The sequence below is a fragment of the Erinaceus europaeus genome, chromosome 2, assembly GCF_950295315.1.
Source record: "Erinaceus europaeus chromosome 2, mEriEur2.1, whole genome shotgun sequence".
Lineage (NCBI taxonomy): Eukaryota > Metazoa > Chordata > Mammalia > Eulipotyphla > Erinaceidae > Erinaceus > Erinaceus europaeus.
The window spans coordinates 162,958,203-163,102,381 of NC_080163.1; the positions used below are offsets into that span (position 1 = coordinate 162,958,203).

General features: G+C 40.5%; 1 protein-coding gene across 6 annotated transcripts; it reads left to right on the forward strand.

The window, feature by feature from the left end:
- The first annotated feature begins 15,872 nt into the window (after window positions 1-15,872).
- ABCC12 (ATP binding cassette subfamily C member 12) lies at window positions 15,873-114,875 on the forward strand. 6 transcript variants are annotated; one of them, XR_009548300.1, is made up of 30 exons: window positions 15,873-15,999; window positions 34,398-34,566; window positions 39,938-40,093; window positions 43,816-43,963; window positions 44,253-44,486; window positions 46,448-46,621; window positions 47,083-47,230; window positions 52,659-52,807; window positions 55,337-55,444; window positions 62,270-62,545; window positions 68,338-68,409; window positions 72,060-72,184; window positions 75,792-75,864; window positions 76,356-76,559; window positions 81,101-81,235; window positions 81,352-81,418; window positions 81,502-81,573; window positions 85,179-85,268; window positions 86,893-86,996; window positions 89,173-89,367; window positions 89,608-89,834; window positions 92,096-92,233; window positions 100,655-100,841; window positions 105,864-105,953; window positions 108,981-109,170; window positions 109,647-109,806; window positions 110,859-110,937; window positions 111,930-112,114; window positions 113,828-113,992; window positions 114,112-114,186. XR_009548300.1 is itself a non-coding variant. In XM_060185608.1 (30 exons), the coding sequence occupies exons 2-30, from the start codon at window positions 34,448-34,450 to the stop codon at window positions 114,202-114,204; spliced, it is 4,092 nt and encodes a 1,363-aa protein (XP_060041591.1). In that variant the 5' UTR covers window positions 15,873-15,999; window positions 34,398-34,447; the 3' UTR covers window positions 114,205-114,875. The 6 variants fall into 6 exon arrangements, 4 of the variants coding, with proteins under 4 accessions (XP_060041591.1, XP_060041592.1, XP_060041594.1 ...); XM_060185608.1 differs by having other exon boundaries at window positions 111,930-112,043; window positions 114,112-114,875; XR_009548301.1 differs by lacking the exons at window positions 113,828-113,992; window positions 114,112-114,186 and having other exon boundaries at window positions 109,647-109,792; window positions 111,930-112,018.
- The last annotated feature ends 29,304 nt before the right edge of the window (window positions 114,876-144,179 follow it).

Below are 144,179 nucleotides of genomic sequence, written 5' to 3' on the forward strand. Positions count from 1 at the left end.
AAATAGGCACACAGACCAGTGGAACAGAACTGAAAGCCCAGAACTAAACCCCCACATCTATGGACATCTAATCTTTGATAAGGGTGCCCAAAGTATTAAATGGAGGAAGGAGGCTCTCTTCAATAAATGGTGCTGGGACTACTGGGTTGAAACATGCAGAATAATGAAAATGAACCACCTTATCTCACCAGAAACAAAAATCAACTCCAAATGAATCAAAGACCTAGATGTCAGATCAGAAACTATCAAATACTTAGAGGAAAACATTGATGGAACACTTATCCACCTAAACCTCAAGGATATCTGTGATGATGCAAACCCAACTGCAAGGAAGACTAAAGCAGAAACAAATCAATGGGACTGATTGAAAAGATTCTGCACAGCCAAAGAAACTATCACACAAACAAAGAGAACCCTCACAGAATGGGAGAAGATATATTCACATGCCATACATCAGACAAGAGACTAATCACCAATATATACAAAGAGCTTGCAGACTTAGCACCAAAAAAGCAAATGACCCCATCCAAAAATGGGCAGAGGATATAAACAGAACATTTATTACAGAAGAGATCCAAAAGGCTAAAAAACACATGAAAAATTGCCCCATGTCGCTGTTGTCAGAGAAATGCAAATAAAGACAATATTGAAATACCACCTCACTCCTGTGAGAATGGCATACATCAAAAAGGACAGCAGCAACAAGAAATGCTGGAGAGGCTGTGGGGACAGAGGAACCCTTCTGCACTGCTGGAGGGAATGTAAATTGATCCAGCCTCTGTGGAGAGCAATCTGGAGAACCCTCCAAGGCTAGACATGGACCTTCCATATTACCTAGTAATTCCTCTCTTGGGGATATACCCAAGGACTACATAACACCCAACCAAAAAGATATTTGTACACTTATGGTCATAGCAGCACAATTCATAATAGCTAAAACCTAGAAGCAACCCAGGTGCCCAACAACAGATGAGTGGCTGAGAAAGTTGTGGTATACATACACAATGAATACTATACAGTTATTAAAGACAATGAACCCACCTTAGCTACACATCTTGGATGGAGCTAGAAGGAATTATGTTAAGTGAGCTAAGATAAAGATGAGTATGGGATGATCCCACTCATCAACAGAAGTTGAGAAAGAAGAACAGAAAGGGAAACTAAAAGCAGGATTTGACTAAATCTGAAGTAGGCCACCAAAGTAAAAACCCTGGGGTGAGGATGAGGGTGGATATTCAGCTTCCCGGGGCATCAGGGGGGTTGGGGTGGGTGGGTGGGATGGGAGGTCTTTTGTTGGTGGGAATGGTGTTTATGTACACTCTTATTAATTTGTAGTCATATAAATCATTACTTAATTAATATGAGAGGGGAAAATTGATTGTATATCTCAAACTTTTTAAAGCACAGACTCAGTATTTTTAATACATAGGCTGAGTCTTTGATATGTTGACTCTGTCAAAAGCCTAGACCAGGGAGAACAGAAGCAACCAGTGGCACAGCTGTGTAAAAATAATGTCAAAGGACATAAAGTATAGTGATGTTGGGCATTATACAGCAAATCCTAACAAAGGGATTTTTCAAAGTTAACCCAATTGCCAAATAATGTGATTATGGCAATAACTATCTATTGTCTTCTTGAACCCTAAGACAGCAGGAACCTCACATTTCCCCTATAGAGCCTGTATTTCCCCTGTCCTGGAACCTCTAGAGTGGGGTGCACTTTCCTGCATGCTTCTCTCAATTCACATCAAATAATATTGCATCTGCCAATCCCAACCTAATCAGCGTAATGAGTACCACCTCAGCATGCTTGACTTCAGACTGTGTCCAGAGACTTCAGGTGTGGAATGACAACCTTTCAGCTTCATTACTCGGATGAGACCTTTCCTTTCATAGTATTCTCTAATTCCATTCCAGACAGTTCACTTCCTAACAAAGTCCCAAAACCTAGATATAGACCAGGTCCTGTGAAATAGATCATATGTTCACACGTATCCATAAACTAGGGCAAAATATATACCTGAAAGCAAAAGTACACAATAGTCGCAGTGAGTACCCCCCAACACTTCATCTGCACTATTCCAGCTTTTAGGTTCATGATTGTTCAGCAATTTGTTTGACTTTGTATGTTAACTCTCTTTTCAGCCACCAGGTTCTAGATGCTAGCATGATGCTGACCAGACTCCCTGGACAAATGACCCCACCAATGTGTCCTGGAGCTCCGCTTCCCCAGAGCCCCAACCCTACTAGGGAAAGAGAAAGGCAGGCTGGAAGTATGGATTGACCAGTCAACACCCATATTCAGCAGAGAAGCAATTACAGAAGCCAGACCTTCCACCTTCTGCATCCCACAATGACCTTGGGTCCATACTTCCGAGGGATAAGAATTGGAAAGGTATGAGGGGAGGGGATGGGATACAGAGATCTGGTTGTGGGAATTATGTGGAGTTGTACTCTTCTTATCCTATGGTTTTGTTAATGTCTCCTTCTTTAAATAATAAAAATAAAAGAAAAAGCAGGAAATGGCAATCGCCCCCCCCCCCTTTTTTTTTTTTGCTTCTAGGGAGACTTCATTGTTGGAGAAAATATTTCAAAGTACTTTCAGATTACAGTGTCTGGTTTTGGCCTTAGGAAAAAAAAATCAATTCAATCTACAAATATTTCTTACGTGGCTTCTTGCTTTGGGCCAGGTGCTGATATTCCTGACTTCATGGCACTGGGGATCAGGTGAGAGTGAGGAAGCAGTAAAAGGTAAATAGGCTGTCCCAGAGTGGAGTGATAGGAGTTGAGCCCAGGGTGTTGGAAAGGCAAACAGGCTTCCTGGTGGAAGTGAGGCTGTGGTCTCCTGCTATGTGAAAAAATGAGCAAATATTTGCTCAGAAGAAAGGAATTGGAACAATAAAGAATGTTACAATGTGGAGAGAGCAATAAACAATTTCCTATGGGAATGATTAGCTAATGCAATCCCTGGACCAAAAAGGAGAAAGCCTGCTGCCTGGTGTTAGTAAGGGAAGCCACCCTTTTCCCTCTTTTCTGGGCTTCTTAACAGCACCTGCTACTTCTCCTGGAGTGCTTTCCAGGTGAATGTCTTCTCTGGCCTGAAATTCCCTTAGTTTGGTTTATCACTCCCCCTTACCCTTACCTTTTTTCTGAGTCTTAAGGAGTGTTTGGGAGCCTTACCTGCTATTAAACCACTAAAACTGCAGCATTCCAGTCACCTACCCACCCAATGGGCAATAGAGTCACTCTGCTTTATCCTCTTCTGGAACTTGAATTGTGTGTTAGAAAGCACTCCTCATGTTTTCTCCAAGTTGGCCAGCAGATGACAGGCTTCTCCCAAAAACAGGAAAAAGGCCCTGCAGGTTTCAGATCAAACCTGCAAAGATTCTAGTCTGGGAAAATGTTGATCTCTGAGAGGGCAGGAGAGGAGCCCCATTCTACTCGCTCTTCAGGGTCTCATCTAACCTTCCTTGGCCTCGCCTCCAGCAGCCTTTCCTTCTGCAACACTTCTCAGGTGTACTTGCACTTTGGAATTACCAAGCTTTTTAAAACAGTATTTCTGTCCACTCCTAGACAGGTTCTGATTTCATCAGTTTTGGACAGAGACAAAAGATATATATATATATATATATATATTATATATATAAATAATAATATAATGTAATGTAATATATAATGTTATATTGTCATCAGAGTCATTAATCAGGCTCAGTGCATACACAATAAATCTGCCACACCTGGTGGCTATTGCCTCCCCCTTTTTTTCTTTATTTGTTGGGACAGATAGATATTGGCGTGAACGGATAGAGAAGAAAAGATACAGATACCTGCAGACCTGCTTCACTACTTGCGAAGCTTTCCCCTTGCAGGTGAGGAGTGAGGGCTCAAACCTGGGTCCTTGTGCATGGTAACATGTGCTCTTAACCAGGTGTGCCACCTCTGTCCTCCCAAACATTGAATTTTCAGTTGATATCAGGTTTATTTCTGGGGCTTGGTGGGTGCCTGAATAACCGATATACTGCCCTGGCAGTAATTTTTTTCCTCTTTCTTTCTTTCTTTCTTTCTTTATTTCTTTATTTCTTTATTTCTGTCTTTCTTTTTTTGTAGAAAAACTAAGGGGGAATGGAGAGGCAATTGTAGCACTGATTCACCATTCATAAAGCTATCAGTGCTCCATTGGTGTGGACTGGGGGCTTGAATAGGGGTTCTTGTGCATGGTAATATGTGTACTCTACTGATGTGCCACTGCCAGGCTCTAGGGTTTTTTGTTTGTTTGTTTTTTGTTTGCAAACTTGAAGTGAATTTGTAATTCAGCAAAAATTCAGAGCTGTTGGCTCCAAGCAGCAATAAAGTATAAGGTTTTGAAAAAAAATAGTATATTTTTAAACAGTATTGGTCATGCTTAGTGATGAGTATATGTTTGTCTTGTCTATTAGTATCTCTCTGTTTCTGGGTATCTGAATTGTTTTGCAATAAAACTAAAGAAGATTTTTGATATTTAAAATAATATAAAAAAACAACTGTTAGGTGACTGGCTAAAGAAGCTATGGGATATATATTTCATGGAATACTACTCTGCATTCAAAAAGGATGGTATTGTATTCTATGGGACAAAATAGATGGAACCAGAGGTGATTATGCTTAGCAAAATAACTTAAGAAATTGAAGACAACTGCCAGATAGTTTCACTCATATGTGGAATCTAGAGATCTGATTTTACCACGAACTCCCCCCCCAAATCCAAAAACAAAATAGAAGCAAACAATCTTTTTCTAAGACTTATGAGAACTATGGTGATTATCTTTGGGTGGTGAGAGAGTTGGGACACAAATCTTTGGTGATGGATGTGATGTGGAACTGTCAATTATAATTTTACAATCTTGTAACAAACTATTAATAACTGTAATAAGATTTCATAGAACTTTGTTCTACTTCCTTACACTTACTGCTTTATTACTTGCATTTTCAATTACATCCTGGTGGGGAGGAAAGTAATTAATATATAATATAATATATAATTTCAACTCTAATGTCACTTTATTAAGAAGATATTCATTCATAGAATTTTGTTTGTCACAAGGGCACATTTCCCCAGAATTGGTATTATACATTCAACCAAACTATTATCTTGTTCCACCATAGAGACACAGGTCCCCAACCTCTCCTTAGACTCTTCCCTTCTCCCCTGTATTGTCCTTTGCTTTTGTTTCTTTGAGCCCATCTTTTAGCAAAATCATCTAGTATGTTTCCTTCTCCTTCTGGCTTACTGTGGCTATCATAGTATTTTGAGGGCCTAGGGTTTTTAAAATATTTAATGTATTTATTTTAATTTCATAGATACCAGAGCACTGCTTAGCTCTGGCTTGTGGTGGTGCTATGGGTTGAACTTGGGACTCGGGAACCTCAGGCATGAAAATCTCTTTGCATAACCATCATGCTTTCTTCCCCCCACCTGTGTATATGGGTTTTAAAGAATTTATTGTTATTATTTTTTGGTGTCACTGGAGACTTGCACATGTATGATTTCATTGTACTGAGGAAAGAGACTGAGTGAGCACAGTGCCACTGTATCATTCCCTATGTGATACTGGACTTTGAACTTAGGTTTTGTGTTTGATAAGACCCTACCTGGTGAACTATTTTGCTGGCCCACTAAAGGTTTTAATATTTCTTCAGTCCATATCTCTCCACTTGGTCAAGTGCAGCAGATAAAACTCAACACAATTTCTGTTGTGTCCCACAGTTACAACAAGCCATGCAGAGAGCAAAGGAGCGTCTTCCCTATCCCTTCCTTCTAGTCACTCCATTTTGTCTGTGAAATAGAGGCACTTCAAAGGACAACTACCAGGGACTGACTGAATCCCATATTGTGAGGGACCAGCAAGGAAGAGCACAGATTCAGTCTTCACATTCCTGAAGGGCTTGTTCTCTCTAGAAGTGACTCCAGATGGCAGTCCTGGCCCAGAAATCATGGACATCTGGGTTGTTTATTGAAAAGGTACCGCTCAGAATGGCTGGAATTATTTTCTGATTCTGAATGGTCTTCCGAGGTAGGATGAGGAGACTTTTGATGTTAGCCCTAGCCTTGGAGAGGGCTCTCAGAAGGTTCCCGTTTGCACCATATTTTGCATGGGTAAGAAACTGGATTGAATGACTTCAATGGACTTGATAGCTTGGTGCAGTTATGAACACAATATGCTGCCTTATGATGGGGGTTCTGAGACTGGACTGGTTCTTCTTCAGCTCTGTTGGGACCCTGAGAGAGAGGAGGAAAGAGGGAGGGGCATTTAGATGTAGTAATAGGGTTATGTGTGGCTCAGATGGGAAGAGGGGACTGGACCTGGAAGAAAAAGGGGGCAATTATGTATAAATGTAAACAGATAGTTGTGAAGATGATAGTTAACTCATGTCTGCAACCTTGGGAGAACTGCTGTGGCTTGCAATGAAGGGACTAGGGATTTAGAACTGTGGTAGTGGGAATGGTGTAACTTTATAAATCAATATTAAATCACTAATATAATAAACAAACAAAAAAGTAAATCAGTGTTCTTTGGAGGGTTAAGATACTGCTTGCTGGGGCCTACCCCCATAGTTCTGATTGACTAGGTGTAAATTGACTAGGTGAATGGGGTGTAAAGATTTGCCTTTTGAACTATGTTCTCAGATGTTGCTTGTATTGAGATGTGGGCCAAGATCACTCAGACGTATCTGAGCTAGTCCATTATCCTAAATGTCCCCCAGTCTGTCCCTTGTTTCTTTTAAATAACTCTGAAATTCATATGTGTCAGAGTCAGAAGCAACTTCAGGGATCATCAGTGCAGATGTTCTTGGATTCCTTAACTATATTCAGGGGGAATCTGTGCAATCGGATGGGGGAAAATGATACCTTTATTTTTTCTAACTGAATATTAGCACTGTTGTTGATTATGAAAGAAGCCACAAACATATAGCCATTACTAGTACCTGTGGCTTTGTCACTAATGGAAAACACATATTCTCATGACACCCTAGTCATTAAACCACCAACTGACTGTGAGCACAGATAGTCTCAAATATCAGTTCAATTGTTTTAAATAGCTCAAACCATCATTTACATGCACCGTTTTGAAATTTTAACAGTTATTAGATCTATTGCTACATCATGTTATCTGATACATCATTGTAGATGTACATCATGTAGCATATATATTATAATGCCCAACATTATCTTTTATATGTATTCTGAAAACCATGTTTCAGTATAATTGGGTTTCTTTGTAGCCCTGCATATCTTATTTGATGTATTTAGAAATTCTATTCTAAGAACTTACTCCAAAGCCAGAGAGGTATATGGCACACAAAATGTTAGCCTGTGTCTAAGGTCAACTCTTATTTTATAAAAAGAAACTAAGTTCCAGACAGAGGAGGTCCTTCACCCACAACTATACCATCTGATTTAGACAGGATACCTTGGAACTCAAATCTGAAACAGGAAGGAATGAAACTCAGAAAGAGTAACAGGCATTGTTGCAAGAGTTGGGGAGAAAGACCTCACAGTGGTCAGGCATATCTTCTTTGAGCAAGGAGCTGATAGCTGACCTTTTCATAGAAGTTATAGATCTAATAAAATGGAAACACTAACAATACCATAGGATAAGAGGGGTATAATTCCCACCACCAGAATTCTGTATCCCATTTCCTCCCCTGATAGCTTTCCTATTCTTTAACCCTCTGGGAGTATGGACCCAGAGTAATTATGGGTGCAGAACATAGAAGATCAGGCTTCTGTAATTGCTTGCCCGCTGAATATGGGCATTGGCAGGTTGATCCATACTCCCAGCCTGTCTCTTTATTTCCCTAGTGGGGTAGGGATCTTAGGAAGTGGAGCTCCAGGACACATTGGTGGGGTCGTCTGCCCAGGGAAGTCTGGTTGACATCATGGTAGCATCTGGAACCTGGTGGCTGAAAAAGAGTTAACATATAAAGTAATATAAATTGTTGATTAATCGTGAATCTAAAGGCTGGAATATTGCAGATGAAGATTTGGAGTCTCCATTTTGGAAATAGCTAGTAGGTTAGGTCTATTTTAGGTATATTCTAAGAGGCTCATGGCTTTACTAGGTTTTGCTTGAGTCTGACAATAACATGCAGGCAGGACCCAAAGTATTGTCTGGGGAGATGATGTCATGGCTGGAAAAAGGGCTATAAAGCTAGATCAGGGAAGAGAGTAGCTCCAAAATATGGGAAAAGTAAGTGTATAAATATTGTTGGCTGTAAACCCCATTGATTTGATCTGGGGCCCATATTCAGAATAGGAGCCTATGTAACCTCTACATCCCTCTAGGTCCGAACTTGCATCCTGTGGTCATTCCAAGTAGGAACATTCCAGGTTGCACCAATTTCAGGACCCATCTTCTTCAGGTGATAAGTAGAGTATGTTATCCAACCCCATTTTGAAGGATGGAACATTCTCTACCATTGTTGATCCATATTGAGGGAAAGAAAGGGGTCCATTATGTTATTCATGATGGAGATGACCAGTGATAATGAAGAGAGGGATCTATTCGAGGTCTAGGCTCATCATGTCTGTGTGGGAATCACAGGACTCCCCAGCTAGGGACTCAGCTAATGAGGTAGCCTGATAGTGACTAAAGCATCATCATTAAAGTATGCCAGTCTCTTGCCCTTATTCAGCTTTTGTAGTCCTTACTTTGATAAGGTTAGCTTTGGAGTGACTGAGGGAAGTGTAATAGGGAGTAGATGGGGAGGGTATCTAAGTCTAAGTAGAAAGTATTTCATTATGAAGTTTATGGTGTCTTTTTTTTTTTTTTTTTAGGTCTTTCTACTTGCTTGCTTCATTTATTGGCTCACTGCAAACTATTGTGCACTTTTGCTTTCAGGAATATATTTTGCCTTACTTTATGGATACATGTGTACATCTGCCCTATCTCATGGGACCTGGTCTATATCTAGGTTTTGAGGCTTTTTTGGGAAGTGGACCACCTGAAATGGAACTAAGGAGCCCTATGAGAAAGGAAAGGTCTTATCTGAGTAATGAGTCTGATGGATTAACATTCCATGCCTGACGTCTCTGGACACATTCTGAAGTGAAACATGCCAAGTTGGTACTCATTTCATTGAATAGGCTGGGATCAGCAAATGCAGTATCAGTTGGTATGAATTGAGAGAAGCATGCAGGAAAGTGAGCCCCACCCTACAGGTTCCAGGACTGGGAGAAATATACGCTCTATAGAGGAAGTTGGAGGTTCCTGCTATCTTAGGGTTTAAGAAGGCAATAGATAGTTATAGCTATAATCAAATTATTTGGCAATTGGATTGATTATAAAAATCCCATTGTTAGGATTTGCTGTATCATACACAACACCACCATAATTTATGTTCTTTGATGCTATTTATATATATATCTGTATCTTATAAAGTAACACCACCGGTTGATTCTGTTCTCTTAGTCTAAGCTTTTAGGAGAGTTAAGATTTCAAAGACTCAGCCTATGATCTGTCCATTAAAAAGTGTGAGACATTCAATCAATATTTCCCCTCTCATATTAATTAAATAGTGATTTATATGGGTATAGGTTTATAGAGGTATACATAAATACCATTCCCATCACCAAAAGACTGTGTCCCATCCCATCCTCCCCCCTCCCCAATGAAGCTGAGCATCTACCCTCAACCTCCACAAGAGATTTTTACTTTGGTATCCTACTCTAAACTCAGTCAGATTCTGCTTTGAGTTTCCCTTTCTGTTCTTCTTTCTCAACTTATGTTTATTAGTGGGATCATCCCGTACTTATCTGTCTTTCTGACTTAGATCACTTAACATGATCCCTTCTAGCTCCATCCAAGATGTGTCAGAGAAGGTGGGTTCATTATTCTTAATAGTTGTGTAGTATTCCAGTGTATATATATATCACAGCTTTCTCAGCCATTCATCTGTTGTTGGGTACCTGGGTTGCTCCCAGGTTTTAGCTATTATGAATTGTGCTGCAGTGAACACAAGTGTACATATATCTTTTTGTTTGGGTGTTATGGAGTCCTTGTGATATATCCCTAGGAGAGGGATTACTGGGTCATATGAAAGGTCCATATCTAGCCTTGTGAGAGTTCTCCAGACTCCTTTCCACAGAGGTTGGACCAATTTACATTCCCACTTGTGAGATATTTTGATTATATATATATAGTAAAAGTATGTATATGTAAATATATACATATAGAAATTCAGATGATTATAATATGCTACTCATACATTTTTGACCTTCATCTTTAGTTGCTGGTTCACCCCAAAGCTTTGGTATTTCCTACTTATTGAGAGTGATAAACATATCTCTTATTAGATTAAAGAGTTGACTTTCGGGGAAGCACCTAAGGAGGGGGACTGGTTTCAGGGGACCAAATGTGATTAGGGGGCTGGAACTTAGTTCTGCTCCTCTAGGAGGAAGAGACTAGGGCTGACCACTGAGTTAACAGCTTCCAATGAGTTTGTCACTCATGCAGATGTAATGAAGGCTCCATAAATATCCAGAAGGATGGGCTTCAGCAAGTTCTCAGGCTGGTGGACATGGATATTAGAAGAATGGCATACTTGGAGAGTGTATGGAAGCTCTGTATCTTTCTCCCACACCTGGGCTTACACATCCTACCCATCTAACTTTTGCTGAATAATATACTTTCTTTGTAATAATTTGGTTATTAGGTAAGCAAGGTGGGCTCCCTAAGTTTCATGTGTTGATCTAGTAAATTGATCAAACATGAGACTGTGAAAACCTTTTGATGTCTTGTTAGTCAGCTAGAAGCACAGATGACAATGGGCTTGTGACAGGCACTGGAAGTTTGAGGAGGGGACTGTGGAGACCACCTATCTGTAGCTGGTTGGTCAGAAGCAAAGGCAATAGCTGGGTCTGGCTGCCCACCTCTGGTCTTTGAAGTAGAAGGTGGGCTTGAAAGACTGGGCCATTCAACCATCCAATCTCCAGATAAATAGTGTTAGAACTGGGTGGACTTCTCAGACATCTTGCTTATTGGCATGGGGAGACCTCTATACACTATACATTTGTTAGAGTCAGGTCAGGAGCTCAAAGCACCCAGCCTACACTTACTTTGTTCTTGCTACCACTGCATTAACTCTGAGCATAAACCAGGGCAAAATCATTTCTATTGATTACAAGGATTATAATTATGGTGTTTCTTGCTAAACCCTTGCTTTCCAAAATGCTCTGTGGTTTGTGCTGTGCTCTAGAGGCAACTACACTAACCCAGAGCTTCAGTTCTAATACAAAAGTCTCAGTGCCAACCAACATCCCCTGAAATTCTCCTCAGACCCTTCAGTCTTAGAATTCTGAGGGTGGGGAGTCGGGTGGTAGTGCAGTGGGTTAAGCATAGGTGGTGCAAAGCGCAAGGACCCACGTAAGGATCCCGGTTTGAGCCCCTGGCTCCCCACCTGCAGGGGAGTCACTTCATATGCAGTGAAGCAGGTCTGCATGTGTCTGTCTTTCTCTCCCCCTCTCTGTCTTCCCCTCCTCTCTTGATTCCTCTCTGTCCTATCTAACAATGATGACATCAATAACAATAACAATAATAACTACAGCAACAATAAAAAACCAACAAGGGCAACAAAAGGAAAAATAAATTTAAAAAAAAGAATTCTGAGGGCAGTGTCTGATTTGTAATTGAGAGTTTAGGTAATATCACATAAGATGAAAATCATAAGATTATCTATAGCTGCTCCAGATGGCACAGGGATTTTTTTCCCCTTTCACAGTTTGTGCAAAGAAGGAAATCAGATGCACTGCACAATTTTTATGAACCAACGTTTTTTTTTCTAAAAAATAACTGAGGCTAGGGATATAGCATAAGGCTTATGCAAAAGGATTTTCATGCCTGAAACACCAAAAGTCCCAGGTTCAATCTCTAGGACAACTGTGAGCCTGAACTGAGTAGTGCTCTGGTAAAAAAATAAAACAAACAAGCAAACAAACAAAACTTGTTCACAATAAGCATAGTTTTCTTAACTCTAAGAATGGAATGTTTCTTTGTGTAGGATGAGTTTTTATGCTAGATCAGCTTTCTGTGCCAAGTGACTTGCTTAGTCTCTGAGGTGTAAGTGGTGGAGTTGAGGTCAGAACACCTGTTTGCTGCCCAAGCATATGTCATTTTCTTTATTAGAAAACTCTTCTCTAATTGAGGTATTCATGTGATTCTGGTTAGCTAATATATGTTTCAGCCACATATGGCTTCAAAAACCCATCCAAATTCCAAGGGATGTCACTTGGCATCAACTTTATTTAGGTCCCTCTCCTTAGGCACATCATAAAGATGAAAAAACAAAAACACAAGCTCCTTCTTTTTAGCAGATATTTTGTGTATTCTTACTGGACAGCTTCCAATATCAACTCAGAAGTTTGAGTGTTTTATTCTCATGGGATCCTGCCAATTAAAATAATTATCACTTATAAATAATACATCTGCTAAGTGTTTACTATGTTTAAGGCATTGTTTTCAGCACATTACTTACAATTTGCACTTATCAGTGAATTTACAGTGCTTTGAGGTTAGTAGTGTCTTTGTTTTGTAGTTGCAGAAGTTGGAATTTAGAGAAGTTAAGCTTAGATCTGATTTCAGAATTCCTGCTCTTAACTACTACATACTACTGATTCTGTGTAACTCCACACTGATTTCTGAGGGCTTCCTGGGGCCTTTATGTCTCTCCTTCTCTCTCTCTCTGTCTTTGTTTTTCTCCATATATATATGTATGTATTTATAACAGTAAACACACATTTATATTTTAAATTATTAAAAATATTTAGGCAGATGGGGAAGTTACAGGATTTCACTCAGCATGGAGTCCTGGGCTTCATTTCTGGTACCACATAGGCAGGAGCGATGCTTTGGTTCTCTCTCCTATTAAATAAATAAATTTTAAGTTTTATTTTTAGAGTTGACTGAATCCATGTCTTTATGGTTTATTGAAGACATGCTGTTCAAAGACAGAAAAATGGAACGTCTTAGACAAAGTCAATGAAGATCTTACAGAATATCAGAGTGGAAAAATTCTCTGAAGGAGTGACTGAAATTTTCCAGCCTTTTGACAGATGCATGTTTATTTGTTTACATACAGAATATAATGTACTGATATACATATATCTAAAAATAGACTATGTAAACTGATTAGACAAATATAGACAGGATTTCTCATATTTTCTCCCTGTACTGCAGTAGTGTCTGTCTGTCTACCCTCCTCCCCCCATGTACCTTCTTTGGCCTGTGGAATGTGTTCACCCAGCCTTGGTGCTATGGTCTTTGTGAGTGGCATACTGTCTAGAATAGGAGTTGTACATTCTTTTTAAAGGAATCCTTTAGGCAGAACCCGTACAGCTTCTCTCCTTTATTTCATGCTAGAATCTACTGTCTGAGAGGTCAAGCAGTCCTCTTTATGTCATAGCAAATTCCTGTGTACCTAGGTAGCAACCCAGCTCTACCAGATCTGCTGCAACTTCGATAAAAACTCCTTTTCAGTCTCCTTCCATCAATCTGAAAGCATTTGAATTTGCTTGGAGATCCTGAAAGTGAGTCTTATGCTGAGATCTCCTGGGGTTGTTGTGAAGATCAAGTGGTAAAAGGAGGAAGAACTTTGTGAGACACAAAGAGCTCTACAAATGTCAAATGTTATTATTAGCAGTGGTTTACATTTATGGAGAGATGAAAGGAGGCACATAAAATGGGTTCTTAGGTTTAAAGAAACCCTCTGGCACCCAGCTCACTCTAGAGGCCAGGAGACCTTCCTAATCATACCTGTTTTTCTGTCCCATCTGTGGACCCTCCCTGCATCCCAATTCCCTTTGGGACACAAATAGGAGAATGACTTGGTTAGAGCAGCCTTCGCTGTGAGTCACCTCCCCAGGAAGTAAATGAGTCAGAAATAGTCAGCAGAGAAGGCACCAAGAGAGAATTAACCAAGGAAGGAGTAGCAAGGCTAGTATTCTCTCAGGAATGAGAAATAAAAATATTACTTACCTATAAACTGTGATTGAGACTCCCCTCCCCAGTCCATTTTAATTTAACAGTATAAAATTGGCAAGTGGGGGAGTCCGGCGGTGGCGCAGTGGGTTAAGCGCACGTGGCGCAAAGCGCAGGGACCTGCATAAGGATCCCGGTTGGAGCCCCCGGCTCCCCACCTGCAGGGGAGTTGCTTCACTGGCGGTGAAGCAGGTCTGCAGGTGTCTATCTTTCTCTCCCCGCTCTCTCTGTCTTCCCCTCCTCTCTCCATTTCTCTCTGTCCTATCCAACAACAAAGCAACGTCAACAATGGCAATAATAACCGCAACGAGGCTGCAACAACTAGGGCAACAAAAAAGGGGAAAAAATGGCCTCCAGGAGCGGTGGATTCATGGTGTAGGCACCGAGCCCAGCAATAACCCTGGAGGAAAAAGAAAAAAAAAATTGGCAAGTGGATAAATCACTCTTAGGAGCTCATCTCTCTTTTCCTCCATGGACTAAGGGAGAGTCATGCAGTGAAAAAGATAATATTTTGGGTAATTCAATAATTATTGAAGGCCTCAGACTGTGCCTCCCACTTGTCATTAACATCTTTTGTGATTTTTATCATGAAGACTTAAGCCATTGCATTAATCAATATACAAAGCATCCAAAACTAGTTTAGTATTCTCAGAATAGAGTTCGAACTATTACTTAAAAAAAAAAAAACTAAGTATGCCTACATACTTAAATGTTACACTTTTAAGAGGAAAACATGATTTATGATGACAAAAAGAAAAAAAGGAGTAGGGAGGGGGTCTTGGGCAAGCTTGAAGTATTCCAGCAAGATTTGCCACAAAATCTGTCTGAGTTAAGTGGAGAGGAACTTGTAAGATTTCTAAATTAAAGGTGAATCAAAATTTGTTATTTGTGAATTGAGAGATTGTGTTCCCTCCCAACCAATTTTGTAATTGATTGGACTCTCTCAACCAGCTCTGAGCTTGAGTACTTGCCTTTTTTTTTCTTTTCTTTTTTTTTTTTTTTTTTACTATTTTTCTTTTGTATTCTTTTTTTTTTTTTTTGAGAGAGGAAAGAAGTAGATAGTGAGAGAGGAAGAAAGAAACCTACCTGTAGCCTTGTTTCCTTCATACTTTCATGCAAGTGGGGAGACTGGGGTCTTGAACCCAGACCCTTGTATACAGTCATGTATGTGCTCAACTAGGTGTGATACCACCTGGCCCCTAGGCACTTTTTCTGAGCCTACACCATGGCCAGACATGTCAAAGGGCTCAAGAATTAGGAAGAGACTTGTACTCCAGAAATGTGCAATGCTTGTGGGTAACACCACAGTAAGTTTTTAGTTTAAGTCTTACACTTACCTTCTACTGAATTCAAAGAAAAAACCCAAATGAATGAGCTTAAGTTGCCTTTCATTTCTGGTTGAAGGAATGTGCAATGAATGGATGAGATTTTTGTTGTGAAGTTTGGATTCCCCTCTCCCCTCCCAGGACCCCAGGTTTTCTTCACCTTCGTGGAAATGCAGAGAGGGAAATGAATAACTTCTGGGAGGTATGTCCCTGCCCTGGGTTGGGAGTCAGAAGCCTTGGCTGCTGCTCTCAGCCATGCCCTGAGCCTATCATAGCAAATCTTGTGTTCTGTAGAATGGAGTTTAGGAACATTTATTCCTTTACACAAAGGTGTGATGTTACAGGCTGGGAGAGGTCAGTTTTCACATTATATAGAGGTGACTGTCACTGAGAGAGTTGTCCTGGGTGAGGGTAGTGCCCTTTAATGTGGGCAGAGAGAATACTGGTCTCCCAGAGTTCCCTTTACAGGTGTGCTGGGAGCGGCAGTTGAATGGGGCAGTTGGAGACAAGACCTCTGGAGTGGGGCAAGGGAAGGTGAATCTGAGGTCTACAGAGAAGAAGAGACCCAGGCAATAATACAGTAGGAAGCACCCCACTGAGCTCTATGACTTTTGCCTCCTGCTGACCCTCTAGTCCTTGGGAAGCTGACATTTCCTGCCCAGGTAAAGTCCTTCTCCAGCAACCATGGGGGTGTGTGTTTCCCAGAATGGGCTGTAGGGGGTGCTGATGCCCATGTGGGAGGCAAGCAGGATCTGGAGTCTTCCAGAACATAAGGGAGGTGGGGCCAGGACATCTCCTTTTTATGAGCTTCTAGTACCACAAAATAGAAATAGAAATGATAAGACAAGATTTCCAAAGCTATGACATACACAAGCCTACTACATTGACCAAATGAAATCTGTGAAGACACATGCTGGGGTACACAGGCATATGTGTACACACACACACACACACACACACTGCACATACACTATGCTGCTCCTAATCTGACCACAGGATTTATTTTTAAAAACTTGATTTCACAGTATGGTTCACACAGGTTTAAAATGGGGTTCCCTTTCTTCCATCTTTCTGGTCATCTCTGTAACTGAATAAGTGACCTTATTTGGTGATACTTTCACATGTGATTATTTGGGTTCTCTGGGCATGAGAGGGCCTTAAGCAAAAGCACCTTACTCCACTCTTCTTTCTGTACCCCAAGATTTAGATTTATATTCTTTCTCACCTTCCCCCTTCTCTTTAGAAAGGGAAAGAGAGCGAATAAAAGAGATCACAGCACTGAAGCTTCCTTCAGTGGTTGGGGACTAGGTTTTAACCTAGGCTGTGCACATGGCATGGCAGCATTCTAAGTGAACTATTCTTTGCAACCTCAATATTTCACATGCTTCTCTTAGCTCCACTCTCTATCATCCTCTGCCCTCCACAACCCCATCAGCCACTACTCATGGACCCTCCTCCTGCTCTATCTGTCTGCATGCTGGTAGGGACAGCTGGAGCAGACAGATGGGAGACGTGAGGATTATGATCATCTCCTCTGGAGGAAGAGGCAGTGAGAATTGGGAGGAGGGCATATTATAATTTTGGTGGCTTTAAGGATGCATTTATTATGAAATAAATAGTGTTGTAGTCTCTTATCTGGGAAGGATCTTATAGTGAAAGTGCATTTGCACACAGTTGATATGCATCCTAAGGGGGGCACTTCTATTTTGGGTACCAAGGACAACTGAAGACCTGTTGAATGAGGAATATGAATGTTGTCACTTTTGTGGGACAGAGAGGCCAAAATGGAAACTATTTGACCAAAGTGGATAGAAATGGAAAATAGTTCTTTTTGAAATAGTCCAGAGGTCCAGACAGTGGCACATCCAGTTGAGTGTACACACCACTATGCTCAAGGACCTGGGTTCAAGTTCATGGTCTCCACATGCAGCTTCAGGAGGCAAGCTTCATGAGAAGTGTAACAGTGCTGCAAATGTTTCCCTCTCTACCTCCCTCCCACTTCCGTCTCAGTTTTTGTCTGTCTTTATCTAATAACAGCAACAAAAATAAATAAATAACCTCCAAATATCTATTGTTCTGCTGAAAGAGAAGAGAAGAGAGAGAGAGAGAGAGAGAGAGAGAGAGAGAGAAGGATGGGGGAAAACAAATGTACTGTAAGTATAAAATCAGTGAAAATGTGATGAGATTAAAAATGCTAAGTGATTACCTTAGTCAGGGAGACAATACAGAGTGGCGGGGATTGTGACAAATTAAAGTGTGTGTGCTTTGTCAAAATGGGAGTGCCACTTGCTCAATCTGGTTCTTTGGCAAAAACAGTGGCCTTTTATTTTAATGTGATAGTTCCCAAGTTTTAATTGTTTTCTACAAATTAAAAACATGACAAAAGCAAACCAAACTGTGCAGACCAAATAAAATGAATCTGCCATTTATGCATGACCCACTGCTTACTGGTTTATATCCCCAGCTCTGAGCAGAGACTTTCCTGCCTCTGCCTTGTCCAGTGTTCAGAGGTCAGTTTAGGAAAAGCCACCAGCAAGCAAAGGAATGCATAATGGTTTTGCACCTCCTACCTAACAGCATATGCTATGAGTGGAGCAAGGCATGCTGGGATGGGGCCATAATGGCTGCAAGGGTTATGGCCTGCTCAGACTCTTGCTCCTCCTGCTTCTCCTCAGAGCCCCCTCCCGCTCTCCCTGTCTGCTTGCAAGCATATTTGTCACTCCAGGCAGCTCTTCACTCCTGGCAGAGGAAGGCATGACAGACGGGGATAGAGACGTTAGCCAAAGCAGACTTCCTGATTTAAAAAGTCTCATTTTCCCCCTGGGGCTGCCAAATTTAGCAAAGTGCCATTCCAGCTGCACTGCTTCCAAGCTGTCTTAGGTAATCATAACTCTGCATTCCCTGTGGAGTGTTCAAGGAAATTACCTCCCTCCAACTATTTCCTATGCATTCTGATTACACGGACCAAGCTGGGGGGCCTGGTCCTCTACCACAATGGACACCTCAGAATCAGGGCCCCTTATGACAGGCAGATTGACAGTTTGCTTCCAGGACTCTGGACTCTTCAATATTAGAAAATGTGTGTGTGTGTGTGTGTGTGTTTGTGTGTGTGTGTGTGTGTGTGTGTGTGTGGTGGGGGAAGTAATATAAATGATAAGAGAGATATTTACTTGGGCAGTTAGGCACACTTTCCCACAGGGTCAACTGGAATGAGAGGGGCTAGTCCAGTTATCATGGATAAAGGTTGTGGGGGATTACAAGCAGGTTATTATTGGGGGGTATGTGGAGGGATGAGATGATGATCCACAGATTTGTGGGCATAATTAGGGTATAGATGGGGTCTGTGTCACTCCTAACAATGATTGCAGGAAAATTGCATTTACTTTAAAGAAGGAAAATACAGTCAGCCTCTTTGGGACTATTCTTTAAAAATGTTTAACTTTTTATTTTTAATTTCTTTTATCATCATTTTACTGGGAGGTTAATGGTTTACAGTACAGTTGTTAACACATGAATACAATTTCGTACCTCCCCAAGACAAGTGTCTGCAAAACACTCTCACCCCAAACTTCTTTTCCACCATCATGTACCAACTTTTTTTTTTAAAATGAGTTTCAAACTTAAAGAAGAATAACAAGAGTAATGCTAAGAAGTTTTTCAATGTAGCTAACATTAATATTTTGTTATATCTGAACACACACTGTATGATTTCTGATATACCTGAGAGTAAATGCCATTTTGATCTGCTGTCTCTAAGCACCTCAACATGCATTTCCTAAGAAAACTCTGTTACATATATAGTAAGCATGTGATACAAATCATTGTCAAATTGTATACATCTCAATATCAGGGATTTAACTTAGTTGACAGTCTATATTGAAACTTCTTTTTTTGTTTCAGTATCATTCCTAATTTTTTTTAAACTGAGGATATTAGCTTGGGGCCATGGTTTTATAGAATGTTTCGTTGAATTTGTTTGGTTGTTCCTCATGACTAGGTTCAGGTCTGTTGCCAAATCTTATAGACTCTTAGTCTGACTGGTCATAAAAAAATTTTTACTTGAGAGACTTTTGTTCTCTCTGATGCCTGTTTGGATTTTTAACGATCTTTAGGGGTCTGGGATAAGACTCACTGAGTACAACTCCAGGTCACCACACAGTAGTAACACTACAAAAAGGGGAAGCTCCATGCTGCGGTCTCTTCTCCTTCTCTTATGTCTCTCTCCTACTCTGTCTTTTACCTTCTATCTGAAATTAAAAGGTCTCCTGGGAACAGTAGAACAATGCTGGCACAAAGACCCAGTGAAGCACAGGAGGTAAGGAACTAAAAAGCAATTCTATTTGGCGATTCTCCCCCAAATCATTTCAATTATATTTCAGAACTTTCTGTGATAGTTTTCATCTTCACCTGGTAACCTGCTTTCCTACCTTTGCTTTGCTCAGCCTAACCTTGTGCACACTGCAGCCTGGGAGGTGGCCCAGTGGTGTTGGGAAGAAGCCCTGAATAGCTGACCAGGGACCACTTTGTCACTGCTCATGACCTATGTTGTGACAGTAACAGAGGATAGGAAAGTTATAGAAAGACTCCAGTATAAGAACTGTGCTCATGTCTAGATTTCTCTCTTCCTGCCTCTTAGATTGTATTTATTCAGGGAGCCATGGTCCCATTAAAGGGCAAGAAGTCAGTTTCTTCACTTTTCTAAGTGTGAATATCTGTGGAGCAGTTAGTAGCTTTCCACTATCTTCTTGGAGCAAATCCAGGAAAGCCAGAGATTTTGGTACTTTGGGTAGGGGGAATCTATGAAAGCCCTACCCCATAGCTTTGATTTTAATTCACCAATACTTAATACTCAGAGAATGACAATTTAAAAATTTTTTATTTATAAAATGGAAATATTGACAAAATTATAGGATAAAAAGGGTACAATTCCACATAATTCCTACCACCAGAACTCCATATCCCATCCCTTCTTGATAGTTTTCCTATTCTCTCTCTGGGAGTATGGACCTAGGATCATTATGGGGTGCAGGAGGTGGAAGGTCTGGCTTCCCTGCTGAAGATGAGCATTGTCAGGTTGATCCATACTCCCAGCCTGTCTCTCTCTTTCCCTAGTGGGGAAAAGAGCTCTGGGGAAGCGGGACTCTAGGACATGTTAGTGGGGTCATCTGCCCAGGGAAGTCAGGTTGGTATCATAGTAGTATCTAAAACCTGGTAGCTGAAAAAGAGTTAAGATATAAAGCAGAAAAATTTGTTAAATAATCGTGAATGAACCTAAAGGCAAGAATATTGCAGGTGAGCATTTGGGGTCTCCATTTTGGAAAAAGCTAGTAGGTCTAATTTAGGTATATTCCAAGGGGCCATGGTTTTACTAGTTTTTTCCAGAGCCTGGCATCTAATATGCAGGTGGTCCCAACTGACAATTTTTTTTGTGAATATTTTATTTGGCTTACTTGTGAATAAATTGCTTGTTAGCAACTTTTGTCATTTTTCTAATTGATTGTAATTTTGTTATTGATATAAATTATGTATATTTTATAAATAAAAATGATTATACCTAAAATTATATATACTGATTATTTGTAGTTTAGTGAATCAAGCACCTTTTTGTCAGTATATTTCTTTCCTTTCTTTTTCCTTTTTCTTTTCTTTTCTTTTTTTTCTTTTCCTTTCTTTTCTCTCTTTTTTTTTTTGCCTCCAGGATTAAGGCTGGGGCTCTGTACTAGCCCTACAAATCCACTGCTCCTAGCAGCCATTCTTTTTTCAAAATTTATTCTATAGGATAGAAAGTGATTGAGAGGTGAGGAGAGCCAGAGAGGGAGAAAGATAGATACCTGCAGACCTGCTTCACTGCTCCTGAATCATCTCTGTTGCATGTAGGCAGTGGGGATTTGAACCTGGGTCCTTGAGCATAGTACTATGTGTGCTTAATCAGATACACCATCTCAGCATATTTTTTTTTATTAACCTTTAACAAAATCATAATCTTTCAAAAGATTGTTTCTTTTGTTCATCATGACTTCCTTAATCACTGTTGATGTTGATCCTGATTTCCTGGCTTATATTGTTTACCAGGTTTCCTCATTCTAAAGGCATTCTCCCCCTTTCATATTGCACTGTATTCTAAGAAGCACTGTATTTTAGTTGATAAGGTTGCTTATCCAAAGTACTATAGGTTTGTAATTTTGATACTATTAGCATGATATTTAATTTTTCTTATTTTCAATCATTATACATTTGTATTTAAAATATATCTCAAGTAGGCAGCATATTATAGAATCTTACTTTTACTTTAACCCTAGAAACATCAATTTTAATGGGAAGGTTAATGCTATTCATATTTAGAATTATTACATTCACAATTATGAATAATTCTGAGTTTAATTCAGTTTGCTGTTTGCCTTATTTATCTCTTCTGGTTATATTACTCTGTTCCTCCTTATCTATCTTTTTTTTATGAGGAATCTACTACTCAGTGTTCCATTTTATTTTCTGGATTGACTTCTTATTTTTATGTCTTTATAGCGTATGTATTTATAGGAATAACTTTATGCTATACAATCCATTTTAATATGTCTTATTCTACTATTTTTTCTGAAGATAGGAGGTATATATCAGAATTCTCCTGTAGTCATAATTGCTCAGTCATTTCATTTCCTTCAAGTAAGATGGAAAATATACCAGTGACTCTCTAGGTTTTGGGGCTTCAGCTCTGATCAAGGCAGATGTGTTTGCAAAAATAAATAAGGAAGTGGAAAAATTTACCTAGAGGAAGATATGTCTGATCTGAATCTTGAAAGCTAAATAAGAATTGGTCAAGTGAAGGGAGGGATGGTTATATTGTTCTAGTTTGTGGCAGTGGTAGGTACAAAGTACAAGAATCAGAGACAAAAAAGATACTATAAAGTATCTAATCAAATAATTTCTACTTGGACCTAGATACCCTCCTCACCTACTTCCTATTACACTTGCCTCCATCACTCACTCCAAAGCTAACCTTGTCAGATAAAGTAAGGACTACAAAAGCTGAATAATGGCAAGAGACTGGCATACTTTAATGTTGACATTTTAGTCACTACCAGGCCACCCCATCACCTGGGGCTCTAGTCAGGGAGTTCCATGATTCCCACACAGACATGGGCCTAGACCTCTAACAGATTCCTCTAGCCACTGTCACTAGTCATCTCCATCAGGAACAACATAATGGACCCTTTTAGGGCCTTTATGTAGGCCCCTATAGGACCTTGTCCTCAATGTGGATCAACAATGGTAGAGACTGTTCCATTCTCTGAAGGGAAGTTGGATAACATACTCTACCTACCACCCGAGGAAGTTGGGTCCTGAAATTTGTGCAGCCTGGAATGTTCCTAGCCATGACCACAGAATGTGAGCTCAGACCTATAGGGATGTAGAGATTACATAGGCTCCTGTGCTGAATATGGGACCCAGATCAAACCAGTGGGGTTTACAATTAACAATATTTATATATTTTCCCCGTATTTGGGAGCTACTTCTTCCCTGATCCAACTTTCTAGTCCATTTTCCTACTATAACATTATCTCCCCAAACAATAGTTTGGATCCGCCTACATATTAGATGTCAGCCTCTGGCAAAAACTAGCAAAGTCATGGATCCCATGGAATATACCTAAAATAGACCTACTAGAGTTTTCCAAAATGGAGACCCCAAATGCTCATCTGCAATATTATTGCCTTTAGGCTCTTTCACAATTATGTAACAGATTTTTCTGCTTTATATCTTAACTCTTTTTCAGCTGCCAGGTTTCAGATGCTAACATGATACCAACTTGACTTCCCTGAGCAGATGACTCCACCAATGTGTCCTGGAGTCCTGCTCCCCAGTGCCCTGTCCCCTAGGGAAAAAGAGACAGACTGGGAGTATGGATCAACCTGCCAATGCCCATGTTCAGTGGGGAAGCATTACAGAAGCCTGAACTTTCACCTTCTGCATCCCATAATGACCCTGGGTCCATACTCTCAGAGAGGTAAAAAATAGCGAAGCCATCAAGGGAGGGGATGAGATATGGAGTTTTGAGGGTGGGCATTATGTGGAAATGTACCTCTCTTATCCTATAGTCTTGTAAATATTTCCATTTTATAAATAAAAATTATATAAATTAATCAAAAAAGAATCAGAGAGAGCAGTGACCGGCAATTTATTTAGGGAGCAGTAGGACATGCGATATAACTAGAACTGTATGTTAGTTGGTACTAAAATACAGGCTTAAGGAAGGTTTAGAAGAAATTTAGGAAGCCTCTGCTAGGCAATTTCTGATCATCTTGGAGAATCAGGAATCTAGAGCTATGTCCATGATATTTGTGCCATCACTTTTGATCAGTTGAATGATTTAAGATATTTTCTGCAGAATTATTTCCTATAAAAGAAATGTTCCATTATACAGTCTATAGTATCTCAGTTTCCACATCAAGGGATTTGTTATTTTCAGATGAGAAAATTTTGATATTCAAATGCTGTTACAGGGGAGAACATTTTATTCTAGAGGAATTCTTATTATTCAAGCAAGAACTTTGGTGACTAGTGGAGAGGATACATTAGTTTACCTCTGTCTACACTGCCTTAGACGAGGTAGTATCACTCACTATACATACCCCTTTTCAGTTTTACTGAGCTATAATAATAAAATTGTGCAAATTTAAGGTACACAATATATTGATTTGAAAAATGTATACATTGTGAAATGATTACAACAGTAACTTTTTTTTAATTGGTGGGATTAATTGTTTACAGTATATACAGTTGTTGGTCCATGTGTAAAATTTCTGTTTTTAGCAAAACACTCTCACTACCAGTCTAGGTCCTCCACCTTCATGAAAAAGGACCTGAGACCCAACCCTTAGCCCCTCATAGTCCCTTACTTTGGCACAATACACCAAACCCAGTCCAAGTTCTGTTTTGTATTTTCCATTTCTGTTCTTGTTTCTCAAATTAAGTCTATTCTATGAGTGAGATAATCCCATTTTTATTCTTCTCTTTCTGGCTTATCTCACTTAAGATCATTCCTTTAGGCTCCATTCAAGATTAGGTGAAGAAGGAAATTTATCATTCATAATAGGTGAGTAGCATTCCATTGTGTATATGTCACTCATTTGTTGTTACTTAGGTGGCTTCCAGGTTTTGGCTATTACATATTGTGTTGGTATGAACATAGGTATACACAGATAGTTTTGGATGAATGTGTGTGGTTTCTTAGGATATATTTAGAGGAGAGGAATTGCAGGGTCGCAAGATAGGTCTATTTCTATGCTTCTGAGAGTTCTCCATACTGCTCTCTACAGGGGTTGGATCAATTTACATTCCTACCAGAAGTGCAGGAGGGTTTCCTTACCCCTGCAACTACTCTTAACACTTATTGTTTCTATTCATCTCTGATATATGACATTCTGACAGATATGTATGATATCTCATTGTTTTATTTATTTGCATTTCTCTAACAATCAATGATTTGATGTATTTTTTCATATGTCTGTTGGCTTTTTAGAGTTCTTCTTTTTTAAAATTTTTATCTATAAAAAAGAAACACTGACAAAAACCATAGGATAAGAGGGGTATAACTACACACAGTTCTCACCACCAGACCTCCATATCCCATCCCCTCCCATGATAGCTTTCCTATTCTTTAACCCTCTGGGAGTATGGACCCAATATCATCATGAAGTGCCGAAGGTGGAAGGTCTGGATTCTGTAATTGCTTCTCTGCTGAACATGGGCACTGACAGGTTGATCCATTATCCCAGCCTGTCTGTCTCTTTCCCTAGTGGGGTGTGGTTCTAGGGAAACAGGGATCCAGGACACATTGGTGGGGTTGTCTGTCCAGGGAAGTCTGGTTTGCATCATGATAGCATCTGGAACCTGGTGGCTGGAAAAAGTTAACACAAATTGTTGACTAATCATAGATCTTTTCTTTGCGAAATATTCTGTTCATATTCTGTTCTTACTTTTGAATGAGGTCATTTTTTTGTTTTTGTTGCTGAGTTTGATGAGTTCTTTATATATTTACTAGTCTAGTGGTATATATATTATCCTTGGTTGAAACCCTTTTTCCTTCAGGGCTCTATACATATCTTTCCATTCTCTTCTGGCTTTTAGAGTTTGAGCAGAGAAGTCTGCTGGTAGTCTTATGGGTTTTTCCCTGTATGTGACTGTCCCAGATTGCCTCAAGCCTCCTGAGCAGAGGCAGTTGATTGTTAAGAAATCAAAACAACAACAACAACAAAACCTCAGGACTAGGCAAGAATAGCAGGAATAGACAGTTATGCAAATCTTCTATCCACTCTATATTCTATATTCTAACAGTAGCTAGAAGAGAAAGGGAAGTAGAACAGAGATAAATGCAGAGAGAGTCCACTCTGAGTCAAATTTCTTCCCCCAAATAATTCCCAAACGTGTATCAGTGAATTCAGAAAGCTGAATGAGGAAGGAAGAAAGGATGACAAGAACGAGAAAAAAGAAGGAAAAAAGAGAGAAAAAAAAAGAAAAAAGATAATAAAAAGACCAGTAATAAAAAAGCAGTGAAAGGAAAGAGTTATTTATTTATTTGTTATTATTTAATTAGCTATGTGGGGGGTGGAGGGAGAGTATGAGTACGGGTGGTAGGAAGAATGAAACAAGTTACTTAGCAGTGGTTAAGGTACCCAGTCCCCTAGCAATGGAAAATACACTAAGAGTTAATTCTGGTCAACCTGAAGGAGAGGGGCAAAGTGATACGTGTTTATCTTTTATTGATAATAAAATAGAACAAAGTAAAAAAACCTGTCCTGTCTTCAGCTTGGATGGCTCCAGATTGCCTCAGGCCCCCTGAGCAGAGGCAGCTGACTGTTGAGAAAATAAAGCAAAAACAATAAAAAAATAAAAAACAAACAAAAAACCTCTGATGGTCTTTCCCTGTCTGAGTAAGAATCTGCTTGGTGGAATATCTGTATCTGGAATTGGCTACTTAGAAAGAAAAAAGGCCAAAGGTTTCAGAAAGGAATAGAATTAGAATGAATGACTCCCCCTGGTGGGACAGGAATCTTGGCAAAGAAAGAATCTCCTAGCAGGGGAGCCTGCTAGGAGCAGATCTCTGGCCCCCAGGGACTGGTTATGGGGAGGGGGTATGCTTTGGGAATAATAATTAAAAAATATTTTTTCCTTTCTTTTTATTCTATTTTCTAATTCAAATTGAGTTATAGTCACCTCCTTGGTGTCACCGCTAGGACGCCTTATTGACTGTCCTGCTAAAGGCAAAAAAATCCTACTGTTTCCAGTAGATGATGTCAGAGCTCAAGCCACTAGCAACTTCTCATTCTTCCATCTTCTGGAATCTCCCTCTTCTAGGTCTTGATTTAATTCCCTTTGACTGTGTACCTAGAAGTGATATTGCTGGATCATATGGCAGTTCTAGTCTTAAATGAGTGTCTTATATATTTTGGATATGAATTTATCAGATATATGATTGCAAAATATTTTCTACCTTTCTCTAGGTTGAATTTTCATTCTGTTGGTGAATATAAATGCAAAATGTTGGAATAAAGTATAAGCAAACTAAATTTATCACCACAATAAAATAATTATATAACATAATGAAAATGGGATGCAAGGATACTTCAACGTCTTTAAACCCTTAAATGTGAAAATCATACTAATAGAATGGAAGACAAAAATCATATGATTTTCTCAATACTTGAAGCAAAAGCATTTGATAGAACATCTATTCATTTAAAAATTCAATAAATTAACAAGTCCATACTCAATATCATACTCAGTAGTGAAAAGTTAAAAATATTTCCTCTAAAAACAGAAGACAAGGATATTTAGCCCTACAACTTATACTCAATGTAGTACCAAAGTTGTAGCCACAGAAATTAGAGCAGAAAGAAAATAAAACTCATTCATATTGGAAGGGTAGAAGTAAAATGGACTCTGTCTGCGTATGATATGATGCTATATGTACAAAAATCAAAGATTCATCCACAAAATTGTTAGAACTAACTTAGTAAAATCATAAAATACAATTGTTGTTTTTCTACATACTAATAACACAATGTCTGTAAAATAAAGAAAACACATTCATCATAGTCTAAAATGATAAAATACGGAAATAATCAAGGTGGTGAAAGATCTGTACATTGTAAATTATGTTGAAAAAAGATCATAATGTTAAATTGGTTGAAATATACCCTCTGTTCTTGCACTACAAAACTTAATTAGCACTGTTAAAATGTTTTTACTACTCATTTATGGATTCAATCCAATACAGACTGGAGTCTTTCACAGAAATAGAAAAAAATGATCTAACATTTTGTATGAAATGAAGAACACTATGATTAGTCAAACAATCTTGAGAAAGAAGAATGAAGCTGATGGTATGACCCTTCCTTATTTCAAACTACATTGCAAAGCTATAGTGACAAAAAAAATGACACTAGCATAAAAAATAAAGACACCTTGACCTAGAGAACAGAACTGAGAAACCAGAAATGAAACCTCACATACACATTCAACCAATAAAGAAAACAAGAATGCCAAATACTTAATGGGGAAAGGATATTGTTTTCAGTTAAGGACATTGGAGAAATGAATAATCACAAGGACAATAAAAAACCTCACAAAAATGAACTCTAAATGCATTAGAAACTTGAACATAAAACCTGAAGCCATGAAATTCCTAGAAAAAAAAACAGGAAAATTTCTCTGATACTGTTCTTGGCAGTAATTTTTTTGACATGTCATTATAAGCAAAATGAAAGAAATGTAATTAAGTGTAGCCATATCAAACTAAAAAGCTTCTGTACAGCAAAAGAAATATTTACCAGAATGAAAGTCAACATACAGAATGGTAGAAGATATTTGCAATCATATATTTGAGAAAAAATTTGTATCTAAAAAAATTTAAAAACCTATATAACTCAATAATAGAATTCACTAGGGAAGCCATCTGGTATTGAGGTTTCCTTTATTTGGAGAAGATTTTATTGATTCAGTCTCCTTATTCATAGTTAGTTACTCAGATTTTTATGTTTCTTTCTATTGATTTAAGATTCTTTAGCAGTATTAAAAAAATTGTAGAGTATAGTTTTGCCCCTTTGCAGCTACACCGCAGTAGAAGTTATACCATCTTTATACCAGAGAAATGAGACTTATCTACTTATCTATTTATTCCAATCCACTTCAATATTCACCATAATTTTCATATAATTTAAAAGCATTTTTTAAAAAAACTTTATCTTTTATTATTGTATTTTTTGAAAGTAATTTGTTTCATTATATCATACATATAAGTGAAATCATTGGATATTTATATTTTGATTTCTTCCCTATTTCTCTCTAACTAGTCATATACAGTTTCATATATAATGCTCCAACAGACAAAATGTCATTTTTAAAAATTTTATTAGTGATTTAATAATTATTGATAAGAGATTGTGGGCAATTCCTACCACCAGAGTTCCATATCCCATCCCCTCCATTGGAACCTTTCCTATTTTTTTATCCCACTGGGAGTATTGACCAAAGAGCTTTATGGAATGCAGAAGGTGGGAGGTCTGGCTTCAGTAGTTGATTCTCCACTGGACATAGGCATTGATAAGTCCATCCATAACTCTAGCCTGTTTCTGTCTTTCCTTAGTGGGGTAGGGCTCTGGGGTGGTGGGGTCTTAGGACACATTGGTGAGTATCTGCCCAGGAAAGTCAGGTTATTGTCATGGTAGCATCTGCAACTTGGTGGCTGAAAAGCATTAAGATATAAAACAGAACAATTTGTTTGATAATCAGGAACTTAAAGGTAAAAATATAGTAGACCTAGAGAACAGAACTGAGAAACCAGAAATGAAACCTCACATAGACATTTGGGGGTCTTCATGTTGGAAGAAGCTAAGAAGTCTATTTTAACTATATTCTGATGGGCCCATGACTTTACTAATTTTTTCCTGGGCCAGACAGCTAACATGAAGGTGGTCTAAAATTATTGTCTGGGATGATTGTGTCAGAATAAGGAGTAGGGCAAGAAGCTGGATCACAACAGAGAGTAGTTCCCAGATATGGAAAAAGTGTATAAATACTATTAACTCAAAACCCCATCAGGGTTTACCTAGGGCCCATGTCCATTCATATTTAGCACAAGAGCTTGTGTAACTTCTGCATCCCTGTTCGTCTGAACTCACATTCCGTAGTCAAGGCTAGGAACATTCTTTTTTTTGGGGGGGGGTTATTTTCTTTTCTATGTGAATTAAAATTTTTTTATTTATAAAATGGCAACACTGACAAGACCATAGGATAGGAAGAATACAATTCCCACCACCAGAACTCCATATCCCATCTCCTCCCCTGATAGCTTTCCTATTCTTTAACCCTCTGGGAGTATGGACTCAAGGTCATTATAGGGTGCAGAAGGTGGAAGGTCTGGCTTCTGTAATTGCTTTCTCACTGAACATGGATGTTGACAGGTTGATCTATACTCCCAGCCTGTCTTTCACTTTCCCTAGTGGGGCAGAGTGAAGCAGGACTTCAGGACACATTGGTGGGGTCATCTGCCCAGGGAAGTCCAGTTGGCATCAATAACCTGGTGGCTGAAAAAAGAGTTAACAAATAAAGCTATACAAATTGTTGACTAATCATGAACCTAAAGGCTGGAATAGTACAGATGAAGATTTGGGTTCTCCGTTTTGGAAATAGCTAGTAGGTTTATTTCAGGTATATTCCAAAGGGCCCATGACTTTTAGTTTTTGCCTGAGCCTGACCTCTGATATGTAGTTAGACTCAAGTTATTGTCTGGGGAGATGATGTCATGGTTGGAAAAAGGGCTAGAAAGCTGGATCAGGGAAGAGAGGAGCTCCCAAATATGGGAAAGATGTGTAAATATTGTTGCCTGTAAACCCCATCAATTTTATCTAGGGCCATATTCATCATAGGAGTCTATGTAACCTCTACATCCCTGTTGTCTACTCACATTCTGTTGTCATGAGTAGGAACATTCCAAGTTGCACTAATTTTAAAATGGACCCATCTTCCTTAGGTGGAAGATAGAGGAAGTTATTCAACCCCCCTTCAGAGGATGAAACATTTTCTACCATTGTTGAACCACACTGAGGGCAAGGCCCTATGGAGGCCCAGAAAGGGGTCCATTATGTTGTTCCTGATAGAGTTGACCAGTGATAATGAAGAGAGGGATCTATTTGAGGTTTAAGCTCATCATGTCTGTGTGGGAATCACTGGACTCTCTGACTAGGGCCCCAGATGATGGGGTGGTCTGATAGTGACTAAAGAGTCATCCTTAAAGTTTGCCAGTCTCTTGCCCTTATTCAGCTTTTGTAGTCCTTACTTTGATAAGGTTAGCTTTGGAGTGACTGAGGGAAGTGTAATATGGAGTAGTTAAGGTATATATTTTGCCTTAATTTGTCGATACATGTGTACATCTGTGCTATCTCATGGGACCTGGTCTATATCTAGGTTTTTAGGCTTTTTAAAGAAGTGGACCACCTGAAATGGAATAAAGGAGCCCTATGAGAAAGGAAAGGTCTCACCTGAGTAATGATGCTGATGGACTGACATTCCACGGCTGACGTCTCTGGACACAGTCTGAAGTGAAGCATGCCGAGGTGGTACTCGTTGCATTGAGATTAGGTTGGGATCAGTAGATGCAGTGTCAATTGATATGAATTGAGAGAAGCATGCAGGAAAGTGAGCCCCACCCTAGATTGGGGGAAGCGGGAGGTTCCTGCTATCTTAGGGTTTAAGAAGGCAACAGATAGTTATTGCTATAATCAGATCACATGGCTATGGGGTTAACTGAAAATCCCATTGTTAGGATTTACTGTATCATACATGACCTCACCATAATTTATGTATATATATCTGTATCTTATAAAGTAACACCACCAGTTTCTTCTGTTCTCCCTGGTGGAAGTGTAGCAATTTTCCATGTTTGTTGACCTTTTGTATCTCTTCTGTAGTGAATAGTCTGTTCATATCCTCTGCTCACCTTTGAATCGTGTCATTTGCTCTTTTATTGCTACCTTTGGTGAACTATATATATATATTGGTTATTAGCCTCTTCTCTGATGTGTAGCATGCAAAGATTTTCTCCCATTCTGTTAGAAGTCTCTTTTTCTGGGTGATGGTTTCTTTTGCTGTGCTTTTCAATTTGATAAAGTCCCATTGGTTTATTTTTGTTTTAGTTTTCCTTGCAATTGGGTCTATATTATCAAAGATCTCCTTGAGATTTAGATTGGAAAATGTTCCATCAATATTTTCCTCTACATTTTTGATAGTTTCTGGTCTAACATCCAGGTCCTTGATTCATTTGAAGTTTACCTTTGTTTCTGGTGAGATAAAGTGGTTCAGTGTCATGTTTCAACCCAATTTTCCTAGCACTGCTAGGAAAGAGATCCTCCTTCCTCCATTTAGTAGTTTAGGTACCCTTAACCAAAAATTAGATGTCCATAGATGTGGGAAACAATGTCATTTTTTGTAATAGCACAGCATTATTCCACTGAGTAGTGCATGAAGACAAGATATCCTTTAATTTTTTTGTGAATATCTACTTCAGTTTCTTTGAACAATGTGTTATTGTTTTCCTTGTAAAGATCTTTAACCTCTTCTTTAAAATTTACTCCAAGGTACTTTATATTTTTGGTGCAATTATATCTTATTCCTCCTGATTTTCCTTTCCTCCAATTCATTGTGTATATAAATGCAAAAGGGTTATGTATGTTAATTTTGTATTATGACACTTTACTAAATTTCTTAATAATTTCTAGTGGTTTTTAAAATAATTTTATTTATTTATTTATTAATTTTATTTAGATAGAGAAATCAAGAGGGAAGGAGGACAGAGGACAAGAAAGGAATGGAATGGCATATTCTAAATATTAAAAGATAAGAACTGCCAGAATGAAATATGTCGAGGTTAAATCACTGATTGAGTGATATAATTCAGAAAGAAAAAGATGAATATAGGATGATACCACTGATAAACAGAAGCTGAGAAAGAAGAACAGAAAGGGAAACATAAAGCAGAATTTGAGTGAGTTTGGAGTATTGCACCAAAGGATTTTTTTTCTTAAAGTTTTTAATCTTATTGGTGAATGATCTGTTGAGTGCTTTTTTTTTTAATTTGTTTATTTATTATTGGATAGAGACAGAGGGAAATTGAAGCAGGTGATAGAGATGGAGAGAGACAGCGATACCTGCAGCCCTGCTTCACCACTTGTGAAGATTTACCCCTCAAGTGGGGACCAGGGGCTTGTACCTGGGTCCTTGTGCACTGCAGTGTGTGCACTTAACCAGGTACACCACTGCCTGGCTCCATGAGTACCTGTTTTTATGTGATTATATTGTGGTAACTTTTATAAGCTAAACTGAGTGTCTAATTTTAACAAACACCACTATGATGAATCTTCTAAATCCCTTTTCTGCTTGTTCTCCAGTTCTGTCTTTATGAATTTTTTTCTAGGGCTTTTTTTTTTTCACCATTCATGTTACACATATGTGACTTCGCTACTTGGTTAAATTTTAGTTCAGATAGAGTGAAAGAGAGAGAGAGACTCTACCACAGCAGAGCTTCTTAGCAATGCATGTGCTGGGACTTGAACTTGGGTTCTGCACAAAGCAGGGCAGATAGAGAATTTTTTTTTTTTTAAAGTTACCTGTTACTTTTTTCTGTGCATCTAGGTTAATTTCTAATGTTTACCTGTGGGTGTTGTTGTGACTGTATTGATGAAGTTTTCTAGAAGGATGGTGTTTCTTTCCTGCCTACCTGTTGTATACTGGTAAAGCTTTTCTGGGTTTTACTGATATTTTTATAGTTTTGGGGGGGAAACATGGCTTACTTGCACTATCCTGTCTTGGCTCTGCCTCCAGATAGTGCTATCATTTGAACCCAACTTAATACAGGGATAATCTTTAATATTTATTCATGATTCTTTCTTGGTAGGTTTTATGTGTTCAGGTATTTCCCCAATTCTTCTCAATTATGACATTTGTTTGTTCATAACTGCTTGTGGTAGCCTGATATAAGCCTTTATATTTCTGTGATATTCATTATAATGTCAACCTTTCCATTTTTGGATCTTTTCTGTTTTTCTTAGTCTAGCTAAGGAGTTTATAATCAGTTTTTAGTTCCATTAATCTATCATTTAAAAAATATCTTTCATTTATCTTTGGTATTTTCTTTCTTTTTCCAATTTTGCATTTAACATGTTCTTTTTTAGCTCCTTGAGGAAATTATTTGAGTTGTTTTGTGTTAATGTAGGCACTTATTATTATACATTTCTTTCTTGGAATTGCTTTTGCTGTAGCCCATGAATTTCAGTATGGTGTGTTTCTATTTTCATGTTTCAAGATAGTTTTTATCAGGAATGTGTTGATCAGTTCATATAGACACAGCTATATATGATTTTTATATTTTGTCAGCTAACGTACTTTTTATTACCACATAATAAAATTCTTTATCTCTTATAATTTTTAGATGAAGGCCTATTTAGTTAGATACAAGTGTCCTCATTTCCTTTTTGCTTCTATATACCTGGAGTATCTTTCAGAACCCTTCGATCTGAACCTATTCTTATCCTCAAATTTGGAGTACCCTGTAAGCAGAATATATAACAGTTGGTTTTTTTTAAAATTCACTTAGTCATTCTATGCTTTTTGATTAGGGGGTTTAACCTGCTTCATTTTGAGAAGATGTTAGTATGCAAAGATTTACTAATGCCAGTTACTGTTTTCTTTCTCTTTTGTTTCCTTGTTTCCTATTTCTCCTATTACTGCTTTTCTTAGTGTATTGATGGTTTTCTATAGTTGCACACTTCAATTCTCTTCATTTTATCTTTTGTGAATCTAATGTAAGCTATTTGTGATTTCCTGAAGCTTAAGTAAAATATCTTATAGATATAATAATCTGCTTTGTGCTGATAGCAAGAAGAGCTGACCAGTGAAAAAGGTCTGGGCAGTGAGAGCAAGGAAACCAGTCTGGGTAGATCACAGGGCTGCCTTATTATATTCTGAAGTGTCCTCATTTTAGTCAACCTTCCTTATCTCTATTCTGCAGATTGAAAGAGTTCTTCAACTAGGAGTGCAGGGCTCCGGATTGCCATAAAAATGGTGGGTGAAGCACCCTACCTTATCTCAGGTCTTGACCGGAGAGGGCGTAGGAGATCCTTTTCAGAAAGATATATCCCAAGCCTGAAGACCATGATCCCAGTGAGACCTTATGCAAGGTAAGCCAAGAGGAGGATTGAGGGTGGTCCTGGGCAGAACCGCTCATCCATCAGGACACTGCCTATGCTGTTAATCTGTATGCTTTTTTTTTTTTTTATTCTTCCAATCATTCATCTACTCATCCATTCTCTGTATATTTATCCATTTATTTACTTACTTCTTGCTTTATGTCCTTTGGTGAGATGGAGACAATAGTTGATGTTTAAGGTGAGCTTTCTATATATCAGAACCTGCTAAAATGCTTTACATATACATCTCATTTATTCATTACAACCTCTCTAAAGATACTGCTACTGTCTTTTTCAGATGTATGAGAAACTGAGGCACAGAGAGGTTATGTAGCTTATCCAAAGCTGATCAGGAATATTTTGCTTTGCATCAAACTGACTCAACACTTAACATTCTATAGTAGTTATTTAACTTATAGCTTTGTAGGAACAGTAGCTCTAATGGGTAGAGCTCAATTAGATGAGTTTCTGGTTTGATTCAGCTTACTATATCTGTTAGTTAGCAATGCAGATGTGCTTCTGGGGGTTGGTTGGTTAAAAAGAACAAATGTATCACTTGGGCTCTCAGTATTCATCAGGTTAGCCTGGGCTTGGCCACAGAATAATGCAGTAGGCTGCTAGGAGAATGGATTGAAGTATGCAGGGCTTTTTGAAACTGAAGTTCAGAACTGGTGCACTACATCCCCCTCCCCCCCACTGCATTCTATTGACTAAAATAAGTCACAAGTCAACCCAGATTAAAGGTGTAGATACATAGATTGACCTCTTGATGGAAACAACTGCAAGGTCACATTCTAAGGGCCTGGTAAACAGATGGTGAGATTATGTCTGTTTTGAACTGCAGGAGAACTCAAGCAGGTTTAATTTTTTTTTTTCTTTATAAGGCAGTCTGACTTTCAAGTTCACTTGCTTAATTATAGCATTGTAAAATACTGTATTATTAACAGTGCATTAAACCACTGTTTTAAATGCTACCTTTTCTATGTGGACAAGTTCCTGGGATCTCTTCTCTTTGCAGCAGAAAGTCAAGTGGAAGTCTTAGAGTGAATGCGGCTCTCTCCCAGAACACTGGGAACTCTAAGGTCAAAGATGAAGGTTGAAAGGCAAGGATTTGAGTCCTTAACTTTAAGCAGAAAAATTCTAACCTGTTGTTTTGGCTCAATTTATAATGGCTTTATAGAGACAATGTGGGGCAGTATTTTAGAGAATTATGGGATTCTGGAGGCAAAAACCAGTAAGTTTGAATCCCTGGTCTACCACTTCTAGCTATCTTTGTGATTAATTGTTTTTATCTATGAAATGGGCTTATAATCTGTTTTGAGGTCTATATGATAAGGTGAAACTACCCATTCTTTTGAATTTTTGTGAAAATTTCATGACTTTATGACCTTCTAGAAAACTGTTATAATATACCAGGCACAATGTATTTTTTCAGTATTATCTTAGCTTGGGTTTACTCAAGAAGTATAGTTTGGGTAAAGAACTTATGTGTAGGTAGCTTTTGCAGGAGGAAATCCAAGGAAGCACATCCAATGATTTAGGGAAAGAGAGCATGGGATGTGTCATCAGTGTTACTGTCACAGAAACTAGATTCTAATCATCCTGAGAAAGGAAACAAATTTTACATCCTAAGGATGTGGGTTGGGGCATTAATCCACAGACTCCTGTGCTTCATGGCCTAAGTTTTCATCATAGAATTTTGTTTTGTTTTTGCCTCCAGGGTTATCGCTGGGGCTTGGTGACTGCACTACTAAATCTACCTCTCCTAGCAGCCATTTATTCCTTTCTATTTCACTAATAGGACAGAAATTGAGAGAGGAGGGGGACCTAGAGAGGAAGAGAGAAAGATAGACATAGGAGGACATGCTTTACTGCTCATGAAGTATCATCCTTACAGGTAGGGTGCTGGGCTGATGTTGGGAACATGTGTGGGCCTGAGAGTCAAGAAGGAAAGAACCAAGTCTGAGTTTCCCCCCTTATGCTCACCTCGGTTGAGAGAGACTTACCAAGAGGTTATCTTCTCAGACCTCCATCCAAAGATGGGGGTGGTTCTCCCTAAGCTCTATCAGGCTCACACACACATGTTCCCAACAGACTTGAGCCTGGGTCCTGCACTTGGCAATGTGTGTACTCAACCAGATCACCACCATCCAGCTCCCACCACAGAGTACTGACCCACCACAATTGAGAGGCGCATTTTATTTCTGACATGGGCCTCAAACAGGTGGTGACGTGAGCACAACAAAAGTTTGAGATGAGAGGTGGCCAGCATGAGTTTGAGCCTGAAGGCACTATACTCTGTGCCTGAGATCAGAGGCAGATGTGACAAGTATCCACATTCATGGTATCTTGATAGCATCTACTATAAATACAAAGCTTTTATATGGTTTGGAACATAAAAAACCATGAAGAATTAGATCATAATATGTGTTTCTGACTTTTTCTTTGTATTAAATGGCTAAGTCTTTAAGGGGAAAAAAGAACATGGTCTCTTCCTCTTCCCTTTTTTTTCCCCATCCTCTATTCTGTTCATTCATATGTTGTCTGATATTTGTGTAGTGCTTTCCTTATGTTAAGGTTTGGTCCTAGCTCTTCCCTCCTCAGAGAGCTTCATCCTATCATGGCATGATCAACTCTGCACCTTCCCCATTCTGAGAGCAAAAGACACATATCCAACTCTTCTGACAGTCAAATAGAAGGTATTCATTTTTCAAGGCAAATGGAGTTGATACCTCACTACTCCTAAAAGATGATAATGGGGTTTGAACACAGGCAAATGCTCAGCAATTATTCTGCTAAAAAAGTTTCAGCTTGTAGTATTATACTCAATTTTATGGTGTAAATAATCCTACTGTGACCATTTCAAGTTCACCGCTGAACACACATTGGAAAGATAGCATCCTATAGTATATGTTATTCCAGCCACCCAGGAATAAAAGATTTATACAATCCAAAGAGCACAGGTATTAGTACAATAATTAAGAGGTGATGAACTTTTAGTCCTTATTGCCTCTATATTTAGGAAATTTTCTTAAATTGATGTAACCTAATTTTCAACATTGGTGGCATTGAACAACTAACTTTCAGATTCCCCCAAATTTTTACAACTGGCTCTCATCAGTTAGTCTGAACCAGTCGCAGCACACCAGTAACCAAAGTTTCAGTAGATATTTGCCACAATTTCTGCACTTGACTGTGGTTCTTATTGTAGTCAGGAAGTCAAACCAAACAATAAACTCTCTTGAATCCCCAATTTCACTAAATATTTGTAGATTGAACTCACTGTTCAAATGACAAGGAGTAACAGGGTGGCTCAGCAAACATAATTAAACTATATGCTATTTTTAGAAAAGCAAATTGAGTCCTGATGACAAACATAGATTCAAAGTCAAAAGATGAAAAACAACCAGACAAACAAGTAGGAGCCTAAAGAAGGTAGAGATAGCCACACTTATTTCAGCTACAATAGTCTTTCAGATAAAATAACAGCCAGAAGTGTACATTATATAATGGTTACAGAATCAATTTACTGCAAGTACTTGACGCTTACTGTATTTATGTATTAAATGAAGGGCCATCAACATATATAAAGCAGCTATTAACAGAGTTGAGAAGAGAGACATTGACAGCAGCATGGTAATAGTAACTGTAGTGCCTCACTCTCACCAAGAGACAGATCAACCAGATAGAAAATCAACAAGGAGACAATAGCCTTAAACAAGAAAACAGAGGTTAGATTCAGAAGACATTTGTAGGGCTCTTCACTTTAATAAAGCTAAGTACACATTTTTTTCAAATGTGCCTAAACATTCTGTAGTATATAAAACAAATACTAGTAAAACAAAATAAGACTGAAATCATATCAAGCATCTCTTCAGATCACAAGGAAATTTAACTAGAAATCAACCACAGAAAAGAAAACTTGGAAAGTTCAGATGTGGAGATTTAACAATATACTATTATTATTATAGAATAATGATTAAATCAAGGAAGAAATCAAAGAAGAATTAAAAAGTCAATAGTACAATGATGTTCTTTAAGGAAATAAAATAGAATGCATAGAAACTCAGTTGTAATCATAAAATACACAGAACTTTTAGCACAACCCTGAGGAAAAAAAGAACAAGAATGGAGGCAAAGTAATCAAAATGACATGGAATTGGAATAAAAATAGGCACACGGATCTATAGAATGGAATTGAGAGCCCAGAAATAACCTCTCATGTATATGGATAGTCAATTTATGACAAAGGAACCAAAAGAGTAAAATAGAGAGAGGTTTAATAGATGGTGTGGGGAAAACCAGGTGCTACTCACGGAAGAATGAAACAGGATAACTGTGCACATGCATAAAAATCAACTCAAAGTAGAAGAGAGCCATTGACAGTAGTCAAGAAACCATAAACTACCAATAAAGAAAAATAGAACATTCCATTATGTTGGTTTCAGAGTTGTGTTTGGGAGCTTGAGTCCAGTAGTAAGAGAAATAAAAATAAACCAACTGGGCTATATCAAACTGAAAAAGTTCTGCACAATAAAATCATTAAAATGAAAATATATTCTAAAATATATTCTAATACATATCATAAAGTATTCAAACATCAAACAACAGGCTAGTATCCAAAATATATAAAGAACTCAAAAAATTCATCAACAAAACTTCAAATAACCCTATCCCCAAACAGTAAGAGTTAGTTATAAATAAATGTTGAGTAGTCATGTTAAAATATGTTCCCTAACCCTTATTATCAGAGAAATACAAATCAAGGCAACAATGAGATATCATGTTACAGTTGTGAGAAAGGTCTATGTCAACAAGGATATAACAATAAGTTAGAATGTGGAGAGAAAGGAACACTTTTACACCATAATGGAAATGTAAATTGTGGTTCACTCCCCATGGAAAACAGTAAATGGTTACTCCTCAAAAATATTAAAAATAGACAAGCCATCTGATATAGCAATTCCTGTCTTAATTATTCTTCTGAAGAACAAAGACTGTGGTTCCCCTCCCCATCCCCATTTCCTCTCTCCATCTTTTCCTCTATCTTTATCTGAAATAAAATATTCTTCTAGAGTGATAAGTCCCTGGAGATAACAAAAAATAGAGTGAGATAACCCCAAGACATTGAAGAAGAAATTAAGTGACTAAACAGGAGGAGGGAGAGATTCCGTATACCTGGGTTCCTGCGGAGGTGCTGATAGCTTGATAGGAGGCCCGCTGTAAGCTGCAAACATGTACACTGTTTAAGCCAACACCACATGAATATAATCACATAAATATAAATAGACAAAATGAATGACAAATTTAAATCAAGAATTTGGGGCAATGACCTGGACTACAAGCATCTCTATTGTCTTAGGTTTGCAAGCAACCCTGTGGACAGTGCAGGCCTGTTCTCCTTTGCCACATTTTCCTGGCTCACACCAGTGATGATTAGAGGCTACAAGCACACATTGACTGTGGACACACTGCCCCCGATGTCCCCATATGACTCATCCGACAGCAACACCAAGAGGTAAAAAGATTTGCTTGGGTTATCTGAGGAGAGGAGCCTACCTCACAAAGAGGTTAGTCCTTTCATGTGCTCTCATTTTCCTGGTCTGGAAATTGACACTCATGGAAAATTCACACTCATGGATTCTGGTGGTCCTTCTTCAGTGGCTGAGCTCTGGATACTCTTTCTTTCTTTCTTTCTTTCTTTCTTTCTTTCTTTCTTTCTTTCTTTCCTTTCTTTCTTTCTTTCCTTCCTCCTTCCTTCCTTCCTTCCTTCCTTTCTTCTTTCTTTCTTTCCCATTTAAAATATTAATTTATTTGTATACTTAATTTATGTTTCTTTTTTATTGAGGGGGTTAATGCTTTACAATGCAGTCATTGTACATGAGTATAGTTTCATCATGCAATAGGCAAAGTTCATCATGCAAAGTTCTCTTCCACCCCCAACCCCTTTTTCCTCAGTAGTCCATGCCTAGTTCATGTTTCACTTTATTTTCTTCTTCCCTATCTCTGTTTATTAGGTCCTGCCTATAAATGAGATCATTCAGTATTTGCACCCCCCCTTTTTTTCTTTTTTTGGCTTATATCACTTATTATGCATCTTCTAGTTCTATTTAAGATGAAATGAATGAGACAACTTCATCATTTTTAGCAGCCAAGTAGCACAAGTTTCGGTGATTACAGATTGGGGCATACTGAATTTCTTAGTTTAGTCTCTAGGAGGTGAGACTTTGGGGAGAACTGGTAGAGAAAAGTAACAAAGTAACTGAGAAGTACAGTACCATTCTCTCTCCTTTTCATTGCCTTGTGCATATATTAGGATCAATTTGTTCGTTCTTTTTCTTTCAGATAGAGAAACAGAGTCACTATGTTTCTTTCAGATAGAGAAACAGAGAGCCACTATGACTCCAAAGGTTCCTCCTTCCCTCTCACACCACCTTCCATGGCACTCCCACATTGGTTCTGGGGTTTAAATCCAGTGTTCTTACATGGGAAAGCATGCACCCTGACCCCACAAGTTATTTCCTGGCTCTTTCAGTACCATTCATGTTGGACTTTGAGCTGGTTTGCATGAGCACTGCATCAGGACAGGACCACCAGAATTTCCCTTTGCTATCTGCAGTACGGACTTGGTTGCTGCATGCAGCTCCAGGAGGTCATGTTTGTTACACATTAAAAACTGTTAACAGAATTTTTTAAAAAATTCAAAATTTTTAAAAATATTTATTTTTATTTACGTATTATTAGATAAAGACAGAGAAAAATTGAGAGGGGAGGGGGAGATAGAGGCAGAGAGACAGAGAGATACCTGTAGCCCTGCTTCACCACTTGTGAAGCTTTCCCCCTGCAGGTGGGGACCAGGGGCTTGAACCTGGGTTCTCGCACACTGTAATATGAGCACTTAATCAGGTGCACCACAGCCTGGTCCCAGTTATCAGATTTTTCTATTACAATATATGTTTAGGTGGAGAAAAATGAAATTGCTTGGCACTTTTGATTATAAAAATATGTTTTGCTTGCTCAGTCTGATCTATATCCCTTAATAGGAAGTTAAAGTAACAGAAGTTTAAGTGGGGATATCTTCATGTACTGCTTCACTTCCTGAAGATAAACACCTGCTAAAAGCTGCTGTGGCTCTGTCCAGAATCTTTCCAAATCTGATTAAACACATCCTGTCCTACCATCTTCCATAGATCAATGTTTCTTCTTTTTCCTAGACACTCATAGGTCATGTTTTTCTTCTTTAAACAACAACAAGAACAACAAAGATGAAGCAGACTATGTAAAGGTTAACCACTTTGCCATTTTCAGCATAAATATAAGATTTATTTATTTTTTTATTTGGGCACAGGGACTCCATTCTTCAGGTAGTATGAACTTGGAGATTCTACTGAACTCTACTGCCTTAAACAGTGGGGTGTTCTCAGAGCCCTCTTTTTACATTCATTTCTTTTAGAAGTTTCCTTATCTTATATGTAGTTAAGCACAAAGTATAGCTTGGAGAATATGCTTAAAGGGCTGGGAATTTTAATCATGGCCTTGTAATGACTTCTACAATTTGTGCCCTACAGAAATCTGTCAGTGGTAGCTCTTAAAATCTCAACACTAGAGAAAGTTTCTAGATAGCTGGAGTAGTGCATGTGCAGGGTTGCATATTTCTTCCTCTCTGGTCAGCACTCCTGTGTCTTCCTTAATGTTTTATTCAAGTTCAGAGTCACTTTTTTAAAGGAAATGTTGATTTAGTGAACTGTAAGCAGGAGGATTCATTTTCAGGTTTTCCCTAGATATTTCCCCTACGTATTAGTATATCTCACTTTCCACCAGACTGTCATCCTTTTTCACTTTAGGGACTTAGGTTCTCAATTCTTCTTTAGAACTTTTTCCTTCCTCTTTTAGAGTCTCCAGATCTGCTATGACAGATGATGTTTCAACTGGTAGTGTCTTTCTCTGCCTTTTAATGAGTTTTCTTTTGTTTATCTCCTATCAGCTTAGATTTTCTTATCTTCCATGCTACTTTGCCCTCAGTGATTCTATTCACTTCAAATACCAGACATTTGCTGACTACCTTACTAGCACATCTATCTTTGGTCCACATCTCTCTTCCAGGTTCTGAACTATCAGGTCTAGCATCTAGCTGGACTGCTGCACTTGAATGACTCATATGCATCTTATATTTAAAGCTGCATCCTTGATTTGTGACCAATGATGCACTAATCTTCAGCCTCATTTTTCTGTTTCCATGAACTCCATTCATCCACTTGATCAAGTCAGAAGACTGATAGCCTTTGTCCCACTTTTCCTTTGCTTATGAATTAATTCACCAGTAAGTCATGCCATCTCTCTGTTCACCTTTATTTAGGTCCAGTGACTTTTAAGTCCACTACCACTTCTTACCTGGTTGCCAAGTCTTCCACCATGCTTTCCCTGCCTTTGATCCCTCAGGATCCATTACTCTTGTAGCAGCCAGAGTGTTCTTAGAGGTATTGTAGATGGTCTTGTTACATCAAGAATGTACTGGGAATTAAATCTAAAGATTTTCCTGAGAACTACTTTTTCCCCATGAGATTTGGCTGTGCCTTATCTCCCTGTGTGATGTCAACACTCTTCCTTATTTATTTATTATTGTTTTAGTAATAATAATAATAATAATTTTACAAATCTTCCTCTTGTTGTCCTGGCCTTCATTTGAACATTTGAAATGGATAAACTTCTCCCTGCCTTGGAGAGTCTTCTCTCTCTCTCTTTCTCTTTCTCTCTCTGTCTCTCTCTCTATTATTTTTAATTAGTACACTGCTCAGCTCTGGCTATTGGCTATTGGTGGTACTGGGATTTTTAATTAGTACATTGCTCAGCTCTGGCTATTGGCTATTGGTGGTACTGGGAATAGAACCTTGGACCTTTTGCATGCAAGCCCTGAGAACTACTGCTGAAAAACTTTTTTCTCTTAGTTTCTCTGTTGCTTCTGCCTGCTTGGAACTATTTTTGTAGTGGAAATTGATAGTTAATGGGTAGGAAATAAAGGATAAAAGGTTGTAAAGTTCCAGGTACCAACTTGGACTTGTGTCAAGGTTTTGCCTCCTACTGCTCTTAGAAAAGAAGAAAAGAGAACCAAGCCTCCTTGTCTGTAGCTATCACTGGCAGGAACGAGGGTGGGGCTAAGAACCTTTTAAAGTTTGCATAGCAAAGTAGCTCCAAACAGCAAATGGACTGGTCAGCTTTCTCTTCTTCCTATTCTCTGACCAGATTTAAAATCCTATGGGATGAAGAGGTACAAAAGATGGGTCCTGAGAAAGCTTCTCTGGGCAAAGTGGTCTGGAAATTCCAGAGGACACGAGTTCTGATGGATATTATAGTCAACATCCTGTGCATTGTTATGGCAGCCATTGGGCCGGTGAGTGGGACTGGCCCTTCTTCTGTCTTGTCTCCTTGGTCCCCAGACTGGCAAAGAACATCATTAGTTACTTTCTTTACGAGCTGGTGACTTTAGTACATTGTCATTATCTTTGAGCTCCTTAGGGGAGAATTTTTATAAAGCTAATCCTCACCAAGCACAGCGGCAGCTACTGAAATTAATTAAAAAGTTTGCCTCATAAAGTCAGCTTGCTGACATTATCTGAGGCCTCCTAGGTCAACCTCACTCCCCAGTGGCCCTCTCCTCTCTTCACTGCACTGTTTTCCAGACAGTACTCATCCACCAAATTCTCCGGCATACTGAGAGCACCTCCAGGAATATCTGGGTTGGCATCGGCCTATGTTTATCCCTTTTTGCCACTGAATTTACCAAAGTCCTCTTTTGGTCACTTGCTTGGGCCATCAATTACCGCACAGCGATCCGGTTGAAGGTGGCCATCTCCACCCTGGTGTTTGAAAATCTGGTGTCTTTCAAGACTCTGTCACACATCTCTGTTGGTGAGGTAAGTTGACCCAGAAGAAGCCTAACATTAGAAAGGTAAAACCTGGGTTTTTTGAGATGTGCTTCCTGGATGGAATATGTGTCTCCCTTTTGCTTATCATTGTCCAGGTAAACCCCAACTTTATGCTAAGAGACACAGAAGGAACTCTGGAGAATTCAGGGAAAGGAAGGTTTCATTCAAACTGGGCCATTTAGACTTTCTGGTTTTAGTTAGGTTTAGGAGTGACTTCATCTAATGCCTTTGATTGCCAGTGAGGATACTGAGGCAATACGTAGTTTTTTTTTGTTTTGTTTGTTTTTTAATAAAAAGGAAGCATTGAAAAAACCATAGGATAAGAGAGATACAGCTCCACAAATTCCCACCACCAGATCTCTGTATCCCATTCCCTCCCCTGATAGCTTTCCTATTCTTTTACCCTCTGGGAGTATTTTATAGATGACTAAGAAGATGATTGATCAATGGGTCTGATATTTATTATTGTGTAGTGCTTGGGGTGCCAAAGCTATAGTAAAGACCTTTTGAATGACAATTATTTTTTTCTTGTCAACCAAGGTTATTGTTGGGTCTCAGTGCCCCAAATCCACAGCAATTGGTTGCCATTTTTTAACATTTTCCTCCATTTTATTTTAACTTGGTAAGAAGAGAGAAATTGAAAGGGCAGGGGAGATAGAAAGAGAGACATCTGAGATCTATTTGTGAAGCATCCTCCCTGCAAGTGGGGAGCGGGAATTGAACACAGATTCTTGCTAATGGCGATATGTACGCATAATCAGTCACACCACCACCTGGCTCTCTGAATGATATTTTCTTAAGTCATTAGTTTTTAGTAGAAAACTTTCACTATTTATACAGAAAAATTCCTTAGTCAAGTTGAGTCACCTGTGGTATGAAGTAAGGTAGAAAACAACCTTTTTTGCTTCAGTATGTTCCTTCTAATTTTGTTATGTTCAAAGGATGTTACAGCATTTAAGATTAGTTTCAGCTTTATGTTAAGTAAAAAACAGAGTGACTTAAAAAAGGTGAATTTAGGGAGTTGGGTGGTAGCACAGTGGGTTTAGCACATGTGGCGCAAAGTGCAAGGATCCTGGTTCAACCCCCCTGGCTCCCCCCATGCAGAGGAGTCACTTCACAGGTGGTGAAGCAGGTCTGCAGGTGTCTTTCTCTACTCCTCTCTGTCTTCTCCTCCACTCTCCATTTCTCTCTGTCTTATCCAACAACAACAACATCAACAACAATAACTACAATAATAAAAAAAAAACAAGGGCAACAAAAAGGAAATAAATAAATAAAAGAAAAAAAAGGTGAGTTTGCCTCACTCTGTGTGAAAAGAATCTGCCAGAGAACAATCCAAGGATGGCATGGCAATGTCTAGAATTTTCTATCTCCTTCATCACTATCCTGGTACTTTGCTTCCAGGATTGTTCAAGAATGATACTAGGTCCAGCCATCCCAACCATGTTTCAGATTATAGGTAAGAGAAGACAATAAGGGTATGTCTTCCAAGTTGAGTCAGCTTTCTTTAAGAATTCACATCTAAATTCTAATTTGACATTTTGACTTCTATCTCATTTCCCTTAACAGTTACATGACTACAGTTCTTCCACAAATGAGACTGGGAAATGTAGTCTTCTAGCTGGACATATCACTGTGCTGAATTCAGGGAGGTTGTGCTAAGGAGGAAGGACAGATATAGGGGAAGCAGGTGGCACTTTCTTTGGCATGCTACTAGATGGTAATACTACTCTTAACCCTCTTCACTGGGGTGGAATTTCTGAAAGATTCTTCTCCAAAGTCATACCAGAATAAAGGCCTGACAAGCTGGTCCTCTGATGACCCTGCTCACTGCCTCCCCACCGCAGAGTTTTTCTTTTTTTCTCTTCAGATAATACAACCATTTCCTTCAGCTGAGGAAGTGTCTGGGGGATGTGTCTAGGGCCTAAAACCATGTGCTTTCTTTCCAGGTGCTCAATATACTATCAAATGATAGCTATTCCTTGTTTGAAGCTGCCTTGTTTTGTCCCTTGCCAGCCACAATACCCATCCTAATGATTGTTTGTGCCATGTATGCCCTTTTCATTCTGGGGCCTACAGCGCTCATCGGGATATTTGTATATATCGTATTCATCCCTATCCAGGTAATGACAGGTATTTGCAATTGTATTTGCAGTTGCTTCATGTTTGCATTTTGTGCACACACATTCACTGAGTTGGATAGAGGGTGTTTTTTTTTCTAGGCCCTTAACTTTGTGTTCACAGATTTGCTCTTTTGTTTTTACAGTATAGCTTTTAAAATGTGTGTGTGTGTGTGTGTGTGTGTGTTGGGGGGTGGGGTGAGGCCATACTTCTGTTTGTCTAAAGAAGGGATCCTACAGTCCCCTTGTATCCTAGCAATTCATACATTTATGTCATCAGTCTAATCTCCAGTGTGGTTGGACCTTTAGACCACAACAGCTGCCACAATTCAAGGGAAAGACGCAGACCAATTTCCATCAAACTTTTCCTGATACTTATACGCCAGTCCCTAGATTTTTCAGGTCAATTGCAATTCAGCAATTCTCTCAAAGATCTCTAACTGCTGTTTTTACCTTAACTTCAGATGTTTATGGCTAAGCTCAATTCAGCTTTCCGAAGATCAGCAATTTCAATGACAGACAAGCGAGTTCAAATAATGAATGAGTTTCTGACCTGCATCAAATTGATTAAAATGTATGCCTGGGAGAAATCTTTTACCAACACCATTAGAGGTAGGCTGAGCATGAGTGGCTGTTTAACGAACCACTTACCCTGTAGAACATATTCTTTGCAGGAATTCTTATGGCTCCTGAGGGCAGGAATTCCAAAAGGGAGTGTGTATGTGTATGTGTGTGTGGGAGGGAGGGAGGGCAGGGGGTGCTCCTGAGCTGTACTGTAGCCTTTTCAAAGGGCTATTTTTATAATAAACACAGGCATCTGTTCTAGCAAAACAAGGACTCAGCAGGTTAATGACATATGGCTTACTAGGGCATGTGAAATATGGCAACTGACCACTTAAAATTAATCCATTGAAACATTATGAGCAAAGGAAGAGTTATCTCAAGCTATTTATTTTACTTGGAAGATGCCTACATGTTCACATAGACCTGCACACTATCAGAATTTAATGATCTGCTGGCATGGCATTCCTTGGGCAGGTATGAGGATATATAGGTAACTGTTTTTTAAAAAGATTATATGAGAACTATCCTAATCAAATGTAAATGCAAATCTAATTATAGGAACATTTATATAATTACTGATACAGACTCAGGTGGTTGGCCAGTTAATGATCCAAAGTACTATTTCAATTGATTCTATGGATCTACAATTATATTTTTAGACCAGTATGTAATTGGCTCTGAAACTGTGTACCTTCTTTCTTGTTTCTTCTCTTCCATTCCATTCTCTTCTTTTTCCTTTTTCCTTCATTTTCTTTATTTTTTTTCCTTATTTATTTTTGTTTGTGGCTTTAGAAAATCTGCTTCTGAGTTTGTCAGAGGAAGTGCTCTAGATTTGAATACTGGCAGCCCTACAGGGTCCTCTGTGAGGCGCTGGAAATACTTTGTCAGACACTGAGTTCACTTAAGTACAATTATTTGAACTGGTTACTTATGAATTCAATTAATACAACTGAAGTTTAATTGGTTCAATTCAATAAATCTACCAAGTTTCTCATGGGTACAAGATGACAAGAACTGAGCAAATGATTGGGGAGGAGGTGGATCCTGTTAGTGCCACCTTATGCATATATTTGAGATCCATCGCATCTACACTAGGGTGAGGACTCTTATATTGTCCTCTAAAATCCACCACACACCCAATAGCCAGAATGACTCTAACATTTTTTTATCAGATCTTTTCCTTGTCTGTTGGTTATAGTTTCTCCTTTGGCTAATTCTGCTTCTGTTTCTATCCATCACTCCAGGTTCCCCTGCTCCATTGCTTAACGCTGTGGTCTATTTACATAATCACTGTTTTACCTGAGACCTGCCCTGCCTGCAGGGCATTGATTTAATCCCTACTGGTTAGATCACCACTGGTTTAATCCCCAGTGGTTCACATTCTCTTTTCTCTCTGCCCCCTCTCCTAGTCACACCTTGTTTTCTACCCTACCACTTCCTTCTTGGCAAGTATAAAAGAATCTTCTTTTCTGATTAAAAACATTGGATTGCATTCTTGCTCAGCCATGAGTTCCTGGTCGTGTCTCTCCCGCCTGCGAAGCTAGCCCGGCATATTGGTGCCTGAACAGGGACATGAACCCTGGACCCTTACGTGGGACCTAACTCTCCCATCCCCCAGATAAGTAGATGCCGCTTGGCTACCTGTCTGCCATGGATTACCTTCCTGCCTATGAAGAGGTTTCCCAAACACTACTATTTTTTCATGAGACAGTTTCTCTGTCTCTGGAACATTTTGCTCTGGGCCACACCTTGGTTCCTCTGACTTCGCCCTGCCCAGGCATAGTTCACCAGATGCCGGGATGGCCTTAGGGTGCTTATTCCTGAGCACGTGCTCTCTAGTTTGGAAAGAAATCAACCGGAGCCAACTTAGGCTGCTGTGCGGGAGAGGGATCAGGAACTTGTGCAGGGCTAGCTTTATGGGTGGGAGAGAGACGACCAGGAACTCATGGCTGAGCAGGAATTCAATCCAATGTTTTTAATCAGAAAAGAAGATTATTTTATACTTGCCAAGAAGGAAATGGTAGGGTAGAAAACAGGATGTGACTAGGAGCGGGGGTGGAGAGAAAAAGAGAGTGTGAACCACTGGGGATTAGACCAGTGGGGATTAAACCAATGCCCTGCAAGCAGGGCAGGTCTCAGGTAAAACAGTGATTATGTAAATAGACCACAGCATTAAGCAATGGAGCAGGGGAACCTGGAGTGATGGATAGAAACAGAAGCAGAATTAGCCAAAGGAGAAATGATGACCAACATTTGTCCTGCTGAAACTTCTTATGTGGATTCTATTAACAATTAGATGATTCAAATCCAGGATCTTTGAATGACTTTCAAGTTATTTTATGTGGCCTAAAAAATGTAGCAACACCTGGGCTCCACTGCCTCTATGACCCCATCACAATTTACCCTTTCCCTGGGTAACTCCACTTGAGCCATGGAAGTCTTCAGTCTGATTTTTCAGAATCTCCAGGATCTTTGTAATTGTTGTTTTCCCTGCCTAGAATGTTCTTCTTCTAAATATTTATGATGAGTTTGTCTTGATCTCAGGTCTTATTTCAATGTCAGTGACTTGTAGAGGTCTTCTCAAGCATAGTTCTAAGCAAGTCCACTCCCTTCCAGTTCCTCCTAATCACATCACCCATGGCTGTCTGTGATTTTCTTCCATAGTTCTGCATTGTGTGTGTACCTCCTCTTCTGGAAGAGAGATGGGTTCCTGTGCAATATTATGGTCTACACAAAACACATATTTGATCATTCAGATGTCCAAGATACACTCTATATACATATACACATACATATACATATAATCTTTATCTATAGTTCTTTGCTCCAACTTCCCAAGCCATTGGAATTTATGTGATAAAGATGTCATGCAGTTGAGGTGATTTTTGGAAGCACCTGAGGATTAGGGATAGTTTCTAGGAGAATCACTCATGTAATTAGAAGGTTTTTAGTCTCAACTATAGACCTCCAGGGAGGGAACGGGAGCTAAAAGCTGAGTCAATTCCCAATAACCACCGAATTAATGAGTCATACCTAAGGAGTAGAGCCTCTATAAAGAACCAAGAGGACAGGGTTGAATATATTTCTGGGTTGGTGATCATGTGGATGTACCGGGAAAAAAGCATTCCTGGATAGGGCATGGAAGGTCCTTACCCTTTTACATGCACACCATATACATTTCTTACTATTTCTGAATTGCATCCTTTATAACAAATTGGTAGTCTAGTGAGTGAACACATTTCCTGACATCTGTAATTGATCTAGTAAGTTAATTGTACCTGATGAAAGAGTTATGGGACTCTCTGATTTATAGTCAGTTATCCAGGAACACAGGCAACAGCCTTGGCTGATGCCTGGCATTTAAAGTGGAAAGTAGTCTTGAGAGACTGAGCTCCTCATCTATGGAATTTGATGCTGTCTGGGTAGATAGCATCAAACTTGAATTGACTTCTCAGACACTGCTCATGTCTTGAGAGTTTCTAGTGGCATTATGGAAGTCTTCCACACAATCATCTTCAGATTGGGCACAGGGACTGTATTCAATCTACATCCCCTAGTAATAACCATGACACCTGGTTATTTGTTGGATGAATGAATATATAAGTTAATTATAAGATAAATGAGAGAAAACGATGCAAATATACTCAAGAGATAATTCCTGGAGCATATCAGGAAAAACCTCATGGTAGACCTTGAAGGTACAAGGATTTGTATACACAAGTGGGGAAGTCCTTAGGTAGGAGCAAAGTTCTAAAGAGGGAGATACAAATGTATTCCTGGGGAAAAAGAGAATTCTAGGTATTCATGAGGCAAAAGGCACATGGATAGGAGCTTTTGGCCCCATCCAATTAGATTCAACTTCTGCTTCCACCACTTATGGGATATGCTACTTAAACTGCTAAATCTTTCCTGTCAAAAAGGCAGGATGACAGCCTGTTCCTTTTCACTCCATGATGTGAACCATCTAGTGAGAGAGTTTGTACAGAGAGCCTTATACATAATAATCATCAGGGAGGGTGGCTGTGCTCCATTTTGCTAATGAGAAAAGTGTTTTACAGAGGAGGTGAAACTGGGGTTGAGAACTTCAGCCACTGGTAGAAAAGAATTTAAAAAATATTAGTGATTTAATAATGATTGACAAGGTTGTGGTACAGGAGGAGTACAGTAGTTCCAAAATTACATAAGGAGAAGATAATTTAATTTGTGAATAGTGTAAAGTCATGGATCTCATTCGGATAGATGAGGAGGAGAAACTTCCTTCTGTCCTTTTTTTTTTTCTCTCCCTTTGGGAAACAGGGCAGGAACCCCAGTCTGGCAGTCCTTTTGTCAGTATATGTGTCTTACTTGGCCCCTACCAAAGTTTCTTTATTTCTTCTTTTTTTTTCTTTCTATTTTTTAAAACTTGGATAGGACACATAGGCATTGAGAGGGGAGTAGGAGATAGATAGATAGATAGACGATAGACAGATAGGTAGGTAGGTAGGTAAGTAGGCAGGTAGGTAGAGAGAAAGACATATGAAGATGTACTTAACTACTTGTGAGGTGTGTCCCCCCACCAATAGATGGGGAGCAGGGGCTTGTACTTAAGTTCTTGCACATGGTAACATATATACTTAACTGGGGTTGCTACTGCCTGCCTCCCCAGTCTGTACTTTTATTTTGACCCTTTAGTTTAGAGATTTTATTTATTTATTAATGAGAAAGACAGGAAGAGAGATAGAAAGAACCAGATATCACTCTGGTACATGTGCTGCCAGGGATTGAACTCAGGACTTCATGATTGAGAATCTAATGCTTTATCCATTGCACCACCTCCCGGACCATAAGAGGAACTTTTAGTTTATAACATTTAAAACTAAGGAGAGGGCCAGGTGTTGAAACACCTGGTAGAGTGCACAAGGTACCAAGCATACAGACTTGAGTTCAAGCCCCTGGTCCCCATTTGCAATGGGGAAAGTTTCATAAGCACTGGAGCAGGGCTGCAGGTCTTTCTCTCTTCTCCATCTCCTCTGTTTTTCTTTGCCTTTGTCAGAATAGAACAAAGAAAGAGGAAATAAAAGTAGGAAAATGTCTCATCAAATTCGAGATCTCAGACTTCAGAAGAACTAAACTACCTTGCAACTGCCCTTTTCTTTGTGATACATGATTTCCATTTTGCTACACTCAGCTTTTCCCCTCTGATCTGATTTTCTGCCTGCGCCCTTCATTTACCTTCCTTTTCATGGCCCCTGTAGGGTTCTGAGTGTATGACTCCTGAAACACAGAGAAACACAGTGGGAGAGGACCTTGGAAATACCTAGTAATAGCACTTGACATACACTGAGTCTCTGGAGTGTGCTGCTCTGTGTGCTTGTGTTTCTGTGCTTCTCATTGAAACTTCACAATTTCTAACACTTATTTGCAAAAAGATCATACTGATAAAACTGGTAGCTAACATGCAAAATAAGAACACTGTGAATTATTTTCTGTTTTGCAGAAGTAAGGAAGAGGGAAAGGAAATTATTGGAAAAAGCTGGATTTGTCCAAAGTGGAAATTCAGCCCTTGCCCCCATTGTTTCTACCATAGCCATTGTACTGACATTCTCCTGCCACATCCTGCTGAGACACAAGCTCACTGCCCCAGTGGTAAGTCTAGTTCCCTCTCCTGAGCTGGCCTCTCTTGTATCCCAACTCAGTCCCACTTCTGCCCAGCACTGGGATAAAAACACTCAAGGTGGGGAAGCAGTTACAGAAGACAGACCTTTCACCTTCTGCATCCCATAATGACCCTGGGTCCATACTCCCAGAGGGTTAAAGAGTAGGAAAGCTACCAGGGGAGAGAAGGGGATACGGAGTTCTGGTGGTGGGAATTGTGTGGAGTTATCCTATTGTTTTTGTCAGTGTTTCCTTTTTATAAATAAAAATTAAAAAAACAGCAACACTCAAGGTCAGTGGAGAAGACTGTCAGAATAACCCTGTGACTTTTGAAAACATGTACTCATGCAGATAAACTGGGAATCAACAGTGATTCTTCTCTGGTCTGTGGCAGGGCTGGAGTATGGTTGACATTGGAATACAATTTACAGATGAAATATAGGAAATAATACCAATGAAAACCTGGATATTTTATCTAGCTCATTCCTTTATAACTTCAAGAAAGAGTTCTCTGAGTGGGAGGAGTATTGAGAGACATAGTGTGATATTGGGGCCAAAGTCTCCCTCGTTTAAATCTTACTCTTTACTTGTTGTGGCTTACTAAAGTTCATTGAACTGAGTTGCCTTGGTTTTATATCTATAAACAGAGTGCTAATTCTTTCTGTGGTGGTGAGCACTCAGTTCTTGTCCACATGTACCTGGTTTGTACTAAGTACTGAGCAAGTATCTGCCGTGCTTCTTAGCTTGACTCTTGCCCTGACCAGGCAAATTTTGGCTGAAAGTCTCAGAAGGAGCACTGGGTGCTAAATCCTTCCTTCCTTCCTTCCTTCCTTCCTTCCTTCCTTCCTTCCTTCCTTCCTTCCTTCCTTCCTTCCTTCTTCCCTCCCTCCCTTCCATCCTTCCTTCCTTCCTTCCTCCCTTCCTCCCTTCCTCTCTCCCTTCCTTTCCTCTTTCCTCTTTCTTCTTTTTATTTTTGGCAAGAGGGTCTATGTCTTCAGAGGTAAACAATTCCTGAACTGATGCTGGTGGCAAGGGAGTCGGGAAATAGCCACCAACATAAATAAACTGCCGAGCTATTAAACTAAGTGTCTGAAGACCAGATGTCAACAAAGGCAAGAGGAGATGAAATAAGTCTGAATAGGTGTGCTCACAGGGGAAGAATGGCTTGAAAAATTGAGGGCTCTGGGGGAGTTTCGTTTGAGGGAGGATGAATTTGCTTGGAATCCATTATGAATTTGTTAATTCTATTATTTCCTATGATTACAGGAGAAACATTTGTATTTTCTCCATGCATGCACTCTCACATATGATAGGGACTTGAACTAACCCTGAGGTCTAAAGAAAAAAATGAATAAAAACAATATATCTGTGCCCAAATGAATGCCAAGATAATTATTGTGACTACCTTTTATGGTCCCAAACAAAAGAAAAATTGGCAGCACAACTTGCACATTAATTTGAAACTAAATTGAACCTAGTTAATATTTTGTAAAGCAATAATTTAGAAGAAATCTAGACCAACAGTAAATTCCCTGAACACAAAGCTTTCAGATTAAAAATATCCTGCAGTTGCTTCCTTTGCTAGGATCATAGGTTATAGGTCATATATTATGAGGACCACATGAGGGCATCCCTATAGCTCTTGACAATGTGGACATAGCCCATATGCTGTGTCAACCAATGACTGGTTTTCTGACTTGTTTGGCACCTGGAGGAGTTGAGTCATTGTTGGGGGCATATTTAGGACCATATGTGTTAGCTACAACTTTCATCACCCTCTTAATGAATTAATTAAGAGCATTTAAAACCCCAGAGAGCCCATTCAACAGCAGACAGGATCACTCTGGACTTGTGAATTAAATATTTGTTATTAATTTCTTAAATGTATAGTTTGGGAGAGGCTGTTAATTGTAAGTTGGACAGATGGAAAGATGAAGTCTGAGAAATAATATCAAGTACCTTTGGGGTACCAACAGAGCAACTTGTCCTCACTGAGGCTGCTTGACATTAATTATCTGTTAGACAGTGCTCAGTGAGGAAGACCACATTGAGCAGGTGTTTTTTGGGGAAAAGAAATCGAACGTAGGCTTTCAAGTCTGTCTCTGATATGTAGGGAGGCAGGACGTGGGTGCCAGACTCTGTAGACTGAGTAGTCAAAGGGTACTCTTTAGTCTCTACATGAGCTATGCAGGCCCTTCCAGGAATCTGTGTTTATCCTTGGGATTGTGCATGGTATGGAAAAAGATGCTGTAGTTTCTAAGGATCAAATGCCTCTGAAGCATCTGATTGAAAGGATAACTCAAAAAGTCTTCACAAGACTTTAAATGAGTGGTCTATTCAAGTGATATTATGGTTTGGGTGGATATTTCTAAATGTATTCATTTAACAGTTTTCCTCTGTCTCTATTCTCTTCGTATTAACAGAGACAATGGAACACGTTTCCCATCATGCTGGTGAAAATTCAGAAGCAAAATAGACTGCATTGTATCCTAAAACTCATGCCTCTCTTTTATTCTTTAGGCATTTAGCGTGATTGCCATGTTTAATGTAATGAAGTTTTCAATTGCAATCTTACCTTTCTCAGTCAAAGCAATGGCTGAAGCCAATGTCTCTCTAAGGAGAATGAAGGTATAATTGACACTGGGTGAGTAGGGAAGAAAGATGTAATTTGAGGGGTGGAAAATTTTTTTTAGATTTGGGAAGTCTGTGCTAACCCCTTGGAGAGATAGTGATAATGGGACAAGATCCTCCACTCTTGAGTTATATCTGTAGATATGCATGGAGAGTAATGCATACAGGGATTTTTTTTGAGGGGATTAATGGTTTACAGTGTATTCTTTGGCACATGGATGCAGTTTCATTATGTACGAGGACTCCCAAGTTCTCTTCCACTCCTCCCTCCCCCTCCTTCTCCAATATTTTTTACTTTGACGAAATATACTATGCCCAGTCCATAGTTCACTTCCTGCCTGTCCCCATATATTAAGTACCTGTTGTAAGTGAGATCATTTGGTATTTGACCTTCTCATTTTGTCTTGTTTAACATATCTTCAAGTTCTAGACAAGGTGACACAAAGGAGATGACTTCGTTACTCTTAACATCTGAATAGTATTCCATTATGTATATATAATATATATATGATTATGATCATGATATATATATATATATATACACATATATATCACAGTTTTTTTAGCCACTCATTTGATATTGGATATATGGTTTGCTTCCAGATTCTGGTGAAATTTGCAAATTGTGCTGCATTGAACATAGGTATACATCTGATGTTGGACATCTGGGTTGCTTCCAGATTCAGGCAATTACAAAGTGTGCTGCTTTGAACATAGGTACACATAGGCCACTTCTGATAGTGTTTTTGTTTATTTTGGGTAAATCTTCAGGAGAGGAATTGCTGGGTCATAGGGTAGGTTCATTTCTAGTGTTTTGAGAAATCTCCATACTGCTTTTCACAATAGTTTTACACTTCCATCAGTAGTGCAGAAGAATTTCTCCCCCCCGCAGCCCCCAACATCCTCTCCAACATTTGTTTTTCTGTCTTTTCTTCTGTTATATGGCTTTCTTACATGTTGGTATCTTCTAATTCTGCTTTTAAAAACCCCTTCTGTTTCATTTGGTTTAAATCCCCCCTGCTTAACACTGCATTCTATTTACATAACCACTGCCATCTATTTACATAAATCACTTTTACATTTACATAAAGCACCACCTTCCCTCCAGGGCATTGGTGGTTTAGTGGTAGAATTCTCACCTGCTCCACCCCCTCTCCTTGTCACACCCTGATCCTCTCCTTGTCACACCCTGATTTTCACCAGTCACTTTTCTCTCCACCCTCTCTGTGTCACATCCTGTTCACACCCTACTTGGGAAGTATATATAAAAGACAACATTGTTCATTTTAGTTAGTTGTTAGTTTAGTCTAGCTTGGTATAGATTGCGCTGTGTCCTGCATGAATAAAGAGATACTGCGTCAGCTCAACCATGAGTCCCTGGTCGTCTGTCTCCCATCAGTGAAGTTCAGCCTGGCATATGGCGCCCGAACAAGGGACTGACATAAGCCCTGAAACAGAGACCGGCACCAACGTAGGACCTAACCCGCCCATTGCCCAGATAAGTAAACTTGGCTACTCAACCACCTTTCTACTTATGAAGAGGTTTGCCAAAGCCTCTACTGTTTCATCATGAGACAGTTTCTCTGTCTCTGGAACATTTTACTGTGGGCCACACTTCAGTTCTCTGACCGGGAACTTTGGTTTCTTCTGACACTAATCATAGATCTTGGGAGATGCACAGAGATTTCTCCTTGGACTTTCTGGATTCCCTCGCCCATGTTTCCCGAGGAGAAGGACTGCATTTTGCTCTGGGCCACAGTTTGGTTCCTTATGACTGTGATCGTAGACCTTGGGATATGCATGGGGATTTCCACTGGGACTTTCTGGACTTCTTCTTGCATGTTTCCCATGGAGAAGGACTACTCTAATTTGAGGAGCGTTCTCCAGTACCCTGGCAGTCCCCAAGAATGGAGACATGTGGTTAGTTCTACTCTCCTGATTGGATTCTTTCTTCGATGGGAAGACACTTTTAAAAATGGGTGCCTGAAGCAATCCAGCAGGAACAGTCAGAAGCACCCTAAATGGAATTTTGAGGAGCTTTTTGGACTAGGACGCCCTCCGGGGACTCTTGATGCTACATGGTGAGATCTGTTTTGTAAGAGAGTGATTTGAATGACTGAATTTTTGTATGACATTGACTTAAAAAAAATGCTGGACACAGCCATGATTTCTAGAGACATCCAGAAACAATCCAAAAAATTGTTTTTTCCCTCCTTTGATTCATTTTTTTACGTCTTGGCATAAATCTGAAACATTTAATCCTGAAACGGTATGAGTTATGGGCGGGGCAGATAGTGCAATGATTATGTTAATTATTCTCATGCTTGAGGCTTCTACCTTGATTCTTCTGTTTACCTTTCCACATTTTATTGAGTTTAAATTGTTTAAACAACCTTAAAATCATACTAGAAAGGACTTCCAATTATAATGGAGTTATCAATTATAGTAAACTTCTTTTTTTAAAAAAATCTTTTATTTAAGAAAGGATTAATGAACAAAAACATAAGGTAGGAGGGGTACAACTCCACACAATTCCCACCACCCAATCTCCATAACCAACCCCCTCCCATGATAGCTTTACCATTCTCTAGCCCTCTGGGAGCATGGACCCAGGGTCATTGAGGGTTGCAGAAGGTAGAAGGTCTGGCTTCTGTAATTGCTTCCCCGCTGAACATAGGTGTTGACTGGTCGGTCCATACTCCCAGTCTGTCTCTCTCTTTCCCTAGTAAGGTGTGTCTCTGGGGAAGCTGAGCTCCAGGACACATTGGTGGGGTCTTCAATACAGGGAAGCCTGGCCAACATCCTGGTGGCATCTGGAACCTAGTGATTGAAAAGAGAGTTAACATACGAAGCCAAACAATTTGTTGAGCAATCATGGATCCCAAGCTTGGAATAGTGGAGAGGCTGCTACAAGTTTTGTTTGACAAGTAAGTGAATTTCAGCTGTCAAGTCTTCACATGAAAAAGCATCTACTCAAATGGAATTCCTGGAAATCCATTTGGATCCTGTTCTCTGACATCGCCCACAAGATGGAATGACTACAACACACCCTCAGAAACCAATGATGTGACCTGGCACGACCTGAAGAAACAGATTCACAGACTCCAAAGATCACTCTCTACAGAAAAGCAGAATTCTGGTGGCCGACATTCCCCATCGAGACAGACATGCAGCGTTTCATCCCCTGGCATTTTCTTCCGTGGTCATCTACTTTGGACTGACACTTCCATTGGACTTACTGGTACATGCTGCTGTGTTTCTCAAAGACTAACTTCAGCCAGTTGCCTTGAGACTTTATAGACCATGTCCCGTCGCCTGCAGGCTCTGTCCCCAGAGTCAGAAACCCCCCCCCCCCGCCTTATTAGGTTATGCCCACAGAGGCAGGAAACGCCCTTTGAGGCAAGAGATGCCCCCAGAGGCATGAAGTGCTCCCAGAGGCAAGAAATGTCATTTCACCTGCTAGGCCTTGCCCTTTGAGGCAAGAAACGTTCCCCTTGGCATCACACTGGTTATTGCTGCTCGCCTATTTTGTTTTCCATGTCTTATGCCAGTTCTTTTGAAAATGCCTGTATTATATAAGTTTCTGTTCACCCCTACACTGCTATTCCCCTGACAGAGATGAAGCCTTTTACAGACATTGACCCAGTTATATATGGCCATAAAGTAAGAGGGAGATGTTGGGGAATTGTGAGGTTGTGGTTGAGCTTCGAAGGGCTTGAGCTTGAGGGGTGTGTCAATCCTGTTAGTCTCTCTCTCCACGGAGAGGTTGAGCAAGGAGAGACAGTAGAACCCCAAAAAGGTGTGCCTCTTATCAGTCTTCCTGCCTCACAAAGTGCCCCGCAATCCCGATACTATGGCCATTAGTTAAAAAAAAGGGGGAATTGTTGGTATCTTCTAATTCTGCTTTTAAAAACCCCTTCTGTTTCATTTGGTTTAAATCCCCCCTGCTTAACACTGCATTCTGTTTACATAACCACTGTATTCTATTTACATAACCACTGCCGTCTATTTACATAAATCACTTTTACATTTACATAAAGCACCACCTTCCCTCCAGGGCATTGGTGGTTTAGTGGTAGAATTCTCACCTGCTCCACCCCCTCTCCTTGTCACACCCTGATCCTCTCCTTGTCACACCCTGATTTTCACCAGTCACTTTTCTTTCCACCCTCTCTGCATCACATCCTGTTCACACCCTACTTGGGAAGTATATATAAAGACAACATTGTTCATTTTAGTTAGTTGTTAGTTTAGTCTAGCTTGGTATAGATTGCGCTGTGTCCTGCATGAATAAAGAGATACTGCGTAAGCTCAACCATGAGTCTCTGGTCGTCTGTCTCCCATCAGTGAAGCTCAGCCCGGCACTTACAGGTGTAAATTGATATCTCATTGTTGTCTTTATTTGCATTTTTCTGATAATCAATGAATTTGAGCATCTTCTCATATATCTGGCAGCCCTCTGGATCTCTTCCTTAGTGAAATTTCTATGTCCTCATTCCATTTTCTAGTGGGATTGCTTTTTTTGGTGTTAAGTTTGCTGAGGTCATTATGTATTTTTTCAGACAGGGTTTTATAAGTAGTATATATTTTAAATAAAAATGAGATGGAGTTTTCATAAAGGAAGATGATGATGTTCCCAAATCCTCAATATTACATTGTTCCAGGAGTAGACTTACATTTGCACTGAGTCATCCTTCTCCCCCCCTTTATTCACCTAGTTTATTCTGTGATGGAGTGATGAAGAAAACAGTTGGAGTGTCACAATTAGTCATAAATCACTCATCTAGTCATTTATTTACTCATCAAATATGTACTCTGTGCTTCCTATTAACAAGAAATTGTAGAAAATGCAGCTATAAAGGAGAGAGTTATTACTCTCAAGGACCTTCAATCTAGAAAAGGACTGTGTGCCCCAGCAATTATTTGACATGGTAAAGATTCCTGTGGTGTGCAAGATAAGAAGATAAAGTGCTTTTGAAGTTCAGAAAGAAAGGAGGAGGAATAACAGAAAGGAGGGAAGGTTAGACAAGAGGAGGAAGAAGTTCAGGGAATGGAGGAGGACATTCTAGTCAAGAGAAGAGCTTGCTCAGACATCTGTGATCTTATTTACTCAAACCAAAAAATTTAGAAGTACCCTAGATGCCTGTGTGTCTTTTTTCCTTTACATCCCCCACCCAACAAAAAGAGCCCTGTTCAGTCACCTTACCACTGAATTAGAAGGTACACTAATGAGTTATTACTCCTAGAGTAAATTGCAAGAATCAACACAAAAAGATCATAATATCAGTACCTTAGGATAGAGGAATGAGGGGCCAGTTGGTGGCACATCTGGTAGAGCACACACATTACCATGTACAAGAAGCTGGGTTTAAGCCTCCAGCTTACAACTTCATGAGCAGTGAAGCAGTCATGCAAGTGTCTTTCTTTTTCTCTCCCTCTCTAGATTCCTCTTCTCTGTCTTTATCAATAACAAAAAAAGTAAAAGAGGAAAGGCCACTGGGATTGATGTATTCTTTGTACTGGCACTGAGTCCCAGAGATAACTCTGGTGGCAATGAATGAATGAATAAAAACTAAACAATAGAGTGAGGACCCCAGTTTAACCTCTTGGTCTTTACCTGCATGGAGAAGCTTCTCTCTCTCTCTCTCTCTCTCTCTCTCTCTCTCTTCTCTCTGTCTATCCTTTCTCAATTTCTGTCTCTATCCAATGAATTAATAGACTAAAAAAGTCAACAATCAAAAATTAATAAAAGGATAGAGCAATCTTGACTCCACTGTGGCCCTGTGCCTGTCACCTTCATTTAAGACCTCATCATCTCTCATCTCAATCCCCAGTGTCTAATGAAGCACTTGTCTTGGTTCTCTTCAAATCTATATTATATTCAGCCCCAGAGAGCTAACAACATATTGGTCTGAACAATATGCTTGAAATTCACCTGCTTGAAATTCTTGAATCCTTGTTCTCTCCAGGACTACGTCTGTGTCCTCTACAAACTTCATTTCCTATCCTTCCTCCAGAGCATAAAAATCCTCAACTATTTGCTTAACGTCCCCCTTTAACAAACCATGCAGTAACATATTTTATTGCCTTTGCTCATTCTGTGTCTCCTTGCTAGAGTGCTAAGGAGACCTCTTCCTTCTCTCATATTTGGTATGAAATCACTCAACTCAGATATCACTTTATATGAGACTCTAAGACAGAGAATCAAGTGCACTTTCTTTAGGACACAGGTAAAATATTTTGTCCTTGTCAGATAGCACTCACCTGATTTGTGCATGTTTCCATCTCCCTCAGGCTATAATCTCTTCAAGACAGGAACCATGCTTTATTTATATTTGTATTTTTACTATTTTCCTTAGAATCCAACACAGAGTGGGTAATTTGGTAGCTATTTTGTTGAACTGAGATGACTGGTGATCTAGGTAGAGGACAAAATAGAGACTTGATACATGATTTTGGTTATATAAACATTAGTGCCAAACAATGAAATCTATCACCACTGGTAAATGTGCCATAGAATAAGTGTTGCTTGGCAAACACTGACAATCTTGGGCACACAGCTATAATATATCAGTAGCTGGGATCAGCATTCTCCATTGTGGGTGACCCACATGAGCTTTGTAGATTAAGAGGTGCCTGTCCTAGATAGTAGTGGACTATTTCTGTTGCAGTTTCTCCTGGGAGAATACTGTCAGAATCTGTTTCCTGGATATCTTCATTAGAATTGCCATGACTATTATTTGGGATCATTATAAAATATATTGGGGTAATTCTTGCAAATGGATGACATCTGCCCAGTTAATTTTGTTTCTTTAATCTTAGAAAATTCTCATAAATAAAAGCCCCCCATCTTACATCACCCAACCAGAAGACCCAGATACTGTCTTGCTTTTAGCAAATGCCACCTTGACATGGGAGCAAGAATCCACCAGGAGAGCCAGTCTTAAAAATATGCAGAATCAAAAAAAGCATTTATTTAAGAAGCCGAGGTTGGAAGCATACAGTGTGGATCCATCAGCCCCAGGAGTCACTGGTCCAGAGGAGCAAATTGACAGCCCCAAATCAATTCTGCACAACATTAGCTTTTCAGTGAGAAAGGTGGGTATGTATTCTAACAGCATCCTTGTATCACATGACTATGGCTTTTCAAGTTTTAAGATAATGCAATTTGAGCCGAAGGTGGTGGTCAAATACTCCATTTACAGGCTGTTTTCTCCCTCAAATTTTAAAACCATACACAAGAACAATAGATATTCTACCCTGAGAGAGGGTAGTGTGGATTATTAGTACTCATCTTTAAACCCCATGGGAGTTTAGAACCACAGTTGAAAGGACAGTCATTTCATATCAGATGGTTAGGCTCAAACTGAATAGTTTTCATGAGTCTTTTCATGTTGGTCTTTAATTTGTAGTATGCTGTAGTAGATATTATTAACTGATAGTTTTGAGTGGGATCATAATTAATTTATATCCTCTGAGATGAATACTATGTAGTTATTCTTACTTTATTTGAGGAATCTGAGCTACAAGGAAGTGGAATAGTACATCCAAAGCCACATAGCTAAAAATTGGCAGAAGAGGGGGCCAGGTGGTGCTGCACCTGGTTAAGTGCAATTAGTACTATGTGCAAGGACCTGAGCAAGGATCAGGGTTTGAGCTTCTGGCTCCCCACCTGCTGAAGGGACATTTCACAAGTGGTGAAATTGGTCTTCAGGTATTTTTCTCTCTCTGTTTTCTCTCCCCATCTCACTCAATTTCTCTTTGTCTTCTTCAATAAAAAAAGGCAAGCAAGTCGGGTGGTAGCACAGCGGGTTAAGCACAGGTGGTGTGAAATGCAAGGACCGGTATAAGGATTCCAGTTCGAGCCCCAGGCTACCCACCTGCAGGGGAGTCGCTTCACAGGTGGTGAAGCAGGTCTGCAGGTGTCTGTCTTTCTCTCCCTCTCTCTGTATTCCCCTCCTTTCTCCATTCTGTCTGTCTTATCCAACAATGATGACAACAATAATAACTACAACAGTAAAACAACAAGGGCAACCAAAGGGAATAAATAAATAAATAAATAAATATTTTTAAAATGGCAGAAGAAGAATCTATCCCCAGGGTGTCTGACTCCACAGTGTGCTCTTAACCATCATGCAATAATGCTGTGGTCAGAAATCATATGAGATCAACAATTAACCCTGCAAAGGAAGCCAGCTAGAGCTTACTGGCTGTTCTCCTGTCCTCAAGGTTAGGTGACAGAGTGTTTGGAAGAAGCCCTGCATTTAGGGAGTACTAAAGTTTCTTCTGTACATGGTTTTCTCTGCCTCCTCCTCCTCTTCTTCCTCATGATAATTCTTCTTCTTCCTTCTCTTCTTCCTTTGTTCAAGGTTACTGCTAGAGCTCAGTATCTGCATCATTTCACCATTCCCAACAGCTTTTATTATCTCTCTCTCTTTTGTTGATAGAGTATTAGAGACAGAATGAAACATGGAGTGGGAGAGGAAGAGAGAGAGAGAGAGAGAGAGAGAGAGAGAGAGAGAGAGAAGATATACCTGTAGCACTGCTTCACTGTTCACAACATCCCCCCTCAGGTGTGGACCTGGGTCCTTGCATATAGTAACATGTGCACTCTATAGGGTAAGCCACCTCCTGTTCTTGGCACAGGATTTTCTTAGATCAAGAAGTCTATGACTGTGTTCCCAGGGCAGCAGTGTTGATTTTTCTGCACAGAACTCAGCATTAATCTTGTGCCTAGTATTTTAATTCTGCATCTTGTTTACTATTCCTTTTCTTAAGTAAGCACTATAGAAGGAGAGGCTCTTATTTATTATGCAATGCTGAGCTCAATAGCTGGTATAAAGTGCTGCCAGTTGTACCTAACAAGGCTGTCTGCCATATACTCACTGGAAATGAGATTTAGTCCACTAAGTGCACTTGATCTCAGTTCTCAGTTAGGTCCTACTGCATGCAGCACACTTGGATTTCTCCACACTCTCCTTCCCATGCCCCCTTGCCTATATGTGCAGCTTCCTGATTGTTTCAAATATGCATTAGACTCCCTCCAGCAAGACCCCAGTGAACTGCTCTCATGTTTTAAAGGTGCTGTCTTTTAGTTATCCAATGGTGGTCTAACTTTTTAGAATGTTGCTAACTTCTTGGTTTTGCCAGTTCTGTGTGGAGTAAGTATACTCTGAAACCTGGTGGAGTCAGCCCTGGCAATATGTGAGCTATGTAATCCTGAGAACATTGACTGACCTCCAGAAGACTCTGTTTCTTCACCTGCCCTACAGACATTTTAGTAATAGCACCTTCTTCAGGCAGGAGGGGCATGAGAACAGAGAGGAGATACTGCACACAACTGTTAGACTCATAGTACGTCTCCATGTATATTAATTAGTTATGACTGTCTTTTCCCTCAATAGTCGTGTTCAACTTAAATGCTGCTTTGATATACCCTAAATTCAAGACATTCATATTGGTCCAAATTTAGCTCTGTGATTCCATTTAGCCTGTGGTCTCTTTAGAGGACAGGACAAGTGTTTACTTTAGTGATGGTTTATAGCCTTATTCCTAACCTTGCACAGAGTAGGTTCCCAATAATATTTTATGGACAAATACATGAATAATCAGAAAACCTGGGTGGGGGCTAGGGATTTTATGGGTTTCTTGGGGGGGAATCTAGAAAACTAGATTATTTTTCTTTTTTTAAGGTTTATTTTGATAGGATAGGAAGTAATTGAGATGGGGAGGGGAGACAGAGAAGAAAGAGAAAAATAAACATCTACAGTCTTGCTTCACCACTTGTGAAGCTTCCCTGTCCCAGTAGGTGAGGACTGGAGGCTTGAACCCAGATCTTTGTGCATGATGATGTGTGCATTCAACTGGGTACTCCACCACCTAGACCCTAGAAGGCTCAATTCCAACCCCTAGTAGTGAACAGGATTCAGAGGAGCATCAAAAGACTAAGAAGTTTGGATCCAAACTTACAGTCTCTTTACCCTGAAGTCTCCATAGTGTCCTAATTCCTCGAAATCCCATTAGTGGAATTAAAATGGGCCAGCTTCACTAACCAGTGGCTTCAGTTGACAATGTGGGCTCTATAAGAGAGGGACCATAGTGGTTTTAATAACTGTTTTGTTCCTGGAGTCTTGCCAGGACCCAAGTCTTGGGCAGACTAAAGCTTTTGTCTGTCAAGTTCATTGCTGTCTTGTGCAATTTCTTGTGCCTGAACAGCCCTTGCAAGATATGTATTGTTCAGGAAAGTTTTGTAAAGGGTTTACGTGTGACAGACAGCAACTCTTTTGTGCTGGGGGTAGCAGGTAAGCGACAGGTTCTTCTAGTCTAGCTCCAGTGGGGAAGGACCCTTATTTGATCTAATTCTTCATCTTTACTCTGAAGGATCATGGGGATCAGGTCTTAGTGAGAATGTTCCTCAGTGTTCCAACCATACCACTTCACTATCTGGTTGGGCAAAGTGGGTGTTCTTCTCTCCTCAGAGTTTCCACATGCTTACAGTGGTTCCTTTTAGACAGATATATGGTTCATACTATCACTTCCCTTGGATATTAGCCCCAAGGTTACCCCTGGAAGTTACTATCAGTGACCAAGCTATGTACCTTGACTGTCTTTCTTTCTTTTCTAATTTTTATTTATAAAATGGAAACACTGACAAGAACACAGAGTAAGAGGGGTACAATTCCACACAATTCCCACTGCCAGAACTCCATATCCCATCACTTCCCTTGATAGCTTCCCTGTTTTTTATCCCCCTGGGAGTATGGACCCAGGATCATTATGGGGTGCAGAAGGTGGAAGGTCTGGCTTCTGTAATTGCTTCCCCACTGAACATGAGCTTTGGCAGGTCGATCCATACTCCCAACCTGTCTCTCTCTTTTCCTAGTGGGGCAGAGCTCTGGGGAAGCATAGCTCCAGGACACATTGCTGACTGACTATCTTTCAAAGGCTAGACCTGATTCTGTACTTGAAGACCTTTCTTACACCCACAGATGGCCAAGATATCAGAGGCTGAGAGGACAGCTTTTGGGCACTAACTGTTCATTTTATTCACTCACCTCCATTAGCCATTAGAAGGATAAAACACCCTCTACCACCCAGAGTTAGTACTTGAGCTGTTGTCAAGATTGAGCTCTACTTGCCTCCTATAGAATCTGGCAAAATGAAACTAACAAGTTGTTCACCTTCCTCTTTCTGGATTATTTTTTCCCTATCCTGGTATTTCGTATTTTAGAAAACATTTATTTATTTGTTTATTATTTCTTATTTATGAAAGAGAGAAAGTAACAGACAGTCAGACCCTAAGCATCACATGACAGAAGTGATACTGAGGTTTTATCTTAGGACTACATGCATACAAGTCCATTGATATCCATTGCACCACATCCTGGTCAGATCCTTGGTATTTCTTGTACCTCTTATACAAGTTACTCTTACTTGAATACTTGATTCAGGGCCTTATGAGAGAACTCCAGCTATGACATCGACCTTTCCAGGAAGGTTTTCCTCATTCCCCTCTTCTCCTTGTCCTCACTTTCTTTTGTTTCATAGCATGCAGCTTATAGATGCTACATATCACTCTCTTAACTTATGTACTGGCCAGCACTCCCCAACTACAACAAAAGCTTCATGAAGGCAAACCCAGGCTGTCTGTCACAGTCTTTGTCATATTGTACTATTGCTAAGTAGTACCTGGCATATGGCAGACTCTACCAGTGATTTACTGGTTGAATTAATAAATCTGCAGTGGTCAAGTCATCCATGAACCAACAACAAAGAATAGCATAACCATTTGTTAATTTCAGATTGCTATGGTGGAGAGATGCTTTCAAAAAGATGTTTAAAAAACAGCTTTCCATACTTCAAAGGCTACCCATGTCCTCCTGGGCTATGTGACTTTTAACTTCTATTAGATTTGCTCTCCTGGAGTCAGGACACACAACCCTCATGCCCAGTGACTGTGTGTCTCAGACCAGCACAGGGCTGTTTCACATCAGTGCTTGTACATGATTTCTAAAAGTCCTCCAGGCACTCTGCTGTGCTGTGCAAGGGAAAGTGCTTAATTAAGACTAAGGTTCCTGTACCTCCCAGGCTGTGCCAGGGTGGGCTGTGAGATTGCAGCTGTCACTGCATAGAGCCAACAGTGACCCTTTGGTCCCTTGCCTAGTCTGGCATGCACAGTTTTGGATAGACCTTTGATTCAAGCTGTTACCAGTAGCTCAGTGTGGTCTGTGAGGCGATAAATAAACACACAAAAGAAAATAATTGAGAACAAAAGATTCCTTGGCCAAAGAAAGAAAAGGGGGAACTTGTGCTGGGAAATAAATCCTGCTCATCATAGTAACAGAAGAACAAAGGGCTTATAATAATCCAATAGCAGCAGGCCAGGATGTCTATCATTTCTTTGGGGAAAGGGTGAGTACTTTCTGGGAACTCAGGTACCACTGTCTTTATGTCCCCAAATAGTTAGACTTGAAAATGTCATGGTATTATTGTTTTTTTTTTCTACATATATGAGGTTTGGCTCAGTCACTCCTTATACTCAATTTCTGGTTATTTCTCTAGGGGTCCAATTCAGTAATTTCTCTGCTATACGTCAACATTTTTATTTATTCATGTACTTACTTATTATTTATTGACTAGAAGGAGGAGGGTGGGGGAGAGAGTGCCAAAACACCACCTTTGCATATGCTACACACTTCACTAATTTTAAACAACAAGGAAAGGGACTAGGAGCTGTGTGCCTACATGTGTGGTGTGCACTTGTGTACCTTACTTGAGGGCATTTCAAATGTTTCAGAAAGACTCAGACATTTGGGTATTAGGATTCTGTCTGACCAGACTCACTAAGAAGTAGAAGAATGACTATGTCATTTTCTCTGTTTCTCTGGTAGGGAAAAGTCTTGGGCATCTGTGGGAATGTTGGAAGTGGAAAGAGCTCCCTCATTGCAGCTCTTCTAGGACAGGTAAGGTGTGTGTTGAGCGCTAACATGACTATGAAACAGCTTCCTGTCTGCTGTGCTTGGGGCTCTGTGGGAACAGTAGACTCAGCACAGCTGCACTGGGTGTTGTACACACAGTTAGTGATGATTTCCAGAGGTTGATGTGTTTGGCAGCTCCTTACCTCTTATCCCCCATGGGTTAAAGTGTGACTACTTCTTTGCGTAGAGCTCCATCCAGATCAAAGAAGGAAATGTGTTGCTAAGCCTATGCTTCCCCCAGGCTCTGGCTGTTGTGATTAGAAAGGCCAGCAGAGCTGCTCGCCAGGGAAGCACCTGGGAACCTGTGACTCCCAGTAGATTTAGATGTGCTTTCTTTTTGCTCATTTCCCATTGCCAGTGTCTGCTGCTCAGGGTGTTCCTGCTTTCCAATGATGACTGAATGCAGAGATTACAGTGGCAATAATATGCTCTCACCTTCTCAGTACATTCTGTGTGTGTGTGTGTGGGGGGCAATAGTGGCTTGGGAGTTTTTGTCTCTTGCTTGCTAATTCTAGCCATGTAGCCCCAGGGAAATGGCAAAGGCATTTGCTGCCTTTACAAATCTCTAAATCACCATGGTTTCTCATACCAAATGATAAAAAAAACAATCTTTCTGGGAAAAAAAGTTTAAGTTCTTTGTCTCCTCATTCTATTGTTCTAAAGTGAAGTTCAGGTAGCTGGAACTGTTTTTGCCTAGATTAAGGAGAGATAGGGTACTTTAGAAGAGCCTCTAGATCAGGACTGGGTAGTAGCACAACTGGTAGAGAACATAAGTTACCATGCATGAGTACCCAAGATCAAGTCCCTGGTTCACATGTGCAGGGTGGGAAGCTTCATGAGCTGTGAAGCAGTCCTCTCTCTCTCTCTCTCTCTCAATGTCTCTCTTTCTTACCATTACCCCTCCCCTCCCTTCTTACCATCTGCTCCTCCCTTCTCAATCTCTTTCTGACCTATCAAATAAAAAGAAAGAAAATAAAAGAAGAAAATGGCTGCCAGAATTGGTGGAATTGTCATGTAGGCTTCAAGCCCCAGAAATAAATCTGAGGGCAAAGAAAAAAATAATAATAATAACAAGAGCCTTCATACCAGTAGGAGGATATATTATATAAGCATAAGTGACCCTTTTTTGCCATGAAGGTTATCACTAGGGCCTGGTGCCTGCATGACTCCACCACCCCTGGTGCCCATTCTTTTCTTCTCTAGACAGAGAGTAGGAGACAGAAAAGGAAGGAGAAGGAGAGATACTACCTCACTGTTCATGGAGCTTAGGCCCTGCAGGTGCTCCCATGTGTTAGCTAGGCCCTCGAACGCCTGTCCTGGTGCATGGTAACATGCGTGCTCTACTTGGTAAGCAATCTCCCAGCCACTGGGTGAGTTCTTCTGGCCTTGTTTGACTCATTTTCAGAAGGAAAGAGAAACTCTTTCCCTGCTTAAAAGCAGAGGTGGGGGCTGAGTCACATGAGATCTGAGGTACCCAACCTCTTTGATTTTCTGTGTGTGACAACTCAAGAGAGTTGGTAGGTGTGTTGCAAGTGACCCAATTCTGCACCTAATGATGGGATTCCTCTCCACTGCCTCCTACAGGAGATTGAGCCAATCTATGAGAGCTGTCTCACTAATTGGGAACTCATTATTTCACAACCAGTTTCCTCTTTGGGGAGGCCTAATCTATATTTCAGTGAAATCTGCCTCCTTTTAACTTTGACCCTTTGGTCTACATCCATAGGAAATATAAAAAATGATAGACTCTATTTCTCAAGAGACAGTAAGTGGTGCCAAACTCAATAGTCACTGAGTCAGTGAGTGGGTCCACTAGGTTTCCTGGGTTCACCAACTATCTCAGCCTTATGTTTGCTGTTTAACCCCGGACAAGACACCTTCCTGGGTCTCAGCTTCTTCACCAATAAAATGGGGCTGGGGGCATTATAGTGAGCACTGGACAGGGTAACATGAACAATAATTAGTTATAGGATAGTTCTCTGTGGAAACATTTAGTATGTCCTCAACATGATGCCTAATATTACCATACCTATTTTAGATGACATGATTGTTGTGATTACTGCTTCTTAAAATCTATAAGGTTCTCTGTCCCTCGTACCATTACTAGAGTGAAATGGTGTCACATGTTAACTTGGCCACCCTTTTTCTCTATCACTTCTCTGTCAGCCTCACTCATCCCTTCCCTTGGTAGCTTTGAATAAGACATCTGCCTTTGTCTGTCAGACACTGTCATGTAGGGTCATTATAGATGAACATTGATTTTTTTAGGAACACACAGAAACATGCCTTGAGCTCAGGCATATTTTGTTTTTTATTTAGATTGCTCAGTGTTTTAAAAATATGTAAATACCACATGGAAATGGGATCTCTATTGCTCTTGAAAAACTGGAATCTCTGCACATGGCGCAAAGTGCAAGGGCCAGCTTAAGGATCCCAGTTCAAGCCCCCGGATCCCCACCTGCAGGGGAGTCGCTTCACAGGCAGTGAAGCAGGTCTGCAGGTGTCTATCTTTCTCTTTCCCTCTCTGTCTTCCCCTCCTTTCCCCATTTCTCTCTGTACTACCTAACAAGGACAACATCTATAACAACAACAATAATAATTACAACAACAATAAAAGGGCAACAAAAGGGAAAATAAATAGATAAATATAAAAAATTAAAAAAAGATTAAAAAAATTAGAATCTCTGATTTCACCAGGTCTGAAGCTTTTCATGGCATCAACTGGGCAAGTGAGCTAAAGCTGGTTTCTTAAAACAGGTATGCCACGGCATCATCCCTAACACTGTAGGTTCTGCCCTGCTACAGGTGACCTGGCTAAAGAGCATGGACTTCAGTCAATCTGATTGAAGGGAATGAGATTTTGTGGAAGGGGCACACTAGGGGATGTCTTTGGTTTCATAAAGGGATTCACATGTACTCACTGATTCCCTGCTGGTTGGGATCACCAGTGAACAACAGCCGGACTAGTGTTCACATCTTCACCTTGCAGATGTGGGTCTCTGAGATACTTGAGCTGTACATTGGGCTTTGTAGTGTGAGTCTAAGTCATTGGTTCTCTTTCCCCTTGATAAAGAATTTTCATAGCCACTAGGGAAAGACAAAAACTGGCTGGGGGTATGGATCAACCTGCCAATGCCCATGTCCTGCAGAGAAGCAATTACAGAAGCCAGACCTCCTATCTTCTGCACCTCAAAAGAATTTTGGTCCATACTCCCAGAGGGGGAGAAATGTTAGAGGAAGATGACCAGAAGGTTCTGAAACCCAATTCCATCAGGACTCAGAGAGAGAAGAGGAAAAAAGGGAGGATAGACAGAAGTATTAATAAGGATAGCTATGATGTAAAATGGATGAGAAGGCAGGATCATAGAGAAATATATATACACAGTTAGATAGTTGTAGAAATAGTAATTAACCTCTATCTGTGACCTTGGGATAACCGTTGCAGTTTCCAGTTGAGGTAGCGGGAACACAGAACTCTGGTGGAGGAATGGTATGGAATTGTGCCCCTGCTATTTTGTGATTTTGTAAATCACTGATAGTAACAATAAAAGAATGCTCAGGATGGGTGGTGAGGGCCCCTGAGGAGATATTCTCAAGGTCTAGCTTCTAAAGTTGCTCTGATATTATCACTCCAGATGCAGTTACAGCAAGGGATCGTGGCAGTTAGTGGCACTCTTGCCTATGTTTCCCAGCAAGCGTGGATCTTTCATGGAAGTGTGAGAGAGAACATATTATTTGGAGAAAAGTATGATCACCACAGGTAATATGAGCCTTGAAAGCAGGAAACATTTTGGTACTTGGTACCTTCTATTGCAGATGTTGATGCACTGCCTGCTAAGTGGGGTTATGTAATGAGCTCTGATGAAACATTCATCAGATCCAAATGGGTACTTGTTTCTCTCTTCCTGACCTAAGAGTTCTGGAGAGCTATCTTCACAACACTGTAGAAAATTGATGGAATTAGTTTTTCAGTCCTGAGATAGAGTGCCATGTGATTTGGCGGTCTTTGTGATAGTGCGTATAATGCCTCACTGGAGAAAGATGAATCAGGTGATTTTTGCCTTAGGTTAAATAACCAAAACTTTGCTTGAACTTGTGAGCAGGAGGTATGTAATTATTAATAATGACATCTGAGTTATCAGGATCTTTTACTATTATTGCTTTCACAAAGACCCAATGAGTAAAAAAATGTACAAATCATACTTTTTAGATGCTCTTTGAATATCATCGTTAAATCCTGGGAAGTGCGACTCTTTGCTGAATTTGATGTGTGTCTTGTCTCTTCTTTCACTGAAGTCTCACAGTCACCATCCCGGAGGACCCTGACTTCATAACCCTGTTCTGTAGAGGAAGAGACTGAAGCCCAAAGAATAGAGTTGATTCACTTATGACAAAGCTATTAAATGGCAGAGTTGAGTCCTGGAATTCTGTCTTTAACTCCAGACCAACATTATTTGTTCTTACTGGAGCTGTATCACAGTTTGGGGTACCCTGAAGTCTCCCCAACTGCCAGGAAGCTGAAAGAACAACAAACGGTGTTAGCTTGAAAATTTTGGCTGTCAGCTCTCTGACGGTAGTTGGACTTCCTCTTCTTATTATCTGAGCTCACACATTCTGTCCTTGCTGGCTGACATCAGCCAGCATGTGGGCTCCCAGCAAGAGACCTATTTACTTTTCCTCTTCGCTGGCCATGAAGTCATGTCACCAGGAGGCTCTGGGGTGGCAGAAAGGTCTCACCAGTGTAGGAGTCCTTGGCAACCAGCTGAACTGTTCTGTTCAGCTTCTCTTGCCCTCCCTTTGCCTTTGTTTGCTCCCAGCCCTGCCTGAATTGCCTCTCTAGCCAAAATTTGCTAGGAGGGATTCTTGTCTTTACCAATTAAGATTTCAGAGAGCAGACATTCACCAGCCCCCAGTAGCATAGAGGGAGCCATGGGGACACAAAGATGGCAAAGATCTATCTTTGTCCTCAAGGTGCTGAAATCTGCATCGGGCTATAGGAGAGATACAGAGAAAATAGAGTGCCCTAAGGAGGAATGTGCCAAGTGAAAGGGACTGTGCCCAACTGTTCTGAGGCAGTAGAGTTCACAAGACAAATGAGAGAGTGAGGCTTGAATTGCTCTCAAAAGCTGGATCGGGAGTTAGGTGGTAGCGCAGTGGGTTAAGCGCATGCAAAGCGCAAGGACTGGCGTTAGAATCCTGGTTTGAGCCCCCGGCTCCCCACCTGCAGGGGAGTCACTTCACAGGTGCTGAAGCAGGTCTGCAGGTGTCTTTCTCTCCCCTCTCTGTCACCCCCTCCTCTCTCCATTCCTCTCTTAAAAAAAAAAATCTGGATCAAGTACTCTATCTGAGGCATCTTGGGTAGTAACTTTGCTCCCAGCTGATGGCTGTATCTCTTAGGGCCACAGGAATCAAGGAGGGGCTGGTTGGGGAGAAAGTTTAAAATAGGCAAGGGGTAACTTAATAATAAAGTTATCATGAGAACAATTTGCATCTCATAGCTGAGGATCAGCAAAGGCAATAATATCATAGTAACTACCACTGATAGAGACTTTGCAATTCACTAGACTTGGTGCTAATGTGTTTTACATATAGGTTCTATTTCATTCTCACAGACGAATGAGAGTTACTAAACCAATTTTATATAGAATGAAGAGTGATGGTCACTTGTCCAAGGTCAGCCAGCTGGATTCAAACCTAATTGCTGCGGTCTCAATCTCTGATTTCAACCACTGTGTACACTGGTCCTAATCTTGGTAGGGGCACTGAATCTTGAAAGGTCACCTGAAGGGCCAGTGATTGCCCTCTGGTTCCCATGCTGATGCCTTATGTTGGGCATGAGTGTCTTAAGAAAGTCTGAATTGTGAAGTCTGCCCATCATTGTACATTAGGAAGGATTTTGATGATGCAATTGATGTTGTAATTAATCAGTCAACCAATAGACCCATTCTAATGTGCAAACAGAAGTAGGACAGAAACCCAGTGTCCCATGGAAGGGCACACTTAGGTGGGACATAAGCTTTAACAGCCACCAAGTACAGCAGGGATTTCAGAGCAGGGGCTAGTTTCTGAGATAGCTGTGTGGCATACTGGCCTAGGAAGTTCCAGGATGCAGTAGGGGTCATCTGAGGGCATCTGAATGGAGTGAGATGCAGAGCAAGCCAAGAGAGGAGGTTATAAGATCTCTCACAGTGGAGCCAGGTAGTGGCACACCTAGTTAAGCATACACATTACAGTGTGCAAGGACCCAAGTTCAAACCCCTGGTCCCCACCTGCAGGGGGAAAACTTCATGAGTGGTGAAGTAGGGCTGCAGGTGTCTCTTTTTCCCTCTCTGTCTCCCCTTCTCTCAATTTCTCTCTGTCTCTATCTAATAAAAATAAATAAATTCAAATAAAGAAAAACATCTCTCACAGCTCGGGACCTGGATGTGACTTGCCCAGATCCCTTAGTGTCTTAAGTACTCAAGGAAAAGGATTCTTCCTGGGACTCACTGGTTTCTTTTCCAGTGGTTCATAAGTCCCCAACTTTGCCATCTTTTGCAGGACAAAACTGCTGGTTTCAGCACTGTGACTTGGCTAGTGCTTTGCCTATAAGACTCTTTAAGACCAGACAGTGGGTGATGCTAGAGGGCAAAATTCAGAGGCTGGGAGGTCCAAGGTACAGAGGTCTGGCTCCTGCTTGTACTCTCTGGATTTTTCTATGCCACAGAACCCTTGAGTGTCTCAAAAGGCAAATCAACCCACCACCACCCCCCCTTTTTAAAATCCCCAAACTGGTAGGGGTGAGTGGTGAAGAATGGTGGTGTACCCTGGATGAGATGGCATTGTCACCATTTGAAATCACTTCAACATATATTTCCCATTTGCGGCCTGCCATCTTCCAGGTTCCCCCAGTGGTCATAGGTCATGGTGGTAACTCCCTTCTCTGAATCCCAGATACAATGCTATCAGTCAGCACTCTCTTGTTTTGTTTTGTTTTTTAAACCTGAACACTGCTTAGCTCTGGCTTATGGTCGTGCTTGGGAGGGACATGAACCTGGGAACTCAGAACCTCAGGCATGAAAGCTATCTGCATAACTATTATGCTATTTCCCCAGCCCACTCTCTATTTTCTGTTTTGGGGTTATAACTTCCCTGTGTGGCATAAAAGAGCTATCCCCTTATAAACTCTGTGGTGTGTGTGTGTGTGTGTGTGTGTGTGTGTGTGTGTGTGTGTGTGTAGTGGGCAGGCTGAAGAGGAATTTCTCCTTGGGCACCAGAGGCAGAGTAACCAGCCACCTTGCAGTGTTGCCTCAGTGACACAAGCTCTGCTTTTGAGGACTACCCCAGGCACAGATGGCAGTGATAACTTCTCATCTTTTCCCCCACAGGTATCAGCATACAGTTCGAGTTTGTGCCCTCCAGGAGGACCTAAACAGCCTCCCTTATGGAGACCTGACTGAGGTGAGCAAAGTTGGGCTATTCAGGCTTAATGACAATTGCCTCAACCACATCCAGGCACCCTGGAGGAAAGAAAGGTCCAAGGACCTGCAGATGCCATCATCCAGAATATCCCATCTAGGTCTGTTCTTTGGGGATGTTATTTGGAACAAGATACCCAACCCACTGGTGTTGGGTTGAGTATGGTCACTTCCCTGGCTCCTTCTAACCTGCCTGTCATCATAGGGATGGCTTCTGAGAAAGTCATTGCTCACCTGGAGGGAGAAGGAGCCAGATATGGCCCAACTTCCCTAGAGGTGCTAAGTTGTATCTGCCTGCTTCCTAATTGCATCCCACCATGGTCATCCCAGGGGAGCTGAGTGTGGCAGTGATCATTCTGTGGATGAGACTTGAGACATAAGACATAAGAGCCTTAGGAAGCTCTTATTTCTCTGAGGACTGCAGACTGGCAGGCAGAGCCCAGTGATGGGCAGTGGTATTGCCCTTGTCTGCAGATCGGGGAGCGGGGCCTCAACCTCTCTGGGGGACAGAGGCAGCGGATCAGCCTGGCCCGTGCTGTCTACTCCAACAATGAGATCTACCTGCTGGATGACCCCCTGTCGGCTGTGGATGCTCAAGTGGGGAAGCATGTCTTTGAGGAGTGCATTAAGAAGACGCTCAGGGGGAAGACGGTGGTCCTTGTGACCCACCAGCTGCAGGTGACTGGAAATAACAGGGCTCATGAGGTCATGGGGTGGGTGTCCACCTGACACTCCCAGTCTCTTCTCCCATGCACACCTGCCTCTCCTGGTCAGGAATATCCTCACAGGACAGGCTGAGGAAAGAGCAGGCTGAACAAGAGAACATGCTCCCACTGTCTCTCTTGACCTACATGGTGCAGCCGCTCCTTCTGGACATGGATTCTATCATTCTAAACTCTAAAGTTTGGGGTGGGGTGGCAGTTTGGGTAGGGGGAAGACCTTTAGTCTATCAGAGAGTATATTTTCTAGGGGCAAAGGAAATCAAGATTTGGGACTGGTGAGGCAGCATGATTGTTCTATGAGACTTGTATGCTTGTGGCTCTGAGCTGGCAGGTTCAATCCTCAGCACCATTAGACCATTAGAAGCCAGAACTGAGCAATGTTCTGGTAAACACACACACACACACACACACACACACACACACACACACACACACACACACACACTTCAGACCCACCCTTCTTCAAGGATTGGGTGAATCTGAGGCAGGTTTATCTTAGTGGGGTGCAATAGCAAGGCACCATGGGCACTTGATGAAAGGTCCTGATCCCCTGGAATTACTGCCAATGGAGTTGCGGGGTAGAGGTAAGAATGTTGGGGCTAAGGTGAGAAGCTTCTCCTCATTCTGAGTCCCTTTCTCAGGCTTAGAACCATGCATTGCCAAGCTGGAGAATTTGGTATGAGAATGGGATGAGGATGGGGAGAGTCACTGTCAACACCATGTAAAGAATTTTGAATTTCTGTTGGGCGTGCAAGATCCACCCCTTTACCTTAAGACAAAAGACAGTTGCCTGTCTTAAATGGCTTTTCTTACCAACACTTGAGTTCTCAGAGGTGTGTGTGTGTGTGTGTGTGTGTGTGTGTGTGTGTGTGTGTGTGTGTGTGTGTGTTCGTGCATACATTGATGACCTGTATACTGAGATATCTGTTGGGACAGAGGGAGCAGAAGTTCTGTCTTTACTCTTCTGTCAGATATGGGAAAATGCTAAACAGAAGCTAGCCTTTTCTGGTGGTAAAAAAAGACTGCATGGTCTTACAAAATTTATAAAGGCATATCCAGTCAGAACTTTGGGGGTGGAAAGAAAGCAACAGCAAAGCCAGTTGAAAGAGTTATGAAATCCTCAAACCAGAATTTTTCTCTTTCTTTCTTCCTTCATTCCTTTATCTATTTTTTCTCTTTTTCATTTTTCTGGTGTAGAGCTAGAGCCTCATACATGTATACTTTCATTGCTCTTCATGAGGCAACATTTTATTCAGAAATAGAAATAGCAGGGCCAGGTGATGCATCTGGTTCAGTGAAATGTTATAATGTACAAAGACTTGAGTTTGAGTCCCTGGTTCCCATCTGCAGGGGGGATACTTCAGGAGTAGTGAAGCAGGTCTACAGGTATCTCTCTGTCTCTTTCCCTTGCAACCTCCCCCCTTAATTTCTTTCTGTCTCTATCTAATAAATAGGCAAGCAAATATATCTTTAAAAAATAGAGATAGAGACTACAGCACTAGAGCTTCCTTTAGTGCTATGGTACTCCCATGTAGTGCTAGGACCCAAACCTGGGCTGTGTGTGGCAAATCATGTGCCAAATCTTCTGAGATTTCTCTCTAGCCCATAAACATTAACATTTTTAGGGTTATCTGTCAATGTCAAAAAAGGCCAGCCCAAAGAGGGGGAACCTCCTTAAAAAGAAAATAAAGATCTTCTGATCACTATGGCTCTATCCCTGGTGTATGCCCATGTTTGCTGAAGGCTGGAGTTCCATGAATAAACACATATGAAATTTGCATGTGGTAACCTGGTTTACTCTGGGTTGTGCCACTGCCTCCAGAAGGCTAAACTAGTATGGACAAGAGCTCATTATTCCTCTGCTGATGGGATATATTTTTCCTGCTCTTCAGGAGGGGCCTGAGGACAGACTTGTACTCAGCCAGAGTCAGAACATAGTGGCCATAACTGTGTGTCCCGGAAGACCCAACTACAGCAGTGAGGATCCTTAGGAACCTTGGGGGTTTAGAAGGGACTCCTTTGAGTGTGGGTCTTTAGGGGAGAATTATTACTTCTAGTCTTTGAACCTCACTAGCCAGCAGTCTACCCTCAGGTAAGTACTATTTTTTTCCTCGTGACTATCTTCTCAAAGATTCTCCCTCTCATCACCACCATCATTTTGTCCCACTGATTGAGCACTGGACAATGTGGACAGCCACCAGATGGCACTAGACCCTTGGTCCAGTTGTGCTTGGAACCCTAGAACTGGAGTCCCTAGAATCTTTTCCAGAACATTTCTCCATTGCTTCTACTCTCAGGCCCACAGGCAATCCAGATACTTCTGAGCACTTGGGCTGTAGATGGCTCTTCTACTACTTGAGGAAACAAATGAAATGAGGCCAATGGTCATCCACTGAAATCCAACCCAGGGTCAAAATTTGAATTTGCAGAATGAAGCTGCTCAAATCATGCCAAGTTGCTTTGGAGTGAGCTTCAAACTTGCTGGCTACGGGAGCCTCCACAAGGAATTTATGATCTTGAAATATGTATCCCCCTCAACTGACTCAACGGCAGAAATATCTAGGGGACTATCTTATGACAGGCTGGTCTCAAGTTTCCCTAACTGAAAAATGGGCTGGTAATAAAGCTACCTCCCCCTTTCCTTTCCCTTTCTCCTTCCCCTTTTCCTCTCCATTCCTCTTCTCCTACTTCCCCTTCTTCTCTTCCTCCTCCTCCTTTTGCTGTGTTGTAGGACATTGAGACATAAGAGATAAGAGCAAACTTAGTTATTTTAATTTTGCTAATTAATTAATTTACTTATGTATTAGATGACACAGATTGAAATTGAGAGCAAAGGGGGAGATAGAAAAAGAGACATCTGTATCATTGCTTCACTACTCACAAAGCTTTCCTCTCATTGCAGGTGAGGACTGGAGCAGGAGCTTGGGTCCTTGCACACTGTAACATGTGTGAAGAGCAGACTTTAAATATTAGAAGATACTATACAGGGGCAAACAGGTGGCTCACCCAATAGAGCACATACATAATCAAATGCATGGACCCAGGTTAAAGCCCCAGGTCACCATATGTGAAAGCCTATAAAGAGGAAACTTCATGACCAGTGGAACTCTCTCTCTCTCTTTCTCTCTATGTCTCTCCTTTTACTCTCTTTTTCCTTCTATCTAGAGGAATGAGAAAATTGCCAAATAGCTCTGGTGGAAAAAAAGAAGATACTGTACAAAGTGAGAGTTCATTTTCAGGAAAAAGGCTCTGGTAGAAATTGTCTTAAATGAACACCAGCAATTGGACTGTTTCTAGTAGTGCTGCCCAGCAGTGTAAACGGGGAGCTGAGAAATTAGTCCAGGAGAAGTCCATGCTGCTAAAGCTTCAGGATGCATAGTTTAAAATCTCACAGCATCTTGTCCATATCTAGGAGTTGGTATCCTGACCATAGGTGGGATGATCCTGTGGGGAGAGCTCTGTCTTATTCCAAAATAAAAGGAAATATCCACTCCTCACAGAACTCTGATCCCAGGAGGGATTGCATGAAGCATCACTCAATTTAGAAAGTTAGAGAAGTGCTGAGTCCAGGCATTGACATACATAGTTGAATGTACATACTTGTATAGCTAGATTCAAGCTGCTGGTCCCCACCTGCAGAAGGGAAACTTCAAGAGCAGTGAAACAGTAGTGCAGGTCTCTCTCATTCTCTCTCTCTCCCCTCTCTATTTCTCTCTGTCTCTATCCAAAACAAATAAATAAAATATTTTTTAAAAAGAAAGAGAAGTACTTGGGAGAAAATGTGATATCTCATCATTAAGTATAATTACATCAATATTTTAATCACACAAGTGAAGCTGGTGTAAGCTCCTCAGGCCAGGGGCTGTGGCTAGTGGCAAGAATGCATCACCGGCTGCCTCTCCTGGGCTAGTTGAGGCTGATGAGTTGGTCCTATTTTGTTATTGTTATTGTGGGAGGATCCATGACCGAGATACTATGTCCTGTCTCTACCAAATCTCGGTTATAGCAACTTGGTAGTTTCATATACTAAGCCTCTATGACCAGCTTTCTTGGGAGGGTATCTCATTTGAGGGGAAAAAAAGGAAGCTTTTTTTTTTTTTTTGTATTTCTAAGACCTGTGTATCTTAAATCATTTCTTTTCAACTAGGGGACCATTTTGCTCCCAAGGGGATATTGGGCAATGTCAAGTGACATATTTTGTGCATGGTAACTCGGGGAGGAATGCTACTGACATCTATTAGGTAGAGTCTAGGGAGGCTGCTGGATGACCTATGGCATAGAAGAAAGCCCTCACAAGGAAAACACTTCCTGGGTCGCAATGTCAGTAACGACAAAACTGAGAGACCTGCACTAGCTGAGTCTGCAATGGCCTGGGAGGGGAGTTAGGGCATGGTTCTCTCTTTCTCTTTCTCTGTCTCTCTTTCTTTTGCTCTTTCTCAATCTCTCTTTCTCTTACAGAGTCAGGCATTCATTATAGATTATTTAATATCTCTGCAGTTCTTAGAGTCTTGTGATGAAGTTATCTTGCTAGAAGATGGAGAGATTTGTGAAAAAGGAACCCACAAAGTATTGATGAAAGAGAGGGGGCGCTACGCGAAACTGATTCACAACCTTCGCGGGTTACAATTCAAGGTAACATTTTCCTGCAGCTGGGTGGGTGCCAGAGACTGGAGACCAGCTCTCCTGACTGCCGGCCAGAGAGAAGGCCTGTTGGTTCACTTTCAGAAGGACTATCATTTTGTTTCCAGGATCCTGAGCACATTTACGATGCAGCAATGGAAGTCCTTAAGGAGAACCCTGTCGAGGAAGATGCTGGTACAATCAGAGTTCAAATCACACCCCTCCTAATGCCCATAGTTCATGAGTGGACACATATCTCTCTCTATTTCTCACCCTAGCTTTGGCGCCTGGTGATGGGAAAGCTGAAAGAAAAGAATCCGAATCAGACACAGAATTTGTAGATGTAAACGGTATTTGCTATTCATTTCTTCAGTTATAGACTCTAAATATTTGTTGAACACCTACTCCTATGACAGTGCCATACAGACCCAGTGCATGATGTTTAGGCAACTAGAACCATTTGGTTTAGTGCAAGCCAAAGGGTTTAAATACTTATTTATGACTCCACTACTTACTAGTCTGTGGTTTTGAGTAGGATACTTGGCCACTATAATTTTTTGTTTTTTTAACCAGAGCACTGCTCAGCTCTGGTTTATGTTGGTGCAGTAGACTAAACCTGGGACACTGGAGCCTCAGGCATGAAAATCTGTTCGCATAACCATTATGCTGTTTACCCTCATGTTCTTAATACATAAAATAGGAAGTTCATACATTCTTGTAAAGATTATATGAGATATTATACATAAACTATTATCACAGTGCCTTACATGTAGTGGGACTCACTAGTAAGTATTACTATCAGTTAGAAATATCCAAGCAATATAAAGAAATTAATTAAGGGTAAAAGCTCAAACAGGAGATATATCGCTGTCCTTATAGAGCATATAAAAAAGGATTGTGTGGCAGTGAATTGATAAAGCTATTTGTTCTTTCTACAAATATGGACTAAGAATTGTTCTATGTGCCAGATACTGAGACAGACTGGGGAGAAAAGGAAAATGTGGTCCTGTCCTCAGGTTCTTATAGTTTGGCAAGGACCCCTGGTAAAAGTATAATCATAAATAGCTGAGATAAGAGTAATGCGTAGTTGAGGTGAGGGTGAGAATAAAGGGCAGGCTTCACAGAGGAGGTGACTTGAGCTGAAATAGTTTGTTGGAGGCACTGTGTTGAGGAACTGGCAACACAGGAGAACTTGGGGGTGAGCACGAAGAATTCTAGGGATCCAGTGAGTGTCAGAGTGGTTAAGCTGCTGCTGATTTCCTCCTTACTATTACTATTCATTCATTAATTCATTCATTCAAATGCTGTTGAGTACCTACTTTGTGTCCTACCTTGTGCCAGTTCCTGAGAGGACAATGGTTTAGATTCACAACCTCTTTCCTCAGAGTGCCTTATTGAGGTGGCTTTCCAAAGTAGACTTCTGTTCCTCAATCACATATAGCTGAAAAAAGATATTATATTCCATCAAATTAAACTGCCATTCTTTGATCACCATCATTTCATATACCACTTAGAAAGAAAAATCTCTGCCAACTAGACAATATAGCATACTTCAGAAAGGAAGGCACATCCTGATTCAGAGATGTTAAAATGTGAAAAAAAGGATGAGTCTTTGAAGTGATGAAATTTGGCACCATTAATAGTGCTTGTGACAAATGCATACATATTTGGAAAGAGAATTTTTTATTGCTCTGGAGGCTGCCAAGGCTGAAATGAAATAGCCAGCCATACTTTCTCAGAAAAGTTTTATAACGCCCAGGCTTAGGGGCCCTGTGGGGAGAGAAGATCCCACTTCTCTTTTCCTCATCACTCTTCTCTCTGGAAGAGAAAGTAATATTAAGTTCTTTGAAAGCTCTAGAATAAGAATCAATTAAAGCCCTCTCTACTATGCCAGATACCCGAATATAGTCTTTCCTCCATTTTGTTGTGATTTTTAAAGATTTATTTATTGATGATATATAGATAGATGCTAGGAATAGAGCATTACCATGACATATGTGATGCCATAGGTCAAACATGGGCCTCAACTATGTAAGTCCTGTATTCTACCATGAACCACATCCTTGGCAGTAAAAAGACAATTTCTAAAGTGAAGCAAAAGGACCAGCAAAATAGTTCACCTGGGCAGTTTACCTGCTTTGCTCTGTGTGTGACCAAGCTTTAAGCCTGGTTCCCACTGCATTGGAGGAAGGCTCATTGCTGTGAATCCTTTCCCTCTCCCTCTGCCTTTTTATCTGAAAAGGTCATCTCAGGGTGGTGAGGCCCTGCAATTTAAAAATAAAGTGCAACAAGGGTGAACAGGGCATCAGCAACACTCTTGGGTGAACTAGTTTCTATAAGGGGGTTTAACAAGCTCTCTAGTACTCCAGGATGCTGTTCATTAGGATCTGCCAACTGAGAGGCATCTCTCTCATCCTGCAGTCCCAGAAGGAGATACAATGAGTTCAAGTCAGGCCGAACATTTTCAAAGAATCACAAAGTTTCCCAGAAAGAGAGGATAATGATGACTGTATTGATGGAGGTGCCTTTGAGGTGCAGAGCTCTTGTGCTGGGCTGCCTCCTCATATCATTCTATCTCTTGTTTACAAAGGCCAAACATGGTTTAAGATTCTGCTTTGGAGCTGACATTTTCATGTGTCTATATGGAGGAGAGAAAAAAAAATGCATTCAATGCTGGCTACTGGGAGCTAGCTAGTGTCCCTATACCTTTGAATTCTAAAGCATGAGAGCTTGAGAATCAGTTTTCTTTTCTTCTGGAAAATGGAGAGGACTTGGGACAACTAGTGGGAACCAGGAGTCCATGTAGCACAAACCTACAAAGATGTCCTGGGTTTCTTCTGCACGATGAAAACTTTGTTCCAGATGTCAGGAGCTTCCTCTTTCTGGTTCTCCTTGGAGTGAAAACTATAGTGTGTGTGACTCCCAATTTCTGCCTCTGCATTTTTTCACCTGGGAGTTTTCTCTGGTGTCTTCTTGTTGGAGGAATTAATTCACATAGGGAGGCTCCTTCAACCAATGAGATTTGTGTAGAATATGGTACTCCTGATGGTATGAGCAATAGGTGTGGATATATTCTATACTGCCTGTGATTTCTTTCCATGAACTTAAGCAGCAGTCACCTTCAGTGGGATGCAGAAGACTGACACCATTTACTGTTTTCTCATCCCTCACCTACTCTTTTCAGCTGTGAAACTATATGAATTGATATTCTTGTCTTAAGATCTGCTTCAGTTATCTATAATACCAAGGCAAACCCCTGCATCCTTAGAGCTTAGTGCAGTATAGGTGCTTAAGAAAAAATTTTTATGGACTAATAAGATAGGTCACCTGGGAGGGCTCTTGCTTCACCATACATACAAGCCTTATCATATAGGTGCACTGGGGAGAGATATGATGCTGTGACATCTCTTTCTCCCTCTTGCTCTTTCTGTCTGAAAAAGCTGGCCCTAAGAGGTGAATCCCCCATGAGAAAAAAGAAATATTTCTTGAAAGACTGGCTGTTACATACTTCATAGGTCTATAGTAAGGACCATTTAAAACAAGCAAAGGGATTTTAGGAATTTATTTATTTATTTATCAGAACACTGCTCATCTTCAGGTTTTTTTTTTTTTTTTTTTACCAGAGCACTGGTTAGCTCTGGCTTATAGAGGTGTAGGGGATTGAACCTGGGACTTTGGAACCTCAGGCATGAGAGTCTCTTTGCATAACCATTATACTATCTACCCCTTCCCCTCATCTTGGATTTAAAATGGTTCTGGGGTTTGGACTTAGGACTTTGGAGACATGAAAGTTTTTTGTATGGCCATTATGCAACTTCCTTGGCCATCTTGGGATTTTAAAGCTCAGAGCAAATAGAGGGCTGATCTCTCCTTTTAGTGGTTCTTAGTGGTTGGGGTACAGAGTGGGGGATGGTTCTGTCCTTCAGATGCTGTAGCATCCTGTCTGTTTCCATAGTTCCTCTGCAGCAGCTCACCCAGACTGAATCCCCCCAGGAAGGAACTGTGACCTGGAGAACATACCACACGTACATTAAAGCTTCTGGAGGTTGAGTATAAACCGACGGGTCTATCAATTTGATTGGCATTAAAAGAAATGTGTTCTTAAACTGTTGGGCTCATGTTTTATGATTTCTTTAACAATGATTTTATATTTTCCTCCTAAAACTCTGAAGTCTCATAATGCAGCCTTTTAAATGAAATAATCCTTTATCTCCATTAAACCTGACAGACTCTGTTTATTGGAATTGAATGAACAGCAGCATGAACTACCTCTGGTTCTTCTGCAACCTCACTTTCTAATCACTGAGTCCAATAGCACTCATCTCATGTGTGTCTCCAATCCAAAGTTCTTATCTTACTGTGTAAACCTACCTTGTAGCTTCATTTTCTAGGTTTCCCTAGCAAGATGAGGTTTTTGTTTGTTTTAATTTAATTTTTTAAAATTTTATTTATAAAATGGAAACAGTGACAAAACCATAGGATAAGAGAGGTACAACTCCACACAATTCCCACCACTAGAACTCTGTATCCCATCATCTCCCTTGATTGCTTTCCTATTCTTTAACTAACCCTCTGGGAGTAAGGAGTCATTATTGGGTGCAGAAGGTAGAAGGTCTGGCTTCCGTAATCGCTTCCTGCTGAACATGGGTATTGGCATGTCGATCCATACTCCAGCCTGTTTTTCTCTTTCCTTAGTGGGGTAGAGCTCTGGGGAAGTGGGGCTTCAGGACACATTGGTGGAGTCGTCTGCCCAGTGAAGTCCGTTTGGCATCATGGTAGCATCTGAAACCTGGTGACTGAAAAAAGAGTTATTATAGCTGAACAAACTGTTGACTAATCATGAATCTAAAGGCTGGAATATTGCAGATGAAAATTTTAGATCTCTGTTTTAGTGATAGCTAGTAGGCCTATTTTATTTATATTCCAAAGGGCCCATGACAATACTAGTTTTTTCCTGAGCCTGACATCTGATATGCAGGTGGACACAAGTTGTTGTCTGGGGAGATTATGTGATGGCTAGAAAAAGGGCTAGAAAGCCACATCAGGGAAAAGAGTAGCTCCCAAATATGGGAAAAGTGTGTAAATATTGTTGACTATAAACCCCATAAATTTGATCTGGGGCCTACATTCAGTGTAGGAGCCTGTGTAACCTCTGCATCCCTGTAATTCTGAGCTCACATTCTGTGGTCATGAGTAGGAACGTTCCAAGCTGCCCCAATTTCGGGACCCATCTTCCTCAGGTGGTAGATAGAGTGTTATCCAGCCTCCTTTCAGAGGATGGAACATTCTCTACCTTGTTGATTCACCTTGAGGTCAAGGTCCTATGTGAGCCTCCAAAGGGGTCCATTATGTTGTGACTGATGGAGGTGACCAGTGACAATGTTTTTAAATACCCATCTGCTTCTATTGCCGTGCACATTGGTGGGTTTTCTAATATATTAACAGTTTGGAACCATTTTCCAGACAGATGAAATAGATGTCCCTGGTTGGAATTAAGGGGTCCAACACCCATATTTGTGGAGTTAGCCTACAAGGTGCCTCCCACAGGGAGGGAGGGGCTCTTCCCTTGCAGTTTTAGAATTCCCTCTCAGGTTTGGTCCCTAAGGAAAGTGAATCCATTGCAACTCCTCATCTTTGTAACCCTTTCAAACCTCTCTTTCCTCTTGCAGGCTATCTCCTTTCTCTTGTTACAGTCTTCTTTTTCCTCCTGATGATTGGCAGCTCTGCCTTCAGCAACTGGTGGATGGGTCTCTGGTTAGACAAAGGTTCAAAGGTGAGTGTTCCTTCAGTAGTGGAACATGCTGCCTGAGATAGCTCACTGGCTTCCCACAGCTCCCTTTCCCATAAGTTGAAGTCATTGCTCACTCTGTAAGATTCAGCTCCTGGAATCTTTGATTTTGCAAGACAGAAAAGATGCCTGGATTTTTGTGTGCCACCTTCAGATTTTAAAAGACTGGTTAAAAAGTTTGTGCCTGGGACTAGCAGCATTTTTGTGGAGTTGTGCCTGTACAGGGTAAGGGTCAGCTTTGCAGCTTCTGTTGTAAGCCTCCTTTGATGAGGGGACTGGAAGCACCAAGACAAATGTGTATCTTCCTGCCTCTGAAGAGAAATTGACATCTTGTCAATAAAGTTTGCTATCAGAAGGTGTCTGTAGAGCTCCTAAATGTTCTTCAAAGTTCCTCCATAGAATCAGAACCTAGAAGAGTCAGACTTAGTTCTTGGATATGCTACAAGGTTCAGGGTGTCTCTTCTACCTCTTAAAAATCTCATTTTCATTGGGAAAGAAATCACAGAAACCAGACCTTCCACCTTCTGCACCCATAATGATCCTGGGTCCCTACTCCCAGAGGGCTAAGTAGGAAAGCTATCAAAGGAGGAGATGGGATATGGAGTTCTGGTGGTGGAAATTGTGTGGAATTTTACCTCTCTTAGCCTATGGTATTGTCAGTGTTTCCATTTTATAAATAAAAATTATAATAAATAAATAGATAAATAAGAAAGCAAAAAAAAAATCTCACTAGGTAAGAGCCCTTCCTGGGAAGACTGGTAAGTCTACTATTGCTCAAGCTTTTTGGAAGATCTCCTTGCTGTGGCCAATTGTTCCAATGGTTGAAAGCCTTTCAAGTATCCTAGGGAATGTTGGGGGCAATGGGCAGAGGGGAAGGTTGCATCCTGTTCATGCTTCAAGATTTTGGTTTAATTCTGATGCTATTACAATTAAAGTGAGAAGGGATTGGGGATACAGAACAAGGGGGCACAACAGACTTCCTGGGGTTTGGTGTGAAAACATGGGTTGGTCCAACCAGTGCAGCAAGAAAGCTATCTCTGGAATGGATGAGTTCCTGTTCCCCAGATTCTTATGGGCTTAGACAGAGTCTTTTCCTTAAGGAGGCCAAGGTTGTGGGTCATGGTGGAGCCACTTCTGAGGAGTGGTGCCTCCCCAGTCAGCCCATTGCTACTGGTTACTTGTGCTGTGCCTGCATAAATGATGGCAGCCCACACCTGTACCCCACTGCAGGCACTCAGCACAACCTAAGACATCTCTGCAGGTTTAGCCTTTCATCAATGAGTTCCCCAAGGATGCTTTCACTTTTTATAGATGGATATATATGGATATATATATAGAGAGATAGATATAGATATATGTATATCTATATCTATCTATCTATATCTATCTATCTATCTATCTATCTATCTATCTATCTATCTATCTATATATCTTATCAGCTGCCACCTCTGGTTTATATTTCCATTCTTGCTATAATCAGCAAAAGGTCATTTAGAAGAAGGATGCTTGTTTGTTTCCCCAAGACAGTTTTGACTTTTAGCTTATGGCTTAGAGGAAAATAAAACTGCCAGTTCCTCAGGAGGAGGAGATGGCTGTTCCCCAGAAATGCCAGCAAAAGTGTGTGTTCTCCTCACACAAGTCTCTTTGGATCCTCCTAGTGTGTGCTGGTTCCCCAGCCTTCTTTTCCCATCAGGGGCTCCCACTCCCTAACCTTCTGGTGTTCCTGAGAACAGGACAGAGAGGGAGCCATCAGGTTGGTCTGTTGTAGAAGAAATTCCTCTTTCCCCTCAAGTATCCCCACAGACCTGGTGGCTTCTGTCAATCTGACTCTTATTTCTTGTCCTCTCTGGGTTGCTTGAAGGTTATTCAGGTGGTCCCTTGCGCTTCAGGCAGGGTACCTGTGTTTCTGCAACATATTTTGTCCTGTTTTGTTTGCCTCCCTTTTGCCTGGTTTGTCGATATTCCTTTCCCCTATGATTGGCCAAAGCCCTGTAAGCCACACACTTCTGGGGGTCATCAAGGCCTGAAAAAAAGAACTGACTTGATTTTGCCACTTCTTCATAGTGATTATGCACTTCTTTTTGTAGCCTTATCTTTAGAAAATGTCCATGGTCCTGACAGTTTACTAATTCTTGTTGCTCTGTCTTATTTCTCCCCAAAGATGACCTGTGGACCCCAGAATAATAACACATGTGAAGTGGGTGCAGTGCTGGCAGACACTGGGGACCATGTGTACCAGTGGGTGTATGGGGGCACCATGCTGTCTGTGACAGCATTTGGCATCATCAAAGGCATCACTTTCACCAAGACCACACTAATGGCATCATCCTCAATGCATGACCGAGTGTTTGACAAGGTACACCCCTGGGGGCTGCATGCCATCAACTGGCTGATAGATCACATCTCCCCTACATTCACACATTCATGGAGACCTCAAGGATCGTGAGCAACCTCACTTTCCCAAGCATCACTTGGCACATTGCCTGGGGTCCCAGAGGGAGAGAAGCTCAGGTGCTGACTCATAGTCCCTGTGCCAGCAGAGTGCCTTGGGTTTACTAAGTCTGTACACCTCTGCTACCTCTGTTGTTACCCACAGATCTTAAAGAGCCCGATGAGCTTCTTTGACACGACTCCCACTGGCAGGTTAATGAACCGTTTTTCCAAGGATATGGATGAGCTGGATGTGAGGCTGCCATTTCATGCAGAAAACTTTCTGCAGCAGGTTTTTATGGTGATATTTATCCTCGTGATCCTGGCAGCTGTATTCCCTGCTGTCCTTTTGGTCCTGTCCGGCCTCATCTTGGTCTTTGTCATTCTTTTACGGTAGGTGGATGCACTGCTGGAGAAGTTAGCAAACAAAACCCACTTGTGTCTGATAAACTCTGAACAGTCACCGGTGTAGTGACAGGTGCTGGTGAGTCCTTGCTATCTTCTCTGAATAGTGGTGCACCTGGACTTCTGGTTCTGATGAAATGCCAGATGCCTTGCTAAGGGTATCCCATACGTCTGGCATTTTAGATTTAGAGCTACTCTGAGAGGTAGATATTATTGGGAAGTTAAGGTCTCAGGCTGGGAATCCAGTAACCATGGTTGTTGTCTGCCTGTGGGTGTGTTATTAAGTGTGGAGCTCTGTTACTTCTGCTGCTAGAAGAAGAAAGAGATGAGTCCCGGTCCCTCTGAGCTTTGAGAAATAGTCTCCTAACCACTGACACAGTTAGACTGCTTTGCACTGGGGTGTCCTGCCAAGGCTGTGCCCAGGTCCTACCTTCATGCTCATCCAGGAAAAATGAGGTAGGTTGGGAGAAGATTGATGTTACCCTTTCAAGAAAGCTGACCTTCCTGTTGCTAAGATAAACTGGAGTCCTCAGTAAGTAACATGGTAGGTGTGGTGTGAGTGTCTGAACTCTAAGAAAACATTGGAGGGTTGGGAGGATAGTATCATAGTTATGCAAAAGACTTTAATGTATGAATCTCTGAAGTCTCAGGTTCAGTCTCCAGCACCACCATAAGCCAGAGCTGAGCAGTGCTCTATTACTTATCTTTCAAATCCCTCCATCCTATCAAATGAAAAAAAAATTAACAAAAAGAGGAAAAAATGGCCACTAGGAGCATTGGATTCGTTGTATAGTAACTATGGTCTCAATTGAAAAAAAAAGAAAAGAAAAAGAAAGAGGGGCTGGATGGTGATGTGCTTGATTGAGTACACATGTTGCCATGAAAAAGGACCTGTATTAAGGACATGGATTCAGGTCCCTGCTTCCAACCAGTAGGGATAAAAGCAACACAGTGGTGAAACAGGTCTGCAGATGCCTCTTTCTCTCCCTCCCTCTCTCACCCTTCCTCCTCTCAATTTCTCTGTTCTATCAGATAAAATAGAAGAGAAAAATAAATAATAAATAAAATGGTAGCCTGGACTGTGTTTGCACCAAACCCTAGCAATAACCCTGGTGGCGATAAAAAGAAAAAGAAAGAGAAAGAAAGGAAAGAAAAGCAAAGAAAAGGGGCTGGTTGGTGGTACACCTGGTTGAGCATGCATATTAAAGTGTGCAAGGATCCAGGTTCAAGCCCCCGGTCTTTCCCCTGCAGGGGGAAAGCTTTGTGAGTGGTGAAGCAGGTGTACAGGTTTCTTTCTGTCTCTCTCCCTTCCCCCTCAATTTATGGCTGTCTAAATCCAATAAATAAAGATAATAAAAAATAAAATTATAAAAATATCAGAGAAAAGAGAGGCCTGGTGGTGGTGCACTTGGTCGAGTGCATATGTTACAATGTGCAAGGACCTGGGTTTGAGCCCCTGGTCTCCACTTGCAGTGGGAAAGCTTGATGAATGGTGAAGCCGGGCTGCAGATGTCTCTCACACTCTCTATCTCCCTCTTCCCTCTCAATATCTGTCTGTCTCTAGTTAATACAGATAATAAAAAAGAAAACAAAAAGAAAAGAAAAAAAAAGAAAAGAAATGTGATCACAAGCTCTCATTTTTGAGACCTTCACTTCTCACATAACCAGGATAGTGTCCCTTAGAGAATGGGAAGGGTGGTAGCAGCTCCTAGTTAGACCTACATCTTTTTATTTTATTTTATTTTTATTAGTGATTTACAAAATTACAAAATAATAACAATACTGTAGGAACACACTGTTCCTACCACCAGAATTCTGTGTCCACGTTCTCTCCACTAGAAAATACAGTGATTCTTCCAAGGTCACAGATACAATTTGGCTACTATTTATTTTTTATTTATTTTTTTATTTTATTTTTTTTTTGGCTACTATTTATTTTAAAAATTATTTATTATTGGATAGAAACAAATTGAGAGGGGAGGGGGATATAGGGAGGGAGAAAGACAGAGAGACACCTGCAGCTCTACTTCACCACTCGTGAAGTTTCCCCCTGAAGATGGGGACCAGGGGCTTGAACCTGGGTCCTTGCTCATTGCAGTGTGAACACTTAAGCAGGTGCACCACCACCTGTAGACCCAAATCTTATTCCTAGCATAGATTGCATAGTGATATCTATCAGTACATGGGCTGAGGGTGAGCTCTCTGAGACCCACTTTGCCACTATCTTGACCGTTTGATTTCCCTCACAGTGTTTTCCATAAAGGAGTCCAGGAGCTCAAGATGGTGGAAAATGTCAGCAGGTCTCCCTGGTTCTCGCACATCACTTCCTCCATGCAGGGCCTGGGTGTTATCCATGCCTATGACAGGGTGGAGGACTGCATCAACAAGTGAGTCCTATGCTGGCCCTTTGCTTCCAAGTTCCCCCACTTGGTGCTTGACCCCTCTCAGGAGGTCACAGGACTAAAATCTTAATCTGATTTTGAGAATGAAATCTGGGTTTCTGGGGACTCACCACTGAAGTTGGCAGAATTAGTAGGAGTGCCCTTGGGTACCTGTCTTCCTAAAAGATGACAAGCTCAGACACTGATAACCTCAATATGAGATTTTACACTGTCTTGTTCATGCTAAGAGTAATATATGCTGGGGGTAGATAGCATAATGGTTATGCAAAGATACTCTAGTGCCTGAGGCTCCAAAGTCCCAGGTTCAATCCCCCATACCACCATAAGCTGGAGCTGAGCAGTGCTCTGGTAAAAAAAAAAAATCAATAGAAAAAGAGAGAGTAATATGTGCTTAACTTGAGAAAGTAGGATAAAGTGAGAAAAAGAAGAAAAGTATTACCTATAGATTTCCTTACCTAATCTATTAATAGTTTTATATATTTCCTTTCAGTTTGTTTACTCTGTTTATGATGTATTTATGATCATTTTAACCTTGTTTTATTTTAAAACAGCGTTTGATGCAATTACACATTTCTCATAAAGATTACTTTAAAATGTACTTAATATTTTACCTACCATGTAGATCAGTCTCCTTTAAAATTTGGGGATTAGATTAGTAAATTTCTCTGGGGTCTTCCAGCTCCAAAGTTCTAGAATACACAGTGAATCATATAAATCACCCTAGGCTCACTGTAGTAGCAAATAACTCCCAATGTTAGAAACTTAAGATACTTTGTTCTCCCTTAAGATATTTATTCCTTAAGATATAATCTAATGAAAGTCTATGGGATTTCTGTTACTCAGCTACAGGCTCTGGGGCTTTTCCATCCTGGGGACCATAGTGTTTATTCTGGGATCCTTTGAATCTAAAGAGACTATAAAGGGAGAAAAGTAGTTGGATGATACTATGGGAAGCTTTTATGGGTCAATATCAATGATCACTCCTCATTTCTGCACACCATTGACCAGATTTTAACTATGTGGGATCACCTCACATTAGAGGAATCTGGGAATTGTAGTTCATCTGAGAAAAGAAAACAGGAGTTTGGTGAAGCCATAGCAGTCTTTTCCACATAATTCCCATTTCCATTCTTAAGAACCTAATATAATTCAAAGTCTACTTCTAAGTCTTTCTTCTCTCTTTGTCACCCAAGATCATATCTTTAGTTTAGTCGACTGTTACCTATTTGATCTGAACATCATCTCTCAAGAGTCCTGTGTCACATAAAAAACTCTCCACAGTGTATTGCTTGTGAGGAAATTCCTCTGTCTGTAGCTATTCATTGCCTCATGGCAAACAAAACAGATTCAGACTTCATATTTTCACAGATTCTCCCCAAGATTTCATTTTTTTTGCTTTTTTAAAAATATTTATTTCCTTTTTGTTGCCCTTGTTTTTTTTTATTGTTGTTATAGTTATTATTGTTGTTGATGTCATCATTGTTGGATAGGACAGAGAGAAATGGAGAGAGGAGGGGATGACAGAGTGGAGGAGAGAAAGACCTGCTTCACCACCTGTGAAGCGACTCCCCTGCAGGTGGGGAGCCATGGGCTCAAACCGGGATTCTTGGGCCCGTCCTTGTGCTTTGCGCCACTGCCTGTCTCCCTTCCCCAAGATTTCTAAGAGGACCATACAGGACAGTTTAGACTCACATGATAGATGAGGTCTCCTCTTTATAGTTTTTTTTCCTTCCCTGTCACAGAATTTTCCATGCATTGTGTCTGACATGTATTGCTTTTGCCACCAGACAAAATTGCTCCCATATTAAAAAAGGTTTGCGGTCAAATTCCAATTTGATCCCAGTCAGTGATTTTACTTCTGTGCAATCTAACCAACCACACAAATAAAACTGCCAATAACTTCTAAGTCAGTTAAGCTGTCAGATGAATTTGTAGGTTTTATAGCTATGTAATAGAAACACCATGGTGTTTTGGAGAGTATTTTAACTAAACTTTGGTTAAACTGGCTAAAGGGTGAGAATATGTTTCAGAAAACCGATAAATTTTGCACATGTACCAATACTGTATTTGCTGTATAACATTAATTCCCCTAAAGAAAATATTTAAAAATTTTAGAATGGAAAAAGAAAGGAGGAGAGTGCCTGGCTGGTAGGACGCTGCTTGGAAGAGCACATTGAGGAGTTTTAGAAGGGGATGGAGCAGCAATTTTGGGCCATTGATGACTGGCAATGGAGGAATCTCAATATGTTGAGGCTTAAATATTAAAAGGTTTTCATTTGCCAGTCAAATTCCTCTCTTCTTATTTTATTTTATTTATAAAAAGGAAATACTGACCAGAACTCTGTATCCCATTCCCTCCCTTGATATACTTCCTATTCTTTAACCCTCTGGGAATATGGACACAAAGTCATTGTGGAATGCAGAAGGTTGAAGGTCTGGCTTCTGTAATTGCTTCCCTGCTGAACATGGGCATTGACAGGTCAATCCATACTCCCAGTCTGTCTCTCTCTTTCCCTAGTGGGGTGTGGTTCTGGGGAATCAGAGCTCCAGGACACATTGGTGGGGTTGTCTGTCCAGGGAAGTCTGGTTGGCATCATCTGGAACCTGGTGGCTGAAAAGACAGTTAATATATAAAGCCAAACAAATTGTTGACTAATCATGAACCTAAAGGCTGGAATAGTGCAGATGAAGAATTGGGGGTGGGAGGCTCTGTTTTGTAGATAGCTAGTAGGTCCATTTTAGTTATATTCCAAAGGGCCCATGATACACTATTTTTTTTCTCCTTGAACCTGAAATCTGTTATGCAGGTAGATCCAAGTTATAGTCTGGGGAGATGATGTCATGGCTGGAAATAAGTCCAGAAAGTTGGATTAAGGAAGAGAGTAACTCCCAAATATGGGAAAGGTATATAAATATTGTTGACTGTAAACCCCATAGATTTTATCTGATCTGGGGCCCATATTCAGCTTAGGAGCCTATGTGACCTCTGCATCCCTGTAGATCTGAGCTCACATTCTGTGGTCATGAGTAGGAATACCCCATGCTGCCCCACTATCAGGACCCATCTTCCTCAGGTGGAACATAGAGTATGTTGTCCAGCCTCTCTTCGGAGGATGGAACATTCTCTACCATTGTTGACCCAAGTTGAGGAAAGGGTCCTATAGGGGCCAACAAAGGGGTCTGTTTTGTTTTTCCTGATAGAGATGACCAGTAAGAATGGGGGGAGGGATTTATTCGAGGTCTAGGCCCATCATGTCTGTTTGGGAATCTCAGGATTCCCCAATTAGGGCCCCAGCTGATGGGGTGGCCTGATAGTGACTAAAGAGTCATCATTAAAGTATGCCAGTCTCTTGCCCTTATTCATCTTTTGCAGTCTTTGATTTGATGAGGTTTTGCTTTGGAGTGAAGTGCAATAGGTAGTAGATGAGGAGAGTATCAAAATCTAAGCAGCATATGGCTGGGTTGTGTTTTCTGATCCATCCTCCCACTCTGTGCATTTTAATGGGTGAGTTTAAACCATTGACATTTACTGATATTATATATTTAATGTATTGTAGTGCCATTATTCAACAATTTTTTATTTGCTTTGATATATGGCAAGTATTATGGTGATGTTCTTGTTTATATGAGGTCTGTTAGAAACTCTTTCAGGGCAGGTTCCTTGATGGTTGCCTCCTTTAACTGTTGTCTGTCTGAGAAAGTTTTGATTCCTCCATGTAGTTTGAATGAAAGTCTAGCAGGTTATATTATCCTTGGTAGAAACCATTTTTCATTGAGGGCTCGATAGATGTCTTGCTATTCTCTTCTGGCTTTTAGAGTCTAAGTGGAGAAGTTTGCTGATAATCTTATGGCTTTTCCTCTATATGTGACTTTTTGTTTTTCTCTTGCAGCCTTTAGGATCCTTCATTTATCCTTACTTCTTTTCATTGTAACTATGATATGTCTTAATGTTTTCAGGTCTAGGTTGATTCTGTTAGGGATTCTCTGGACCTCTTGAATCTTAATGTCCTGTTGTTTAGGTCTGGGAAGTTTGATTCTACTATGTCCTCTAGGATGTTTTCTTCCCTTTCCTCTCTTTCTTCCTCTGGTAGGTCAAATATGCAAATGTTACTTCTTTTGAGATCATTCCATATGTCTCTGTTGTTGTTTTCAGTGTCTTTAAATCTCTTTTTGAGCTCTTTCACCTCTTTCTTAATTTTTTCCAGCTCATCCTCTGTCTGGCTAATTCTGTATTCTGCTTCTTTTAATCTGCTTTCCCTTCCCTCAACTTCTTTGTTTAGTTCACTTATAGTATTAGCTTGTTCTGCTAATTGTCCTTTTAGCTCAGTTGTTTCAGCTCTCAGTTCTCCAATTACCTCAAGGTAGCTAGTATTTTCCTTGAGGGTCTCATCTGTTGTTTCCCTAATTCTGATATCCCTTTCCTCAATAGTTGTCTTTATTTCTGTGATTATTAGGTTTCTTATTGCTTGAATACTTTTCTTATCTGTGGTTACTTCTGACTGATTTGGAGTTTCTTCTTGGCTCCTGTCCTGATTCATTGTGTTAGCAGTTTTATTTGCCCTTGATTTAACCATTTTTTAAAATTTATGTGGTTTCTATTTTTCTGTTCTATTGTTCTTCAGTTTTTGTGTCTTGAGTACAAGCCACAATGTGCTAAAGACCTCTCAAAAATGCAGTCACCAGCATCAGAAATTATAACAATAGCAACTGTAGCAAGGATTGATGCAGTTCAACAAATACCAGTTAGTCAAACAGCACCACCAGCCCATGAAAAAATACCAACCAAAACCTAAAGAAAAAGAAAGAGAAAGGAAGAAGGGAAAGCAGGAATGGACAATTATGGAAATCTACTGTCCACTATAAATTCTAGGGATAGCAAGATAGAAAGGTAAGGGAAGTAGAAAAGACAGACACACAGATACACACACACACACACACACACACTCCATTCTGAGTCACAATTTCTTCTAATTGTGAATTTCAAAATAATTCACAAATGAGTATCAATGAATTCAGAAAGCAAAACAAGTAAGAAAAGAAAAAAAAAACATCAGTGAAAGGAAAGAGGTGCGTTTTTTTTTTAATTTCTTTATTGGGGAATTAATATTTTACATTCGATAGTAAATACAATAGTCTGTACATACATAACATCTCGTAGTTTTCCATATAACAACAATCCCCACTAGTTCCTCTGTCATCCTTTTTTGGATCTGTATTCTCCACCTCCCCACCCCAGAGTCTTTTACTTTGGTTCAATACACCAATTCCGGTTAAGGTTCTACTTGTGTTTTCTCTTATCTTGTTTTCAGCTTCTCCTAGAGAGTGAGTTCATCCCATATTCATCCTTCTGTTTCTGACTTACTTCACTTAATTTTTCAAGGTCCATCCAAGATCGGCTGAAAATGGTGAAGTCACTAGCTGAGTAGTCTTCCATTGTGTATATAGACCACAACTTGCTCAGCCACTCATCTGTTGTTGGACACTTGGGTTTTTTTTTTTTTAATTAGCTAGGAGGAGAGAAAAAGGAGAGTGGTGGGAAGAGGGAGAGAGAAACAAGTTTTTCTCATAATGGATAGGACACCCAGTCACCTAGGAATGGAAAAAACAACAGTTAATTTCAGTCAACCTGAAGAAGGAGGAACTAAAAGACACATGGGTATATAATACTAAAAATAAAACAGAGTAAAATACCCTAAAAATCTGTCTGCTGCTGGGACCGCTTCAGATTGGCTGCAAGCAGCCTGAGCAAAGACAGCCAATTATAAGAAGTATCAAAAACAAAAAAACAAACAAAAACAAAACAAAACAAAAAAACAACCTCCAGGCAGGGCTGAGGCTTTGATTGGTCAGGTATTTTGTCATTCAAATAGAGTTCCAGCCAGCTAAAAAGAAGGTGGGGGGTGGGGGGGAAGAAGAAAGAAAAAGGCTTGGAATGACACCCTTGCTGAGCCAGGAATTTTGGTAAAGAAAATAGCTCAGCGGGAAGCCTGCTAGGAGCAGCCATCCAACTCCTGGGGCCTGCTTCTGGGGTGAGGGTGATGGGTGAGTTCAGAAATAATCAAGCCAAAAGATTTTTCTTTCTTTTCCTTTTGGCCTCTGTTTGCAAGCCCAAGAGTGGGTTATAGGACTCTTTTTTGGTGTCACCCTCACCACGCTTTGTTCACCCTCCTACTAATGGCCCAGTATCCTACCTTATCCAGAGAATCCCAGGTCATAAACTGCTTCTTTTTGGAGCTCAGGCCGGCTGTTGTTTCCAAGTTCTCATGTTGTCTCCACCCCAAATTCCTCTCTTCTGATGAAGCCTCTTCCCCAGCAGGTCAAGGAATGAATTTAATGTTTCTTATAGTTAATGATCCACTCAGTTAATATTTCACTCTCAAGAATATTCAAAACATATCCCTCCACATCCCTTTTGACAGGCTTAGAGTGATGGTGTTGTTCTCTGTGTGTCAGGCACATGGACCAAGGTGGCTGTTAGGAAGCAGGTCATCCGTACTTTTCAAGACACCATCTCCCCCACCCCTACCCACCCAGGTCTGTCATGTTTGGTGCCAAGGGAATGGAATGGAAAAGGACATATCCTTAGGTGACTGCCCTTGTCTGGGTCTCCTGTGTGGATGTGATGTGATAGGATGTAACCAACAGTACCAAATCCCTAGCAGTTCTGCTAGGCATTGCCAATGAGCCAGCTTTCCCCGTATCATTCAGTGAGTTCTTTCTGGCTTCCCTGTACCTTGCTCTTTAGATGTTGGGGTCCCTTTGCTTTATGCTGAGGAATGTTGGAGCAAGACTATAGTTCCAAACATCATTTTCCTTCAGTTTCTATTATAGAAACTGTTGGAACTGTGGTCCGGGAGGTGGCGCAGTGGATAAAACATTGGTCTCTCAGGCATGAGGTCTTGAGTTCAATCCCCAGCAGCACATGTATAAGAGTGATGTCTGGTTCTTTCTCTCTTTCCTATCCCTCTCACTAAAAAATAAATAAAATGTTAAAAAAAACTGTTGGAACTGATAGAATATGTAATATATATATATATATATATATATATATATATATATATATATGAAAAATGAGGCACTCTTGTGATGGGTCTTGTCCCCATTCCTTGGTGGTGTCATCTATGTCATTCTGCTCTGTAGTCATCATCTTTTTTGCTTCAGTTGATATACATTAGGTATAGGGGGCTGGGCAGTGACACATCTGGCTAAGCTCACATAGTACAAGGACCCACGCAAGGATCTGAGTTGAACCCCTGCTCCCCACCTACAGGGGGGATGCTTCACAAGTGGTGAAGCAGATCTGCAGGTGTCTGTCTGTCCTTCTCCCTTTCTATCTATCTCCTCATTCCCTCTCAGTTTGTCTCTGTCTTATAAAATAAAAAAAAAGGAAAAATGGCCCCTCAGGAGTCATTTCATAGTGCAAATACTGAGCCCCAGCAATAACCCTGGAAGCAAAAGAAAAGAAAAAAAACAACAACAAAAGATATACATTAGATATGCAAAATGCCAGACTCTTTTTATTTAGCAGACCCTAGTTGTATGAGCAATTAATTTGAATTTTTCTGATTTGGGGAGAAGAATCAATCAAATTGCTCTCTTACCACCATGAATTCTCTCTAAAGATAACATTTCCTTCACAACCTGCCACCACTCTAATTATAGTTCAGGAAGCCAGATGTCAGTTCTATAAGACCTTAGGTGGGTGGCTGACTGCAAGATAAGTATCAAAGCTTTGGTGACAGAATATGAAATATTTAGTTCCTTTTTATTCTAAGGAGTGGGTTCTAGATTCCAGTTCTGGGAAAGACAGAAACACCCCACTCACTATTATAAACTGCATAGGATATCTCAATATACATGCAAATCAAAGATGGCTGTCATGACATATTTTAAAAAGCACAAATACACACTCATTTTGGGAAGAAATTATTATGGAAGTATTCATTTGTCAGGAGTCTGGTGGTAGTGCAGAGTGTTAAGCGCACAAAGTGCAAGGACTTCATAAGGACCCCAGTTGGAGCCCCCAGTGGCTCCCTACCTGCAGGGGGTCGCTTCACAAGCAGTGAAGCAGGTCTGCAGGTGTCTATGTTTCTCTCCCCCTCTCTACCTCTCCCTCTTCTCTCGATTTCTCTCTGTCCTATCCAACAACGGCGACATCAGTAACAACTATAACAACCGCAACAACAATATAACAACAAGGGCAACAAAAGGGGAAAAAATAGCCTCCAGAAGCAGTGGATTGGTGGCGCAGGCACTGAGCCCCAGCAATAACCCTGGAGGCAAAAAAAAGTATTCGTTTGTCATTGATTAAAATGTCTCCGTGCTTCATTTTCCAGTACCCCAACCCAAATGTTATAGAAGCACAGACTGATCCTCTATTTTTACTGATTTCCTCCTTTATTTTAGGTTTAAGATGCTAAATGATGAAAACTCTAGCCACCTCCTATACTTCAACTGTGCCCTCAGGTGGTTTGCTGTAAGAATGGATGTCCTCATGAATATTGTCACTTTTGTAGTAGCTTTATTAGTGACACTGAGTTTCCCTTCAATCAGTGCTTCATCCAAAGGCTTGTCATTATCCTATATCATCCAGGTAACTTCTGGTGTAAGGCTAGGGTTGGCCTGGAGGTTTGGAATAGGGAAAGTGGACCAGGGAAAATGGATGTAGCAGAAAACCCTAACTAAATGGACTCAAACAATATGGTAAGATCAAATCATTGAAAAGTGTGTATGGGGTGATGTGGACTTTTTGAATCATGGGCCTAACTTTGTCCTCCTGCTGTGATAATTTCCTTTGTAGTTTTGTACAGTGATGACTGGCAGCCTCTGGAGGTTACAGCAAGAAGAAAGTGGGAGAAAACACTTCTTGCTCTGGCCATTGAACAAAATCTTTGAACTTTACTCTCATTGAGTTAATCTACAATCTCAACTCATTAGTGTCTGAATAACATTGGATGATTGAGGCCAGTGGATGAATTTATATCTCACCCTACCTCTCTGAGTCACAAGTCTGCCCTATAATGGAGAGAGAGAAATTTGTCACCAGGGTTGTTGTTGAGATTCAGTGCCTAAAAAACAGCACTGATTCTCCAGGCCATCTTTCCTCTAGATATAGAGAAACATAGAGAGGTAGGGATATATAGAGAAGAGAAACCACAGCACTGCTTATGAAGCTCCCCCCCATAGGCACTCTCATGTGGTGGCCTGGGGTTCAAACCCTGGTTCACACACACACACACACACACACACACACACACACACACACACACACACACACACACATATACATATATACTTTATTACACACATACACACACACACACATATATATATATATATACATATATACTTTATTGGGTGATTTATCTATCAGCCCACTATATATATATCTGAGGATATTAGAGATCTTTCATGTAGGTAGGTGGGTGGGGCTGTTCCACAGGCTGGTATCATCAAGAAAGCAGTTGGTTACTCAAATGTTTCATTAAAGGGATCTTTAATTTTTTTTTTTTATCTAGGCAACTATTTTTGGATCCCCTTTGTCCCCAGGTAGTTTTCATTAAAGAAAAATGTGTGTGTGTGTGTGTGTGTGTGTGCATATGCACATGCATCACACACGTGCATGTGAGTGAAATGTGTGAGTGTATAAAATGTCTAGCTACCTCTGTTTGGGAAATGAGAAGGAAAGAGGAAAATGTGATCATGTGTTCAACAACAGCCTGTGAACAGTCAGTCTCCTTGTGGGTCTTTCAGGCAGAATAATCTCAATGCCCCTGCAACAACAACTGCTTCCATTCTATTAAGTGGCTTCTACCTGATTTTCATCTTCCAAAAATGCAACCCCTTTGCCATTAAAGACTCCACCTTCTCCTTCTCCTCCTTCCCCTTCCCCTTCCCCTTCCCCTCCTCCTCCTCCTCCTCCTCCTCCTCCTCCTCCTCCTCCTCCTCCTCCTCCTCCTCCTCCTTCTTCTTCTTCTTCTTTATAAATCCCTTTGGGAAGGAGAGAGAGGTGCAAAAGTGTATTCTCATCATTGTAAGGTGGTAAAAAATTAATTATCCTTGGATAGTCAGCTTCTATTATTGGGGGTTGTTTTCATTTTGTTGTTGTAAATGTAAAGTGTAAAAAAGATGATGTTGAATAGAGTCCCTTAATTTGGACAAGTAAAACAGATTTCTTTTAACTGAGGTCATTCTTTTTTGGGGGGCTATCATCAGCATTCCATGAAACTGTTTTCAAACATTCTTAGAAGGTGGGGAAAGAATTTGCACACACAGAGATCTAGGGGAATGCTTCTTTTTTCAGCTGGCTTTGTGACTTAATTGAGCATTAGCCCCCCTTGGAGAACATAGAATCCAGATGACAGAGCTTCCTTTGAGAACATAGGATGATAAATTGGTGTGAAGGGCAGAAACTAAATGCAAAGTAGTACCATACAACATTGTGGCAAAGAGCAAGCATTTCCTGGGACCAACACTGTGTCTCTGTGGGGATTTTAAACTACACAGGGACTGAACGATTTTATGCCTTTGACTTTAATGAAACATGCCCTTATCATTTACCAGTTATCCCTGAGTACCTCATGAGGTGAGAATTGTACTAGATGCTATGGATTCAGTAGTGAACAAGCTGAACAGGCCCCTGTTCTCATGGAGTTTATATTCTAGTGGCATATAAAGTAGGATGACATATATTAGTATGCAAGTAAATAAAGAAGAATACTTCTAAATCATCTTAAGATAAAGTAAGTGTCATAGGAAACAACATGATATTTCATAGTTAGAGGAGGACTCAGCCTCAGATGACTTCTAAGCTGAGATCTGATGGTGAAGAACCAGTCAAGGGGGTGTCAGACAGTGGTGCACCAGGATAATCACACATAGCACGAAGTACAAGGACCTGCACAAGGATCCTGGTTTGATACCCCAGTTCCTGACCTGCAGGGGAGTTGCTTCACAAGCAGTGAAGCAGGTCTACAGGTGTCTACCTTTCTCTCCCCACTTTCTCTCCCCCTTCTCTCTCAATTTCTTTGTCCTATCCAATAAAATAAAAATAAACTTAAAAGAAAAGGAAAAAAAATGGCTGCCTAGAGCAGTGGATTCATAGTGCATCGAGCCCCAGTGATAACCCGCGAGTCAACAAAACAAAACAAACAAAATAGTCAAGGAAGAAAGGAAAGAAGAGGTCTTAGGCCAAGGGGCCAGGGGAAGCCTTATGGATAGCCAGGCAGGAGTTAGTTAGTATGTTTTGGGGGGAACTTAGAATAGTCTGTGACTTGAGGAGAGAGACAGAAAATAAGGTCTGCAGTGGTGGGGATGAAACAAGAGGACATTGTCAACTGTCAGCAGGAGTGTCATCTATACTCCAAAACATGGGAGTTTCACCTTCAGCACTCTAGACATTTGGACCAGATAATCCCTTCTGTGAAGGACTGCCTTGTGCACTGTAGATTATTTAGTAGCCTCCTGAATCTTGTTAGAGGAGAGGCCAGCAAATTTTCTCTTTCAAGGTCATTACATCCAAAAGTGGTTCTACACATTGCTAAATGGTCACTACCAAGGGGTAGGAGGTCACCCAGGTTAGCGACAATGTTTTAAGAAAAATGGGAAACTAGCAGCATGTATTAATTAAGCAAGGAGGCAATCATGGGAGGGTGTAATGCTCAGGGCCTCCTGCTCAGGTCACAGCCTGCTTTCTGTTGTGGCCCCTTTGCTCCTCAAAGCTTTCTTACTCACCTCCCCTCCTGTGTTCCCACTTGCGTCCCCTCCTTCCCCAGTTTGTCAGGCAGACTTCTTGTCATATATGTCTTACTATACAGTCTTTCTTAACACCCTAATTCCTCTGCCCTGACTACTCTGTCATATTATCATATTGGCAGTCCTATAATTCCCTGAAATTGCTTGTGTGCTATCCTGCCAACTTAGTAGAATAGCATGAAGAATATAGCCTATCACATTTACCCCCTGGAAACCATCCATCCCATGGTGCCTGTGGCCCATGGAAGACTTCATCCTGCCTGAAAGAGCACACAAATTCACTTCAGGACCCACCTATCCTGGCAGATTGACTGGCCTTCTATAGTCATGGGATATGCTCATTCAAGCCCAAGGCTGCCTGTAGGTCCCAGCTGAAAGCCAACTCCAACCAAAGAGTTGGTAGAGTGTTTTGGGGACAACTCAGGTGTGACCCATTCAGTCTTCTAGTTGCTCGATGGCATTGAGCTTCAGCTGCTCCTAGTTAAACTTCTCATGAATTTCCCTTCCTTTGAGAGCTTTCTGTACCTTCTCCCAGTCCTTACATTCTTTCTGGGTTCCACACCTGGGTTTCTTAGAGAAGGATGTTTTCCTACATTTCTGCAGGATGGACATTTATAATAAAGGTGCTGCAGACCAGGTTCCCTCTGAAGTCTCTAAGAGAGACTCACTTTCATTTCTCTCAGCTTCTGGTGGCTTCTGGCACTCCTTGGAATTCCCTGGCATGTAGTTATTTTGTTCTAACCTCCCTCTACCTTTATACATCCTCATTTCCTCTTTCCTCTATCTTTTCCTCCCTTGTTTCTCATAATACATTTGCCATTTGATCTAGGACCCAGGAAAATTTCAAGATCATATATATACATATAATATATATGTGTGTGTATTATTATTATTTTTCTGGATAAGGCAACAATCACAGATCCAAAGACATTAGGATACAAACATAACTTTTAGCAGACCACAATTTAACCTTATTACAATGACTGCTTTCAAATTTTAGGATTGGATTTTGAGGGCCCATAGCTTCAGATTAGTGACCTTAGCAAGCCATAGATAATTGGAGCTTTGATTTCCTCAGGCCTGAAGCAGGTATATGGGTTGGATGGCTTTCCATGCTTTTCCATCTCTGCTAATCTGTGGCAAGTGGGATTTAGTTGCTTTTCTCTTCTTTCTTTATTGGTGGTAGTGGTGGGGGGTGTTAGTGGATTACACATGGATACAATTCTCATCTTTGGTAGGTGTCAACAAAATACTCATCCCCAACTTATGTTCTTTCCACTACCATGCACTAGGACCCTTATACCTTTTCCCCTAGTTAATCCCCCAGTTCCTTCCCTGCCCTTTGTTTTGGAGCAATATACCCCACTTTGTCCAATTTTTCATTTTGTGTTCCTCTTTATGTTCTGGTTTCTTAAATTCTACCTGTGAATGAGATAATCAGTTACTTTTTGAATATAATTGGGCTGGAGCAGGGAGGGCACTGAGGTGTAGGACCCCACAAGGTGGCAGCAAGGGGCCAAGATCCAGCAGTTCTGCAGGCAGGAGACTTCCTCAATGCTCACACATGGAGGCACATGATCAAGCAGAACTGTGATGGGCTGATTCTCACCATCTGGAGTGCCAGGGAAAAAAATGTAATTACCATTTGTTTCTAAATACAAAGGAAGTGTTTACAGCCAAAACACCCCCAAACAGGAGTAATCTTTACTTCTGCATATGTGGCTGGGAATGCAGGCTCCCTTTTTGTGTTGCCATGAGTGAGGCCAGGTTGGGATCACTCACAAAGACTGTGCCCAGCAGACAGGACAGTCTGACCCAAGAATGAAAGGCTCTAACTGTGGCTTCTTGTTCATTGTGCCAGCTGAGTGGGCTGCTCCAGGTGTGTGTGCGAACAGGAACGGAGACACAAGCCAAACTCATCTCTGTGGAGCTTCTCAGGGAATACATTTCGGTAAGAGGCATATACCTGCAAGAGGAGGGAGAAGCTAACTCCATCTAAAACCCAAATTTAGAATAAGTTCTAAAGTCCCTGATATTGATTCTTTGAGAAATAAAATTAGAGCCTCAAAGACAATTTCTGGGATCTGGGAGAGGTCTTGCTTTAGAACCCCAGTACCACATGAGAGAGCACCAGTGACTGGCACTACCAGGGAAGCTCTAGGACTGATGGAGTTTTATGGTGCTGTCTCTTTTCCTCTGTCTTACTTCCTCTTGGAAAAGAAATATAAGCCTAGGAGATGGTGCAGTAGACACAACATTAAACTCTTGAGCATGAGGTTCCAAGTTTGATTCCTGGCACCAAGTATGTTAGAATGATGCTCTGTTTCTCTTTCTCGTATGAATAAATAAATAAATAAATAAATAAATAAACATTTAAAAAATACAAAATTGGGCTGGGGGAGCAGCTCAATGGAGCAGTATCACACATATATGAGGTCCTGACTCATGCCCACATTATAAAATGGCAATTTTGGTACACAGGATTCAGTGACTTAGATAAGTTTCTAGAACTTATTATTTGATTCACAAATTATACATTGTTGTAATTCTTCAAAAACTTATGTTCAGTCTACAAATTATGCTTTTTTCAAAATGAAATCTAGTCTATCTTTAGCAATTGTGTGCATTCATTTATTTTTTCGTCATCAGTGGGGCCTCACCACACCAGACTGATTTTTTTTTTCAGATAGAAGTAGACTGGGACAGAGACAGAGACAGAGACAGAGGGAAAGAGACCACAGCACCAAAGCTTCCTCCAGAGCAATGGAGACTGATCTTGACCTTGGATAATGTTCATGACAATGCAGGAGCATGACCCAAGTGAGATATTGTGTCTTCTCTTTAGTAGTGATTTTTAGTGACTTTTGAATAGTGTCTGGAACACTCATTTACAGATTTGGGGGAGGGGTTGCTGAGGCTTCACTGCTTCAGCTTGACTTTTTCAGATATATATGGAGAAAGAGAGAGAGAGAGAGAGAGATGGGTTGGTGGTGGTGGGGGAGAGACTGTCTGTAGTACTGAAATCTCCTTGGTGCCATGGGGAACCTGCTTAAACCTGGATTCTATCCATGATGAGACATGTGTCCTTACAGGTAAGTTATCTTCCTGGCCCCTATTTAAAAATCTACTTAAACACTTGAAAATGTTGCAAACAGCATTAAAAATTTGATGCCTTTCATTTATTTTTGAAGAAGCTGAATTATTTGATTTAATAAGCTCTCCTGAGGCTATATAAATTTGGTAAATTACATTCACATAGTGTTGAGTGAACTACAGTAATCTTTTAACTTAAAGTCATATTTAAGTAAATAATAGTAAAATTTCCAGTTATATATTTTAAGTTAGTAATATGTTGTTAATATATTACTAATATTATTAAATAACCAATTATGCACATTCCTTAAACTAAATTATTAGTTATGATTTTTCTTATCAGAAACATCTTTATTATTAATTTTAAACCTTACAGGGGTTATGGATACTTACTCCCTAGGGGCCATGTGGTGGTACATACAGAGCCCTACCTGTAAGGGGGAACCTTCATGAGTGGTGGAGCAGTGCTGCAGGGTCTTTTCTCTCTCTCTCTCTCTCTCTCTCTCAATTTCCTTTTTTTCTCTCATACTCTCTCAAAAAGAAAGAAAAAGTGGCTGAGTGGTGACACATCTGGTTAAGTGCATACATTGTAGTGTTCAAAGACTCCAGTTAAAGCTTCTGGTCCCCACCTGCAGAGGGAAAGCTTCATTAGTGATGGAAACAGTGCAGTGGGTATCTCAATTTCTCTTGCCTTCTCTATCTCCTCTTTACCTCTTGCTTTCTCTCTGTCTCTATTCAATAAATAATTTAAAATCTTTCAAAAAGAAAGGAGAGAGAAAGAAAGGAAGAAGAGAGAAAGAAAGGAATAAAGAGAAAGAGGAAAAATATGGTGGCATGAAATGCAAGTACTAAGCCCCAGCAATAAATAAAGCCATGCAGGTACTAAGCCCCAGCAATAAATCTAGTGGCAAATAGAAGGGCACTTGCTGCTTTAGAGTATGGTTATTTTCTCGGTCAATTGTAGTTGCTTTTAGAATAGAGAATCAAGCTAGTCAGCTACTCTAACCGAGTACATTGAAGGGGAACACTACTTTTCATCACTAACTGGGACTTCATAACTTCAGATTGGCTTTGCAATCCAGCCTTATTCCTTACACTTCACATTTCTTGACTCTTAGAAAGTTTCAGTGTCATTCCCATATAATGTATTTCTTTATTTACTTTAGTGGCACCAGAGTCTCATGTATGTGTAATCTCACCACTCCTGGGATGAATTTTAATTTTTTTCCATGTCAAACAAAGAGGGAATAAGGCACAGGAAGAGAAAGTGAGAGACCCCACAGTACTGTTCTGCCATTCATGGAGCTTCTCCCACTTATGTTGCCTTGATGCTCCCATATGGTGTAAGGATTAAAACCTGGGGCCTCATATATGTTCATGTTCATACTCTACTGGGTAAACTATATTCTGTGCCCAGGATGACTCTAATAGATATTGAAATTGTATCTGGCTGTAATTTTTTCATAGTTCCCAAACTTGTTCTGTCCCCAGGGACTTTGTACTAACTTTCTGCTCTACCTAGAGGGCTCTGGACTCAAATCTCTGTGTGGCCGACATATTTTCAGTATTCTAAGTCTTTGCTCAAAGGTCACCTCATCATTTGTGTTTTTCTCAACTCTTAAATTTCTTGTACTCCCTCACAGGCCCTCTGTACCACATATATTCTATATTTCATACACTGCTTTGTTTTGTTGTCTTCATCTCTGACTTCTCTTCTTGTTTACTAGATGATGTCCCCACTGCTATATGAGTTTCCTGAGTAAAGCATCCTACTGGTCTTATTAAACATCATGAAAACAAATGCCTAGGATTGTGTAAATGAATGATGAAATGAGTAAAAAAGTGAATGTCTTTTATCTCACTATTGGTTCTTTTGTTTTTTCAGACCTGTGTTCCTGAAAGTTCTCACTGTGTCAAAGTGGGGACCTGTCCCCAAGACTGGCCCAGCCGTGGGGAGATAACATTTCGAGACTATCAGATGAGATACAGAGATAACACACCCCTTGTTCTTAATGGTCTGAACTTGAATATACAAAGTGGGCAGACAGTGGGGATTGTTGGAAGAACAGGCTCTGGTAAGGACTGATTTTGATTTTATTCCTTTCAGGTTTCTCTTTATCTATTTTCTCCAGCTGTTCTAGTTAAATCATACCAGTGAGTGATGCACATGTGTGGTGCCTTTCCTGCCCCAACCCCAACCCTTAACCCCTATTTCCCAGCCCCCAACTCCCAACCCTCATTACTGTAAATTAGGATTTCAGGTTGAATGGGCATGTGGATTGGAAGAAAACATACACATAAGTTTCAGAATTAATTTAGACAAGAATCATTATGGTGAAATGAGACCCAGAAGATGAGTCTTGTGTTCATTGGCCCTGCAGGGACCGGCAGGTTAACTGTGTTAGGCCAGCTGACTGATCCAGCAGTGTAAGGCACTGCAGGCTACACAGAACCATTCTTACTGCATTAAAAACTCCCTTGTTAGATGTCTGGATATGATGGAGGTACAAACTGGTGTTTGATTTGCTGCTCTTGCTTTTATTGATCCAAGGAAAATCGTCGCTGGGAATGGCCTTGTTTCGTCTTGTTGAGCCTGCTGGTGGTGCCATCATCATTGACGAGGTGGATATCTGCACTGTGGGTTTGGAAGACCTCAGGACTAAGCTAACTGTGATCCCCCAGGACCCTATCCTGTTTGTAGGTACAGTAAGGTAGCTGTTTGAATTGTTGTACATTCATATTTTTCATAGAAAATTAGAGTGGGAGCCTTGTGATGTGCCCAGGGTATGGCTAGCCTGGGGCTGTCCTACCTGAGATCTGCCTAGACTTGTTCCCAAGTGAATCCTCAGGAGATGTTGGGCTAGACCCCTAACCATTGCTTACTTGTGCTTCATCAGCTACGATGCCTATGCATAAGAAATATACATGTAGTGTGAGCAGGTACCCCTGTGGGTCCTGGAGAACCTGCATCCTGGAATCCCATCCCATCTAGCAATAGTTACTCTCAAAAGTACCCCAATTTTGCACAATAAAGTAAATGGTTAGCCTACATATGTAACCAACTGTTGGGAAGTACATCAATTCTTTGCCACTAAGGAGTGAACAGAAGTTGTTTAAATACAAGAGCAGGAGGGTTATAGCTTCTATAGGCCCCAAGACAGATTTCTAGGCACATAGAGAATATAAATTTCCACTTAGTCACTGCAGCAGTTGCCCTTCTGATGGGAGGGATATTTATCTCATTGAATACCAGATAAAATAGAGAACTGTATTTGCGATCTGATGAAAAATACACTGTGTTCTGTAATATCATGAAATTAATAAACCACATAAGGGGCACCCTCTTGCAGGACTCTGGTTGCTGCAAGTACACCTCTTTATTCTGAAGGCAGAGTGTATTTTATGGTAGATCAAATTTCTCTTTTTACTGAGAATTTGGAGAAAGCCAAACTTACTCTATTGGTCATGACCACCAAGATAAACTAACTGTACCTTTTTGAGTGTTTAGGTCAGTTATTCATCTTGGCATAGTTTTATATTTCTCTGTCTACTCTGGTGGTTTCAGCTTCATCCTGAGGTTGGTGATCCTTGGTCTTATGGTCCAAGGTTGACATTCTATGAACTATTGTCATGGTCTGAGCACTGATGTTGGAGTTGCCTAGAGAATACACCATCTCCACCTCTTTCTGATATGTGACAGGAAACGTGCCCACCCCAATCCAGCTCTCAGAAATCCATCTCTCTCTTCTTTCCTTTATGGCAGGTACAACCTGGATCCCTTTGAGAATCACACTGATGAGATGCTCTGGCAGGTCCTGGAGAGAACATTCATGAAAGACACAGTAGGTCTCTGGGGCTGGTCTGGAATGGGTTCTTGTCTCATCACCAGATCTCTAGATCTCTAGATCTGGTCCAAACTGAATCTCAACTAGCACCATGTCCAGGCTTACTTGTGGGTGAAACACGTCAGAAGAACAGAGTCTGTATCTTTTCCTTATTAGTAAAAAGAATGGCTAACCTTTATTAGTTCTCTGCAATGGTCTAGTCAAGAGCTCTACACACAAATCTCACAGACTCTTCCCTGCAACCTTTTGGAGTTGGTATCCCAACCACATTTTTGGAGTTGTAGAAACTAAGATTCAGTGAAGTAACATGTGTAGCCAGTGAGTGGCAGAATGGAGACCTAAACCTCAGTGCATCTGACTCTTGAGCAGATGAATTACCCTATAACTGTGATGATGATCTCATTAGCCAATCAGGGCAGATCTATTATAGAAAAGTGAGGGGCCATGGCACCATCTAGGAATGGCAAGTATAGCTGGTTGAGTGAATAGAGCAACCTGTGTGGTAGAGCTCTGTCCTCTTAATTTTTCAGCAGGGGCTAGCAGCTGAATGTAGCCACCTCTGCAGTCCAGAGGAGACCTCCCCCCAGGAGTTGGTGCCAAGATGAACAAAGCCATTTTAAGTGTTGTGCTGCATAAATCAGTCCCTGTCTTATCCTTCCTTGGTGACCAGCAAACATTCCTGTCCTGTCCCATCTTTATTTTGCCCAAGGAAATAGGTCCCTGGATGCCATTTACTCTTGTTTATGTTTTTCCAAATCCATATGTGAATCATTTGTACTCTTTTGGTGAGGTGTCTACAGGGCTCCATGATTTCATACTGTGATTTAAAATTATCAATGTCTTCCTTCTCTCTATAGTCTTTCTCTGCTGCCTTCCACAGGAAAATAAAGCCTGCTGATGAATGCAAGAGTAAGGGACAATCAATATAAAAGGTGCAGGACAATTTTATATATCATCAGCATAAATATGATATTTTATATGTTTTATAGATAATGAAACTCCCAGAAAAATTACAGGCAGAAGTGACAGAAAATGGAGAAAACTTCTCAGTAGGGGAACGTCAGCTCCTTTGTATGGCCCGAGCACTTCTCCGTAATTCAAAAGTAAGGAAACAGCATGGAAAATGGATTGGTCAAATTTTGGATATTTCCCGCAGCGCCACTCATTCCAGGAGGTAGAGACATGCATTTGTCTTTCAGTAAAGAGAGAGCAATTGAGCCATTTAAAAACCGATCACTTTTTTCTTAAGACAAAGTTGTGAGGGTAAAAATTGAAAGATAACAGCCATTTGCAGCAATAGCAACTGCCTCACCCAGGCTTCTCCCTAGGAGGTCATACTTTGATATTCTCTCTGTACTCCTAAGTGGTTTGAGTTTAAGAAATTTGCCTCACAACTTAATTTTTTTCCTTTGTCCCTGAACAATTCTGAAGTCTGATAAACAATACTCAGGACATGAAAGGAAGGCCATCAGAATGCTAGGATTTGAGAATTGTAAAGTTTAAATTCATTTTTTTTCTTAGTGACTCAGTTATCCTTGCTTACTGACTTCATGGAAGGGATTGCTGGTGCCTTAGCCCATTCTCTGAACCCTGACCAAAGGTGAACATATTGTTTGTGTTCTCTAGATACACTAATAATCAGGAAAGGGAGGCAGGAAGCTTTTGGTGACTTTGTGGCATTATGTACCTCATAGGTAGATAAGGCTTTGCATGTCATGTTTATAAGGTATAAGCCCCTTTTATAGGCAAGGAAAGAAAGACTTGTGGTGGGAGGTAGGCAACTTAGCCAAGGTTAAGGACAATAAAGGGGTGAGCTCAAGTTCCAGGCTTTGCAAACCAGTATTACCAGAGGGAAAATATTGGTTCTTAAAAACTATCCCAGGTCCACTAACTCTTTATCTTGTGAGTCCTGTTAACTTATGTAGAGAGGGGGGACTCTGAGATGTGAGCTTGAGATGAGGAAGTTACCCTAGTTGATCTGGTTGGGCCCAGTATAATCACACAACTCTTTAAAACAGCAAGGGTACCAGGTAGTGGTGCACCTGGTTAATGCACATAGTACAAGGAGCATAAAGAGCCACACAAGGATCCAGGTTTGATCCCTTGGATCTTCACCTGCTGGTGGCGGGGGGTCACTTCACAAGAGGTGAAGCAGGTCTGCAGGTGTCTTTTTTTCTTCCTCTCTATCTTCCACATCCTCTCTCTGTCCTATCCAAAAAAATTGAAAAAATGGCTACAGGAGCAGTGGATTTGTAGTGCAGGCACTGAGCCCCCACAATAAACCTGGAGGGAAAAAAAATGGGCATTAGGAGAGTCAGAGATGTTGGCATGGAGTAGAGACCAGATTCATTCCAGGGAGTGGTTAAAAGCCAAGAAATATAGGTGACCTCTAGAAACTATTGGCTTATTAGAAAAGTAATGATGTATTTTGGTATGTTTTCCCATACACAAATGCATCATGACTTTCCTGGTAATCCAATAGAAAAAACTAGCAAAAAGATGGTAGACTTGGTAATAACCTTGCCTTTAAAATTTCGGGTTCTGGAACTATAGGATGATAAATTGTGTTTTGTTTAGCCCCTTAAATTTTCAGCAATAGGAAACAAATAAGGGTACTTCTTCATGTTAACAAATTTGTCAGGTTAGAATAAACTGCTTATAAATATCAGTAAAGACTGTTAACCTTTTTCCTCTGGCAAGTTCTTCCAAGGAAGATGAATATGCTGTTCTTTTCCTGACTTTTTGAGATGGATACTCAGCTCATTACTTTTCAACTCTGCCCCTGTCCCCTTTCTTTCTTTTTAAATTGAGTTAAGTTTTTTAAGTTTCCCTCTGGGTGTAGCTTTGGCTTACTGTGACTTTTACAATATTATTCGTTTCTCAACAGATCATTCTACTTGATGAAGCCACTGCTTCCATGGACTCCAAGACTGATGTCCTTGTTCAGAGCACCATCAAAGATGCCTTCAAAGACTGCACCGTGTTGACTATAGCCCACCGGCTCAACACAGTCCTCAACTGTGACCTCGTCCTGGTCATGGAAAATGGAAAGGTACAGGAAGCTGTTGGCATGGCCTTCCTGAAGCCTTTCATGATTTGGGCTTTAGGATGGGTGGGTATCTCTGGGTGGGCGGTTATCCCCTGACCATTTTAACTCTTCTCTTCTTTCAGGTAGTGGAGTTTGATAAACCTGAAGTCCTTGCTGAGAATCCAGATTCTGCTTTTGCAATGCTTCTAGCAGCCGAAAACAAAGTCCGATTATAAAGACTACATCAGCTACTTTTAGAGGAGAAAGAAGGAGAAATAGCAGGAGATGAGTAGGGTGAACAGGGGGAGGGGTTGTTATCTCAGCAGGCTGCCCTGGCCCACCCACCCTCTGTAGGGTGTTTCTCTACTTGTCTTTGCCATGTGTTCCTCTACCTGTCTCTGCCATATGTTCTCACAGGTAGACTAGGGTTGGTCCACATGGTAAACTGAGGCAGAGGAAGCTAGTGGGTTAAAAGATTGTCCTTTACCTTTGAAAATCTCACTAGTCCTTTATATGTTCCCATAGATACCACCTTAGTGCTTGAGAATGGAAACATTAAAACTTTCTATAAAAAACAAACAAGCAAATAAATACAAAAAAATCCCCAAAACAAAAGAATAGTCAAAGTAAATGAATGGAAATATTCCTGAGCATGGAATTTGCAGAAGTTTCTTGCCTTGTTATCATCAGGGTAAAGAAGAGAGTTTTTTCATGTTTAACTCTTACTTCTGTTTTGAGTTTGTAGTAAGCAGTAACTATACAGATCTGTAGCATGAGGTATTAATTGCAGTACATATCAAAAATAAATTTAAAAAATCATATCCTATATTCCATTTGATCTATTAGAATAACTAGGAAAACAAAATGTTAGATATTAGAGTTTCCCTACAAATGACATTTTTGTAACTTCTGTGTTTATTATTAAAATGTAGTGGGAAATTAAACTACCCTGAAATGTTACTTTGCAATTTTTTTCCTGAACATATTTCAATTTCTTCACCACTTTCTCTCATAGACCCTCCTTTCTTTTCTAATTACTCAGCAATCTACCCTTATAAAATTTCCCAAATAAAGGGATTCCCCTCTCCAACCTTTATTTTCTATGATGAAGGCTATAAAATTGCATTCCCACTTGCCCAGGGGTGAGTGCTACTGATTCATGGTGACACTGAAAAAGCTAAGCAAAGAAAGCAAAGCTAAGGGGCCCTGGTGTAGTGTTTGCTGAGGACGACACAGCTCTGGATGTCTCACATTCTTTAGCATTGATGGTTCAGTGAAGTTTCCTGGCTGTGCATATATGATAATATGATACTTGCTGTGCTAGCAAAGCTTCCCTGTGATATCCCCATCTCCTCCCCTACTCTGCCTTGATCATACACTTCTCTTCAGCCTTCCAAACAGAGAAAGGCAGGATCTGGTGTATAGGAACACTCAAGAATGTGTGGCATGAGTACCTGACACAATCTGATGTGTCATTTGAACTTGGGCCTAAGCTTGGCAGATTCCACCCCCTCTGCCAACTTTATTTGCATATTAAGAAGGCTTATTCTGAAATATCAAGCTACCAGCTAGTATCTCAAAAGTGGGCATTATGGGGTTTTCTCCAAAAAGTCCTTTTCTCTAGCTCACCTATTGTAGACCTTGCAGAAGATGGACTTGGTTGGAACAGCGATAGGTATAGCTGCTACAGGTAAAGCACAGTCTTGGGAGTATTAAGATATTGGTTGAGTCAGTGAAGCATCAGTTCTGTCATCAACACTGAATGTTGTGGTTGAAAACAATTAGAGTGGGGGGCTGGGAAGGGGTATATCTCATTAAGCACACATATTACCGTGTACAAGGACCCTGGTTCAAGCCACTGTTGCCCACCTACAAGGGGGATGCCTCACAAGTGGTAAAACAGATCTGCAGGTGTCTGTCTTTTATCCACCTATTACCCCCCTAAATTTCTCTCTATCCTACCTAATAAAATATAGCCTCTTGGAATGGTGGATTCATAGTGCTAGCACTGAGCCCCAGTGATAACTCTGGTAGGAAGAAAAAATATAAATAAAATAAAAAGGGATTAGAGTAAAAAGCCTCTTTCACAGCAGCTCCTTGCTAAGTTCAGAGTTCCTTATGAAGGGGCACAATGAGTCTTTGAAATTCTCCTGTCCTTACCTAAGCTTTATGAATTGTCCCTGGTCTGGTCCTTCAAACCCATATTTACTTATTCAGGAGCAATTGCCACAGACTGGGTGTGGCCAGTCCATTGATGGATGCCAATGGCTGCACCCCCTCCATGGGACAACCAGATCCAGCAGTCCACACTGGCCCTGTTTCCCTATGGTCTGTTTATCTGTCTGCTTATTGGATGACCTTGTATTCAACGTTATCAATCAGAACCTCTTAAATATCTTTTTGTCAGAGGCCATGAATAAGATAAGCCATATTGTTATGATTTAATAACAAATAGTTAGTGACATGTCTTATAGTTGATCATATCCTGAAGCTAATTTTGAGACTAGCTGATCTGAGCAGAGGTGGTACCCACAGACCAAATCCAGCCTGCCAGCTGTTTTCACACAGATAGTATTAGCACTGGTAGAAATCAGGTTTTCCTGGAATGCAGCCATCCTCATTTAATAATGTGTTACCTATGACTGCTCTCACAGACTGTGGCAGATTTTTAGTAGCTGCAAGCAAACATATTTTCTCAAAGCTGGAATGTTTACTCTTCTGACTCTTTCCAGAAACAGTTCACCAATTTCTGTCACAGGCGTAGGCATTAATGCAGTTCAGGTAGATGAGACTGGGAGTGAAGCAGAATGTGGGTGGGGTCTGGAGAAATTCTCTCCCTTTGCTTGGTGCATGTTGTGTCTGAAGCTGGAGCATCCTCCTGGTGACCATGGAAAAGTGGACAGATGTTGGAGCAAATCCTCTCCTCTCCTCTGATACTGAACTTTTTTGCCTGCTGTTAGTTGCAAGAAAACTATCAGAATTTTTTTCTGGAAGACTCTGTACTGTCTTTCCAGGGATGATCCTATCCTGACCTGAGGAAGAGAGAGGCCAGGACCTAGACAATCTCCCCTCACTTTAGGTGTGGCCCCAGTGGGCATCCATTCAAATCCAGGCAGGGGGCACCTTCCTCACTCCAATCTTCCCACAAAGCGTCAGGACACTGGTGGATATTTCCTCTCTTTTCCTCTTTGCTGGCCAGGATCAGAAGGACTCAGAAAGTACTCACAGATTTTTATTTTTGATATTCTGAAATAGACCCAGAAATGTTGGTCAAAATGTGCAAGAAAAAAAAAATCCTTGCTCAGAGCTGGAATCACTTTGGCCAGAACAGCATGATTTAAAATGAATTGAAAAGAACAGGAGGTCAATTTGAGGTCAGATGGACGATCAAAGAAATCACTTTGCTTTCGGCCCTGAGTAGAAGGTCACCTCTGGCTGAGGCAAAATCGAGCACTAAAATCTTCAAATAGACGCTGATTTCCATGGAGAGGGTCTGCCTGACTTTATGATGTGCTTGTCTATGGTGCCTGCTGAAAAGCTTTTCCTCTGGTGAGACTGCCATTAAAGGGCCAGGCTGAGAGTCTTTTTTGAGGTTTTGAAACAAAAGACCCCAACATCCAGGATGACCTTCACCCTCCATTCCAAAAGCCTCTGGTTCTCTGGGGCTCCTCTACAAGGCAAAAATCATACCCAAAGAAATGTAAATTCAGCTTATGGCAATTGTTTTGCACATCTTGACCTTTTTTATGCTAAAATATTTTTAAAATTGATTTTTATTTATAAAATGGAAATACAAGACTATAGGATAGGCAAGGTAAATATCCACACAATTCCCACCCCTAAAACTCTATATCCAATCCTCTCTCTTGATAGCTTCCATATTCTTTAACTGTCTGAGAGTATGGACCCAGGATCATTATGGGGTGCAGAAGGTAGAAGGTCTGGCTTCTGTAATTGCTTCCCCACTGACCAAGGGTGTTGACAGGTCAATCCATACTCCCAGCCTCTCTCTCTGTTTCTCTAGTGGGGCAGGGCTCTGGGGAGGCAGGACTCCAGGACACATTGTGGGGTCCTCTGCCCAGGGAATTCATGTTGGCATCATCCCACATGGTATCATCTGGAACCTGGCAGCTGAAAAAAAGTTAAGATAAAAATAGAACAAATTGTCTGATCATGAACCTAAAGGCAAGAATATTGCAGATGAGGATTTGGGGGTCTCCATTTTGGAAAAAGTTGGTAGGTCTATTTTAGATATTCCAAGGGGCTCATGAGTTTACTAGTTGACCCAGGTTATTGTCTGAGGAGATGGTGTCGTAGTTGGAAAAAAGACTAGAAAGCTGGATCAGGGAACTGAGTAGCTCCCAAAAGTAGGGAAAGTATATAAATGTTGTTAACTATAAACCCCATTGATTTGATCTGGGGCCCATGTTCAACAGAGGAACCTATGTAGCCTCTGCATCCTTGTAGGTCTGGGCTCACATTCTGTGGTCATGGCTAAGAACATTCCAGGCTGCACTAATTTCAGGGCATCTTCCTTGGGTAGTAGGTACAATATATTGTTCAACCTCCCTTCAGAGAATGGAATAATCCCTACCATCATTAATCCACATTGAGGGCAAGGTCCTATAGGGGCCCACAAAGGGATCCCTTATGTTGTTCCTGATAGAGATCAGTGACAGTGGAGAGAAGGATCTGTTAGAGGTCTAGTCCTATCATATCTGTATGGAAATCCCAGGACTCCCTGACTAGGGCCCCAGCTAATGTGGTGGCCTAAAAGTGGCTAAAGAGTCATCATTAAAGTATGCCAGTTTCTTGCCCTTATTCAGATTTTGTAGTTTTTACTTTGTCTGGCAAGGTTAACTTTATAGTGATTGAGGAACATGTATTAGGAGGTAGGGTAGGAGGGTATCTAGGTCTAAGTATAATCTATTTCATTAAGTACTTTAAGGTGTCCTTTTAGGACTTTCTACTTGCTTGCTTCATTTATTGACTCACTGCAAATTATTTTGCACTTTTGCGTTTAGGTTTATATTTTGCCCTAACTTATGGATACATGTGTACATATGCCCTCTCTCATGGGCCCTGGTCTATATCTAGGTTTTGTTAAGAAGTGCACCATCTGAAATGGAATTAAGGAGTCCTATGAGCTAGGAAAGGTCTCACCAGAGCAATGCAGCTGAAGGGTTGACATTCCACACCTGACGTATCTGGACACAGTCCGAAGTGAAACATGCTGAGGTGGTACTAGTTATATTGATTGGGTTGGGATCAGAAGATGCAGTCAGTTGGTATGAATTGAGAGAAGCATGAAGGAAAGTGAGCCCCACCCTAGAGGTTCCAAGCTTGGGATAATTATGGGCTTTATAAAGAAATGGGAAGTTTCCTTCTGTCTAAGGGCTTAAGGAAACAATAGATACTTATTACTATAATCAAATTATTTGGAAAGTGGTTTAGCTTTGAAAATCCCTTTGTTAGGATTTGCTGTATCATATGAGAGCTCACCATAATTTATGTCCTTTATGCTATTTACATATAGCTGTATCTTATAAAGTAATGTTCTGTTTCTGTTCTCCCTGGTCTAAGCTTTTAGAAGATTAAATATTTCAAAGAAGATGTCTTAATTTGAAATGTATTAACAATTAGAGTCCACCATTAAAATTCAGTCTTGTTGTGTATTAACTTAAAAAGGAGTTTGGGGATTGGGGCTGCTTGTGGCGCATAGAAGGATTCTCAGAGGGGTCTTGGAGCTGGTTTAATCAATACACTGTTTATTAAGTTGATACAGATAAAAGGCAAAATAAGCACTTATCATCAAGGGTTAAGTGTACACTAGGTCTATAAAGTCTGAATATGGTTATCAAAGTTTAGGCCCATAAGACAAGCTCTGGTAAATGTTGCTTATGGCTGTAGAGGGGTCTAAAAGTTTACCGGCTAGCAGAGTCACATGTGTTCAGTTCCCTGGAGAAGTAGACATGGCAGATGGATGCCTGGAGCACCTCTGCCAAGATGCATCTGACCAGGAGAAGAAGTCACAGCCAAAAAGAGTGAGAGTTCTGGATGGCTGTCCTTTTAAGCTGTCCTTTTAAGCCTATTCAGCCTACCCACAATGCTTTGCACACAAGCACAGTCTGGATCTACCTACAGTTCATGATGTGCCTGTGCAGATCACTGCACACACTGTCAGCCTTCTGTTGCCAAGGCTAACATCACCACTGTGTTGGGGCTTCCATCCATGCTCACATCCATGGTCACAGGCATATTACCAATTTGATTACCAATTTGAAGTGTTAAGTGCTTAGATTGAAGGAAGATATACTCAGAGCTATGATCTATGCATCAAAATATTTTGGGACATTCAATTCGTTTTCCTCTCATATTAATTAGATAGTTATTTGTGAGATTGTAAGTTCACTACCAACACCAAAGGTCTGTGTCCCTCCCTACCATCCCCCCCTCATTAAAGCTGAACATCTACCCTTACTCTCAACCCAGAGATTTTCACTTTGGTGCCCTACTCCAAACTCAGTGAGATTCTGCTTTGCATTTCCTTTTCTGTTCTTTATTAACTTCTGTTTATGAGTGGGATCATCCTACACTCATCTCTGTCTTTCTGACTTACCTCACCTAACATAATTCCTACTAGCTCCATCTAAGATGGGTCAGAGAAGGTGGGTTCATTGTTCTTAATTGTTGCATAGTATTCCATTGAGTAAATATACCACAGCTTTCTTAGCCATTCATCTGTTGTCGGACACCTGGTTTGCTTCTACGTTTTAGCTCTTACTAATTGTGCTGCTATGAATATAGGTGTACACATATCTTTTTGGTTGGGTGTTATGTAGTCCTTAATATATATCCCTATGAGAGGAATTACTAGGCTATATGGGAGGTCAATTTCTAGCCTTGTGAGGGTTTTCCAGACTGCTCTCTCAAGAGGTTGGACCAGTTTACATTCCCACCAGCAGTTTACGAGGATTCCTTTGTCCTCACAACCTCTCCAGCATTTGTTGCTGCTGTATTTTTTGATGTATGCATTCTCACAGGGGTGAGGTGGTATCTCAATGTTGTCTTTATTTGCATTTCTCTGACAGTCATTAATATGGAGCAATTTTTCATATGTTCGTTAGCTGTTTGGATCTCTTCTGTAGTGAACATTCTGTTCATATCTTCTGCCCATTGTTGGATGAGATTATTTGCTTTGACGTTGCTATGATTGGGAGCTCTTTCTATATTTTGGTTATTAGTCTCTTGCTGGATATATGGCATGTGAGATCTTCTCCCATTCTGTGAGGTGTCTCTTTGTTGGAGTGATGATTTCTTTTGCTGTGCAGAAGTTCTTCAGTTTGATGTAGTCCCATTGATTGGTTTTTGTTTTTCTTCCTTGCAGATGGGTTTGTATCATTAAATATATATCCTTGTGGTTTAAATGGGAAAATGCTTCAACCAATATTTTCCTCAAAGTATTTGATAGTTTATGTTCTAACATCCAGGTCCTTCATCCATTGGCTTTTGTTTGGAGAGATAAAGTGGTTCAGTTTCATTCTTCTGTATGTTTTAACCAAGTTTTTCAAGCTCCATTCACTGAAGAGAGCCTCCTTCCTCCTTTTAATAATTTGGGGCCCTTTATCAAAATTAAATGTCCATAATTGTAGGGGTTTAGTTTGGGGCTTTCAATTCTGTTTCACTGGTCTTTGTGCCTATTTTTGCTCCAGTACCAGGATGTTTTGATGATGATGGCATAATAATACAGTTTGAGATCTGGGAGTGTGATGCCTCTGTTTCCGTTTCTTTTCCTCAGGCTTGTATTTGTGATTCTAGGTGTTTTCTGTTTTCATATTAGTGATTATAATTTTTGTTATATTCTTTTGAAGTAACTTGGTGGGACTTTGATGGGTACCACATTGAATTTTTATATGGCTTTGGGTAGAGTATTCATTTTGATGATATTATCTCTTCTAATCCATGAGTATGGGATATCTTTCCATTTCTTGGTATCATGTTCTATTTCTTTAACTAGTGATTCATTTAGTATACCAGTCTTTCACTTATTTGGTCAGGATTATTCCTAGATATTTTATTGATTATGTTGCAGTAGTGATGGGAGTGATTTCTGGATATCCTCTTCTTCGGATTTAGTTTTTGCATAAAGAAATGCCACTGATTTCTGTACACTGATTTAGTAGCCTGACACCTTGCTAGTTTGCCTAATGCTTTCCCATAGCTTACTGCTGTCTGCTGGATTCTTTAGGTCTTTGTGTGTATACTGTCATATCTTCTGCAAATAGTGAGACTTTGACTCCTTCCCTTCCAATCTGTATTCCTTTGATTCCTTTCTCTTGCCTGATTGCTATGGAAAGAACTTCCAATACTATATTGTAGTGTAATGGTGATAATGGACAGCCCTATCTAGTCCCTTATCTGAGGGAGAATGCTTTCAGATTCTGTCCATTGAGTATGATGTTGGCTGTAGGTTTGCTGTATATTGACTCCACTACCTTGAGGAATTTCCTATTCCCATTTTTTGTAGTGTTTTGAGCATGAATGGGTGTTGGATTTTGTCAAAGGCTTTCTATGCATCTATTGAGGTAATCATGTGGTTTTTGGTTTTGCTTTTATTAATGTGGTGAATGACATTGATTGCCTTACATATATTATTGTATAATTTTTACTTGCTTTGATATATAGCAAGTATTTTGGTTATGTTATTTTTTTTAAATTTTTTATTTATAAAAAGGAAACATTAGGGGGAGTGAGATGGTAGCACAGCGGGTTAAATGCACGTGGCGCAAAGTGCAAGAACAAGCATAAGGATTCCGGTTTGAGCCTCCAGCTTCCCACCTGCAGGGGGGTCGCTTCACAGGTGGTGAAGCAGGTTTGCAGGTGTCTATATCTTTCTCTGCCCATCTCTGTCTTCCCCTCCTCTCTCCATTTCTCACTGTCCTATCTAACAACGATGATATCAATAACAACAACAATAACTACAACACCAATGAAAAACAACAAGGGCAACAAAAGGGAAAATAAATAAATATTAAAAAATTTTAAAAAAAGGAAACATTGACAAAACCATAGGAAAAGAGGGGTACAACTTCGCACAGTTCCCACCACCAGACCTCTGTATCCCATCCCCTCCCCTGGTAGCTTTCCTATTCTTTAACCCTCTGGGAGTATGGAGCCAAGATCATTGTGAGATGCAGAAAGTTGAAGATCTGGTTTCTGTAATTGCTTCCCCGATGAACATGGGCATTGACAGGTTGATCCATACTCCCAGTCTGTCTCTCTCTTTCCCTAGTGGAGAAGGGCTCTGGAGAAGTGGAGCTCCAAGGCACATTGGTAGGGTTGTCTGTTCAGGGAAGTCTGGTTTGCATTCTGCTAGCATCTGGAACCTGGTGACTGAAAAGAGAATTATCATACAAAGCCAACCTGGGTCCTCACAGGAACTTGCCCTCAACTTGGATCAACAATGGTAGAGAATCTTCCATCCTCCAAAGGGAGAATGGACATCATACTCTATGCTACACTTGAGGAAGATGTGTCAATATTGGGACAGCATGGAATGTTCCTACTCATGACCACAGAATGTGAGCGTAGATCTAGAGGTATGCGACATCACACAGACTCCTAAGCTAATTATGGGCCCCAGATCACATCAAATTGATGGGGTTTACAGTCAACAATATTTATACCCCTTTCCCATATTAGGGAGCTGCTCTCTTCCCTGAACCAGCTTTCTGGTGTTTTTCCCAGCCATGACATCATCTCCTCAGACAATAATTAGCAGCCACCTGCATATCAGATTTCAGGCTCAGGCAAAAACAAACAAACAAAAAAAAACCACCAAAAACAAAACAAAACAAAACAAAAAGACCAAATGTTTGTAGCTATCTACAGGCTCTTTGAAATATAACTAAAATATGCCTACTAGCTGTCTACAAAATGGAGGACCCCCGAACACTTCATCTGCACTATTCCAGCCTTTAGGTCCATGATTGTTCAACAATTTCTTTGGCTTTGTATGTTATTGTTTTATGGGAGGTCTTTTAGAACCTCTTTCAGGGCTGGCTTGGTGAAGTTGCCTTTCTAAGAGGTTTTAAACCCCTATATCTAGTCTGAATGAAAGTCTACCTGGATATAGTATCCTTGGTTGAATCCTTTTTCTTTGAGGGCTAGATAAATATCTTGCCATGCTGATAGTCTTACGGGTTGTCTCCTGTATGTGACTTTTTGTTTTTCTCTAAAAAGGATCCTAAAGTATCCTTTATCCTTGCTTCTTTTCATTGTAACTGTGATGTGTCTTGGTGTCTTCAGGTCTGGGCTGGTTCTCTGGGCCTCTTGAATTTTAATGCCCATTTTGTTGTTTAGGTCTGGGAAGTTTTCTTCTATTATTTTCTCTAGGATGTTTTCCTTCCTTTCCTCTCTTTCTTCCTCTGTAGGTCAATTATGTGAATTTTATTTCTTTTGATATCATCTCCTATGTCTCTATTGTTATTTTCAGTATCTCTCAATCAATTTCTCTCGTTCTCTTTTTTTTTTTTTTTTTTAGCTCTTTTACCTCCTTCTTAGTTTTCTCTAACTTATCCTTTGGATAATATCTGCTTTTCCTTCCCTAGATTCCTTCTTTAGTTCAGCTATTTTTTATTCACCTTGCTCAATTACAGTATTAGGTTGTTCTGCTTGTTGGCCTTTTAGCTCATCCATTTCAGATTTCAGTTCTCTAATTACCTCGTGGTAGCTAGTATTTTCCTTGAGAGTCTCATTTGTTGTTTCCCTATTTCTGAGAGCCTTTTCCTTCATAGAGGTCCTCACTTCTGTGCTTAATATATCAATTAATATTTGGATATCTTCCTTATTTATAGTTGCTTCTGGCTTAGTTGGAATATTTTCTCAAATTTTGTCCTGATTCATTGCTGTAGTTAATTTAGTTGCTTTTACTTTGACTGTATTTTTTCATTGGTTTGTTTTGCTTTTCTGTGCCTTTGCTGTTCATGTCCATTTTTTGTGTTGAGTGAGGAAATGCCCCCACTAAACCCAACGCCTCTTACAACTGATGCCAATACAACAACTACAACAAAAGTGATGATTAATGCAGTTCAGCCAAAACCTTTTAGCTAAAAAAACTCTTGCCAACAAATACAAAAAAGAACAGAAGCAAAAGCAAAAGCAAAACAACAATGGCTGAAAAAATACAAATCAAGAACAGACTATTAGAGAAATCCACCATCAAACATAAATTTAAGAGATTGTGGGAAGGGAGAAGAAATAAAGGAAGAAATTGAATGAGAGAGAGAAAGAAAAACCTTAGTATGTCAGTCTTCTTGCACAAGATAGATCACAGCTATATACAAGTGAATACAGAAAATGCAGGGACAAAGGCTAAGATTTTTCAAATCAGAAAGAATGAAAGAAAAAGAAATGAGTGCAAGAGAGAGAGAGAGAAGAAAACAAAGTTAATACCACAATAGAGAGCACATGCAGTAAATGTAATGCACCAACAGTCAAGGCTCATTTTGTTCAGAGGGATGAGAAGGGAAAATAAACTAATAGCAATGAAAAAAAAAACAATTAAACTGACTAATAGTAACAACAACACCAAAGCCAAACCAAAACAAACAAAGTAAAGAAGACACACAAAATTTTAAAAAAGCACCTAAAGATCAGTCTGCAGTTTAACCTCCAAATTGTCTATCCTAAACCTCCCTGCCTTCTTAAACAAAGGCAAAACCAATTGCAAAAAGCAACAAATTGTAAAAACCAATTGCAAAAAGCTCTAGCTAAAAAGCTAGAGATAAGAAAAAAAAAGAGTAGAATGTTCTCATGGCCCTAGAAGAGGCAAAAGATTGGTCAGAAAGTTGACCAATCAGAAAGAGATCCTACCCTCTGAAGGTAAAATAGGAGGAAAAACAAACAAACAAACAAAACAAAACAATAACAACAACAAAAACTAGCTCCTTTTCCTGGTTCCTTGCTGAGCCTAGAATTTGAGAATGAGGTTGTCTCCATAGGAGATTGTAGGAAAATTGTGAGGATATGATTGAGCTTGGTGTGGGACCTCCCATTGAAAGATGGGTGCCTGGATGGCACAACTATCCTGTTAGCCTCTCTCTACTAGAGATCGAGCAAGGAGGGAAACAACCACCAGGATCTGCCCCCCATCAGTCTCCCTGCCTCACAAAAGCCTGCACCCCCTGACACACAGCCCACTTCCTCGTTCCCAAATAAGATGGTTTGCTTACTCAGAGATTACTAGAAGTTCATCTCCTTTGATCATATATGATCCATATATCATTGTTCTGCTCTGTCAAACAGTAACTGACATTTCTCTCCCTAGTTCTCTACCCCCTCCATTCCTTTGATCATACATGATCCATCTTCTCTCTGCCCTCAGGACCCCCTCTCTGTCTGCTGGTTATTGATAACCCTATTTCCTCATTCCTCCAACCAATTAAACCCTTGTCAAACAGTCACTAATCAAACTCTGACCTTTCCTCAACGCTTAACAATTTCCTCGTTCCTTAGATCACTCACTAGAGAAACTCTGACCCTCTCCAGACCCTTTGCCTCCCTACCATATATGGTATAGACATGTTAATTCCTCCTGCGACCCCTTAAAATCCTGCCTTGCTGTTCAATAAATGGATTGTTAGCAAACACATTCTCTGGGTCACCTTTTGCCGTATTACTAACAACGGACACTAAGAGAGTCCTGTGGTGCTCACTACTGCTGCCCTGAAGTATATCCTTCTTGACACCCGTTTCTGGTGCACAACAGAGCGGGCCCATCAGAAGACCTGTACCCAGGAGAGGTCCTCCCACAAGAGCCTGGCAGGAGATTTCTTTGTGACGGAGTTGGGGTGTGTGTGTGTGTGGGGTAATACAGAGGGCTAATTTTAACTCACAGATACTCTGCCCAATGTGCTTTGTCCATTTGTAGCCTGTTCCAGCCTATATATGATCTGTGGCTTTCTTCTTTTGGTCCACTTGGATCTCTCTTGTATACTTCTTCCACCACTGGCCTGGAAATCTTGCCCTCATTTGGAATTTACCAATTTCAAGTAGCTGCTTTGCAGAGAGAAAGTCAGGACATATTGTCATGCTGCCATCTTGGCTCTGCCTCCTATGTTAAAATCTTATTTGAAACATACAATCAGGCCTCATTTTCATCTTTTAAATCACTTTATTGTGGGCTTAAATGGTATGGTTATTCACATGTGGGTAAAACTTCTCATCTACCCATGGTAGGTACTTGCAAAATACTTTTACTCCCAGTTAAAGTCAATTTCCACCACTATGTGCCAAGACCCAATACCCTCTCCACCCCATCCTCTTTCCTGCTTTTCCAAGAATTATTTGCTTCTGTTCAATACACTACACCCAGTCTGAGTTTTACTTTGTGTTTTTCCTTTCAGAATTGAACACTTCTAAGTTACTTATGTAAGTGCAATCACATGATCCTTTTTATGACTAGATCATTTCTCTTAACGTATTATCCTCAGGCATGTGTCAGGATTTCATTTCTTTAAAAGGTCATCTTAAGCATCCTAATTTTGATTTGTCCCTAATGTTTAGTGAGGCTGAGCATTTTTCCATATGCCTACTGTCCTTGCATTTCCTTTAAAGAGAAATTTACACAGCATGTAAGAATTTTAACAGAATAACGAGTGCTCTACCATCTTGCAAAGTTCTCTTTCTAATATAGCATCTTTAATCAATCTTCTTACTGTGTCTAAATATGTCTAGGAACTTAGAGACTATAATTATTTCATATAGGTGAAAGTTTTTAAAAACAACTCCTGAGGTAGAAATGGATCCTCCTGTTTGCACATGGTGATTATGCAATCTGTTCAAATTCACACTGAGGAAGTAAGATTGTGTACCAGAATTCCCTCTATCAGTCTAATCACTTCACTTTACAGATTACAAATCCAAGGCCAACAAATCCTGAAAAAAATGCTCAAGTTTATCCAAAGGATATCAGGGAAGAAGAGTGTCTTAAATTCCAAATGCTACATCCATGATGCCATGTTATGCCAGACTATTCTCTAAAGGACAGACTGTGGCCTAGTTGGTGAAGCACACTATAAGGAAACATAAAAAAGAATAGTTCTTTCTATCAAGGAGCTTATAATATTATTAGGGAAATTATTGAAAAAGTATCAGAGAAAACTACTGGATGATTGCACTCACATGTGAAACAGAATTGAATTTGTGAAAAATAAAGTAACCTAACTGTCTCTAAGACTTTGGAAGTCTTTGGGGGAGTAGGGGTACAGAACTTTTTTGGTTGCAGTAGTGTGGAACTATACCTCAGTTATTTTATAATTTTATAAGTCACTAGAAAACCATTAATACAAATTTTCAATGTATCAAAGAATATAACAGTAAAATGTCATAGAACAGGACATAAGGTCAAATAATTTCTCATCCATTCATTCTTGCATTTATTTATTTCACCTGATTAACTCTTGTGATGCTCCCTTCCATTAAAAAAAAAGAAAAAAAAGGAGTGGTTAATGAAGGTTGGAAGTAGATGCTAGTACTGACAGGACAAGTAACGGGCATAAGGCAGTGGGATCTGGGAAGTATATTCCTGAATTGTTCAAAGACCTGGAGGTATACCTGGTTAAAAAGGATGGAATGATAAGAGACTAAACAGTACTGATCATTTAGAAATCTTGTAGTTTCTGCACTGTCTACATCTTCAAACATAGTTGGAGACCACCAGTGGCTTGGGTACAATTGCTGATGGGAGGACAGTTTGTTGTATAAATAATTAGGGCAGGTGCTGGGAAGGGCTCATTAGCAATCAGAGGAGTCTGGCCAAGGAAAAGCAGGGCCTCCTACAATCACATTGTAGCAGAAAAAGCCAAAATGCTATTGGGGAAAATAAATGAATTGGTACTGCTACATCACCAACCCCACCCTAAGGGTCTATGGGCCTCCTGAGGGCATAATGCCAGTGACTTATGAAGGTCATATTTGACAGTCTGTACCAGGCATGCTACCTCCCACCCCAGAGCCAAAAACTCAAAAAGGGAGGGAGAGCTAAGTTCCCCATCATGTAAATTTCAACTGTATGCTTCCTTTCTCCTCTTTCTCTCTTGTTTTTCCTCTTTTTTTCCCTGCAATTGTCAAATCAGAGATCATCTGCATAGCAGGATCATTTAGGAAATGATAAGGCCACTCTGTGCAAGGAGCACATTTGGTTTGGCAACAAAAGGGGCTCTTTGGTAAGTGGTCATTGGTATCTTCTAATTCTGCTTTTAAAAACCCCTTCTGTTTCATTTGTTTTAAATCCCCCCTGCTTAACACTATTCTATTTACATAACCACTTCATTCTATTTACATAACCTCTGTTAACTAGCACCACCTTCCCTCCAGGGCATTGGTGGTTTAGTGGTAGAATTCTCACCTGCTCCACCCCCTCTCCTTGTCACACCCTGATCCTCTCCTTGTCACACTCTGATTTTCACCAGTCACTTTTCTCTCCACCCTCTCTATGTCACATCCTGTTTCCACCCTACTTGGCAAGTATATATAAAGACAGCATTGTGAGTTTTAGGGCTTAGATTGTGCTGCATCCTGCATGAATAAAGAGATACTGCCTACAGCTCAACCATGAGTCCCTGGTCGTCTGTTACCCACCCGTGAAGCCAGCCCGGCAAAAACAACATAGCCCGGTGAAAACAACATATGGCGCTACAATGTGGGACCAGACCTGCGCAACTCCCAGATAAGTGAAGACTTTGCCTACCTATGCACTATGGTCTTCTCTTCTACTTATGAAGAGGTTTGCCAAAGCCTCTACTGTTTCATCATGAGACAGTTACTCTGTCTCTGGAACATTTTGCTCTGGGCCACACTTTGTTTCCCTGACCAGGAACTTTGGTTTCTTCTGACCCTAATAATAGAGCTTGGGAGATGCACTGAGATTTCTCCTTGGACTTTCTTTCCCATTTTTCCCGAGGAAAAGGACTACATTTTGCTCCTGGCCACAATTTGGTTCTTTATGACTGTGATCGTAGACCATGGGGATTTCCACTGGGACTTTCTGGACTTCTTCTCGAATGTTTCCTGCTGAGAAGGACTACTCTAATTTGAGGAGTGTTCTCAAGTACCCTGGCAGTCCCCAAGAATGGAGACACGTGGTGGTTAGTTCTACTCTCCTGATTGGATTCATTCTTTGATGGGAAGACGCTTTTAAAAATGGGTGCCTGAAGCAATCCAACAGGAACAGTCAGAAGCATCCTAAATGGAATTTTGAAGAGCTTTTTGGACTAGGACGCCCTCCGGGGATTCATGATACTACATGGTGAGATCTGTTTCATAAGAGAGTGATTTAAATGACTGAATTTTTGCTTGACATTGACTTAAAAAAATGCTGGACGCAGCCATGATGTCTAGAGACATCCAGAAACAATCCAGAAACTTGTTTTTTCCTCCTTTGATTTATTTTTTTACGTCTTGGCATAAATCTGAAACATTTAATCCTGAAAACTGTATGAGTTATGGGTGGGGCAGATAGTGCAATGATTATGTTAATTATTCTCATGACTGAGGTTTCTACCGTGGTTCTTCTGTTTACCTTTCCACTTTTTATTGAGTTTAAACTATTTAAACAACCTTAAAATCATACTAGAAAGGACTTCCAATTATAATGGAGTTATCAATTATAGTAAACTTCTAATCTGCTGCAAGTTTTGTTTGACAAGTAAGTGAATTTAAGCTGTCAGTTCTTCACATGAAAAAGCACCTACTCAAATGGAATTCCTGGAAATCCATTTGGATCCTGTTCTCTGACATCGCCCACAAGATGGAATGACTACAACACACCCCTGGGAAACCAATGATGTGACCTGGCACGACCTGAAGAAACAGATTCACAGACTCCAAAGATCACTCTCTACAGAAAAGCAGAATTCTGGTGGCTGACATTCCCCATCGAGACAGACATGCAGCGTTTCATCCCTTGGCATTTTCTTCTGTGGTCAGCTACTTTGGACTGACACCTCCATCGAACTTACTGGTATACATTGCTGTGTTTCTCAAAGACTAACTTCAGCCAATTGCCTTGAGACTTTATAGACCATGTCCCATCACCTGCAGGCTCTGTCCCCAGAGTCAGAAACCCCTCCTCCTTATTAGGTTATGCCCACAGAGGCAGGAAACGCCCTTTGATGCAAGAGATGCCCCCAGAGGCATGAAGCACTCCTAGAGGCAAGAAATGCCCTTTTGCCTGCTAGGCCTTACCCTTTGAGGCAAGAAACATTCCCCTTGGCATCACACTGGTTATTGCTGCTCGCCTATTTTGTTTTCCATGTCTTATGCCAGTTCTTTTGGAAATGCCTGTATGATATAGGTTTCTGTACACCCCTACACTGCTATTCCCCTGACAGAGATGAAGCCTTTTACAGACATTGACCCAGTTATATATGGCCATAAAGTAAGAGAGAGATGTTGGGGAATTGTGAGGATATGGTTGAGCTTGTAAGGGCTTGAGCTTGAGGGGTATATCAATCCTGTTAGTCTCTCTCTCCACGGAGAGGTTGAGCAAGGTGGGACAGTAGAACCCCAAAAAGGTGTGCCTCTTATCAGTCTCCCTGCCTCATAAAGTGCCCCGCAATCCCAAAACTATGGCCATTAGTTAAAAAGGAAAGTGAAATTGTTGGTATCTTCTAATTCTGCTTTTAAAAACCCCTTCTGTTTCATTTGTTTTAAATCCCCCCTGCTTAACACTATTCTATTTACATAACCACTTCATTCTATTTACATAACCTCTGTTAACTAGCACCACCTTCCCTCCAGGGCATTGGTGGTTTAGTGGTAGAATTCTCACCTGCTCCACCCCCTCTCCTTGTCACACCCTGATCCTCTCCTTGTCACACTCTGATTTTCACCAGTCACTTTTCTCTCCACCCTCTCTATGTCACATCCTGTTTCCACCCTACTTGGCAAGTATATATAAAGACAGCATTGTGAGTTTTAGGGTACTTTAGTTTAGCTTAGCTCAGCTTAGATTGTGCTGCATCCTGCATGAATAAAGAGATACTGCCTACAGCTCAACCATGAGTCCCTGGTCGTCTGTTACCCACCCGTGAAGCCAGCCCGGCAAAAACAACATAGCCCGGTGAAAACAACAGTCATAATGGTGCTATGACACTAATCAACTGCCTCTACTTTCTTTGATGTGGGGATTTTAGAGCCAAATGATCTCACTCAAAGCAAAAGCAAAATGTTAATAATATCTGGACCAAATGAATTGGAGGACAAGTACATGCAGCCTAGAGAGAAACAAACTATGGCTCTGTGATTCTAGGAAATTCAGTGAGTACTCTGCCCATATTCCCAGGGGTCACTTATATGTTCTGCCTGCTTTTGCTTCCTTTAACTCTGCTTCCTTAGATTGCCCATGGCTACTGGAGAAACTGCAGAAAAGTTTACATCCCTCCAGGGCAGCTCTGAGCTAATAGGCCTTGAGAGGGATATTTAGGTGCCATCTATTTTGAATTGTAACTCATCCTTCCACATGCTCATGAAACATCTACAAAACTTTGCTAAGGGATTTTCACCTTCTCAGTCCTAAAAAACCTAGCACATTCCCCCCCACCCAGGTACTACTTTCTTGGTAAATCACAAGCACAATAATTCTTGACTTAGTGTCTGTTTCTGGGGAGTCCTACTTAAGATATGGGGGATATGTGTGTGCCAAAGACATTTGAGTTCAGACCTATCATTTTGGGTCTCCTCTTAGGAGGATTTCTCCTCCACTCTATTCTGAGTTCAGAACCTGGAAAGTTCAGATGAAGCTGATTTGACAGGGATGAGCCTAGGGCCAGTTCACAGGTATGTGGTTCTATAGAGTTTAGAGATAAGCACATGCCTCAAGTTGGCCACATCAAGATCAAGTCTATGCCTTTATCTGGAATCACAGAGAAAATGTATGCTCTGCTTCTTGGATGGTGGGGAGTACGGGTCTTTTTAATTCATGTTTAAAGAAGCCACACTTGATTCTGCAAAAAGCATAGCTGCTTGAGAATTAAACCAACACAGAAGACAACAGAATGTAGAACTAAAGTATCCAGGGCATCCCTTGTATAACAAAGTCATGTTGGTGGTTTTGTGGCTGATTTAGCCCACTAGTTAGTGATGACGACACTTCAGAGTCATGTGTTGTATGTATCCTGAAGAGGGAGAAGGGTAGAACACCCTCCCTAGGTGGCCCACACACAGTTCAGAGGAATCAGCTGAGGACTAGATGCTTTTATGAGACAATACCTGCTCCCCCCCCCTCTCTCTCTCTCTCACACACACACACACACTCCTCTAAATCAGTCCTTAAACCATAGCTTAAACCCATAGATTTTCTTTTCTACACTGTCTTTCCAGAATATTGAGGCACATAAATAATAAAAAACAACTCAGTGTTTTTTATGAGCCAGCCACTGTTTTATGAGTGCTGCATAATGACCTCATTTACTTCTCACCAGAGCTGGCTCAGCACATGATGCTGTTACCCACTTTGGACTGAGGCACAGGCAAGGCAATTTACTGGCCAAAGGAGCTTGCATATTATTATTCTCATTATCATCATTACTATTGTTACTAGAGGCAGCACAACCCTGAAGCTTTTATCAGTGCCATAGTAACTCCATGTGGTGTACCAGGGCGCAAATCTGGATTGTTCTTATGGTAATTCACATGCCCACCCAGGTGAGCTCTTTTTATGATTCTAAATTTTGAATTTTAAAGTATGTGTGTGAGAGAGAGAGGAAGAGAGAGAGAGAGAGAGAGAGAGAGAGAGAGAAAACGAGACTTCAGTGATTTTACTCTAATCATCTCAACACTTTCCTGAACTGGGATTATCATCTCTCATTTAGAATAAAATAATGAACCTCAAACAGCTGAAATGAATTGCTCACAGTATATGACTCAAGGCTGTGTTCATCTGGAAGTTCAAGAATAAGGAAGAACTTGGGAAACCATGCAATTCAGCAACAGAGAAGCGTAGAGGAGTGAGGTTTGCTAAAAAAAAAAAAAAAAAAAGTTAGAATCTGGAGTCTTAACTTCTCAATTCTTTGTTTCTACCAAGTTCCTTAGAGTCTATTGCTGTACTCAATTTGAGTCTGGGTAGAAATCAAATATCTAGTATGTTGTTAAAATTAGGGCTGAGGTCACCAGGCTATCTTCTGCAGAGACAAAACTTTATAAGACTGAAAACCATTTTGAGGAATTTACCACCATTCAGAACTGCACTAACTTGGAAATTCATTTCCATAAAGCAAACCTGAAAGGGGATGACAGTTACCTCTTCCTTCTTGTTTCCTCTATAAGCCCATTTGGGAAACCATTTGGACACATTGCTTAAATCCTTCTTTGGACCTGTGCTCTATGGTTAAAGTCCTGAACCACAAGTAGGTTGTAATCCTGTGAGCTATACTATTGGAACAGTGTAGTCATGTGGGCTATAACTCAGTCAGACTGTCACTCAGCTTTTTAATCAACATGCTTCAACTCAAATATACATAGTTTTATGTCCCTTTAGAAAGAGTTCTCAGTGTCTAAGGAGTCCTTGAGTTTAAGGGAAAAAGAAACCGAGGAGAGAGGCAAGCAGAGGAAGATAGATGGCACCAGCATCCCAGAGGGATGGCCTAGGCTCCCCTATGCTAGTAGCTCAGAGGCTTTCATCTCTGCTGCCTGACCCTGGGATGGTGCCAGAGAGTGACATGTGAGGAGGAGCAATGTACTAAGCTCTTTATGATTGGGCCCTCCTCAATCGCTATCGAACAGGCCATGGCCGGTGCGCCGCTATGTTCCATCACTGGGGAGCCAGAGACGACCCGAACTGCCCCTGCGGCTACAGACAGACTATGACCCACATAGTCAATGACTGCCACCTCTCCAGATTCAAAGGAGGTCTCAAAACTTTACATCAGGCTCAACCTGACGCTGTTGACTGGCTACGGAAGAAGGGCAAACGCTAGAAGAAGAACTAAGCTCTTTCATCCAGCAGACCCTGTGTGTTGATTATCAGTAATGAAGAGAAGATTAGGAGGAGATAGTTAAGGTGATTTCATCATCTTATGAAACTATCAACTACATACAATTGGTAATAAAGAAAGGGAATAAGCAAAGACAGTACAAACTTTGACTGCTCAGCTAAGTCTCTCCCAGTTCCCTTCCAAAAAGCAAACATGTGTGGATTAATATATATCTTCCAAGTCAGTGTCTGTGGCACAAGTAGACTTAATGAAGGCAATAGCATGAAAGTGCATTGTATTAATAGATCCAAGCAGGAAACAAATTGAAATTACTTTCACAAATGAGTCCAAGCTAAGAATGAAATGAAATGGCACAGAACAACATAGAGCATTAGTGAGAAGGGTGTGTGTGTGTGTGTGTGTGTGTGTGTGTGTGTGTCTGTGTGTGTAAGACATTGAAGCCCTTTGGTGACAACCAACCCCATAAATGAGTTATCTGATTACACTGAAACATGGTAGAAATCCAAAGGATTGCCATTAGAAAGGAGAGTGAGGATGAAAGCAAAGGAATATTGGAAAATAAAGAAAGTGAATGAAATGCCTCTGCAAAATTGTGATTTGCAACATTGTGCAAAGTAGAATCCTTGAGGCTGATGTTCTACTGGGGAAAGAGGTGGGACTGATTGACACATTATTAGGAAGCGCCACTCAGTGGACTCCTGGCATCTGCTCACAGACGGAGGTTTCTTAATGAAAGTGTAACTGAACTGGAGAAAAAAAGCAGGGACCAGTCTGCTCTGAGCAGTGGTTAGCATTTCTAAGGAAAGATAAGTAAAACACAGGTGTTTCCTAAGACATCAGGCTTCATAATTTCCTCTGAACTCACTGGAGCCAGGGCTCCCTCCCACTTAAGGCAAAGTGGATTGGTGACACCATCAGTGGTGTTTCTTTATTTCAACTTTCTTTATCTCAGCTTCTTTATCTTCATCATCTCAGCTGATGAAGAAGAGGCATACAGAGATTAATTCCTACCCATAGCAAAGTCATGGCTCACCAAGTGCTTTATTTGTTCTTCTCCCTACCTACCATTCCCATCCACTCGAGGACTCCATGCTACATTTTACAATTAGGGTCTCCTCTCCTCTCCTCCCCTCCCTTGCCTTCCCCTCACCCTACCCGACTCTATTCTGCCTTGCCTCGACTCTCTTCGCCTCGCCTCTCTACTTTCCTTTTTGGAATTCCTTTCCAAAATTGATTAATATACTTAAAGTGACACATATCAATATGGAGTGATGCATGGAAGAATCAGTCATACAGATATCTCTTTCATTGCTTTGATCATATTCTAAATGATAGTGTCTAAATTATCCTGATTTCCTGATCACAAGTGTGAAGAAGAATCTCTTTCCCCACTCCTAACACCAGATGGCATCAACAAAATAGGTGGTATAAAGAAATTTCTGGTATGTTAAATGAAAGATATATCCTTCTTTGAATGATATTTCGTTACAGCAGCCAGATATAGCAAATTATGACTAATGTTATCTAATAGATACTTCCAAACACCATCCAAACTGACAACTTGAAAATTATTATTTAATATTTATTTACAATATTATAAGATAAAAGGGGTATAATTGTACACCACTCCCATGACCAGAGTTCTGTTCCCCCCCATTGAAAACTACAGTAGTTTTACCAAGATCAAAGATATGAGTTGAATTTATATCTATAACAATTTATCTATCCTCTATATTTTTGCCTATTACAAAAAATCGTATTTATACATAGTCTGCTACTTCCTCTTCCAATGAACACAATATCCATGAGGTTGCTACAGTTTTTAAAGCACTATAAATATCATTGAGATGGTGTGAATATGCCTTCATTTACTCATCAACAGCCCCCTTCCAGTAGTTTCTGGAAGCTTTTTTTGTCTCCACTAGGAACAAGAAGTGCTGGTGCACTGACCTAGTTTGCAGATTTTAGAGACAGTATCTTCATTTCAACAAATTTAATTCACCAAACTTTAGATAATAAACAGTAAAACACCTTTCATTAGATACTTTGAACAGAGCTAATACCCACTCCAGTCTTTCAGCACTATTTGTATAGCTTTGAAAGTATCATGACATTAGTAAAGTGGCCAAAGATTTGATTACTGAAATTCTACAAGCATTTCTTGAGTACCCACTAAGTCCCAGGCTTTGTGCTAAGTCCTAGGGCTACTGAGTTAAATTTGATAGATAGATCCAAAATATCCAGGGAGACAGATTCATGGGTATATCATAATGACATAGTAAAAGAAGGTTTGTTGCATTGTGTTCAGATGTATCATGGGCTAACTTGAGAACTTAATTCCAGAAAGTATGGTGAGGTTAGGGGTGAGAAAGGGCTTACTGAAATCGTGTACTTTAAGCTATATATTGAGGGACTGTACAAATGAATAAAGCAGATAAAGAAGGCTCAAAGGTGTTCAACTAAGGGGACTTTTAAATTTTTATTTTGCTGTTTTTGAGTTGTTTTTTTCTTTTTTTTAAATTTTTTATTTAAGAAAGGATTAATGAACAAAAACATAAGGTAGGAGGGGTACAACTCCATACAATTCCCACCACCCAATCTCCATAACCCACCCCCTCCCATGATAGCTTTCCCATTCTCTAGCCCTCTGGGAGCATGGACTCAGGGTCGTTGAGGGTTGCAGAAGGTAGAAGGTCTGGCTTCTGTAATTGCTTCCCCACTGAACATGGGCGTTGACTGGTCGGTCCATATAATTTTTATTTATAAAATAGAAATATTGGCAAAACCATAGGATAAGAGGGGTACAATTCCACACAATCCCCACCACCAGAACTCCCTATCCAATCCCCTCCCTTGATAGCTTTTCTATTCTTTTTCCCTCTGAAAGTATGGACCCAGGGTCATTATGGGGTGCAGACGGTGGAAGGTCTGGCTTTTGTAATTGCTTCCCCACTGAACAAGAGTACTGGCAGGTCAATCCACACTCCTAGCCTGTCTCTCTTTTCTCTAGTGGGGCAGGGCTCTGGAGAAGCAGGGTTCTAGGACACATTGGTAGGTTCGTCTGCCCAGGGAAGTCAGGTTGTATCATCTGAAACCTGGCAGCTGAAAAAGAGTTAAGATATAACGGAGGACAAATTGTTGACTGATTATGAACCTAAAGGCAAGAATATTGCAGATGAAGATTTGGTGTCTTCATTTTGGGAAAAGCTAGTAGGTCTATTTTAGGTATATTCCAAGGGACCTGTGACTTACTAGTTTTTGCCTCAGCCTGCCATCTAATATGCAGGTGGACCCAAGTTATTGTTTGGGGAGATGGTGTTATAGTTGGAAGAAGGACTGGAAAGCTAGATCAGGGAAAAGAGTAGCTCCGAAATATTCTTTATTCTGCTTTCTTATTGGGCTAGGCTATCTGCAATATATCCCAAGTTCTATCAGATTTATCCCATTTCAGAAATCTCTTCCTATTTATGCTCTTGCTCCCCATCACCACCACCATATGTACAACCCACACTTCAAGTTAGATTGGATGACCCTCTTCTGTGCCTCCGAAGTGTTCCAGTACCAACATCACAGGATTGAGTAATTATCTACTCTTTTGTCTACTTTCTCTATTTCTAGCTTGACATAAGGAGCTATTATTGTATTATCACATTCCAGGAGAAATCCTGGCCTGTATTAGGTACAAAAAAATTAGGAAAAAAAGTGAACAAACCAACCAGGAACAAGTCAAGATTTCAACAAGGATAAAAGGAAATCTAGATTTTTTTTTTCCTAGTTCTAAGTGTAATGAAGTGGAGGATAATAGAGCAGAAGTACTGCAGGAAGCAGGTATATTAAGACTGTAGGAAAATACTGTCCAGCTAGGAAAACGTCAGATGAGCTAGAGAGAACTGACCTTTAAAAAAAAAAAAAAAAGGCAGCAATTAAAAGTGGTAAGGTCATAGAAGTGCTGTGAGCTATTGACTTTGTTAAATCATTAGTGAACTGGCTGTTGACCAAAGAATAGCAACTCTTTCCTATGATTTCTAATTTATCCAGCAGATTCTTTGGATTTCTGGAACTTCTGTTAACACATGTAAATGTCTCAGTGGTAAATTCCAAGTATCACAGGTCTTAATGAATTTTCTCTCAGGCTGAGACCTAGAGCTGGTCCTGTGTTTTGTAATAAACAAATACTTGATAAGCCTTTGCTTTGAATGAGGTACGGAGCTAAGAGTGGGAATGATATCATGATAGCCTGTATAGAACTCTTAAGTAGTTACAGATTACTGGTCAGACAGATCTGTTCCACACTGTCTAATGATTCATCATAGTGGAGTGATGAGCAGAACAAGTCCTCGGTTGATTCAGGGACTAAAGCCAAGGTGAGTGGTATTGACCTCTGAGGGTTTAAGGCAGGATAAAACCAAAAGTGGATAAAAGTTCTTTCATTAAGACAACAAGGATAAATATTAGGGAGGGAAATTTATCTGATAAAATTTAAGAAGGAATAACAGGACAAAGATAGGAAAACTTGAATAGCCATTAATCAAGAGAAAACTATAGTACAATAGAGAGTGAAGGGATGGATAGAGAAGACACAAAACATTTGTTGTGAACTAAGCTGAAAAATTCAATATCCCCCTCTTTCTCCTTTCCTTCATTTCTCTCTCTCTCTCTCTCTGTCTCTCTCTCTCTCTCTCTTTTTCCCTCCCTTCCTTGCTCCTCCCCTCCCTCTTATTACATAGACCTTTGTTGGTGGGTGAATTCATTTCAAGATCTGTATATGGTGGTACTTTAAATCAGGACTAACAAACCCCTTCCTAATGTGGATCAGAGATGAAGAGAATATAACAATGAAAGGTAATTTCTCTCTTTTCCTGGTGGTACGGGACTCTGGTGAAGCAGGGCTCCAGGACACAATGGTGGGGTTGTCTGTCCAGGGAAGTCCACTTGGCATCATGGTAGCATCTGGAACCTGGTGGCTGAAAGAAGAGTTAACATATAAAGCCAAACAAACTGTTGACTAATCATGAACCTAAAGGCTGGAATAGTGCAGATGAAGATTTGTGGGTCTCCATTTTGTAGATAGTTAGTAGGCCTATTTTAGTTATATTACAAAGGGCCCATGACTATATTAGTGATTTTTTTTATTTCCTATTTTTCTGAGCCTGACATCTGATATGCAGGTGGAACCAAGTTATTGTCTGGGGAGATGATGTCATGGCTGGAAAAAGGACCAGAAACCTGGATCAGGGAAGTCAACACCTATGTTCAGTGGAGAAGCAATTATAGAAGCCAGACCTTCCACCTTCTGCACCTCATGATGTCCCTTGGTTTATGCTCCCAGATGGATAAAGATTAGGAAATCTTATCAGGGGAGGGGATGGGATAGGGAGTTCTGGTGGTGTGAATTGTGTGGAGTTGTACCCCTCTTATCCTATGATTGTTGTCAGTGTTTCCTTTTTATAAATAAAAAATTATATATAAGAAGAAAGGTAATTTCTTTAATTTTTTAAAATTTTCCCTTTTGTTGTCCTTGTTTTTATTGTTGTAGTAGTTATTATTGTTGTTATTGATGTCATCATTGTTAGACAGGACAGAGAGAAATGGAGAGAGGAGGGGAAGTCAGAGGTGGAGAGAAAGACAGACACCTGCAGACCTGCTTCACCACTTGGAAAGCGACTCTCCTACAGGTGAGGATCTGGGGCTGGGATCCTTACACTTGTCCTTGCGCTTTGCGCCACATGCGCTTAACCTGCTGTGCTACCACCTGACTCCCAGAAAGGTAATTTCTAAGTAACCACTCTTACCAGTGGCTAAAGAGTTTTCATATACTAAGACTCACACATGCACAATTAATTAATTCTTTTTTATTATTTAAAATTTTTTTATTTATAAAAAGGAAACATTGACAAAGCCATAGGATAAGAAGGGTACAACTCCACACAATTCCCACCACCAGAACTCTGTATCCCATCTCCTCCCCCGGTAGCTTTCTTATTCTGTATCCCTCTGGGAGTATGGACTCAAGGTCATTGTGGGATGTAGAAGGTGGAAGGTCTGGCTTTTGTAATTGCTTCCCTGCTGAACATGGGCGTTGACAGGCTGATCCACACTCCCAGCCTGCCTTTCTCTTTCCCTAGTTGTGTGGGGCTCTGGGGAAGCAGAGCTCCAGAACACATTGGTGGGGTTGTCTGTCCAGGGAAGTCTGGTTTGCATCATGCTAGCATCTGGCACCTGGTAGCTGAAAAGAGAGTTAACATACAAAGCTAACCAAATAGTTGACTAATCATGAACCTAAAGGCTGGAATAGTACAGATGAAGAGCTGGGGGGTACTCCATTTTGTATTCATTCTTAATATATTCTCTATTCTCTTCCTTCTACCTTTCTCGTATGCTGCAGCAACTCCAAACTTATTTCTTTCCCAAAGTACCCTACAAAACTCCATGTCTAATTTCAACCTCCTAGTGCTCTTATGTGCCTCTCTTTCCTCCAGATCTTGAGTATGGAGCAGTATCCTTCTCAAAAGGCAGAGAGCAAGCTCAACCAGAATGCTCATTAATCAGAAAAGACTGGGAACATTCATCTTTTAGACGTTACATCCCTCACATATACAACAGACTACCAAGTATCAAGCAGGAACCAAATGCCCGTGTATGCTGGCTTAGACAGCAATTCATTATTAAATCCATTAGTATCCCTTAAATCTTTTATAAAACACTGCAGGAATTTCCTAGAACAGTGCCATGGTATGTTTTAGAGAAAAAAAAAAAGTGTTTTCTACCAGGCCAAGAAGTAAGTTTTCTAGTCCACATCTGAAGTTTAGAAGACATTACCTTGTGCCTCTGTGATAGCTCAGATGCCAAACGTTGATTTAACCAAGCATTTTATGGTTGATTTCCCACCTCATTGTTTCCACATTCTCAGCCAACATTATTAAATGCCTGTGCTTTTATGGCAGGACACACTATATTTTCCAACTATAAAATGATCCTATTTTATAACACTGTAGGCTCTGAGTCACTTGAATACTTCTCAGTCCTGGAATCAATCCTGCTCAAACCAAGTTCTTGGGAAAAAAAATCTCAGATCCTCAGTCATTTTTCATTTCTTTTGCATGTTGAATTTCCTGACATAATTGGCCTGTTTTGGATATCTCTGCCTCTTCATCTCAACTGGAATAGATTTCACCTTTTTCTTATGGGTAGAAGCTAAGTGAGAAGTTTAGTTTCCTCATAGGAAACAAAATATACTTTATTGTGTGTCATGTGTTAATTAGGAATTAGGAAGACTAATCCAATCACTGCACTCAAAGTGAGAGAATAGGAACTCAATCTGATCCACATTGGGAAGACGTTTGTGAGTACCACATAGATGTACATCTAGATCTTGATCTTGAGATGAATCTACCCACCAACAAAAGTATATATAATGAGAGAGAGGGAGAGGGAGAGGGAGAGGGAGAGGGAGAGAGAGAGAGAGAGAGAGAGAGCAGGTGAAGCTATTGAATCAGCATTTTGACTTCAGTCATTTCCTCCTATTACCCAATAGTATGTGAGGAGACTTTGTCCCAGAGGAGTTATAACGTCAGGTATTTCTAGATGGCACAAAATTCTTTGGTTAACATTTTCTCTGTCTCACATCTTGGTCATTCATATTGGTCTCGACTTCTTTCCTCTCAGTAGAACCATGGCAGACCATGCTCCGCCCAGGCATTAGGACTGTGCTTACCAAAGTGTGTTCCCTGGAGCCTTTGTTCTTCAAGATGGACTGTGAGAAAGATCCCTTCTTCACATCTATTTGAGAAAGACCTCAGACTACTGTCACTACTTTCAAGTTTATAGTATAAATTGACCATGTCTTAGTTTAGGGTTCCCTAGAGAGCTCACTGGGATAGAAAGCTGACTCACGGAAGATTCATAATGAGGCTGGGGAAGTGAAACAGAAGGGAACTTCAATCAACAGAATTGAGTCATACATTCTATTACCACTCATAACTGAGAGTAAATTGCATGGACAGTTGGGCAGCAATCCTACCCAAAGGTTGGAATGGCTTTTCAGCTTTTGCTTCCTAGTTGAGGGCTATTCTCTGGGAGCACATCACGCTTCCCTTGGGTGAACAAAGTGGACTCCAGGGGTGAAACAAAGTCCTCAGAAACATAGATAGGGTTGCATGAATTGAATTGTGTTGAGTGAGGGATAATGATAGACACTAAGTGACTCTCCAGGTATGTTAATCCAGCATTTCTAAAACTTAATGTGACCATGGGACTTTCTCTCCCTCCTCCCCTAATGAAAATGATAAATTATGGATAATCTTGATGTAGATACTTAGTAGATAGAATTTTAAAACCAAAAGAAGTTGAAAGTGGAGTTTATGTTATATGAAGACTAGGACTGCAAGCCAGGATAGAAAAATGATACTTGGAAAAGGGGAAGATTCTAAGAAATGTTCTCAGTCTCCTCTCTCTCTCTCTCTCTCAAACAAGCTGAAAAAATTTGTATACTGTTTGGATCCAAGGAATAGAAAAAGAATGGATTTTAAATATGGAAGCCATTTTAATAGCATCAAGGGTTTTTGGGTGTAGGAGGGATCAGGCAGAGAAGGAATCTAAAGAAAATCCTGGTCTTTGATAAAGACCAGATAAAAGTATCTGTTCAAGTCACTTCAAAATTGTGATTTATAAGTCTTCACTTTGATTCTTTTTGCAGAAATGGAGGGCAAAAAAGGTTAAATGTCACAATATCTCTACCCAATCTCCCTTCTCACTTGGCATCTCTTAACACTAGCTGTGTTTCCCATTTTCTCCAGGAGGTCTCTGTAATGCTTTGGTTTCTGCTAGAATGCCCCAGTTTCTAAACTTTGGAAAAACAATGAAAGATTTGGATAGCAGCAGAACCTTCTTTCCTATCATGCATTTATTCTCTGGTTGAGTGGAAATTCACAGTAGCAGGGTTGGGGAGATACTATCATCAGTAGCATAACAACAGAGATCCCAAGTTCAATCCCTGGTACCACTATAAGCAGTTCTCTGATTAAAAAAAAAGTAACACCAGAAATAGGGTGAGGTGCCAAAAGTCTTTACCCAGTGGCAAAAGCTATTATCTCTTTTCCATGCATTTACTTTACTCATTTCATTATACTAAAAGATCCACAAGAAACTCAGTCTGTGCCAAGACTCACAACTCCTTCTCAAGACCCCATATTTCCAAGGAGGTAGAAAACTTTCTG

Coding starts and splice junctions, on each gene's coding strand:
- ABCC12 (XM_060185608.1), top strand. CDS start 34,448: ATGGTGGGTGAAGCACCCTACCTTATCTCAGGTCTTGACCGGAGAGGG. Junction 40,094..43,815: donor TCCGACAGCAACACCAAGAG/GTAAAAAGATTT, acceptor TTCTCTGACCAG/ATTTAAAATCCTATGGGATG. Junction 81,236..81,351: donor TTCGCGGGTTACAATTCAAG/GTAACATTTTCC, acceptor TTTTGTTTCCAG/GATCCTGAGCACATTTACGA.